At 37.0% G+C, this 144,179-nt stretch overlaps 8 protein-coding genes and 3 long non-coding RNA genes across 12 annotated transcripts in view; all 11 read left to right on the top strand.

The window, feature by feature from the left end:
• The window catches only part of LOC128219665 (calcium-activated chloride channel regulator 1-like), a 15,580-nt gene extending 2,500 nt beyond the window's left edge, over positions 1-13,080 (top strand). Inside the window, exons 3-17 of one of the 2 annotated variants that reach the window (XM_052927559.1) lie at positions 238-364; positions 927-1,044; positions 1,578-1,749; positions 2,003-2,141; positions 2,517-2,629; positions 3,441-3,567; positions 4,288-4,397; positions 4,788-5,087; positions 6,077-6,286; positions 6,675-6,900; positions 7,157-7,300; positions 7,588-7,794; positions 8,325-8,573; positions 8,720-8,932; positions 12,669-13,080. In XM_052927559.1, the coding sequence (XP_052783519.1) occupies positions 238-364; positions 927-1,044; positions 1,578-1,749; positions 2,003-2,141; positions 2,517-2,629; positions 3,441-3,567; positions 4,288-4,397; positions 4,788-5,087; positions 6,077-6,286; positions 6,675-6,900; positions 7,157-7,300; positions 7,588-7,794; positions 8,325-8,573; positions 8,720-8,932; positions 12,669-12,781 (2,568 nt within the window). In that variant the 3' untranslated portion in view covers positions 12,782-13,080. Of the gene's footprint in view, positions 1-237; positions 365-879; positions 1,045-1,577; positions 1,750-2,002; positions 2,142-2,516; positions 2,630-3,440; positions 3,568-4,287; positions 4,398-4,787; positions 5,088-6,076; positions 6,287-6,674; positions 6,901-7,156; positions 7,301-7,587; positions 7,795-8,324; positions 8,574-8,719; positions 8,933-12,668 lie in introns of those variants that run through there. The other variant, XM_052927560.1, reaches the window with a different exon arrangement.
• A 5,637-nt stretch (positions 13,081-18,717) lies between these two features.
• On the top strand, positions 18,718-21,389 carry LOC128219663 (uncharacterized). Its single transcript, XR_008258618.1, has 3 exons — positions 18,718-18,850; positions 20,517-20,663; positions 21,263-21,389. It is a non-coding gene; the product is annotated as an uncharacterized LOC128219663 (long non-coding RNA).
• A 693-nt stretch (positions 21,390-22,082) lies between these two features.
• LOC128219662 (calcium-activated chloride channel regulator 1-like) lies at positions 22,083-34,983 on the top strand. Its single transcript, XM_052927556.1, has 14 exons — positions 22,083-22,183; positions 24,076-24,247; positions 24,529-24,644; positions 25,009-25,121; positions 25,589-25,715; positions 26,234-26,343; positions 26,740-27,039; positions 28,028-28,237; positions 28,631-28,856; positions 29,113-29,256; positions 29,544-29,750; positions 30,281-30,529; positions 30,676-30,888; positions 34,697-34,983. The coding sequence occupies exons 5-14, from the start codon at positions 25,598-25,600 to the stop codon at positions 34,807-34,809; spliced, it is 1,890 nt and encodes a 629-aa protein (XP_052783516.1). The 5' UTR covers positions 22,083-22,183; positions 24,076-24,247; positions 24,529-24,644; positions 25,009-25,121; positions 25,589-25,597; the 3' UTR covers positions 34,810-34,983.
• Positions 34,984-40,667: 5,684 nt separating this feature from the next.
• Positions 40,668-56,979, top strand: LOC128219189 (calcium-activated chloride channel regulator 1-like). Its single transcript, XM_052927002.1, has 17 exons — positions 40,668-40,794; positions 42,944-43,090; positions 43,292-43,418; positions 44,093-44,210; positions 46,367-46,538; positions 46,817-46,955; positions 47,315-47,427; positions 47,887-48,013; positions 48,416-48,525; positions 48,917-49,216; positions 50,206-50,415; positions 50,804-51,029; positions 51,286-51,429; positions 51,717-51,923; positions 52,454-52,702; positions 52,849-53,061; positions 56,870-56,979. The coding sequence occupies exons 5-17, from the start codon at positions 46,515-46,517 to the stop codon at positions 56,977-56,979; spliced, it is 2,172 nt and encodes a 723-aa protein (XP_052782962.1). The 5' UTR covers positions 40,668-40,794; positions 42,944-43,090; positions 43,292-43,418; positions 44,093-44,210; positions 46,367-46,514.
• An 8,923-nt stretch (positions 56,980-65,902) lies between these two features.
• On the top strand, positions 65,903-69,269 carry LOC128219661 (uncharacterized). The gene is made up of 4 exons (XR_008258617.1): positions 65,903-66,031; positions 66,701-66,818; positions 68,706-68,877; positions 69,159-69,269. It is a non-coding gene; the product is annotated as an uncharacterized LOC128219661 (long non-coding RNA).
• Positions 69,270-69,650: 381 nt separating this feature from the next.
• On the top strand, positions 69,651-71,643 carry LOC128219188 (calcium-activated chloride channel regulator 1-like). The gene is made up of 4 exons (XM_052927001.1): positions 69,651-69,700; positions 70,219-70,345; positions 70,938-71,047; positions 71,440-71,643. Exons 2-4 carry the CDS (start codon positions 70,228-70,230, stop codon positions 71,641-71,643), a joined length of 432 nt encoding a protein of 143 aa, XP_052782961.1. The 5' UTR covers positions 69,651-69,700; positions 70,219-70,227.
• Positions 71,644-76,440, top strand: LOC128219660 (uncharacterized). Its single transcript, XM_052927555.1, has 3 exons — positions 71,644-71,840; positions 71,987-72,199; positions 76,009-76,440. Exons 1-3 carry the CDS (start codon positions 71,807-71,809, stop codon positions 76,119-76,121), a joined length of 360 nt encoding a protein of 119 aa, XP_052783515.1. The 5' UTR covers positions 71,644-71,806; the 3' UTR covers positions 76,122-76,440.
• Positions 76,441-82,059: 5,619 nt separating this feature from the next.
• Positions 82,060-84,970, top strand: LOC128219659 (uncharacterized). Its single transcript, XR_008258616.1, has 3 exons — positions 82,060-82,192; positions 84,309-84,455; positions 84,918-84,970. It is a non-coding gene; the product is annotated as an uncharacterized LOC128219659 (long non-coding RNA).
• A 2,408-nt stretch (positions 84,971-87,378) lies between these two features.
• Positions 87,379-95,163, top strand: LOC128219657 (calcium-activated chloride channel regulator 1-like). Its single transcript, XM_052927554.1, has 13 exons — positions 87,379-87,780; positions 88,052-88,190; positions 88,574-88,686; positions 89,146-89,272; positions 89,676-89,785; positions 90,183-90,482; positions 91,526-91,735; positions 92,130-92,355; positions 92,478-92,621; positions 92,908-93,114; positions 93,621-93,869; positions 94,015-94,227; positions 94,654-95,163. The coding sequence occupies exons 1-13, from the start codon at positions 87,757-87,759 to the stop codon at positions 94,695-94,697; spliced, it is 2,106 nt and encodes a 701-aa protein (XP_052783514.1). The 5' UTR covers positions 87,379-87,756; the 3' UTR covers positions 94,698-95,163.
• Positions 95,164-102,872: 7,709 nt separating this feature from the next.
• LOC128219187 (calcium-activated chloride channel regulator 1-like) lies at positions 102,873-139,665 on the top strand. The gene is made up of 16 exons (XM_052927000.1): positions 102,873-102,885; positions 103,186-103,266; positions 107,089-107,206; positions 107,523-107,694; positions 107,942-108,080; positions 108,845-108,957; positions 109,362-109,488; positions 113,725-113,834; positions 114,186-114,482; positions 115,522-115,734; positions 116,137-116,379; positions 116,614-116,757; positions 117,357-117,563; positions 118,088-118,336; positions 118,479-118,685; positions 139,331-139,665. The coding sequence occupies exons 1-11, from the start codon at positions 102,873-102,875 to the stop codon at positions 116,182-116,184; spliced, it is 1,431 nt and encodes a 476-aa protein (XP_052782960.1). The 3' UTR covers positions 116,185-116,379; positions 116,614-116,757; positions 117,357-117,563; positions 118,088-118,336; positions 118,479-118,685; positions 139,331-139,665.
• LOC128219186 (uncharacterized) lies at positions 126,098-133,755 on the top strand. The gene is made up of 5 exons (XM_052926999.1): positions 126,098-126,511; positions 129,669-129,827; positions 130,598-130,744; positions 132,788-133,336; positions 133,450-133,755. Exons 1-5 carry the CDS (start codon positions 126,098-126,100, stop codon positions 133,753-133,755), a joined length of 1,575 nt encoding a protein of 524 aa, XP_052782959.1.
• Positions 139,666-144,179: the final 4,514 nt, after the last annotated feature.

The raw sequence follows: 144,179 nt of genomic DNA, 5'->3' as shown, positions 1-144,179 counted from the left end.
AGTGCAATACCAAAGTCCATATTAGTAATGCAAATGTTCCATATCTAAAAATTTCTAAATCAGTATTGAAAAAATGGTAACGGGTACAAGTATTTGTGACAAACTGTGTTCAAATGACACATGCTCAACAGAAAAGACATGGACTATAAAGTCAAGTTGCTACAAGAAGAACTTGATGATGATGATGATGATATGATGATGATGATGATGATGATGATGATGATAGTTTCCTTGCAGATAGAAGACGGACAACTGATTACCCCGAGGACATTTGGCAATGATGTTTGTGGACAAGGAGGAACGTTCACTTATCTTCCCTTGTCATTCGTCAAAAACACATCCAGGACTGACTTTGGCAAACACGGTAAGACACAAAGATGGGACTGGATTCGGATGTTCCATGTGAATTTTAATCGCAACGAAAAATTCGTACACAATCATTTGAGCGCAATTACTCCTTCATTGTCAACCAGGACGTGAAAAAAATGTCAATACGATTTTTTTTCTTGCATTTTTGCCTATCGCGTTGTCGCATTTTCAAAGAAATTCAATTTTTGGAATTGTACCATCAATACTGATATCATTCAAAGCTGCATTGTGCATGAAACACCTTTTAAAATATTTGTGCAACCGACGGATGGCATAACAAATATAAAAAACGAAAGATAATGCAAAGGCAATCAAATAACAAAGTTATTATTTGATACTATTGTCTTCCAAAACAGACTTTGTAAGATTGCAGACGAGACGAGTGCACATGAAAACAATAAAGAAAACATTGGTATCATTATTTTACTAATGGAAGGAAATTTATACGTACATGTATATTGAATGTTTGTGTCTTGATGTTTATAGGAGCGTCTGTTTTTATTCCGTAAGGTCCAATTGAATATTTGGCGTCATCATGTTAAAACGGCTTTTCACAGAGAACGTTCTCGTTCACGAGTGGGCACAGCTACGGTGGGGCGTGTTTCCGGAATACGGTACCGATGAGGAAGCCAAAGGTCATTTCTACCAGGCTGGAGGGAAGTGGAAGCCTACAAGGTAACAGGAGTAGTATATGATACTTTACTGTATATAATCGTAAGTCGATGAAATGTAAATGAAGACATTGTGGGATGGCATATGATTTAACTTTTGGTGTATGTATTATGATTATCAATGCTTATTTACTTAGTTTTTTTTATTTCAACTTCAGCTACAGGCCATGTAGAATTCTGCACTGACTAAGTCTTGCTCATGTTGTGATACTAAATAATTTCCATTGCAGTGAGAACGTCCAAGGCAGAGTTGGGCTCTATACTAATTTTAAAGGTAGCCCGTGGTGATACTAACTTGTTTCCATTTCAGCTGTAGACCAAGGACGAGTGGAGTTCTGTACTGACTTTAAGTCTTATCCATGGTGTGATACTAGCAACGTTCTAGTTCGTGGTGTCATTTTAAATAATTTAATCTTCACCTTCAGTGAAAACTTTCAAGGCCGATATTCGGTCCTGACTGCAATCAAGCTATTTGTGGAATACAAATGACATACCACAATGCTAGAGTGCATTGACACTAATTTATTATGACTTCAGCTGCAGTGAGAACGTTCAAGGTCGTGTGGGGTTCGGTACCGATTGTAAGGCTAGTTTGTGGTGTAATACAAATGATACAACACGACGTATTCACCCCGGTTGTCGATTCTGTCCTGATCTTACACAATCGGAAGCAGGGGCGTCCATTATGGACAACCAATTCGTGGACCAAGTATGTTGTTGAGCTGTTCATGAGCGTATGAATGCATACAAATAATTCTATGAAATACCTAGCTACCAGGCTTCATTATGTTTTTGTTGGATACCAGGGCAGTCTAGCTCATTGTCATTGTCATTTATCAATATGAACTATAAGCGGAATGTGTAGAATAAATCCAACATTTTATTCGATTTAAAAGTTGTTAAAGTAAAGTGGGTTTTAAATATTGTTACTTGGGCTCGATGACATTAACTTTCTATTACAGCTGTACCTTTTTTGTGACGACCTCGAGGACACACCTGTAGCGAAGAGACACAACAAACTTGCAACAAACAAGCAGAACCTGTACTGTGACCACAAGAGCGTGTGGGCTGTCATGAGAGAACATCCGGATTTTAAGGGAGGTATATCACAATTCATTTCGGGGGTCATTCATGCGATCTTGAATATCCTAGTCCAAATGATAATTTCAATGAAGCTCGGCAGGGTTTTTGGATTTCTCTGTTGACTATACTTATTTTGAGTTTTCATTGTAAACAATGTACGGTAAAAGTACGGAATGTAAGGTTGTTTCGGCGTTAACATTAAGTAATAAAACAATTGACATATACAACGTCGTGTACAATTGGGCAAATGAAGTCAAGCTTGCAATATCAAATTTCATCAATGATATTAACAATGTCGTTTCAAAGCATTTGGAATTTTGCTTTATGAAATCCACTTTTTCTTTACAGAAAATACTAGGGTAATGTTTAAATTGTTTTTCGTTTTAAATGTAGTCAACAGTGAAAGTCTCCTCGAGGACACCGACACTTCACCAAAATTCACCATTTTACAAGAGGCAAAGAGCAGAAAGGTGTTTGTCCTGGATACATCTGGCAGTATGAATTTGGTATGAGGTCTATATTAGATTCCCGTGACACTCTTATTCCAAATCAATACAAACACATGTATAAGAAACATCAATTTTGACTGATAAACCGTGAACTACTTACTAAATAAGGCATTTATGGAAAATATTAATTACCTATAACCAGGTTGTAACTGTGTATTTAAAATCCGAAAGGGCAAAAATATTAAATGATTGGTAAATGCCAAAATGATTTACTGTGGTCTTCTATAGTCTCATAAGGTAGAAATACTGTGTTTTATGCTTATTTCTTTGAATTAAACTTGTTATCCTTCTTTATTTTATATTTATTCATCCTTTTTGGACTATTAACACAATATTATTAAATGTGGTAAAACATTTTTGGGAGTAAGAGTGCATCTTTAACATAATATATTAAATATTTTGCACTAGTATATGGGTACAAAGGCGGCGTTAGAAAAAGGGGTAGATAATAACATTGGGGTTTTGAATTTTCGATAGACCAGAACAGACGGAAGTCACAGCAACATATATGGCTGGTTTAACTAGTTAGAATTTATATACACCAAACATTTCCCATACCAGTGATTTTGGCAAATCTCTCTACACCAGGAGCAGGTTTAAGATCACTTAAGATATTATTATCAATTTCCTCAGGGTGTGTCCTCTTCCTCGCCCTTTAAGATAAAACAGTTTAAAATGTGTATGTCGCCTTCTAAGTAGCACTCAGTTTTCTAAAAAAACTAATATAAATAAAACGCTCAATGACAGTCGATTTGAGACTCGCGCTGTTTCCAGTGGCCACTGTTACAACAGGTATATCTTCATACAGGGCACACCAAAGAGGATAGTACGCTTGCATGAGACTGGTAAATACATAATCGAGAATGAAGAGGAGATTTGTTCCGATAGCTACCTTGGAATAGTGTGGTTTAGTTACAGTGCATCCGTCAAGAAAGGTGAAGTGTGTATTTTCTGTTTCGTTGTTATGGTTTTTGAACATGTTGTACAATTTCACGCGATCTGATAATTATAAATGAGTCTTGTTTTATCACATGAGGATCAACATGAAAACATTCGTAATGAGATATTCCGCAGAATAACTTTGTACCATTATATCAAATTTCCCAGCCATGAATCTGTTTTGAGTGCTTTGACTTTGTGAACACTTTTTAGAACATTCAGAACTTCTCGGCCATTTTTTTCCAAAGCAACCTCGAATGTAAGCCGGTACTTTAGTAGAAGTAGCTCGTGAATTTTCGAATTATACCGTTAATTAAACTCAATGTTTTAGGTTGTCTTTATTGGTCTAAGTTTAAATTGATTTCCAGTGAATTTTAGTTTTGCAAACATTAAGATTTCCAATAGTTTTAAGTCATTAAGTTAAATTAAATTACTATTACGACCTAATTGCAGCGCGCTTACACATACCAATTTTTGTAAATCGTTCATATACATCCAAGGTTGTTTTCGATTAAAATGGCCATTGAGCTCCGAATGTTTTAAGAAAGGACATCAAACAACAACTGTCTGCCTTAATAACTGAATAAAAAACAACACAATTTGCATTATAATCTGCCTACTTTTCTTCTTTAACAACAACTAGGCATATTCACATAAAATATAAAATCGAATTTGTTGCTATAAATTTTAAAACAAATACCGCCCTTATTCTACAGCTATTACTAAGGTCGACAGTGTAGCCACGAGGGCTGCTCTAGTTGATGCTCTACCAACGTTTTCCGGTGGCGGCACTTGTATCGGATGTGGACTGAAGCTTGCTATAGATGTAAAAACTCTTTCTCTCAATGTTGATTTGTCTGGTAAATTATTAAAGGATTCTTGCTTTTATAAGAAAATGGAGGTTCTATAAGAAATATTTTAACAGAACATTATTATTATATGTATAGTTATGAAATAAGTTTGTCAGAAAGAGACCAAGGACGTGATGAATTACATAAGCAATACATATATGGTTTCTTTTAAGAATTGAAAAGTGCTTGAGGTAAAAAAGGGTTTTCCTATTATTGGTTATACAATAATAAGATGGAGGTTCTATACTAAAAAGAAGGAAGTAATGTTAAGTGTAAAGAAAACTAATGTGACAACCTTAAGTTAGTTAAGGTGCTAATATAAACACAACATTACAGACCATCACTTACCCATAGTTTTCCTTCAGGAAATCATAAAGACCTTTCCCACGTCCTCAAAACATTCTGAGATTATTCTTATGTCTGATGGCGAAGAGACGACGAACAAATCAACAATAACAGAGCAAACAACCAGAGCGAAAGACCTTGGTATACTCATACACACAGTCGCAATCTCAGACCAGTCTTCTGTACGACTCGCCGACGTTGCGAAAATTACTGGCGGGAAAAGTCTTTTTCTGGAGATTGGAGGAAATATTACGTTTCTTTCTGTCTTATCCAAAGCATTGTCGAACAGTATGACCGGGGGCGGATGTAAATCGGAGGAGGTATGATATCTTTTAAAAATTGGTAAATAGAAAAGTTGCGAAAACCACATACTAGTATTCTAGTATATGCGAATGACGAAATCCTGCTTCTGCTCGCTCTTTCATACTTGGATACCTAACTTCTCTTTCGCCTATGTATAGTAGCCACCTTCGAAAGGGAATAGTGATGTAGGCGTGTGTATGTGTGTGGGAAAGTGCCTGTGGCTTCCGAGAATTTTTGTCTAGAGCGTAACTTGAAAAGTTTAAGTTTTTATGGTGCAGCATGTTTTTAGTTATTACCTTTATTAATTTTCATACCTATTTTTGTTCGGGTCAGATCTTAAAATGCCCTTAAGGTATTAATTCAAATTTTATATACAGATAGAAGTGCAGTGCACAGGAACCATCATTCTGAATGCAGTTTTTAAAATGATCTTTGTTTATGTTCATAGTTATTTATTTTTGTCCGGAGCATAACGTGAAACCGTTGAGGAGTTTACCTCAAACTGCATATACATATCAGAAAGATTTCATTAGGAGAAGTGCAATGCATTAGAACTAGCACTCTGGGTGCTGTATTCTTTTAGTAATTGTCCATTGTTAAAGTGGTATCCTTTGTGGTAAGGCGAAGGTGATACAGTTTATTGACGCTTTTTTGATACTACCATAAACAAATTTCCTCTTGTCTTTGTATGAGTCATTCTAAAAATGTGTATTGCATGCAGACATGGTTATCGCAGTAAAATAAAGTTAGTCCACATGTACACGCACCCGTACCTAAAGCCATTTGGAGCAACACTTATATTGTTGAAAAAATGATCTAAACGCTCGTTTTCTGTTTATACGAAAGGAATGAAGCACTTAACGCTTATTTACAATTTAAGATTTAAACATCAATGTTATATACATATAAATTATGACAAATTCTACAATGTGACGCATACATTGCAAGGGGTACGGACTCGTGCTGCAATGGTTTGTTTTAGGTTTAAAATCATTGTGTCTTGTAGATGAGATCAGGGACGTTAAGGAATAGCAGCGTGTTGAATTTTAATTTCACTATCGATGGTGGGATGGGTTTAAACACAACAGTTGTCATATTTCCAAGCAACCCTGGCCTACACTTTGACTTTGAAATAAGAGGAGAGGAGGGCTTACTTGAGAAAAGTTTAAATATAAGTGAGACACCGATTATGGCACGGTTGACTGGAAAATTAACAGTAAGTTCAACTTTCTATAATGCGTTTATTGACTTACTTTCCATACAAAGTAATATTATCGTTGTTCTTGTTTCAGGTGAGGACTATTTCATAAGTATTTACACTACATAATGTGATGCATGTCAACTGTTTTTATTGTTTGAATTTCTGATAGCTTAAGTAACGGCATAAATTTCTAGGCTTTCGCTTCAGAGGTTTTGCTACTAATGATACGTACATGTTTACAATATTTTGAAAAGAAATAAGGTTAAGACTAAGTTCCATGACGAAACGTTAAGGAACAGGACGAGGCGAAAGTCTGCATTAAAGTTACACATAGTTTCAACGAAATAATATTGTTAATTCATCCCAAGAGCCGTCGTTATGTGTCTTTACCATATATTTTCAGAAAGGGACATATTTTGTTGTTGTTAAAACCAAGCCTGATACAGCTATAAATTGGGAGTACGATGTGAAATCTAAATCAAAGGATAACCATCAAGTTACCGTAACGACCCGTTTCTCCGACGACGTGGTTTATACGGACGTATTGAAGGGGAATGCTCCTGTTTTGAATGCAAACGTCGTCGCCACGTCTGGATCATGTTTTGTAATTTTACGGGACAATGGAAAAGGTTACAATTCTAAGCATTTTACCTGTTTAAAATGTACAAAATGCGACTTCAACAATGTCCTTAAATGGCGCCAGGTCCTATGAATAAATTCTTTAACGTTGAAACACAAAATGCATCTGATAGCAATAGTAAGAGACTAATGACTTATGACCACTGCCTGTAGCACATGCTTAAGTGGTTTATTATTGTGAAGAATCTTTTATTCGTCCTAATGGTTCATTTGAACCACAAATGATATAGCTTCTAACTTATTTAGGTAAAGATATTACAGCAGGCGACGGAACTTATACAGGGCAGTTTACATGTCCCAAAGAAGGCCGGAGTGAAACCCGCGTCACTGTGAAGGCAAATTCAATCATTATTGTGACTGGCATTGTCGGAGCCGCAACGTTAAACCCAGGTAATTTCTCAACTCACTTATAAACAGGTTATACAAACGGCACATTGACTTGGTTGTACTTTGTGTTCCAATCGTAAAATGTAATATGTTGAATTGTAGTGTGAGTCTTTTACGTTCAAAAAATATTGCTATGCGGACAGTTATGCCCTTTAATCTCAACATGAATAGGCCTCCTTTAATAGATTTTTCAGTTCCGACGCTATCCGTAATTGTGTTGTATTCATGTTATCCAATTGTAAATTAAACGTACTATGATTATGTTTCAACCAGTAAAACTTATTATTCAGACGCGTTTGAAGAAATCGTTATTGAGGAAAGGTTTGAAAGGTTTTCACTTGTTGAGGATGCCAATTTATCTCCAACAACAATAGGGGATACTACTTCCCCGGGAAAGATTACTGATCTCAGAATAGAAGATGTGGAAACGAATGGAAACACCCGACATTTTACAATACGCTGGACAGCAACAGGTGACGACAGATACACTGGCCAAGGTACCATGCTTGTATATTTTTGTAAGATAATCAAAACGCCCACGTTAAGAACGACCAATCTTGATCATTTTGTTGTTAAAATACTTAGTTAAACAAAATTTTATTTTGGGTGAATCGTGCATAGCATTTAGGATAGAAGATCAGACACAGAAACTGCAATACATGCATTAGATCATGACAAAACTAGAGTACCCAATACCTACACGGTATGTTTGTTAATGGTATGATATTTGGCATGCTCACCTTATTTACCCTAGTTACAACAGCAGGTAATATTAACATGTTCAATTATACTATAATGCTGTAACAATACGCACCATGGCCCTTTCCCCTCGTATTCCAAGTGGTAACATGAAAGCATTTATAGGCTCTCATTGACATAACACATGAATAAGTGTTGCCACTGAATACTTTATTTGAGGTTAATTTAAATCATTTCTACTTAACATAATTTCTTTTAATTAAAGAAAGTGTAAAACGAGTATTAAAATCACAATGAAGTTGGATAATTAGTTACCTTTTTATTTCAGCAACAACTTATCAATTCCGCTATGCAAACGACTTAGACAGTTTGTTAAATAATTTTGGAAATGCGCAAGCTCTGGACATTGGTCAACATAACCTTTACCCTAGAGACTCAGGCGAAGACGAGGCTGTCGATATTTCTGTAACAGCTGAAAAAGAATTTAACGAGACAGCCTTTTTGGGCATTAGAGCTTTGGATGAGGTTGGAAATGAGGGAGCTATGTCTAATATTGTGTCAATAGTAATAGCAAATGGTAAGTATGACGGTAAGATAAAATACAATTATGTCGTAATTTATGTACGTAAGGAAGTTATAGAAACTGACCAAACCTGGCATCAGAAGACATAAATGTTTCCAAAGCGCAATAGTTTTAGACAATCGCCATTTTTCCTTTCACAGGATTTAACATTTCCTTCAACGGAAGAACAAATCATACGTACATTGCTCCTCCGCCTATCATAGATGATGATAAAACCATCGTGGGTTTAATTATTGGTGTTGTGATCGGAACAGCAGTGCCGGTTATCATCCTCATTGCAGCATGCGTCGTTATAAATCAAAGAAGGCATCAACTAAATAACTCACACTCCACCCGAGATCCACGAAAGGAAGGTTTGTGCACACATTTTTACAAGTATTTTTGCTTACGAACACGCTTTTGAGAGGCACAAGGTAAACAATGACCCTGTCGTGAGGCACAAGGTTAAAACATACCCCGTTTAAAGGCACAAGGTTAACAAAGAGCCTGTTGTGAGGCAAAATGTTAACGAATACCCTGTTGAGAGATACAAGGTTAACGATGACCCTGTTGAGAGACACAAGGTTAACGATGACCCTGTTGAGAGGCACAAGGTTAACAAAGACCCTGTTGAGAGGGACAAGGTTAACAAAGACCGTGTTTTGAGGCACAAGGTTAACGAATACCCTGTTGAGAGGCACAGGGTAAACAAAGACCCTGTTGTGAGGCACAAGATTAACAAAGACCCTGTTGTGAGGCACAAGGTTAACGATGACCCTGATGTGATGTACAAGGTTAACAATGACCCCGTTGTGAGGTACAAGGTTAACGAATACCCTGTTGATAGGCACAAGGTTAACGATGACTCTGTTGTTGAGGTACAAGGTTAACGAAGACCCTTTGAGAGGCATAAGGTTAACGAAGACCCTGTTGAGAGGCACAAGGTTAACGATGACCCTGATTTTGAGGTACAAGGTTAACGAAGACCCTTTGAGAGGCATAAGGTTAACGAAGACCCTGTTGAGAGGCACAAGGTTAACGATGACCCTGTTTTTGAGGTACAAGGTTAACGAAGACCCTGTCGAGAGGCACATGGTTAAAGATGAACCTGTTGAGAGGCACAAGTTTAACGCAGATCATGTTGAGAGGCACAAGGTTAAAGATGACCCTGTTGTGAGGAATAAGGTTAACGCAGACCCTGTTGAGAGGCTCAAGGTGAACGATGACCCTGTTGTGAAGTACAAGGTTAACGATGACCCTGTGTAAAGGCACAATGATAACGAAGAACCTATTGTTTGGCACGAGGTCAATGGTGACCCTGTTGAGAGTAACAATGTTGACGATGACCCTGTTGAGAGTCACCAGATTAACGAAGACCCTGTTGAGCGGCAGAAGGTTAACGAAGACCCTGTTGATAAACACAAGGTTAACGTTGACCCTGTTGTGAGGTACAAGGTAAATCATGACCCTGTTGTAAGGCACAAGTTTAACGAAGACCCTTTTGAGGGGCTCAAGGTTAACGAAGACCCTGTTGAGGGGCACAAGGTTAACGCAGACCCTGTTGAATGGTCCAAGGTTAAATAAGACCCTGTTGAGAATTCCAAGGTTAAAACAGACCCTGTAAAATGGCACAAGGTAAAATATGACCCTCTTGAGAGGCACAAGATTAACAAATTAAACTTGAGATACCCAAGGTTAACAAAGATCCTGTTGTTAGGCACAAGGTTAACGAAGACCCTGTTGAGATGCACAGGATTAAAAAAGACTCTGTCGAAAAGCACAAGGTTAAAACATACAAGGTAAACGATAACCCGGTTGAGATCCACAAGGTTAACAAAGTACTGTTGAGAGACACAAGGTTAACAAAGTGCTTTTGAGAGGCACAAGGTTAAAACAGACCCTGTTGAGAGGTACTAGATAAACGATGACTCTGTTGAGATGCACAAGGTTAACAAAGTACTATTGAGAGACACACGGTTAACGATGACCCTGTTGAGAGGCACACGGTTAACGATGACCCTGTTGAGAGGCACACGGTTAACGATGACCCTGTTAAGAGGCACAAGGTTAACGATGACCCTGTTGAGATGCATACGGTTAACGATGACCCTGTTGAGATGCACACGGTTAACGATGACCCTGTTGACAGGCCCAAGGTTAACACAGACCCAGTTAAGAGGCACAAGGTTAAAACAGACATTGTTAAGATGAACAAGGTAAACGATAACCCTGTTGAGATGAACAAGGTTAACAAAGTACTAATGAGAACCTCAAGGTTAACACAGACCCAGTTGAGAGACACAAGGTTAAAACAGACCCTGTAAAGATGAACAAGGTAATCGATAACCCTGTTGAGATGAACAAGGTTAACCATGACCCTGTTGTGAGGCACAAGGTAAACGATGACCCTGTTATGATGCACAAGGTAAACGATGACCCTGTTGTGAGGCACAAGGTTAACGAAGACCCTGTTGAACAGCATTTGGTTAACCATGACCTTGTTAAGATGAACAAGGTAAACTATAACCCTGTTGAGATGAACAAGGTTAGCCATGACCCTGCTGTGAGGCACAAGGTAAACGATGACCCTGTTGTGATACACAACGTTAACGAAGACCGTTTTGAGCGGCATAAGGTTAACCATGACCCTGTTAAGATGAACAAGGTAAACGATAACACTGTTAAGATGAACAAGGTAAACGATAACCTGGTTGAGATGCATAAATCTAACAAAGTATTGTTGAGAAAAAAGGTTAACAAAGTACTGTTGAGAGTCCCAAGGTTAACACAGACCCTATTGTGAGGCACAAGGTTAACTAAACACTTTTGAGACGCACATGGTTAATACAGACCCTGTTAAGAGGTACAAGGTAAACGATGACCATGTTGTGAGGCACGATGTTAACAAAGACCGTGTTGAGATGTTAATTAAGACGTTAACAAAGACCCGGTTGTGATGCACTTGGTTAACAAAGACCCTGTTGTGAGGATAAGGTTAACAAAGTCCTTGTTGTGAGGCACAAGGTAAACAAAGTACACTTGACCCAAAGTTAACAAAGACCCTATTGTGAGGCACAAGGTTGACTAAAACCCTTTTGAGACGCACATGGTTAACAAAGATCCTGTTAAGAGGTGCAAGGTAAACGATGACCCTGTTGTGAGGCACAATGTTAACAAAGACCGTGTTGAGATGTTAATTAAGACGTTAACAAAGACCCTGTTGTGATGCACTTTGTTAACAAGGAACCTGTTGTGAAGCACAAGGTTAACAAAGTCCCTGTTGTGAGGCACAAGGTTAACAAAGACCCTGTTGAGAGGCACAATGTTAACAAAGATCCTGTTGAGAGGCACAATGTTAACAAAGACCGTGTTGAGATGTTAATTAAGATGTTAACAATGACCCTGTCGTGATGCACTTAGTTAACGATGACCTTGTTGTGAGGCACAAGTTTTACAAAGACTCTGTGAGGCAAAATGTTAACCAAGACCCCGTTGAGATGTACACTGTTAACAAAGACCCTGTTGAGATGTATACTGTTAACAAAGACCCTGTTGTGAGGCAAAAGGTTAATAAAATCCCGGTTGAGAGGCACAATGCTAACAAAGACCCTTTTTGCGATGCACGATCTTAAAAAGGCCCTGTCGAGATGCACAAGGTTAACAAAGACCCTATTGTGAGGCACAAGGTTAATATAATCCCGGTTGAGAGACACAAGGTTAACAAAGACCCTGTTGAGAGATACAAGGTTAACCAAGACACTGCTATAAATCACAAAGTACTGTTGACAGGCACAAGGTAACCAAAGGCCCTGTTGAGAGGCACAAGGTAAATGATGACCCTGTTGATATGCACAAGGTTAATCCAGACCCTCTTGAGATTAATATTTATATTAAAGCACTTTGTTGCTAATGAATACCGACGTTTAATTGAATGTCGTGTATATCAACTTTCTTGCAATTAAATTGTACTAAATAATATTGTGTTGAATTGGAATATTTTGTTCTGCAAAAATGCTAAATTGAATAGTTATACATCGATATATTGATTAGAATCGTGGCGCTATGCTTAATTGAAAGTTCGTTTTGTTATGTTACATGTACTGTTTTCAGAAACCGGCGACAATCCGTCATTCTCTGAAGGCAATCGAGCATATAACCATCAAACACAAACAGCATACGTCTACAAGGGATACGGAAGTCATGGTCAAATGGTCGTTTATTAACGTCTTTTGAATTGTCATAAACTTTAGTATTATCATTTTGGTTGTAAGATATGAAGCGTTATGAACAATCTGTAGAATCTGATTACGTTTCGATACTACGGATTTCTTTATTCTTTCTCATAATACAGATTAATATATGTTTATGTTTTATTGACATGTTTCTGATATTCGCATGTTTACATTACATACATATTGAAAAGTTAACATGTTTTAACCATAATATTTGATTGAAATAAAAGCATGTTGTGTGCTTACAAGAAAATTGAGTTTCGGATATTGTACACGCTCAAAATACAAGCGCGAGGACACACGAAATCGAATTTGAAAAAAATGCACCTTATCTAACGTTGGAGTGGACCAATATTAAAGGATACAATGACAAAAAATGCAAAAGCATATACGGAATGGGAAGAAAGATGGTTTTCACAACCACAATGAGCTGTTTTTTACTTTTGGATTAAAGTTAAACCAAACATGTTCGACCTTCCTTAGATCTTCCTCAATATTCTTCTGCATTAAAAACAATTAGTTGGTTATGTTCGTATGTCCAAGTTTCTAGAAACACACTGTCAATAATAGGATAATATATTGTGAAAACACAGCGGAAGTAGCTGCGGGTTGCAGAAAGAGAATCGCACATTCCTTGTACTAGTCAGAAATAAATGTCTGTTTTGTCTATATGCCTGTCTATCTTATTCAGCAGCAATACAAAAATACAAGAATTCCGGAAATGAATATGTCGTCTGCTTGTAGCGCCCAAATTTAAGGAAAACGAATGATTAAACACTGAATAATCATATAAGAGTGAAGATCAAGTTAAGTGTTTTAAAATCTTCCGGGTAAATAATGTTTGTAATGTATGTAACACGGAAAGAAATTCTGATAATCATACCGCAGGTTAAACAGTTAGGGCTCTTTCGTTCTCTCTGGTGGGGACTTGCATGTGCTGAAAAGACATGAAACATAACATCTCAAGGAAATTATTAGCTGAAAACCTTGAATAACGACATGACGACTTGTGACAGATTTTATTTACAAATCAAATGACTAGTACTTCAAAGAGCTGTTTCTTTGAAGATAAGAGTTTAAGACACCTACTTGATTCCGATTTACACTAATACTTGGAGGACACACGAAATGTTAGTTCGTTTCCCGAAAGTTTTACAATATGGTATCAATTAGAGAATAATATCAGTATTAAACACAGTTCTTTAGAATTATATGTCAGTAATGATAGCTTCATCAATATCAGATATTTTCAACACTAACCATTTGTGTTTTATTAAAATAAAATTATCCATTTCCATATGAGAACTACCCCAGCGGCAATATTGGAAAATTTCTCATGAGGAAAATTTAATGCAGCATAAGTTATCAGTATAAGAAACTTGAACATGCCCAATGCCTCTTTTTGGAATACCAACTATTTACAAATGAATGCAAATTGATTACACTTAGCTGAACAGATTGAAAGAGGTACAAAACCGTGTCGGTGTACTGTTATTCAGTACTTACAATAAAAAATGGTGCCATATTATACGTGTTGAAATATATCACTCTTAGACTAGTTAAAGTAGTATCCGTGCTCCGTTTTACTAGCTGCATCAAGTAACATCAAGCATTATGGACATCACAGTCGGGATTCTGTTTAAAATATTTTGAAACACTCGAAGTCTGTAATACATAATCATTCATATTTTGGTCTGTGAATAAACGCACTGAAACTGAACTCTTGATCAGGCGCGAGAAGTATTTGTGTAATTTATACCCATAATTTAACGCTCAATGTAGAACTGATCCGACGATAGATAAGACGCGAAGAGTATTTGAGTAATAGTATACTCATATTTAAACGCTAAACGTAGAAGTGATCGTGTCGTACAATCGTTTTGGACAGAATATCGCTTCATCATACGCATGTTGCTTGTTCTTGTTCCCTTCTTAGGGGTTTGTTATGGTGTTACATTAAAAGACAACAAATATGAAGGGATATACGTCGCTGTTCATGATCTTGTGACCGAAGATCTAAGTTTAATCGACAGAATAAAGGTAACCGTGCGTTTTTAAGCGCTAATCTATCAGTGTACTTAAAGAGACACTCTTACTACTGAATAAGGTTTTCCACAATTTACACAATTGTTTTAACATATCAAAAATGTTGAATGAATGTCGAATACAATGGGTCTTATGAAGGATACCGAGTTTAATTTGAAAGAAAGGTGCAAAAAGCAGTGTTTCTACCGTATGAGACAATAGTAGATCACAGTAAATCTTTTAGCACTCCCAAATTATCTAATATTTTTCCGTTTCCAGCTATTACATACATGATTACAATATTGTTATCAGTAATAAATATTTCATTAATGCATTATTTAGTAAGTAGTTAAAGGTTTATCACTCAAAATTTATGATTGTTATACATGTGTATATATTGATTTAGAATAAGAGTGTCACTTCAAGTTCGTTAAAATCAACATTCTGTTGCATTACTGACTGAGAGTCATGTTGTTTCGTATATTTTGTAATTCTATCATCTTATTAGAATTGCCAGTTGTGCTAGGTATCGTATGAGGAGTCTTAAGCTACCTGTATTTTCATGATCCGTCGAACACATGATAATGTTTGCAAGTCAACACGAATATATGAAATATAAATATGTGGTCACACAACCACGGCGTTTCAGACTGCATTGTGGTTATTTTAAAGGCGAACAGTTCGAAGCTTACGGATATTGTAAACATTTAGAATCACATAAATACATTACGAATACCTTACGATTAAACAATTTAACAGAATAGAGAAACTAGTTTCTGTAGATATTCAAATAAAGTGTATGTTTGTTTAAAAGTTTTGGAAGTTCACAACAGTCAAACAGTATAAATTACTTAAGTAAACGTGGTACGCCATGATAGTAAGTTATGCTAGGTTATGAGTTTTATTCCACCTTTCGTTATATCTGATTTTAGTGACGGTGAAAATCAAGAGGACTATACCAGTTTGTGTATACCACGTGATAAATTGCGTTAAATGCTACGTCGGAAGGCAACATTTTGCTTTGAATGAAGACTTTAAACAAAGATAACGTTTCCATTTCTTCATCGTTTTAAATAAAACATAGCGCAGTCTACGCCGCTTACGGAGCTCCGCCTTCGGTCATTTACCAGTGTTTGATTGACAGTTTAGTATCTTAAAACACTTCGACAAACCTTTTCACAATACGGCCGTCTGACGGACCACTGTCAAAACGTTTTTTCGGAAACAGGTTTGTCGAAGTGGTTGATGAAACTAATTACCTTATCAAACTCCGGTAATAAAACGAAGGCGGGGCTCTTTAAACGGCATAGACTGCCCCTTTGTTTTATTTAAAATTGTGTAGTAAAACAAAAGTAATCTTTGTTTTAAGTCTTCATTTTAAGCAGAATATTGTATTCCGATGTAGCATATATGACGTTATTTATCACGTGGTATACACACACTGTATATTATGGAATGTTAAGTACGAAACGAATATAAAATCAGTACTTTTAACCATGCATACACAACTTCTGAGACCATCGGGTCAAATCTTGATTCTTGCACTGACAAACGATATGCTGTTATTGCACTTACTTAGCACGAAGCTGATGCAACACCTTGTCACGCTGTGTATTAGTCTAAATTCTATATTTTACAACGATTTTGAAATTTATTACAACATTGTATTAATCTCTTTCGTTGGCAAATTCTCAAGTTTATTGGTACACTTAGCACAATAGATAAATGTGATATATGGTTATACAATAGTATACTAATAACTAAATAACTATGGTTGTAACTATCAGAGAGAAGAAATAATGTGGAAAAGTTGTTACACATTTATCAAAAGGAAAATACATGCGTCTATGATTATCTAACAGTTTTGTGGGTTTGAAATGCCGGGTGGTTTTTTAAAACAATTAATTTTGATAGCTAAAAAGTTGCCTAGTTGACGAAAGAGTTTCGCCTTTGGCTACACCTCTAGCTCACGGGAAAAAGTTTGACAGATTATTATCGGAAAAACAAGATTTGCTACCACTTTACATTTTGTTTTATAATAGTTAACATTTTTCCATTTATGCTATAACACATTAATTTACTTAATTTGGCTCTTTGTTATGCGAGAGTGTGGTCTTGTGATGTGGGGGAAACCGAAGTTCCAGGAGGAAACCCATTTGTCATGGCTGCGTGTTGCGGCTTAGGGGTAATAATCAAAGCACGACCCCTAAATATCCAGTCAGTTGTATTGAATTTATTCTTGATTTTTAAGGATTTGCTGGGGAAAATATAATCTTGCATTTTATCATGTTTTCTTCGAGCCATTAACATTCAACACAACATTGATTATTCAGTTTCTGTTGACACATTCATTGAAGTAACACTTTCTGTTTTTAACATATAATAATACTAATATGATTTAAAAAAAACACGACTGGTATTTACACAATAAATTGATAAAATAAGTAATTTCCTAATAAACTTAAATCAGGTAAATGGCTAAATATATGTAATGAATACCGGTTCAGGAATAAACAACATGATTACACTCTGGAGTGAATACATTTTACAGTAGCCAAACAGATTGTTGTTGTTGATTTCCCCATTTATATTACACACTACCTTCCCAATTGTCTATATTGTCGTATGGAGAACGATAACTTCGAAGAAAAAGTCAGCTATTTTTGAGCGAATGCAGAGTATGACTTCTATATATTTTCATAAAATGCATAATCTTACCTCCATCTTAAGTCAATCAAAATTATGAGTGTTGGGGTGGGGTCTTTTTAAGAATGGTATAACATATGACCAAACACATTTTATAAGGTTGATTGTTTTTTGTCACGAAAAAACCCCCGAAACTATCTTTAACATGTTCATTTATTAAATGAATAATAACCAAACAACTTGCATGACTATAGAGTATAATTACGATTAGTAATTTCCCCTGAATAATAGGGAAGGTAGATGGGAATTCATATTTTATGTTTAATGGAATAGTCATACTTAAACACGCCTCTTATTAATTAATTTAATTATCTGAAATTCGTATGTATGATTTCTTTTTCATAAACGTGACATTTTATGTAAAACTGGTTTATCGATCATAAACTATTCAAATTAAATTAAATTGCCATTTTAAATGCGCATCATGTATATTAAACTTACCATACACATGCATCATTTAAGTGCAAGAGGTTATATCAACTTTCGTTGCCGGGAAATCCGCCGCGGTGGCTGCTCTTCAAGGCGGCTCAAAGACCTCGCAAAGAAAGATAGGACCTATAGACGTTATATTACTCTTACCGAATTCAATATAGGCTATAACGGAATATGTTGCTACTCGGAAACGTTTTGAATCATTTTTTTTTCTGAATTAATTCTAAAACCCCACTGCAGGTTTTTCTAATTCACTATGCTTGGGCACTGAGAAATCATTTTCATTTGGTTTCTGATTGATATTCCAAACTTACTGTTGTTTTTTTGGAGCATTGACATAGCAATTTCACTCAGAGAGAATTTCATTCAAAAAAGTATTTTTCGTATTATTTTGGCTTTGAAAATATGAAATATACGTTTACTGGGCCCAATGGAGAACATTTCCCTGGCTGGGATCGGACCTACGACATTAAATGCATGGCGGACACATATGCCACTAGACTTCATCCTTAAATAAGGAGTAATATAACACTCAAGTTAAAGTCAGATTAGAGCGCACCCACATTTCACCATCAAGAACATCTGAGTCAGATGTCTGTTTGACAAATAATCATGTATTGTTCGTATTTGCATTAAACACTGATCTTCCGGCATTAATAAGAAGCGAAGAGTATTTTGTGATATTATACCCATATTTTTTCCGCTCAAGGTAAATGTGACTGCCCTTTACAATCATTTTTGAAAGAATATCGCTTCATCATGCGCGTTTTGTTTGCTTTGGCTTTCTTCATAGGGGTTTGTTATGGTGTTACATTAAAAGACAATAGATATGAAGGGATATACGTCGCTGTTCATGATCTTGTGACCGAAGATCAAAGCTTAATCGACAGAATAAAGGTAATCTTGAGTTAATTATCACTAATTTACTAACATATCAAAATATTGTTTTCAAAAGGTGGAAGACGTACTTTGTATAAGATTATAAATTGATGTTTTTCTTAGTTCGTTGTATCAACGTACCATGGGACATAGATGCTAGATAGTTATGTTGTCTAGTATATTTCGTGTTTCTTTAATTTCTTTAAGTTCGGTCGTTCGTCCCCTTCAAATTAAATAATCATTTTGACACACACTCACTCCTTATTATGCAGTGGTGTTGCATGTGCAAGTGTGCATAATGCTTTAATCGTATTTTCAAACTAGATCCGGTTGATAATCGAACAAACAGTGTGGTTGTTTGAATGTTTTGGAATCCAATACACTAGCCAGCCTCACAGTATTAATTACTTAAAGTGACACTTTTATTCAAAATCAATACATACACATGTATAACAAACATAAATTTTGAATGACAAATCTTGAACAACTTACTAAATAATGCATTTATGGAAAATGTTAATACTGATATCAAGATTGTAACAGTGTATTAAATAGCTGAAACCAAAATAAATAAATTAAATGATTGGTGAACGCTTAAATATTTAAAGTTATCTACTATAGTCTCATGAGGTAGAAATACCGTGTTTTCTGCACAATAACTTCGAATTCAACTCGGAATTCTTTATAAGAACCATTGCTTTCGACATGCATAAATGTTTTCTAGTACATGTATATTTAAACAATTGTATCTATTGGGCTAAATCTTTTTAGGAGTAATAGTGCATCTTTAAGTAAACTATGAACGTAACTTGTTAGGAAGTTAGGCTTGTTTAATTCTACATTTTGTTTTCCTGATTTTATTGGTGGCAAAAATCAATACGACAAGACTATGGAATGTTAAGAATGCATAATACATTGGGTACTTCTTACATTGAATTAAATATATCTATACAGATTAAAGACTATTCTACTAGTAATATTTGGACGTTAGTCAAACTTTTGAATGAAGTCTTAATATATTATAACACATTGGGTCACAGAAGGTAACATCTTTTAATAAAAATAATTGATGTGGTGCAATACTGATCTATTTATTATAAAAAATGGCATGGATTTTCTTTGTTAATCAATGCCTGTATACCAGTTCGTAAATGCGTTTTTATATTCGATGTTTGTAAACTTTAATCGGAAGTTGTTTTATTTGCATTTATTGTAACTCGTATGATTGTATACGTTTGTGTCTCGTGTTCATTGTCGTCTGGGCCTTGTGCCTTTTAACAGAATTTGTTATTGAATTTTTCACTACTGGGCTTGTCCCTGTATTCTTTATTGTAATATTGGAAGTTAATTTAAGCTGTCGGATACATGTTCGTCACAAATGACACATTTCAATGAAATGTTGATAGTTCTCATCCTGCACTGATAAAAAAGAATCAACACTTGACCTCATCCGTATCTATACAATGAATACTGGGTCCAAGCATGCATTTGTAAACCTTACAGATGAATAAAACATGACATCACCTGTTAAGGTCTGGCTTTTGATCACTAACAAACCTCTATACAGATCAAAACCGAACATTGAGCAAAACCATTATAAAGATATGTCCTCAATCAACCGTCGCATACTTTTTGCAATATTGCTCGTAGAGTCGTAAGTGGTCTAACATTTTCAATTTTCTAGGATATCTTTACTGCCGCATCACGATTGCTGTTTAGGGCTACGGAACAGCGCGTGTATTTTGGTGAAATCAACATCGTCGTTCCAAGATCCTGGACACCACAGAGGGACGCCCAGCCAGTCCAACAGTCCGAGCGCGGATACTTCAAGGTAACAACACACGGATAAGCACGTTTAGTATCAATGTCTTTCAGATCAGTTCCTTGTCATAAAAAGTAAAACGCATGAAGGATGCAGTTTTGTAGGTTTGTGTTATCATCAGCTGTTTAAAAAAGTGCAACACCAAAGTCCATATTACTAGTGTAAATGTTCCATATCTGGTAATTTCTAAATCAAAACTGAAAAAAAAAATGGTTACGGTATCTAGTTTTTGTGACAAACTGTTTTTTATGACAAAAACAACGGAAAATCCATGGAATATGAAGTCAAGTTAAAAGAACAACAACGTGATGATGATGATGATGATGATGATGATGATGATGATGATGATGATGTTGATGATGATGATGATGATGATGATGATGATGATGATGATGATGATGATGATGATGATCACGGCGACGATGATGATGATGATGATGATGATGAGACATTCACGGGTGTCGTTGTTTTTAAGATCATATTCATGGTACAATGCATTTAATAATGGTAGTCCATATGATGAGACATGCAGATGACTACCTCGATGACTTTCGGCAAGACTTGTTTTACAATTCATCCGCATCGGTTTCAAATTAGTTTCATTGCAGGTAGAAGACGGACAACTGATAACCCCGAGGACATTTGGCAATGATATTTGTGGACAAGGAGGAACGTACACTTATCTCCCCTTGTCATTCGTCAAGAACACATCCAGGACTGATTTTGAAAAACACGGTAAGACACTACGAGGGGGCTGGATTGGAATGAAACTGAAATATTCCATGTGAATTTTAATTGCAATGAAAAATTCGTACACAATCATTCAAGCGCAAATACTCCTTCTCTGTCAACCAGGACGTGAAAAATGTCAACACGATTTTTTTCTTTCATTTTCGCCCTTCGCGTTGTCGCATTTTCAAAGGAATTCAATTTTGTGAATTGTACCATCAATACTGATATCATTTAAAGCTGTATTTTGCATTTTAAAATGTTGGTGCAATGGACGGATGGCATAGAAAATATGAAACAATGAAAGATAATGCAAAGGCGATAAAATAACAAAATTATTATTTGACACTATTGTCTGCCAAAACAGACTTTGTAAGATTTTCTCAAACCTGTAAATAAATAACAAAAGCGATAAGGAAGGTATTTCATTTTACAATTGCCAGTGGAAAAACGAAACGAGTGCACATAAAACAATAAAGAAAACATTGTCATTATTATATTACTAATGGAAGGAAAATTGTACGTACATGTTTTTTTGAATGTTTGTGTCTTACCTTGGGTGATATGATATGCATTATTCTTTACATCGGGAAAGTTGTTTTTCATGATTTTTGAAAGAGCGTCGGTTTTTATCCCGAAAGGTCTAATTGAATCTTTGGCTTAATCATGTTGAAACTACTTTTCACAGTGAACGTTCTTGAATGGGCACAGCTACGGTGGGGCGTGTTTCCGGAATATGGTACCGATGCGGAAGCCAAAGGGCATTTCTACCAAGCTGGAGGGAAGTGGAAACCCACACGGTAAAAGGAGTAGTATATGAATCTTAACTGATTCTAATCGTAAGTCGATGAAATGTGAATGAAGTCATTGTGGGATGGCACATGATTCAACTTTAGATGTATGTATTATGATTATCAATACTTATTTCCACTTCAGCTGCAGGCCGTGTCGAATTCTGTACTGAATGTAAGTCTTGCTCATGATGTGATACTAACTAGTTTCTTTCTATTTCAGCTGCAGTGAGAACGTCCAAGGCCGAGTGGGGTTCTGTACTAACAGTAAGGCTAGCCCATGGTGTGATACTAACTAGTTTCCATTTCAGCTGCAATGAGAACGTCCAAGGCCGAGTGGGGTTCTGTACTAACAGTAAGGCTAGCCCATGGTGTGATACTAACTAGTTTCCATTTCAGCTGCAGTGAGAACGTCCAAGGCCGAGTGGGATTCTGTACTCACAGTAAGGCTAGCCCATGGTGTGATACTAACTAGTTTCCATTTCAGCTGCAATGAGAACGTCCAAGGCCACGTGGGGTTCTGTACTAACAATAAGGCTAGCCCATTGTGTGATACTAACTAGTTTCTATTTCAGCTGCAGTGAGAACGTACAAGGCCGGTGGGGTTCTGTACTGGTTGTAAGTCTTGTCCATGGTGTGATACTACCTCGTTTCCATTTCAGCTGCAGTGCGAACGTCCAAGGCCACGTGCGGTTCTGTACTAACAGTAAGGCTAGCCCATGGTGTGATACTAACTAGTTTCCATTTCTGCTGCAGTGAGAACGTCCAAGGCCACGTGGGGTTCTGTACTGACTTTAAAGGTAGCCCGTGGTGTGATAATACCTTGTGTTCATTTCAGCTGCAGTGAGAACATCCAAGGCCGAGTGGGGTTCTGTACTAACAATAAGGCTAGCCCGTGGTGTGATACTTACTAGTGTTCATTTCAGCTGCAGTGAGAACATCCAAGGCTGAGTCGTGTTCTGTACTAACAATAAGGCTAGTCCATGGTGTGATACTACCGTAAATGACTGGGTATAAGACGATAGGGGGTATTAGACGCAGGGAAAAAATATGTGAAAAATTCGAGAAAAAAACTTTTAATCTATGTTTTTGGTTAAAAGACGCATAGAAAAAATGTCAAAATCGTCCGGCATTTTCAGCCACCATGTTTGTTGACAGTGACAATTTTTTTTTACCTAGTGTTCATTTCAGCTGCAGTGAGAATATCCAAGGCCGAGTCGTGTTCTGTACTAACCATAAGGCTAGCGCATGGTGTGATACAAACTAGTGTTCATTTCAGCTGCAGTGAGAACATCCAAGGCCGAGTGGGGCTCTGTACTGACAGTAAGGCTAGCCCATGGTGTGATACTAACTAGTTTCCATTTCAGCTGTAGTGAGAACGTCGAAGGCCACGTGGGGTTCTGTACTAACTGTAAGGCTAGCCCATGGTGTGATACTAACTAGTTTTCATTTCAGCTGCAGTGCGAACGTCCAAGGCCGAGTGGGGTTCAATACTGGCTGTAAGACTTGTCCATGGTGTGATACTGACTAGTTTCCATTTCAGCTGCAGTGCGAACGTCCAAGGCCGAGTGGGGTTCTATACTGCCTGTAAGTCTTGTCCATGGTGTGATACTAACTAGTTTCCATTTCAGCTGCAGTGCGAAGGTCCAAGGCCGAGTGGAGTTCTGTACTGGCTGTAAGTCTTGTCCATGGTGTGATACTAACAACGTTCCAGTTTGTGTTTGCATCTACACTGACTGTAAGGCTTGCCCGTGGTGTGATATTAAACCCATTTACGCTTCACCTTTATCGAAATCTGTCAAGGCCGTTGGTTGTTCCTGACTGTAATCAAGCTTATGGTGGAATACAAATGACATACCAGTATCCTAGGGCGCATTGACACCAATTTATTTCCACTTCAGCTGCAGTGAGAACGTTCAAGGTCGTGTGGGGTTCGGTACTAATTGTAAGGCTAGTTCGTGGTGTGATACAAATGATTCAACACGACGTATCCACCCCGGTTGTCGATTCTGTCCTGATCTTACACAATCGGTAGCAGGGGCGTCCATTATGGACAACCAATTCGTGGACCTAGTATGTTATAGAGCTGTTCAGGAGTGTATTGTTGCATACAAATATTTTTGTTAAATATTGCTACCTGGCTTCATTATGCTTTTGTTGGATACTAAAGCAGTCTAGCTCATTGTTATAGTCACTTATAAATATGTACTATAAGCGGAATGTGAACAATGGGTCCAACATTTTATTTATATTTTTATGGTTTTGTAATAGTAAAGTGTTGTTTTATAATATTGTAATTTGGGCTCGATGCCATTTACTTTCTAACCTGTTTCTGACCTGTTTTGTGACGACAGCGAAGGTACACCTGCAGCGAAAAGACACAACAGACTTGCAACAAACAAGCAGAACCTGTACTGAGACCATAAGAGCGTGTGGGCTGTCATGAGGGAACATTTTGATTTTACTGGAGGTATATCACAATTTACTGATTGAAAGTCACTTCGAGGGTAATTCATGCGATCTTGAATATCCTAGTCCAAATGGTAATTTTCATAAGCCCGTTATGGAGTTCTCTGTCGATTATACTTATTTTGTGTTTTAATTGTAAACAATGTAAGGTAAAAGTAAGGAAAGTAAGGTTGAGAAATAAAACAAACGATACATACAACGTCGTGTACAATAGGGCAAATGGTGTCGAGCTTGCAATATCAACTTGCATCAATGGAATTAACAATGTCGTTTCAAAGCAATGTGAATTTTGCGTTATAAACTCCACATTTTCTTTGCAGAAAATACAAGAGTAGTGTTTAAATTGTTCTTCGTTTTAATTGTAGTCCACAGTGAACGTCTCCCCGAAGACACCTACACAACACCAGTATACACCATTTTATAAGAGGTAAAGAGCAGAAAGGTGTTTGTCCTGGATAAATCAGGCAGCATGGAATAGGTATGAGGTCTTTATTAAATTCCTGTTGTAAAACATAATTTATTTAATTTTTTTTGCACGAGTATATGGGTACAGAGGAGACGTTAGAAAGAGGGGTAGATTATAACATTGGGGTTTTGAATTTTTGACGGACCAGGTCAGACCGCAGTCAGAGCAACATATCTAGCTGGTTTAACCTGTTAAGATTTATATACACCAAACATTTCCCATACCAGTGATTTTGGCAAATCTCTCTACACCAGGAGCAGGTTAAAGATAACATAATATATTTTTATCAATACCCCCAGGGTGTGTCCTCTGTCCCGCCTGACGGGATAAAACAGTTTAAAAGGTGTATGCCACTTTTTAGTAGCGCTACATTTTCTAACAACTGACTAACTAATAAGAATAAATCACTAAATGGCAGTCGATTTGAGACTCGCGCTGTATGTGGCCACTGCCAAATATGGGTATATCTTTTGATACAGGACACACCAATGAGGATAGTACGCTTGCATGAAACTGGAAAATACATAATCGAGAATGAAGACGAGATTTGTGCCGATAGCTACCTCGGAATCGTGTGGTTTAGTTCATCCGCATCTGTCCAGAAAGGTGAAGTGCATCTTTTCTGTTTCGTTGTTATGGTGTTGAACATATTGTACGATTTCACGCAATCTGATCATAATGGATCACCCTTATTTTTTCATATGATGATCAACGTGAATACTTTTTGTAACGAGATATTCCGCAGATTGGATCATTATATCAAGTTTCCCAACCTTTGAACTGTTTTGCACTACAATTCTTTTGACCAGTGATGAAAGACTGTTGACAAAAGATCATATCGCAGATTTTCATATTTCCATCCCAAATTTAATGTTTTATGGCTTAAACCGTTACTAACAGTTTAAGAAAAATGCAGGAAATATCATTTTTGGAGAGAAAATATGAACAACAGACAAAAAATGAATAAGTTGTCAAAACGTTCAATATTAAAGAGCTGAACACATAAAAGCACAATTTGCATTGCTTACTGCCTACTTTTATTTCCACTAGGCATAAACACATACTATATAAAATCGAATTGATTGTTAAAAAAAATGAAAACAAATACCGCCATAATTCTACAGCTATTACTAAGGTCGACAGTGAAGCCACGAGGGCTGCTCTAGTAGATGCTCTTCCAACGATTCCCGCTGGCGGGACATGTATCGGATGTGGACTGGAGCTTGCTATAGATGTAAGAGTTAATTCTCTCAATGTTGATTTGTCTGTTAAATTATTAAAAGCATTCTTGCTTTTATATGAAAATGGAGGTTCTATAAGAAATATTTTATCAGGACATTATTATTATATGTATAATTATGAAATAAGTTTGTCAGAAAGAGACCAAGGACGTAATGAATTACATAAGCAATATATATATATATGGTTTCTTTTAAGAATTGAAAAAGTGCTTGAGGTAAAAAAGGGTTTTCCTATTATTGGTTATACAATTATAAGATGGAGGTTCTAAACTGAAAAGAAGGAAGTAATGTTAAGTGTAAAAAAAACTAATGTGACAACCTTAAGTTAGTAAAGGTGCTAATATAAACACAACATTACAGACCATCCCTTACCCATAGTTTTTCTTCAGGAAATCATAAAGACCTTTCCCACGTCCTCAAAACATTCTGAGATTATTCTTATGTCTGATGGCGAAGAGACGACGAACAATTTAACAATAACAGAGCAAGCAACAAGAGCGAAAGATCTTGGTATACTCATACACACAGTCGCTATCTCAAACCAGTCTTCTGTACGACTCGCCGACGTCGCGAAAATTACTGGCGGGAAAAGTCTTTTTCTGGAGATTGGAGGAAATATTACGTTTGTTTCTGTCTTATCCAAAGCATTGTCGAACAGTATGACCGGGGGCGGATGTAAATCGGAGGAGGTATGATATCTGTTAAAAATTGGTAAATAGAGAAGTTGCGAAAACCACATACTAGTATTCTAGTATATGCGAATGACGTAATCCTGCTTCTGCTCGCTCTTTCATACTTGGATACCTAACTTCTCTTTCGCCTATGTATAGTTGCCACCTTCGAAAGGGAATAGTGATGTAGGCGTGTGTATGTGTGTGGGAAAGTGCCTGTGGATTCCGAGAATTTTTGTCTAGAGCGTAACTTGAAAAGTTTAAGTACTCATAGTGCAGCATGTTTTTAGTTATTACCTTTATTAATTTTCATACCTATTTTTGTTCTGGGCAGATCTTAAAATGCCCTTAAGGTATTAATTCAAATTTTATATACAGATAGAAGTCAGTGCACAGGAACCATCATTCTGAATGCAGTTTTTAAAATGATCTTTGTTTATGTTCATAGTTATTTATTTTTGTCTGGAGCATAACGTGAAATCGTTGAGGAGTTTACCTCAAACTGCATATACATATCAGAAAGATTTCATTAGGAGAAGTGCAATGCATTAGAACTAGCACTCTGGGTGCTGTATTCTTTTAGTAATTGTCCATTGTTAAAGTGGTATCCTTTGTGGTAGGGTGAAGGTGATACAGTTTATTGACGCTTTTTTGATACTACCATGAACAAATTTCCTCTTGTCTTTGTATGAGTCATTCTAAAAATGTGTATTGCATGCAGACATGGTTATCGCAGTAAAATAAAGTTAGTCCACATGTACACGCACCCGTACCTAAAGCCATTTGGAGCAACACTTATATTGTTGAAAAAATGATCTAAACGCTCGTTTTCTGTTTATACGAAAGGAATGAAGCACTTAACACTTATTTACAATTTAAGATTTAAACATCAATGTTATATACATATAAATTATGACAAATTCTACAATGTGACGCATACATTGCAAGGGGTACGGACTCGTGCTGCAATGGTTTGTTTTAGGTTTAAAATCATTGTGTCTTGTAGATGAGATCAGGGACGTTAAGGAATAGCAGCGTGTTGAATTTTAATTTCACTATCGATGGTGGGATGGGTTTAAACACAACAGTTGTCATATTTCCAAGCAACCCTGGCCTACACTTTGACTTTGAAATAAGAGGAGAGGAGGGCTTACTTGAGAAAAGTTTAAATATAAGTGAGACACCGATTATGGCACGGTTGACTGGAAAATTAACAGTAAGTTCAACTTTCTATAATGCATTTATTGACTTACTTTTCATACATAGTAATATTATCGTTGTTCTTGTTTCACGTTAGGATTATTTCATAAGTATTTACAATACCAAATGTGATGCATGTCAACTGTTTTTATTGTTTGAATTTCTGATAGCTTAAGTAACGGCATTAATATCTAGGCTTTCGCTTAACTTCAGAGGTTTTGCTACTAATGATACGTACATGTTTACAATATTTTGAAAAGAAATAAGGTTAAGACCAAGTTCCGTTGCGAAACGTTAAGGAACAGGACGAGGCGAAAGTCTGCATTAAAGTTACACATAGTTTCAACGAAATAATATTGTTAATTCATCCCAAGAGCCGTCGTTATGTGTCTTTACCATATATTTTCAGAAAGGGACATATTTTGTTGTTGTTAAAACCAAGCCTGATACAGCTATAAATTGGGAGTACGATGTGAAATCTAAATCAAAGGATAACCATCAAGTTACCGTAACGACCCGTTTCTCCGACGACGTGGTTTATACGGACGTATTGAAGGGGAATGCTCCTGTTTTGAATGCAAACGTCGTCGCCACGTCTGGATCATGTTTTGTAATTTTACGGGACAATGGAAAAGGTCACAATTCTAAGCATTTTACCTGTTTAAAATGTACAAAATGCGACTTCAACAATGTCCTTAAATGGCGCCAGGTCCTATGAATAAATTCTTTAACGTTGAAACACAAAATGCATCTGATAGCAATAGTAAGAGACTAATGACTTATGACCACTGCCTGTAGCACATGCTTAAGTGGTTTATTATTGTGAAGAATCTTTTATTCGTCCTAATGGTTCATTTGAACCACAAATGATATAGCTTCTAACTTATTTAGGTAAAGACATTACAGCAGGCGACGGAACTTATACAGGACAGTTTACATGTCCCAAAGAAGGCCGGAGTGAAACCCGCGTCACTGTGAAGGCAAATTCAATCATTATTGTGACTGGCATTGTCGGAGCCGCAACGTTAAACCCAGGTAATTACTCAATTCACTTATAAACAAGTTATACAAACGGCACATTGACTTGGTTGTACTTTGTGTTCCAATCGTAAAATGTAATATGTTGAATTGTAGTGTGAGTCTTTTACGTTCAAATAGTATTGCTATGCGGACAGTTATGCCCTTTAATCTCAACATGAATAGGCCTCCTTTAATAGATTTTTCAGTTCCGACGCTATCCGTTATTATGTTGTATTCATGTTATCCAATTGTAAATTAAACGTACTATGATTATGTTTCAACCAGTGAAACTTATTATTCAGACGCGTTTGAAGAAATCGTTATTGAGGAAAGGTTTGAAAGGTTTTCACTTGTTGAGGATGCCAATTTATCTCCAACAACAATAGGGGATACTACTTCCCCGGGAAAGATTACTGATCTCAGAATAGAAGATGTGGAAACGAATGGAAACACCCGACATTTTACAATACGCTGGACAGCAACAGGTGACGACAGATACACTGGCCAAGGTACCATGCTTGTATATTTTTGTAAGATAATCAAAACGCCCACGTTAAGAACGACCAATCTTGATCATTTTGTTGTTAAAATACTTAGTTAAACAAAATATTATTTTGTGTGAATCGTGCATAGCATTTAGGATTGAAAATCAGACACAGAAACTGCAATACATGCATTAGATCATGACAAAACTAGTGTACCCAATACCTACACGGTATTTTTGTTAATGGTATGATATTTGGCATGCTCACCTTATTTACCCTAGTTACAACAGCAGGTAATATTAACATGTTCAATTATACTATAATGCTGTAACAATACGCACCATGGCCTTTTCCCCTCGTATTCCAAGTGGTAACATGAACGCATTTATAGGCTCTCATTGACATAACACATGAATAAGTGTTGCCACTGAATACTTTATTTGAGGTTAATTTAAATCATTTCTACTTAACATAATTTCTTTTAATTAAAGAAAGTGTAAAACGAGTATTAAAATCACAATGAAGTTGGATAATTAGTTACCTTTTTATTTCAGCAACAACTTATCAATTCCGCTATGCAAACGACTTAGACAGTTTGTTAAATAATTTTGGAAATGCGCAAGCTCTGGACATTGGTCAACATAACCTTTACCCTAGAGACTCAGGCGAAGACGAGGCTGTCGATATTTCTGTAACAGCTGAAAAAGAATTTAACGAGACAGCCTTTTTGGGCATTAGAGCTTTGGATGAGGTTGGAAATGAGGGAGCTATGTCTAATATTGTGTCAATAGTAATAGCAAATGGTAAGTATGACGGTAAGATAAAGTACAATTATGTCGTAATTTATGTACGTAAGGAAGTTAAAGAAACTGACCAAACCTGGCATCAGATGACATAAATGTTTCCAAAGCGCAATAGTTTTAGACAATCGCCTTTTTTCCTTTCACAGGATTTAACATTTCCTTCAACGGAAGAACAAATCATACGTACATTGCTCCTCCGCCTATCATAGATGATGATAAAACCATCGTGGGTTTAATTATTGGTGTTGTGATCGGAACAGCAGTGCCGGTTATCATCCTCATTGCAGCATGCGTCGTTATTAATCTAAGAAGGCATAAACTAAATAACCCACACTCCACCCGAGATCCACGAAAGGAAGGTTTGTGCACACATTTTTACAAGTATTTTTGCTTACGAACACGCTTTTGAGAGGCACAAGGTAAACAATGACCCTGTCGTGAGGCACAAGGTTAAATCATGCCCCGTTTGAAGGCACAAGTTTAACAAAGAGCCTGTTGTGAGGCAAAATGTTAACGAAAACCCTGTTGAGAGATACAAGGTGAACGATGACCCTGTTGAGAGACACAAGGTTAAAGATGACCCTGCTGAGAGGCACAAGGTTAACAAAGACCCTGTTGAGAGGGACAAGGTTAACAAAGACCGTGTTGTGAGGCACAAGGTTAACGAATACCCTGTTGAGAGGCACAGGGTTAACAAAGACCCTGTTGTGAGGCACAAGATTAACAAAGACCCTGTTGTGAGGCACAAGGTTAACGATGACCCTGATGTGATGTACAAGGTTAACGATGACCCCGTTGTGAGGTACAATGTTAACGAATACCCTGTTGATAGGCACAAGGTTAACGATGACTCTGTTGTTGAGGTACAAGGTTAACGAAGACCCTTTGAGAGGCATAAGGTTAACGAAGACCCTGTTGAGATGCACAAGGTTAACGATGACCCTGATTTTGAGGTCCAAGGTTAACGAAGACCCTGTTGAGAGGTACAAGGTTAACGAATACCCTGTTGAGAAGCACAAGGTTAACGATGACCCTGTTTTTGAGGTACAAGGTTAACGAAGAACCTGTCGAGAGGCACAAGGTTAACGATGAACCTGTTGAGAGGCACAAGTTTAACGCAGATCATGTTGAGAGGCACAAGGTTAAAAATGACCCTGTTGTGAGGAATAAGGTTAACGCAGACCCTGTTGAGAGACTCAAGGTTAACGATGACCCTGTTGTGAAGTACAAGGTTAACGATGACCCTGTGTAAAGGCACAATGATAACGAAGAACCTATTGTTTGGCACGAGGTCAATGATGACCCTGTTGAGAGTAACAATGTTAACGATGACCCTGTTGAGAGTCACCAGATTAACGAAGACCCTGTTGAGCGGCAGAAGGTTAACGAAGACCCTGTTGATAAACACAAGGTTAACGTTGACCCTGTTGTGAGGTACAAGGTAAACCATGACCCTGTTGTAAGGCACAAGTTTAACGAAGACCCTTTTGAGGGTCTCAAGGTTAACGAAGACCCTGTTGAGGGACACAAGGTTAACGCAGACCCTGTTGAATGGTCCAAGGTTAAATAAGACCCTGTTGAGAATTCAAAGGTTAAAACAGACCCTGTAAAATGGCACAAGGTAAAATATGACCCTCTTGAGAGGCACAAGGTTAACAAATTAAAATTGAGATACCCAAGGTTAACAAAGACCCTGTTGTTAGGCACAAGGTTAACGAAGACCCTGTTGAGATGCACAGGATTAAAAAAGACTCTGTCGAAAAGCACAAGGTTAAAACATACAAGGTAAACGATAACCCGGTTGAGATCCACAAGGTTAACAAAGTACTGTTGAGAGACACAAGGTTAACAAAGTGCTTTTGAGAGGCACAAGGTTAAAACAGACCCTGTTGAGAGGTACTAGATAAACGATGACTCTGTTGAGATGCACAAGGTTAACAAAGTTCTATTGAGAGACACACGGTTAACGATGACCCTGTTGAGAGGCACACGGTTAACGATGACCCTGTTGAGAGGCACACGGTTAACGATGACCCTGTTAAGAGGCACAAGGTTAACGATGACCCTGTTGAGATGCATACGGTTAACGATGACCCTGTTGAGATGCACACGGTTAACGATGACCCTGTTGACAGGCCCAAGGTTAACACAGACCCAGTTAAGAGGCACAAGGTTAAAACAGACATTGTTAAGATGAACAAGGTAAACGATAACCCTGTTGAGATGAACAAGGTTAACAAAGTACTAATGAGAAGCTCAAGGTTAACACAGACCCAGTTGAGAGACACAAGGTTAAAACAGACCCTGTAAAGATGAACAAGGTAATCGATAACCCTGTTGAGATGAACAAGGTTAACCATGACCCTGTTGTGAGGCACAAGGTAAACGATGAACCTGTTGTGAGGCACAAGGTAAACGATGACCCTGTTATGATGCACAAGGTAAACGATGACCCTGTTGTGAGGCACAAGGTTAACGAAGACCCTGTTGAACAGCATTTGGTTAACCATGACCTTGTTAAGATGAACAAGGTAAACTATAACCCTGTTGAGATGAACAAGGTTAGCCATGACCCTGCTGTGAGGCACAAGGTAAACGATGACCCGGTTGTGATGCACAACGTTAACGAAGACCGTTTTGAGCGGCATAAGGTTAACCATGACCCTGTTAAGATGAACAAGGTAAACGATAACCCTGTTAAGATGAACAAGGTAAACGATAACCTGGTTGATGCATAAATCTAACAAAGTATTGTTGAGAAAAAAGGTCAACAAAGTACTGTTGAGAGTCCCAAGGTTAAAACAGACCCTATTGTGAGGCACAAGGTTAACTAAACACTTTTGAGACGCACATGGTTAATACAGACCCTGTTAAGAGGTACAAGGTAAACGATGACCATGTTGTGAGGCACGATGTTAACAAAGACCGTGTTGAGATGTTAATTAAGACGTTAACAAAGACCCGGTTGTGATGCACTTGGTTAACAAAGACCCTGTTGTGAGGATAAGGTTAACAAAGTCCTTGTTGTGAGGCACAAGGTAAACAAAGTACACTTGAGAGACCCAAAGTTAACAAAGACCCTATTGTGAGGCACAAGGTTGACTTAAACCCTTTTGAGACGCACAAGGTTAACAAAGATCCTGTTAAGAGGTGCAAGGTAAACGATGACCCTGTTGTGAGGCACAATGTTAACAAAGACCGTGTTGAGATGTTAATTAAGACGTTAACAAAGACCCTGTTGTGATGCACTTTGTTAACAAAGAACCTGTTGTGAAGCACAAGGTTAACAAAGTCCCTGTTGTGAGGCACAAGGTTAACAAAGACCTTGTTGAGATGCACAATGTTAACAAAGATCCTGTTGAGAGGCACAATGTTAACAAAGACCGTGTTGAGATGTTAATTAAGATGTTAACAAAGACCCTGTTGTGATGCACTTAGTTAACGATGACCTTGTTGTGAGGCACAAGTTTTACAAAGACTCTGTGAGGCAAAATGTTAACCAAGACCCCGTTGAGATGTACACTGTTAACAAAGACCCTGTTGAGATGTATACTGTTAACAAAGACCCTGTTGTGAGGCAAAAGGTTAATGAAATCCCGGTTGAGAGGCACAATGCTAACAAAGACCCTTTTTGCGATGCACGATCTTAAAAAGGCCCTGTCGAGATGCACAAGGTTAACAAAGACCCTATTGTGAGGCACAAGGTTAATATTATCCCGGTTGAGAGACACAAGGTTAACAAAGACCCTGTTGAGAGATACAAGGTTAACCAAGACACTGTTATAAATCACAAGGTTAACGAAAACCCGGTTGAGGGACACAAGGATAACAAAGTACTGTTGACAGGCACAAGGTAACCAAAGGCCCTGTTGAGAGGCACAAGGTAAACGATGACCCTGTTGATATGCACAAGGTTAATCCAGACCCTCTTGAGATTAATATTTATATTAAAGCACTTTGTTGCTAATGAATACCGACGTTTAATTGAATGTCGTGTATATCAACTTTCTTGCAATTAAATTGTACTAAGTAATATTGTGTTGAATTGGAATATTTTGTTCTGCAAAAATGCTAAATTGAATAGTTATACATCGATATATTGATTAGAATCGTGGCGCTATGCTTAATTGAAAGTTCGTTTTGTTATGTTACATGTACTGTTTTCAGAAACCGGCGACAATCCGTCATTCTCTGAAGGCAATCGAGCATATAACCATCAAACACAAACAGCATACGTCTACAAGGGATACGGAAGTCATGGTCAAATGGTCGTTTATTAACGTCTTTTGAATTGTCATAAACTTTAGTATTATCATTTTGGTTGTAAGATATGAAGCGTTATGAACAATCTGTAGAATCTGATTACGTTTCGATACTACGGATTTCTTTATTCTTTCTCATAATACAGAATAATATATGTTTATGTTTTATTGACATGTTTCTGATATTCGCATGTTTACATTACATACATATTGAAAAGTTAACATGTTTTAACCATAATATTTGATTGAAATAAAAGCATGTTGTTTGCTTACAAGAAAATTGAGTTTCGGATATTGTACACGCTCAAAATACAAGCGCGAGGACACACGAAATCGAATTTGAAACAAATGAACCTTATCTAACGTTGGAGTGGACCAATATTAAAGGATACAATGACAAAAAAATGCAAAAGCATATACGGAATGGGAAGAAAGATGGTTTTCACAACCACAATGAGCTGTTTTTTACTTTTGGATTAAAGTTAAACCAAACATGTTCGACCTTCCTTAGATCTTCCTCAATATTCTTCTGCATTAAAAACAATTAGTTGGTTATGTTCGTATGTCCAAGTTTCTAGAAACACACTGTCAATAATAGGATAATATATTGTGAAAACACAGCGGAAGTGGCTGCGGGTTGCAGAAAGAGAATCGCACATTCCTTGTACTAGTCAGAAATAAATGTCTGTTTTGTCTATATGCCTGTCTATCTTATTCAGCAGCAATACAAAAATACAAGAATTCCGGAAATGAATATGTCGTCTGCTTGTAGCGCCCAAATTTAAGGAAAACGAATGATTAAACACTGAATAATCATATAAGAGTGAAGATCAAGTTAAGTGTTTTAAAATCTTCCGGGTAAATAATGTTTGTAATGTATGTAACACGGAAAGAAATTCTGATAATCATACCGCAGGTTAAACAGTTAGGGCTCTTTCGTTCTCTCTGGTGGGGACTTGCATGTGCTGAAAAGACATGAAACATAACATCTCAAGGAAATTATTAGCTGAAAACCTTGAATAACGACATGACGACTTGTGACAGATTTTATTTACAAATCAAATGACTAGTACTTCAAAGAGCTGTTTCTTTGAAGATAAGAGTTTAAGACACCTACTTGATTCCGATTTACACTAATACTTGGAGGACACACGAAATGTTAGTTCGTTTCCCGAAAGTTTTACAATATGGTATCAATTAGAGAATAATATCAGTATTAAACACAGTTCTTTAGAATTATATGTCAGTAATGATAGCTTCATCAATATCAGATATTTTCAACACTAACCATTTGTGTTTTATTAAAATAAAATTCTCCATTTCCATATGAGAACTACCCCAGCGGCAATATTGGAAAATTTCTCATGAGGAAAATTTAATGCAGCATAAGTTATCAGTATAAGAAACTTGAACATGCCCAATGCCTCTTTTTGGAATATCAACTATTTACAAATGAATGCAAATTGATTACACTTAGCTGAACAGATTGAAAGAGGTACAAAACCGTGTCGGTGTACTGTTATTCAGTACTTACAATAAAAAATGGTGCCATATTATACGTGTTGAAATATATCACTCTTAGACTAGTTAAAGTAGTATCCGTGCTCCGTTTTACTAGCTGCATCAAGTAACATCAAGCATTATGGACATCACAGTCGGGATTCTGTTTAAAATATTTTGAAACACTCGAAGTCTGTAATACATAATCATTCATATTTTGGTCTGTGAATAAACGCACTGAAACTGAACTCTTGATCAGGCGCCAGAAGTATTTGTGTAATTTATACCCATATTTTAACGCTCAATGTAGAACTGATCCGACGATAGATAAGACGCGAAGAGTATTTGAGTAATAGTATACTCATATTTAAACGCTAAACGTAGAAGTGATCGTGTCGTACAATCGTTTTGGACAGAATATCGCTTCATCATGCGCATGTTGCTTGTTCTTGTTCCCTTCTTAGGGGTTTGTTATGGTGATACATTAAAAGACAATAAATATGAAGGGATATACGTCGCTGTTCATGATCTTGTGACCGAAGATCTAAGTTTAATCGACAGAATAAAGGTAACCGTGCGTTTTTAAGCGCTAATCTATCAGTGTACTTAAAGAGACACTCTTACTACAGAATAAGGTTTTCCACAATTTACACAATTGTTTTAACATATCAAAAATGTTGAATTAATGTCGAATACAATGGGTCTTATGAAGGATACCGAGTTTAATTTGAAAGAAAGGTGCAAAAAAGCAGTGTTTCTACCGTATGAGACAATAGTAGATCACAGTAAATCTTTTAGCACTCCCAAATTATCTAATATTTTTCCGTTTCCAGCTATTACATACATGATTACAATATTGTTATCAGTAATAAATATTTCATTAATGCATTATTTAGTAAGTAGTTAAAGGTTTATCGCTCAAAATTTATGATTGTTATACATGTGTATATATTGATTTAGAATAAGAGTGTCACTTCAAGTTCGTTAAAATCAACATTCTGTTGCATTACTGACTGAGAGTCATGTTGTTTCGTATATTTTGTAATTCTAGCATCTTATTAGAATTGCCAGTTGTGCTAGGTATCGTATGAGGAGTCTTAAGCTACCTGTATTTTCATGATCCGTCGAACACATGATAATGTTTGCAAGTCAACACGAATATATGAAATATAAATATGTGGTCACACAACCACGGCGTTTCAGACTGCATTGTGGTTATTTTAAAGGCGAACAGTTCGAAGCTTACGGATATTGTAAACATTTAGAATCACATAAATACATTACGAATACCTTACGATTAAACAATTTAACAGAATAGAGAAACTAGTTTCTGTAGATATTCCAATAAAGTGTATGTTTGTTTAAAAGTTTTGGAAGTTCACAACAGTCAAACAGTATAAATTACTTAAGTAAACGTGGTACGCCATGATAGTAAGTTATGCTAGGTTATGAGTTTTATTCCACCTTTCGTTATATCTGATTTTAGTGACGGTGAAAATCAAGAGGACTATACCAGTTTGTGTATACCACGTGATAAATTGCGTTAAATGCTACGTCGGAAGGCAACATTTTGCTTTGAATGAAGACTTTAAACAAAGATAACGTTTCCATTTCTTCATCGTTTTAAATAAAACATAGCGCAGTCTAAAATACGGCCGTCTGACGGACCACTGTCAAAACGTTTTTTTCGGAAACAGGTTTGTCGAAGTGGTTGATGAAACTAATCACCTTATCAAACTCCGGTAATAAAACGAAGGCGGGGCTCTTAAACGGCATAGACTGCCCCTTTGTTTTATTTAAAATTGTGTAGTAAAACAAAAGTAATCTTTGTTTCAAGTCTTCATTTTAAGCAGAATATTGTATTCCGATGTAGCATATATGACGTTATTTATCACGTGGTATACACACACTGTATATTATGGAATGTTAAGTACGAAACGAATATAAAATCAGTACTTTTAACCATGCATACACAACTTCTGAGACCATCGGGTCAAATCTTGATTCTTGCACTGACAAACGATATGCTGTTATTGCACTTACTTAGCACGAAGCTGATGCAACACCTTGTCACGCTGTGTATTAGTCTAAATTCTATATTTTACAACGATTTTGAAATTTATTACAACATTGTATTAATCTCTTTCGTTGGCAAATTCTCAAGTTTATTGGTACACTTAGCACAATATATAAATGTGATATATGGTTATACAATAGTATACTAATAACTAAATAACTATGGTTGTAACTATCAGAGAGAAGAAATAATGTGGAAAAGTTGTTACACATTTATCAAAAGGAAAATACATGCGTCTATGATTATCTAACAGTTTTGTGGGTTTGAAATGCCGGGTGGTTTTTTAAAACAATTAATTTTGATAGCTAAAAAGTTGCCTAGTTGACGAAAGAGTTTCGCCTTTGGCTACACCTCTAGCACACGGGAAAAAGTTTGACAGATTATTATCGAAAAAACAAGTTTTGCTACCACTTTACATTTTGTTTTATAATAGTTAACATTTTTCCATTTATGCTATAACACATTAATTTACTTAAATTGGCTCTTTGTTATGCGAGAGTGTGGTCTTGTGATGTGGGGGAAACCGAAGTTCCAGGAGGAAACCCATTTGTCATGGGTGCATGTTGCGGCTTAGGGGTAATAATTAAAGCACGACCCCTAAATATCCAGTCAGTTGTATTGAATTTATTCTTGATTTTTAAGGATTTGCTGGGGAAAATATAATCTTGCATTTTATCATGTTTTCTTCGAGCCATTAACATTCAACATAACATTGATTATTCAGTTTCTGTTGACACATTCATTGAAGTAACACTTTCTGTTTTTAACATATAATAATACTAATATGATTTAAAAAAAACACGACTGGTATTTACACAATAAATTGATAAAATAAGTAATTTCCTAATAAACTTAAATCAGGTAAATGGCTAAATATATGTAATGAATACCGGTTCAGGAATAAACAACATGATTACACTCTGGAGTGAATACATTTTACAGTAGCCAAACAGATTGTTGTTGTTGATTTCCCCATTTATATTACACACTACCTTCCCAATTGTCTATATTGTCGTATGGAGAACGATAACTTCGAAGAAAAAGTCAGCTATTTTTGAGCGAATGCAGAGTATGACTTCTATATATTTTCATAAAATGCATAATCTTACCTCCATCTTAAGTCAATCAAAATTATGAGTGTTGGGGTGGGGTCTTTTTAAGAATGGTATAACATATGACCAAACACATTTTATAAGGTTGATTGTTTTTTGTCACGTAAAAAAACCCCGAAACTATCTTTAACATGCTCATTTATTAAACGAATAATAACCAAACAACTTGCATGACTATAGAGTATAATTACGATTAGTAATTTTCCCTGAATAATAGGGAAGGTAGATGGGAATTCATATTTTATGTTTAATGGAATAGTCATACTTAAACACGCCTCTTATTAATTAATTTAATCATCTGAAATTCGTATGTATGATTTCTTTTTCATAAACGTGACATTTTATGTAAAACTGGTTTATCGATCATAAACTATTCAAATTAAATTAAATTGCCATTTTAAAGGCGCATCATGTAAATTAAACTTACCATACACATGCATCATTTAAGTGCAAGAGGTTATATCAACTTTCGTTGCCAGGAAATCCGCCGCGGTGGCTGCTCTTCAAGGCGGCTCAAAGACCTCGCAAAGAAAGATAGGACCTATAGACGTTATATTACTCTTACCGAATTCAATATAGGCTATAACGGAATATGTTGCTACTCGGAAACGTTTTGAATCATTTTTTTTCTGAATTAATTCTAAAACCCCACTGCAGGTTTTTCTAATTCACTATGCTTGGGTACTGAGAAATCATTTTCATTTGGTTTCTGATTGATATTCCAAACTTACTGTTGTTTTTTTGGAGCATGGACATAGCAATTTCACTCAGAGAGAATTTCATTCAAAAAAGTATTTTTCGTATTATTTTGGCTTTGAAAATATGAAATATACGTTTTACTGGGCCCAATGGAGAACATTTCCCTGGCTGGGATCGGACCTACGACATTAAATGCATGGCGGACACATATGCAACTAGACTTCATCCTTAAATAAGGAGTAATATAACACTCAAGTTAAAGTCAGATTAGAGCGCATCCACATTTCACCATAAGAACATCTGAGTCAGATGTCTGTTTGACAAATAATCATGTATTGTTCGTATTTGCATTAAACACTGATCTTCCGGCATTAATAAGAAGCGAAGAGTATTTTGTAATATTATACCCATATTTTTTCCGCTCAAGGTAAATGTGACTGCCCTTTACAATCATTTTAGAAAGAATATCGCTTCATCATGCGCGTTTTGTTTGCTTTGGCTTTCTTCATAGGGGTTTGTTATGGTGTTACATTAAAAGACAATAGATATGAAGGGATATACGTCGCTGTTCATGATCTTGTGACCGAAGATCAAAGCTTAATCGACAGAATAAAGGTAATCTTGAGTTAATTATCACTAATTTACTAACATATCAAAATATTGTTTTCAAAAGGTGGAAGACGTACTTTGTATAAGATTATAAATTGATGTTTTTTCTTAGTTCGTTGTATCAACGTACCATGGGACATAGATGCTAGATAGTTATGTTGTCTGGTATATTTCGTGTTTCTTTAATTTCTTTAAGTTCGGCCGTTCGTCCCCTTCAAATTAAATAATCATTTTGACACACACTCACTCCTTATTATGCAGTGGTGTTGCATGTGCAAGTGTGCATAATGCTTTAATCGTATTTTCAAACTAGATCCGGTTGATAATCGAACAAACAGTGTGGTTGTTTGAATGTTTTGGAATCCAATACACTAGCCAGCCTCACAGTATTAATTACTTAAAGTGACACTTTTATTCAAAATCAATACATACACATGTATAACAAACATAAATTTTGAATGACAAATCTTGAACAACTTACTAAATAATGCATTGATGGAAAATATTAATACTGATATCAAGATTGTAACAGTGTATTAAATAGCTGAAACCAAAATAAATAAATTAAATGATTGGTGAACGCTTAAATATTTAAAGTTATCTACTATAGTCTCATGAGGTAGAAATACCGTGTTTTCTGCACAATAACTTCGAATTCAACACGGAATTCTTTATAAGAACCATTGCTTTCGACATGCATAAATGTTTTCTAGTACATGTATATTTAAATAATTGTATCTATTGGGCTAAATCTTTTTAGGAGTAATAGTGCATCTTTAAGTAAACTATGAACGTAACTTGTTAGTAAGTTAGGCTTGTTTAATTCTACATTTTGTTTTCCTGATTTTATTGGTGGCAAAAATCAATACGACAAGACTATGGAATGTTAAGAATGCATAATACATTTGGTACTTCTGACATTGAATCGAATATATCTATACAGATTTAAGACTATTCTACTAGTAATATTTGGACGTTTGTCAACCTTTTTAATGAAGTCTTAATATAATATAACACATTGGGTCACAGAAGGTAACATCTTTTAATAAAAAATATTGATGTGTTGCAATACTGATCTATTTATTATAAAATGGCATGGATTTTCTTTGTTAATCAATGCCTGTATACCAGTTCGTAAATGCGTTTTTATATTCGATGTTTGTAAACTTTAATCGGATGTTGTTTTATTTGCATTTATTGTAACTCGTATGATTGTATTCGTTTGTGTCTCGTGATCATTGCCGTCTGGGCCTTGTGCCTTTAAACAGGATTTGTTATTGAATTTTTGACTACTGGGCTTGTCCCTGTATTCTTTATTGTAATATTGGAAGTTAATTTAAGTCACTTTTTCCACTATTCTAACTAATACTGTTATTCAAAAAGCCACACGACAATGTTGATCGGATTGTCTGGAACATATTTACAAAAACACATAATCTTATTGTCTGAAGACATTCCGAAAAATGCAAAAGGAATTTCAAGAAATATCCGACATATACTTCCTTTGTAAAATGTGCTCAGCTCACTATGTTACCAAAATAGCATAGCTCTTAATATGAATTTCCTTGTCCCATATACTGATGCTTTCATTTTCTCATGAGCGGAGTTCTTTGAATACAAAACTTATTAACTTGGAAACTGATTACAGGAATAAATATTGCATTGGATATTTGTTAAAATAAAGTTTCGACATCAAAACTTCATAAAAACAAAATTTTGAAACCTTTTAATCTTTAAGTATTGGACTTTGTTAAGCTGTTTTGGTTTAAATTTAAACGAATCATTTACTTTTTTTGTGAACAACCCAACTTACTTTAAATGAGATGTCGGATACATGTTCGTCACAAATGACACCTTTCAATGAAATGTTATAGTTCTCATCCTGCACTGATAAAAAAGAATCAACACTTGACCGCATTCGTATCTATACAATGAATACTGGGTCCAAGCATGCATTTGTAAACCTTACAGATGAATAAAACATGACATCACCTGTTAAGGTCTGGCTTTTGATCACTAACAAACATCTATACAGATCAAAAACGATCATTGAGCAAAACCATTATAAAAATATGTCCTCAATCAACTTCCGTCGCATACTTTTTGCAATATTGCTCGTAGAGTCGTAAGTGGTCTAACATTTTCAATTTTCTAGGATATCTTTACTGCCGCATCACGATTGCTGTTTAGGGCTACGGAACAGCGCGTGTATTTTGGTGAAATCAACATCGTCGTTCCAAGATCCTGGACACCACAGAGAGACGCCCAGCCAGTCCAACAGTCCGAGCGCGGATACTTCAAGGTAACAACACACAGATAAGCACGTTTAATATCAATGTCTTTCAGATCAGTTCCTTGTCATAAAAAGTAAAACGCATGAAGGATGCAGTTTTGTAGGTTTGTGTTATCATCAGATGAGACATGCAGATGACTACCTCGATGACTTTCGGCAAGACTTGTTTTACAATTAATCCGCATCGGTTTCAAATTAGTTTCATTGCAGATAGAAGACGGACAACTGATAACCCCGAGGACATTTGGTAATGATATTTGTGGAAAAGGAGGAACGTACACTTATCTCCCCTTGTCATTCGTCAAGAACACATCCAGGACTGATTTTGGAAAACACGGTAAGACACTACGAGGGGGCTGGATTGGAATGAAACTGAAATGTTCCATGTGAATTTTAATTGCAATGAAAAATTCGTACACAATCATTTTAGCGCAAATACTCCTTCTCTGTCAACCAGGACGTGAAAAAATGTCAACACGATTTTTTTTCTTTCATTTTCGCCCTTCGCGTTGTCGCATTTTCAAAGGAGTTCAATTTTTGGAATTATACCATCACTACTGATATCATTTAAAGCTGCATTGTGCATGAAACACCTTAAATGTGCAACGGACGGATGGCATAGAAAATATGAAACAAGGAAAGGCGATAAAATAACAAAATTATTATTTGACACTATTGTGTGCCAAAACAGACTTAATAAGATTTTCTCAAAGCAGTAAATAAATAACAAAAGCGATAAGAAAGGCATTTCATTATACAATTGCTAGTGGAAAAACGAGACGAGTGCACATAAAAACAATAAAGAAAACATTGTTATTATTATATTACTAATGGAAGGAAAATTGTACGTACATGTTTTTTGAATGTTTGTGTCTTACCTTGGGTGATATGATACGCATTATTCTTTACATCGGGAAAGTTGTTTTCATGATTTTTAAAAGAGCGTCGCTTTTTATCCCGAAAGGTCTAATTGAATCTTTGGCTTAATCATGTTGAAACAACTTTTCACAGAGAACGTTATCGTTCACGAATGGGCACAGCTACGGTGGGGCGTGTTTCCGGAATATGGTACCGATGAGGAAGCCAAAGGGCATTTCTACCAAGCTGGAGGGAAGTGGAAACCCACACGGTAACAGGAGTAGTATATACCTCTTAACTGAGTCTAATCGTAAGTCGATGAAATGTGAATAAAGTCAATGTGGGATGGCACATGATTCAACTTTAGATGAATGTATTATGATTATCAATACTTATTTCCACTTCAGCTGCAGGCCGTGTCGAATTCTGTACTGAATGCAAGTCTTGCTCATCTTGTGATACTAAGTAATTTCCATTTCAGCTGCAGTGAGAACATCAAAGGCCACGTGGGGTTCTGTACTAACAGTAAGGCTAGCCCATGGTGTGATACTAACTAGTTTCCATTTCAGCTGCAATGAGAACGTCCAAGCCCACGTGGGGTTCTGTACTAACAATAAGGCTAGCCCATGGTGTGATACTAACTAGTTTCTTTCTATTTCAGCTGCAGTGAGAACGTCCAAGGCCGAGTGGGGTTCTGTACTAACAGTAAGGCTAGCCCATGGTGTGATACTAACTAGTTTCCATTTCAGCTGCAATGAGAACGTCCAAGCCCACGTGGGGTTCTGTACTAACAATAAGGCTAGCCCATGATGTGATACTAACTAGTTTCTTTCTATTTCAGCTGCAGTGAGAACGTACAAGGCCGGTGGGGTTCTGTACTGGCTGTAAGTCTTGTCCATGGTGTGATACTACCTAGTTTCCATTACAGCAGCAGTGAGAACGTCCACGGCCACGTGGGGTTCTGTAATAACAGTAAGGCTAGCCCATGGTGTGATACTAACTAGTTTCCATTTCAGCTGCAGTGAGAACGTCCAAGGCCACGTGGGGTTCTGTACTGACTTTAAAGGTAGCCCATGGTGTGATACTACCTAGTGTTCATTTCAGCTGCAGTGAGAACATCCAAGGCCGAGTGGGGTTCTGTACTTAACAATAAGGCTAGCCCGTGGTGTGATACTAACTAGTGTTCATTTCAGCTGCAGTGAGAACATCCAAGGCCGAGTCGTGTTCTGTACTAACAATAAAGTTAGCCCATGGTATGATACTAACTAGTGTTCATTTCAGCAGCAATGAGAACATCCAAGGCCGAGTGGGGTTCTGTACTGACAGTAAGGCTAGCCCATGGTGTGATACTAACTAATTTCCATTTCAGCTGCAGTGGGAACGTCCAAGGCCGAGTGGGATTCTGTGCTAACATTAAGGCTAGCCCATTGTGTGATACTAACTAGTATCCATTTCAGCTGCAGTTCGAACGTCCAAGGCCGAGTGGGGTTCTGTACTGGCTGTTAGTCTTGTCCATGGTGTGATACTACCTAGTTTCCATTTCAGCTGCAGTGAGAACGTCCAAGGCCACGTGGGGTTCTGTAATAACAGTTAGGCTAGCCCATGGTGTGATACTAACTAGTTTCCATTTCAGCTGCAATGAGAACGTCCAAGGCCACGCGGGGTTCTGTACTGACTTTAAAGGTAGCCCGTGGTGTGATATTAACTAGTGTTCATTTCAGCTGCAGTGAGAATATCCAAGGCCGTGTGGTGTTCTGTACTAACAATAAGGCTAGTCCATGGTGTGATACTAACTAGTTTCCATTTCAGCTGCAATGAGAATATCCAAGGCCGAGTCGTGTTCTGTACTAACAATAAGGCTAGCCCATGGTGTGATACTAACTAGTTTCCATTTCAGCTGCAGAACGTCGAATGCCACGTGGGGTTCTGTACTAACAGTAAGGCTAGCCCATGGTGTGATACTAACTAGTTTTCATTTCAGCTGCAGTGCGAACGTCCAAGGCCGAGTGGGGTTCTGTACTGGCTGTAAGTCTTGTCCATGGTGTGATACTAACTAGTTTCCATTTCAGCTGCAGTGCGAACGTCCAAGGCTGAGTGGGGTTCTATACTGGCTGTAAGTCTTGTCCATGGTGTGATACTAACTAGTTTCCATTTCAGCTGCAGTGTCAACGTCCAAGGCCGAGTTGGGTTCTATACTGGCTGTAAGTCTTGTCCATGGTGTGATACTAACAACGTTTCAGTTTGTGTTTGCATCTACACTGACTGTAAGGCTTGCCCGTGGTGTGATATTAAACCCATTTACGCTTCACCTTCATTGAAAACTTTCAAGGCCGTTGGTTGGTCCTGACTGCAATCAAGCTAATGGTGGAATACAAATGACATATCAGTATCCTAGGGCGCATTGACACCAATTTATTTCCACTTCAGCTGCAGTGAAAACGTTCAAGGTCGTGTGGGGTTCGGTACTAATTGTAAGGCTAGTTCGTGGTGTCATACAAATGATTCAAAACGACTTATCCACCCCGGTTGTCGATTCTGTCCTGATCTTACACAATCGGTAGCAGGGGCGTCCATTATGGACAACCAATTCGTGGACCAAGTATGTTATAGAGCTGTTCAGGAGTGTATGGTTGCATACAAATAGTTTTGTTAAATATGGGTACCTGACTTCATTATGTTTTTGTTGGATACTAAAACAGTCTAGCTCATTGTTATAGTCACTTATCAATATGTACTATAAGCGGAATGTGAACAATGGGTCCAACATTTTATGTGATATAAAGCGTTTAAACGCGGTTTAACGCGGTTTTGTAATAGCAAAAGGTTGTTGTTTTAATATTGTAATTTGGGCTAGATGGCATTTACTTTCTATTTCAGCTGGACCTGTTTTGTGACGACAGCGAAGATACACCTGTAGCGAAAAGACACAACAAACTTGCAACAAACAAGCAGAACCTGTACTGTGATCACAAGAGCGTGTGGGCTGTCATGAGGGAACATTCTGATTTTACTGGAGGTATATCACAATTTACTGATTGAAGTTCATTTCGAGGGTCATTCATGCGATCTTGAATGACCTAGTCTAAATAATAATTTCCATGAAGCACATTAGGGATTTCTCTGTCGATTATACAATGTAAGGTGAAAGTAAGGAAAGTAAGGTTTGTTTCGGCGTTTAACATTGAGAAATAAAACAAACGATACATACAACGTCGTGTACAATTGGCAAATGGTATCGAGCTTGCAATATGAAATAGCATCAATCGAATTAACAATGTCGTTTCAAAGCAATGTGAATTTTGCATTATAAACTCCATATTTTCTTTGCAGAAAATACAAGGGTAATGTTTAAAATGCTATTCGTTTTAATTGTAGTCCACAGTGAACGTCTCCCCATACACACCGACACTACACCAGTATTCACCGTTTCACAAGAAACAAAGAGCAGAAAGGTGTTTGTCCTGGATAAATCTGGCAGTATGGAATTGGTATGAGGTCTATATTAGATTCCCGTTGTTAAACATAATTCATTACATGTTTTTGCACGAGTTTATGGGTACAAAGGGGACGTTAGAAAGAGGGTTAGATTATAACATTGGGGTTTTGAATTTTCGACAGACCAGGTCGGACCGCAGTCACAGTTACATATCTAGCTGGTTTAACTGGTTAAGATTTATATACACCAAACATTTCCCATACCAGTGATTTTGGCAAATCTCTATACACCAGGAGCAGGTTTAAGATAACATAAGATATTTTTATCAATATCCTCAGGGTGTGTCCTTTGCCCAGCCTGATGGGATAAACAGTTTAAAAAATGTATGCCCCCTTTTTTAGTAGCACTAATTTTCTTAAAAACTAATAAGAATAAAACACTAAATGACAGTCAATTTGAGACTCGCGCTGTATGTGGCCACTGCCAAAAATGGGTATATCTTTTCATACAGGACTCCCCAATGAGGATAGTACGCTTGCATGAAACTGGAAAATACATAATAGAAAGTGAAGAGGAGATTTGTGCCGATAGCTACCTCGGAATCGTGTGGTTTGATTCAAGCGCATCTGTCAGGAAAGGTGAAGTGCATCTTTTAGGTTTCGTTGTTATGGTTTTGAACATGTTGTACGATTTCACCCAATCTGATCATAATGAATCAGCCTTATTTTATCATATGAAGACCAATGTGAAAACAATTTGTAACGAGATATTCCGCAGATTAAATTGGATCATTATATCAAATTTCCCAACCATGAATCTGTTTTGCACTGGAATGAGTGCATTGACTTTACGTACACTTAATAGAAACGACATCAACCAACAACTGCCTGCTTAAATAACTGAACACATAAAAAACACAATTTGTATTGCCAACAGCCTATGTTTATTCTTTAACAACCAGGCATAAACACATAAAATTTAAAATCGAATTTATTGCTGAAATTTTTTAAAATAAAACAAATACCGCCCTCATTCTACAGCTATTACTAAGGTCGATAGTGAAGCCACGAGGGCTGCTCTAGTTGATGCTCTTCCAACGATTCCCGATGGCGGTACATGTATCGGATGTGGACTGAAGCTTGCTATAGATGTAAGAGTTCAATCTCTCAATGTTGATTTGTCTATTAAATTATTAAAAGCATTCTTGCTTTTCATTTTTTTGCTATAAGAAAGATTTTATCAGAACATTACTATTATATGTATAATTATTAAATAAGTTTGTCAGAAAGAGACCAAAAACGTTAGGAATTACATAATAAGCAATATATATAAATTGTTTTTTTAAGAATTGAAAAAGTGCTTAAAATAAAAATAGGGTTTTGCTTTTATTGGTTATACAGTTGTAAGATGCAGTTTCTATTCTAAAAAGAAGGAAGTAATGTTAAGTGTAAAGAAAAACTAATATGGCAACCGAAAGTTAGTTAAGGTGCTAATATAAACACAAAATTACAGACCACAACTTACATATAGTTTTTCTTCAGGAAATCATAAAAACCTTTCCCACGTCCTCAAAACATTCTGAGATTATTCTTATGTCTGATGGCGAAGAGACGACGAACAATTTAACAATAACAGAGCAAGCAAACAGAGCGAAAGATCTTGGTATACTCATACACACAGTCGCTATCTCAAACCAGTCTTCTGTACGACTCGCCGACGTTTCGAAAATTACTGGTGGAAAAAGTCTTTTTCTGGAGATTGGAGGAAATATTACGTTTGTTTCTGTCTTATCCAAAGCATTGTCGAACAGTATGACCGGGGGCGGATGTAAATCGGAGGAGGTATGATATCTGTTAAAAATTGGTAAATAGAGAAGTTGCGAAAACCACATACTAGTATTCTAGTATATGCGAATGACGTAATCCTGCTTCTGCTCGCTCTTTCATACTTGGATACCTAACTTCTCTTTCGCCTATGTATAGTTGCCACCTTCGAAAGGGAATAGTGATGTAGGCGTGTGTATGTGTGTGGGAAAGTGCCTGTGGATTCCGAGAATCTTTGTCTAGAGCGTAACTTGAAAAGTTTAAGTTTTTATGGTGCAGCATGTTTTTAGTTATTACCTTTATTAATTTTCATACCTATTTTTGTTCCGGGCAAATCTTAAAATGCCCTTAAGGTATTAATTCAAATTTTATATACAGATAGAAGTGCAGTGCTCAGGAACCATCATTCTGAATGCAGTTTTTAAAATGATCTTTGTTTATGTTCATAGTTATCTATTTTTGTCCGGAGCATAACGTGAAATCGTTGAGGAGTTTACCTCAAACTGCATATACATATCAGAAAGATTTCATTAGGAGAAGTGCAATGCATTAGAACTAGCACTCTGGGTGCTGTATTCTTTTAGTAATTGTCCATTGTTAAAGTGGTATCCTTTGTGGTAGGGTGAAGGTGATACAGTTTATTGACGCTTTTTTGATACTACCATAAACAAATTTCCTCTTGTCTTTGTATGAGTAATTCTAAAAATGTGTATTGCATGCAGACATGGTTATCGCAGTAAAATAAAGTTAGTCCACATGTACACGCACCCGTACCTAAAGCCATTTGGAGCAACACTTATATTGTTGAAAAAATGATCTAAACGCTCGTTTTCTGTTTATACGAAAGGAATGAAGCACTTAACACTTATTTACAATTTAAGATTTAAACATCAATGTTATATACATATAAATTATGACAAATTCTACAATGTGACGCATACATTGCAAGGGGTACGGACTCGTGCTGCAATGGTTTGTTTTAGGTTTAAAATCATTGTGTCTTGTAGATGAGATCAGGGACGTTAAGGAATAGCAGCGTGTTGAATTTTAATTTCACTATCGATGGTGGGATGGGTTTAAACACAACAGTTGTCATATTTCCAAGCAACCCTGGCCTACACTTTGACTTTGAAATAAGAGGAGAGGAGGGCTTACTTGAGAAAAGTTTAAATATAAGTGAGACACCGATTATGGCACGGTTGACTGGAAAATTAACAGTAAGTTCAACTTTCTATAATGCGTTTATTGACTTACTTTCCATACAAAGTAATATTATCGTTGTTCTTGTTTCAGGTGAGGACTATTTCATAGGTATTTACAATACCAAATGTGATGCATGTCAACTGTTTTTATTGTTTGAATTTCTGATAGCTTACGTAACGGCATTAATTTCTAGGCTTTCGCTTCAGAGGTTTTGCTACTAATGATACGTACATGTTTACAATATTTTGAAAAGAAATAAGGTTAAGACTAAGTTCCATGACGAAACGTTAAGGAACAGGACGAGGCGAAAGTCTGCATTAAAGTTACACATAGTTTCAACGAAATAATATTGTTAATTCATCCCAAGAGCCGTCGTTATGTGTCTTTACCATATATTTTCAGAAAGGGACATATTTTGTTGTTGTTAAAACCAAGCCTGATACAGCTATAAATTGGGAGTACGATGTGAAATCTAAATCAAAGGATAACCATCAAGTTACCGTAACGACCCGTTTCTCCGACGACGTGGTTTATACGGACGTATTGAAGGGGAATGCTCCTGTTTTGAATGCAAACGTCGTCGCCACGTCTGGATCATGTTTTGTAATTTTACGGGACAATGGAAAAGGTTACAATTCTAAGCATTTTACCTGTTTAAAATGTACAAAATGCGACTTCAACAATGTCCTTAAATGGCGCCAGGTCCTATGAATAAATTCTTTAACGTTGAAACAATAAATGCATCTGATAGCAATAGTAAGAGACTAATGACTTATGACCACTGCCTGTAGCACATGCTTAAGTGGTTTATTATTGTGAAGAATCTTTTATTCGTCCTAATGGTTCATTTGAACCACAAATGATATAGCTTCTAACTTATTTAGGTAAAGACATTACAGCAGGCGACGGAACTTATACAGGACAGTTTACATGTCCCAAAGAAGGCCGGAGTGAAACCCGCGTCACTGTGAAGGCAAATTCAATCATTATTGTGACTGGCATTGTCGGAGCCGCAACGTTAAACCCAGGTAATTACTCAACTCACTTATAAACAGGTTATACAAACGGCACATTGACTTGGTTGTACTTTGTGTTCCAATCGTAAAATGTAATATGTTGAATTGTAGTGGGAGTCTTTTACGTTCAAAAAGTATTGCTATGCGGACAGTTATGCCCGTTAATCTCAACATGAATAGGCCTCCTTTAATAGATTTTACAGTTCCGACGCTATCCGTAATTGTGTTGTATTCATGTTATCCAATTGTAAATTAAACGTACTATGATTATGTTTCAACCAGTGAAACTTATTATTCAGACGCGTTTGAAGAAATCGTTATTGAGGAAAGGTTTGAAAGGTTTTCACTTGTTGAGGATGCCAATTTATCTCCAACAACAATAGGGGATACTACTTCCCCGGGAAAGATTACTGATCTCAGAATAGAAGATGTGGAAACGAATGGAAACACCCGACATTTTACAATACGCTGGACAGCAACAGGTGACGACAGATACACTGGCCAAGGTACCATGCTTGTATATTTTTGTAAGATAATCAAAACGCCCACGTTAAGAACGACCAATCTTGATCATTTTGTTGTTAAAATACTTAGTTAAACAAAATTTTATTTTGTGTGAATCGTACATAACATTTAGGATAGAAAATCAGACACAGAAACTGCAATACATGCATTAGATCATGACAAAACTAGTGTACCCAATACCTACACGGTATGTTTGTTAATGGTATGATATTTGGCATGCTCACCTTATTTACCCTAGTTACAACAGCAGGTAATATTAACATGTTCAATTATACTATAATGCTGTAACAATACGCACCATGGCCTTTTCCCCTCGTATTCCAAGTGGTAACATGAACGCATTTATAGGCTCTCATTGACATAACACATGAATAAGTGTTGCCACTGAATACTTTATTTGAGGTTAACTTAAATCATTTCTACTTAACATAATTTCTTTTAATTAAAGAAAGTGTAAAACGAGTATTAAAATCACAATGAAGTTGGATAATTAGTTACCTTTTTATTTCAGCAACAACTTATCAATTCCGCTATGCAAACGACTTAGACAGTTTGTTAAATAATTTTGGAAATGCGCAAGCTCTGGACATTGGTCAACAAAACCTTTACCCTAGAGACTCAGGCGAAGACGAGACTGTCGATATTTCTGTAACAGCTGAAAAAGAATTTAACGAGACAGCCTTTTTGGGCATTAGAGCTTTGGATGAGGTTGGAAATGAGGGAGCTATGTCTAATATTGTGTCAATAGTAATAGCAAATGGTAAGTATGACGGTAAGATAAAGTACAATTATGTCGTAATTTATGTACGTAAGGAAGTTATAGAAACTGACCAAACCTGGCATCAGATGACATAAATGTTTCCAAAGCGCAATAGTTTTAGACAATCGCCTTTTTTCCTTTCACAGGATTTAACATTTCCTTCAACGGAAGAACAAATCATACGTACATTGCTCCTCCGCCTATCATAGATGATGATAAAACCATCGTGGGTTTAATTATTGGTGTTGTGATCGGAACAGCAGTGCCGGTTATCATCCTCATTGCAGCATGCGTCGTTATAAATCTAAGAAGGCATAAACTAAATAACCCACACTCCACCCGAGATCCACGAAAGGAAGGTTTGTGCACACATTTTTACAAGTATTTTTGCTTACGAACACGCTTTTGAGAGGCACAAGGTAAACAATGACCCTGTCGTGAGGCACAAGGTTAAATCATGCCCGGTTTGAAGGCACAAGTTTAACAAAGAGCCTGTTGTGAGGCAAAATGTTAACGAATACCCTGTTGAGAGATACAAGGTTAACGATGACCCTGTTGAGAGACACAAGGTTAACGATGACCCTGTTGAGAGGCACAAGGTTAACAAAGACCCTGTTGAGAGGGACAAGGTTAACAAAGACCGTGTTGTGAGGCACAAGGTTAACGAATACCCTGTTGAGAGGCACAGGGTTAACAAAGACCCTGTTGTGAGGCACAAGATTAACAAAGACCCTGTTGTGAGGCACAAGGTTAACGATGACCCTGATGTGATGTACAAGGTTAACGATGACCCCGTTGTGAGGTACAAGGTTAACGAATACCCTGTTGATAGGCACAAGGTTAACGATGACTCTGTTGTTGAGGTACAAGGTTAACGAAGACCCTTTGAGAGGCATAAGGTTAACGAAGACCCTGTTGAGAGGCACAAGGTTAACGATGACCCTGATTTTGAGGTCCAAGGTTAACGAAGACCCTGTTGAGAGGTACAAGGTTAACGAATACCCTGTTGAGAGGCACAAGGTTAACGATGACCATGTTTTTGAGGTACAAGGTTAACGAAGACCCTGTCGAGAGGCACAAGGTTAACGATGAACCTGTTGAGAGGCACAAGTTTAACGCAGATCATGTTGAGAGGCACAAGGTTAAAGATGAACCTGTTGTGAGGAATAAGGTTAACGCAGACCCTGTTGAGAGGCTCAAGGTTAACGATGACCCTGTTGTGAAGTACAAGGTTAACGATGACCCTGTGTAAAGGCACAATGATAACGAAGAACCTATTGTTTGGCACGAGGTCAATGATGACCCTGTTGAGAGTAACAATGTTAACGATGACCCTGTTGAGAGTCACCAGATTAACGAAGACCCTGTTGAGCGGCAGAAGGTTAACGAAGACCCTGTTGATAAACACAAGGTTAACGTTGACCCTGTTGTGAGGTACAAGGTAAATCATGACCCTGTTGTAAGGCACAAGTTTAACGAAGACCCTTTTGAGGGGCTCAAGGTTAACGAAGACCCTGTTGAGGGGCACAAGGTTAACGCAGACCCTGTTGAATGGTCCAAGGTTAAATAAGACCCTGTTGAGAATTCCAAGGTTAAAACAGACCCTGTAAAATGGCACAAGGTAAAATATGACCCTCTTGAGAGGCACAAGGTTAACAAATTAAACTTGAGATACCCAAGGTTAACAAAGACCCTGTTGTTAGGCACAAGGTTAACGAAGACCCTGTTGAGATGCACAGGATTAAAAAAGACTCTGTCGAAAAGCACAAGGTTAAAACATACAAGGTAAACGATAACCCGGTTGAGATCCACAAGGTTAACAAAGTACTGTTGAGAGACACAAGGTTAACAAAGTGCTTTTTAGAGGCACAAGGTTAAAACAGACCCTGTTGAGGGGTACTAGATAAACGATGACTCTGTTGAGATGCACAAGGTTAACAAAGTACTATTGAGAGACACACGGTTAACGATGACCCTGTTGAGAGGCACACGGTTAACGATGACCCTGTTGAGAGGCACACGGTTAACGATGACCCTGTTGAGAGGCACAAGGTTAACGATGACCCTGTTGAGAGGCACAAGGTTAACGATGACCCTGTTGAGATGCACACGGTTAACGATGACCCTGTTGACAGGCCCAAGGTTAACACAGACCCAGTTAAGAGGCACAAGGTTAAAACAGACATTGTTAAGATGAACAAGGTAAACGATAACCCTGTTGAGATGAACAAGGTTAACAAAGTACTAATGAGAAGCTCAAGGTTAACACAGACCCAGTTGAGAGACACAAGGTTAAAACAGACCCTGTAAAGATGAACAAGGTAATCGATAACCCTGTTGAGATGAACAAGGTTAACCATGACCCTGTTGTGAGGCACAAGGTAAACGATGAACCTGTTGTGAGGCACAAGGTAAACGATGACCCTGTTATGATGCACAAGGTAAACGATGACCCTGTTGTGAGGCACAAGGTTAACGAAGACCCTGTTGAACAGCATTTGGTTAACCATGACCTTGTTAAGATGAACAAGGTAAACTATAACCCTGTTGAGATGAACAAGGTTAGCCATGACCCTGCTGTGAGGCACAAGGTAAACGATGACCCGGTTGTGATGCACAACGTTAACGAAGACCGTTTTGAGCGGCATAAGGTTAACCATGACCCTGTTAAGATGAACAAGGTAAACGATAACCCTGTTAAGATGAACAAGGTAAACGATAACCTGGTTGATGCATAAATCTAACAAAGTATTGTTGAGAAAAAAGGTCAACAAAGTACTGTTGAGAGTCCCAAGGTTAAAACAGACCCTATTGTGAGGCACAAGGTTAACTAAACACTTTTGAGACGCACATGGTTAATACAGACCCTGTTAAGAGGTACAAGGTAAACGATGACCATGTTGTGAGGCACGATGTTAACAAAGACCGTGTTGAGATGTTAATTAAGACGTTAACAAAGACCCGGTTGTGATGCACTTGGTTAACAAAGACCCTGTTGTGAGGATAAGGTTAACAAAGTCCTTGTTGTGAGGCACAAGGTAAACAAAGTACACTTGAGAGACCCAAAGTTAACAAAGACCCTATTGTGAGGCACAAGGTTGACTAAAACCCTTTTGAGACGCACAAGCTTAACAAAGATCCTGTTAAGAGGTGCAAGGTAAACGATGACCCTGTTGTGAGGCACAATGTTAACAAAGACCGTGTTGAGATGTTAATTAAGACGTTAACAAAGACCCTGTTGTGATGCACTTTGTTAACAAAGAACCTGTTGTGAAGCACAAGGTTAACAAAGTCCCTGTTGTGAGGCACAAGGTTAACAAAGACCTTGTTGAGATGCACAATGTTAACAAAGATCCTGTTGAGAGGCACAATGTTAACAAAGACCGTGTTGAGATGTTAATTAAGATGTTAACAAAGACCCTGTCGTGATGCACTTAGTTAACGATGACCTTGTTGTGAGGCACAAGTTTTACAAAGACTCTGTGAGGCAAAATGTTAACCAAGACCCCGTTGAGATGTACACTGTTAACAAAGACCCTGTTGAGATGTATACTGTTAACAAAGACCCTGTTGTGAGGCAAAAGGTTAATAAAATCCCGGTTGAGAGGCACAATGCTAACAAAGACCCTTTTTGCGATGCACGATCTTAAAAAGGCCCTGTCGAGATGCACAAGGTTAACAAAGACCCTATTGTGAGGCACAAGGTTAATATAATCCCGGTTGAGAGACACAAGGTTAACAAAGACCCTGTTGAGAGATACAAGGTTAACCAAGACACTGTTATAAATCACAAGGTTAACGAAAACCCGGTTGAGGGACACAAGGATAACAAAGTACTGTTGACAGGCACAAGTTAACCAAAGGCCCTGTTGAGAGGCACAAGGTAAACGATGACCCTGTTGATATGCACAAGGTTAATCCAGACCCTCTTGAGATTAATATTTATATTAAAGCACTTTGTTGCTAATGAATACCGACGTTTAATTGAATGTCGTGTATATCAACTTTCTTGCAATTAAATTGTACTAAGTAATATTGTGTTGAATCGGAATATTTTGTTCTGCAAAAATGCTAAATTGAATAGTTATACATCGATATATTGATTAGAATCGTGGCGCTATGCTTAATTGAAAGTTCGTTTTGTTATGTTACATGTACTGTTTTCAGAAATCGGCGACAATCCGTCATTCTCTGAAGGCAATCGATATAACCATCAAACACAAACAGCATACGTCTACAAGGGATACGGAAGTCATGGTCAAATGGTCGTTTATTAACGTCTTTTGAATTGTCATAAACTTTAGTATTATCATTTTGGTTGTAAGATATGAAGCGTTATGAACAATCTGTAGAATCTGATTACGTTTCGATACTACGGATTTCTTTATTCTTTCTCATAATACAGATTAATATATGTTTATGTTTTATTGACATGTTTCTGATATTCGCATGTTTACATTACATACATATTGAAAAGTTAACATGTTTTAACCATAATATTTGATTGAAATAAAAGCATGTTGTGTGCTTACAAGAAAATTGAGTTTCGGATATTGTACACGCTCAAAATACAAGCGCGAGGACACACGAAATCGAATTTGAAACAAATGAACCTGATCTAACGTTGGAGTGGACCAATATTAAAGGATACAATGACAAAAAAATGCAAAAGCATATACGGAATGGGAAGAAAGATGGTTTTCACAACCACAATGAGCTGTTTTTTACTTTTGGATTAAAGTTAAACCAAACATGTTCGACCTTCCTTAGATCTTCCTCAATATTCTTCTGCATTAAAAACAATTAGTTGGTTATGTTCGTATGTCCAAGTTTCTAGAAACACACTGTCAATAATAGGATAATATATTGTGAAAACACAGCGGAAGTGGCTGCGGGTTGCAGAAAGAGAATCGCACATTCCTTGTACTAGTCAGAAATAAATGTCTGTTTTGTCTATATGCCTGTCTATCTTATTCAGCAGCAATACAAAAATACAAGAATTCCGGAAATGAATATGTCGTCTGCTTGTAGCGCCCAAATTTAAGGAAAACGAATGATTAAACACTGAATAATCATATAAGAGTGAAGATCAAGTTAAGTGTTTTAAAATCTTCCGGGTAAATAATGTTTGTAATGTATGTAACACGGAAAGAAATTCTGATAATCATACCGCAGGTTAAACGGTTAGGGCTCTTTCGTTCTCTCTGGTGGGGACTTGCATGTGCTGAAAAGACATGAAACATAACATCTCAAGGAAATTATTAGCTGAAAACCTTGAATAACGACATGACGACTTGTGACAGATTTTATTTACAAATCAAATGACTAGTACTTCAAAGAGCTGTTTCTTTGAAGATAAGAGTTTAAGACACCTACTTGATTCCGATTTACACTAATACTTGGAGGACACACGAAATGTTAGTTCGTTTCCCGAAAGTTTTACAATATGGTATCAATTAGAGAATAATATCAGTATTAAACACAGTTCTTTAGAATTATATGTCAGTAATGATAGCTTCATCAATATCAGATATTTTCAACACTAACCATTTGTGTTTTATTAAAATAAAATTCTCCATTTCCATATGAGAACTACCCCAGCGGCAATATTGGAAAATTTCTCATGAGGAAAATTTAATGCAGCATGAGTTATCAGTATAAGAAACTTGAACATGCCCAATGCCTCTTTTTGGAATACCAACTATTTACAAATGAATGCAAATTGATTACACTTAGCTGAACAGATTGAAAGAGGTACAAAACCGTGTCGGTGTACTGTTATTCAGTACTTACAATAAAAAATGGTGCCATATTATACGTGTTGAAATATATCACTCTTAGACTAGTTAAAGTAGTATCCGTGCTCCGTTTTACTAGCTGCATCAAGTAACATCAAGCATTATGGACATCACAGTCGGGATTCTGTTTAAAATATTTTGAAACACTCGAAGTCTGTAATACATAATCATTCATATTTTGGTCTGTGAATAAACGCACTGAAACTGAACTCTTGATCAGGCGCCAGAAGTATTTGTGTAATTTATACCCATATTTTAACGCTCAATGTAGAACTGATCCGACGATAGATAAGACGCGAAGAGTATTTGAGTAATAGTATACTCATATTTAAACGCTAAACGTAGAAGTGATCGTGTCGTACAATCGTTTTGGACAGAATATCGCTTCATCATGCGCATGTTGCTTGTTCTTGTTCCCTTCTTAGGGGTTTGTTATGGTGTTACATTAAAAGACAATAAATATGAAGGGATATACGTCGCTGTTCATGATCTTGTGACCGAAGATCTAAGTTTAATCGACAGAATAAAGGTAACCGTGCGTTTTTAAGCGCTAATCTATCAGTGTACTTAAAGAGACACTCTTACTACAGAATAAGGTTTTCCACAATTTACACAATTGTTTTAACATATCAAAAATGTTGAATTAATGTCGAATACAATGGGTCTTATGAAGGATACCGAGTTTAATTTGAAAGAAAGGTGCAAAAAAGCAGTGTTTCTACCGTATGAGACAATAGTAGATCACAGTAAATCTTTAAGCACTCCCAAATTATCTAATATTTTTCCGTTTCCAGCTATTACATACATGATTACAATATTGTTATCAGTAATAAATATTTCATTAATGCATTATTTAGTAAGTAGTTAAAGGTTTATCACTCAAAATTTATGATTGTTATACATGTGTATATATTGATTTAGAATAAGAGTGTCACTTCAAGTTCGTTAAAATCAACATTCTGTTGCATTACTGACTGAGAGTCATGTTGTTTCGTATATTTTGTAATTCTAGCATCTTATTAGAATTGCCAGTTGTGCTAGGTATCGTATGAGGAGTCTTAAGCTACCTGTATTTTCATGATCCGTCGAACACATGATAATGTTTGCAAGTCAACACGAATATATGAAATATAAATATGTGGTCACACAACCACGGCGTTTCAGACTGCATTGTGGTTATTTTAAAGGCGAACAGTTCGAAGCTTACGGATATTGTAAACATTTAGAATCACATAAATACATTACGAATACCTTACGATTAAACAATTTAACAGAATAGAGAAACTAGTTTCTGTAGATATTCAAATAAAGTGTATGTTTGTTTAAAAGTTTTGGAAGTTCACAACAGTCAAACAGTATAAATTACTTAAGTAAACGTGGTACGCCATGATAGTAAGTTATGCTAGGTTATGAGTTTTATTCCACCTTTCGTTATATCTGATTTTAGTGACGGTGAAAATCAAGAGGACTATACCAGTTTGTGTATACCACGTGATAAATTGCGTTAAATGCTACGTCGGAAGGCAACATTTTGCTTTGAATGAAGACTTTAAACAAAGATAACGTTTCCATTTCTTCATCGTTTTAAATAAAACATAGCGCAGTCTACGCCGCTTACGGAGCTCCGCCTTCGGTCATTTACCAGTGTTTGATTGACAGTTTAGTATCTTAAAACACTTCGACAAACCTTTTCACAATACGGCCGTCTGACGGGCCACTGTCAAAACGTTTTTTCGGAAACAGGTTTGTCGAAGTGGTTGATGAAACTAATCACCTTATCAAACTCCGGTAATAAAACGAAGGCGGGGCTCTTTAAACGGCATAGACTGCCCCTTTGTTTTATTTAAAATTGTGTAGTAAAACAAAAGTAATCTTTGTTTTAAGTCTTCATTTTAAGCAGAATATTGTATTCCGATGTAGCATATATGACGTTATTTATCACGTGGTATACACACACTGTATATTATGGAATGTTAAGTACGAAACGAATATAAAATCAGTACTTTTAACCATGCATACACAACTTCTGAGACCATCGGGTCAAATCTTGATTCTTGCACTGACAAAATATATGCTGTTATTGCACTTACTTAGCACGAAGCTGATGCAACACCTTGTCACGCTGTGTATTAGTCTAAATTCTATATTTTACAACGATTTTGAAATTTATTACAACATTGTATTAATCTCTTTCGTTGGCAAATTCTCAAGTTTATTGGTACACTTAGCACAATAGATAAATGTGATATATGGTTATACAATAGTATACTAATAACTAAATAACTATGGTTGTAACTATCAGAGAGAAGAAATAATGTGGAAAAGTTGTTACACATTTATCAAAAGGAAAATACATGCGTCTATGATTATCTAACAGTTTTGTGGGTTTGAAATGCCGGGTGGTTTTTTAAAACAATTAATTTTGATAGCTAAAAAGTTGCCTAGTTGACGAAAGAGTTTCGCCTTTGGCTACACCTCTAGCACACGGGAAAAAGTTTGACAGATTATTATCGAAAAAACAAGTTTTGCTACCACTTTACATTTTGTTTTATAATAGTTAACATTTTTCCATTTATGCTATAACACATTAATTTACTTAATTTGGCTCTTTGTTATGCGAGAGTGTGGTCTTGTGATGTGGGGGAAACCGAAGTTCCAGGAGGAAACCCATTTGTCATGGGTGCGTGTTGCGGCTTAGGGGTAATAATTAAAGCACGACCCCTAAATATCCAGTCAGTTGTATTGAATTTATTCTTGATTTTTAAGGATCTGCTGGGGAAATATAATCTTGCATTTTATCATGTTTTCTTCGAGCCATTAACATTCAACACAACATTGATTATTCAGTTTCTGTTGACACATTCATTGAAGTAACACTTTCTGTTTTTAACATATAATAATACTAATATGATTTTAAAAAAAACACGACTGGTATTTACACAATAAATTGATAAAATAAGTAATTTCCTAATAAACTTAAATCAGGTAAATGGCTAAATATATGTAATGAATACCGGTTCAGGAATAAACAACATGATTACACTCTGGAGTGAATACATTTTACAGTAGCCAAACAGATTGTTGTTGTTGATTTCCCCATTTATATTACACACTACCTTCCCAATTGTCTATATTGTCGTATGGAGAACGATAACTTCGAAGAAAAAGTCAGCTATTTTTGAGCGAATGCAGAGTATGACTTCTATATATTTCCATAAAATGCATAATCTTACCTCCATCTTAAGTCAATCAAAATTATGAGTGTTGGGGAGGGGTCTTTTTAAGAATGGTATAACATATGACCAAACACATTTTATAAGGTTGATTGTTTTTTGTCACGAAAAAAACCCCGAAACTATCTTTAACATGTTCATTTATTAAATGAATAATAACCAAACAACTTGCATGACTATAGAATATAATTACGATTAGTAATTTCCCCTGAATAATAGGGGAGGTAGATGGGAATTCATATTTTATGTTTAATGGAATAGTCATACTTAAACACGCCTCTTATTAATTAATTTAATCATCTGAAATTCGTATGTATGATTTCTTTTTCATAAACGTGACATTTTATGTAAAACTGGTTGATCGATCATAAACTATTCAAATTAAATTGAATTGCCATTTTAAAGGCGCATCATATATATTAAACTTACCATACACATGCATCATTTAAGTGCAAGAGGTTATATCAACTTTCGTTGCCGGGAAATCCGCCGCGGTGGCTGCTCTTCAAGGCGGCTCAAAGACCTCGCAAAGAAAGATAGGACCTATAGACGTTATATTACTCTTACCGAATTCAATATAGGCTATAACGGAATATGTTGCTACTCGGAAACGTTTTGAATCATTTTTTTTTCTGAATTAATTCTAAAACCCCACTGCAGGTTTCACTATGCTTGGGTCCTGAGAAATCATTTTCATTTGGTTTCTGATTGATATTCCAAACTTACTGTTGTTTTTTTAGAGCATGGACATAGCAATTTCACTCAGAGAGAATTTCATTCAAAAAAGTATTTTTCGTATTATTTTGGCTTTGAAAATATGAAATATACGTTTACTGGGCCCAATGGAGAACATTTCCCTGGCTGGGATCGGACCTACGACATTAAATGCATGGCGGACACATATGCCACTAGACTTCATCCTTAAATAAGGAGTAATATAACACTCAAGTTAAAGTCAGATTAGAGCGCACCCACATTTCACCATCAAGAACATCTGAGTCAGATGTCTGTTTGACAAATAATCATGTATTGTTCGTATTTGCATTAAACACTGATCTTCCGGCATTAATAAGAAGCGAAGAGTATTTTGTGATATTATACCCATATTTTTTCCGCTCAAGGTAAATGTGACTGCCCTTTACAATCATTTTAGAAAGAATTTCGCTTCATCATGCGCGTTTTGTTTGCTTTGGCTTTCTTCATAGGGGTTTGTTATGGTGTTACATTAACAGACAATAGATATGAAGGGATATACGTCGCTGTTCATGATCTTGTGACCGAAGATCAAAGCTTAATCGACAGAATAAAGGTAATCTTGAGTTAATTATCACTAATTTACTAACATATCAAAATATTGTTTTCAAAAGGTGGAAGACGTACTTTGTATAAAATTATAAATTGATGTTTTTCTTAGTTCGTTGTATCAACGTACCATGGGACATAAATGCTAGATAGTTATGTTGTCTAGTATATTTCGTGCTTCTTTAATTTCTTTAAGTTCGGTCGTTCGTCCCCTTCAAATTAAATAATCATTTTGACACACACTCACTCCTTATTATGCAGTGGTGTTGCATGTGCAAGTGTGCATAATGCTTTAATCGTATTTTCAAACTAGATCCGGTTGATAATCGAACAAACAGTGTGGTTGTTTGAATGTTTTGGAATCCAATACACTAGCCAGCCTCACAGTATTAATTACTTAAAGTGACACTTTTATTCAAAATCAATACATACACATGTATAACAAACATAAATTTTGAATGACAAATCTTGAACAACTTACTAAATAATGCATTTATGGAAAATATTAATACTGATATCAAGATTGTAACAGTGTATTAAATAGCTGAAACCAAAATAAATAAATTAAATGATTGGTGAACGCTTAAATATTTAAAGTTATCTACTATAGTCTCATGAGGTAGAAATACCGTGTTTTCTGCACAATAACTTCGAATTCAACTCGGAATTCTTTATAAGAACCATTGCTTTCGACATGCATAAATGTTTTCTAGTACATGTATATTTAAACAATTGTATCTATTGGGCTAAATCTTTTTAGGAGTAATAGTGCATCTTTAAGTAAACTATGACCGTAACTTGTTAGGAAGTTAGGCTTGTTTAATTCTACATTTTGTTTTCCTGATTTTATTGGTGGCAAAAATCAATACGACAAGACTATGGAATGTTAAGAATGCATAATACATTGGGTACTTCTTACATTGAATTAAATATATCTATACAGATTAAAGACTATTCTACTAGTAATATTTGGACGTTAGTCAAACTTTTGAATGAAGTCTTAATATATTATAACACATTGGGTCACAGAAGGTAACATCTTTTAATAAAAATAATTGATGTGGTGCAATACTGATCTATTTATTATAAAAAATGGCATGGATTTTCTTTGTTAATCAATGCCTGTATACCAGTTCGTAAATGCGTTTTTATATTCGATGTTTGTAAACTTTAATCGGAAGTTGTTTTATTTGCATTTATTGTAACTCGTATGATTGTATACGTTTGTGTCTCGTGTTCATTGTCGTCTGGGCCTTGTGCCTTTTAACAGAATTTGTTATTGAATTTTTCACTACTGGGCTTGTCCCTGTATTCTTTATTGTAATATTGGAAGTTAATTTAAGTCACTTTTTTCACTATTCTAACTAATACTGTTATTCTAAAAACCACACGACAATGTTGATCGGATTGTCTGGAACATATTTACAAAAACACATAATCTTATTCTCTGAAGACATTCCGAAAAATGCAAAAGGAATTTCAAGAAATATCCGACATATACTTCCTTTGTAAAATGTGCTAAGCTCGCTATGTTACCAAAATAGCATAGCTCTAAATATGAATGTTCTTGTCCCATATACTGATGCTTTCATTTTCTCATGAGCGGAGTTCTTTGAATACAAAACTTATTAACTTGGAAACTGATTACAGGAATAAATATTGCATTGGATATTTGTTAAAATAAAGTTTCGACATCAAAACTACATAAAAATAAAATTTTGAAACCTTTAAATCTTTAAGTATTGGACTTTGTTAAGCTGTTTTGGTTTAAATTTAAACGAATCATTTACTTTTTTTGTAAACAACCCAACTTACTTTAAATAAGCTGTCGGATACATGTTCGTCACAAATGACACATTTCAATGAAATGTTGATAGTTCTCATCCTGCACTGATAAAAAAGAATCAACACTTGACCTCATCCGTATCTATACAATGAATACTGGGTCCAAGCATGCATTTGTAAACCTTACAGATGAATAAAACATGACATCACCTGTTAAGGTCTGGCTTTTGATCACTAACAAACCTCTATACAGATCAAAACCGAACATTGAGCAAAACCATTATAAAGATATGTCCTCAATCAACCGTCGCATACTTTTTGCAATATTGCTCGTAGAGTCGTAAGTGGTCTAACATTTTCAATTTTCTAGGATATCTTTACTGCCGCATCACGATTGCTGTTTAGGGCTACGGAACAGCGCGTGTATTTTGGTGAAATCAACATCGTCGTTCCAAGATCCTGGACACCACAGAGAGACGCCCAGCCAGTCCAACAGTCCGAGCGCGGATACTTGAAGGTAACAACACACGGATAAGCACGTTTAGTATCAATGTCTTTCAGATCAGTTCCTTGTCATAAAAAGTAAAACGCATGAAGGATGCAGTTTTGTAGGTTTGTGTTATCATCAGCTGTTTAAAAAAGTGCAACACCAAAGTCCATATTACTAGTGTAAATGTTCCATATCTGGTAATTTCTAAATCAAAACTGAAAAAAAAAAATGGTTACGGTATCTAGTTTTTGTGACAAACTGTTTTTTATGACAAAAACAACGGAAAGTCCATGGAATATGAAGTCAAGTTAAAAGAACAACAACGTGATGATGATGATGATGATGATGATGATGATGATGATGATGATGATGATGATGATGATCACGGCGACGATGATGATGATGATGATGATGATGATGATGATGATGATGAGACATTCACGGGTGTCGTTGTTTTTAAGATCATATTCCTGGTACAATGCATTTAATAATGGTAGTCCATATGATGAGACATGCAGATGACTACCTCGATGACTTTCGGCAAGACTTGTTTTACAATTCATCCGCATCGGTTTCAAATTAGTTTCATTGCAGGTAGAAGACGGACAACTGATAACCCCGAGGACATTTGGCAATGATATTTGTGGACAAGGAGGAACGTACACTTATCTCCCCTTGTCATTCGTCAAGAACACATCCAGGACTGATTTTGAAAAACACGGTAAGACACTACGAGGGGGCTGGATTGGAATGAAACTGAAATATTCCATGTGAATTTTAATTGCAATGAAAAATTCGTACACAATCATTTTAGCGCAAATACTCCTTCTCTGTCAACCAGGACGTGAAAAATGTCAACACGATTTTTTTCTTTCATTTTCGCCCTTCGCGTTGTCTCATTTTCAAAGGAGTTCAATTTTTGGAATTGTACCATCACTACTGATATCATTTAAAGCTGCATTGTGCATGAAACACCTTTTAAAAGGACGGATGGCATAGAAAATATGAAACAAGGAAAGGCGATAAAATAATAAAATTATTATTTGACACTATTGTGTGCCAAAACAGACTTTATAAGATTTTCTCAAAGTAGTAAATAAATAACAAAAGCGATAAGAAAGGTATTTCATTATATAATTGCTAGTGGAAAAACGAGACGAGTGCATATAAAAACATTAAAGAAAACATTGTCATTATTATATTACTTATGGAAGGAAAATTGTACGTACATGTTTTTTTTAATGTTTGTGTCTTACCTTGGGTGATATGATATGCATTATTCTTAACATCGGGAAAGTTGTTTTTCATGATTTTTGAAAGAGCGTCGGTTTTTATCCCGAAAGGTCTAATTGAATCTTTGGCTTAATCATGTTGAAACTACTTTTCACAGAGAACGTTCTCGTTCATGAATGGGCACAGCTACGGTGGGGCGTGTTTCCGGAATATGGTACCGATGCGGAAGCCAAAGGGCATTTCTACCAAGCTGGAGGGAAGTGGAAACCCACACGGTAAAAGGAGTAGTATATGAATCTTAACTGATTCTAATCGTAAGTCGATGAAATGTGAATGAAGTCATTGTGGGATGGCACATGATTCAACTTTAGATGTATGTATTATGATTATCAATACTTATTTCCACTTCAGCTGCAGGCCGTGTCGAATTCTGTACTGAATGTAAGTCTTGCTCATGTTGTGATACTAAGTAATTTCCATTTCAGCTGCAGTGAGAACGTCCAAAGCCGAGTGGGGTTCTGTACTAACAGTAAGGCTAGCCCATGGTGTGATACTAACTAGTTTCCATTTCAGCTGCAATGAGAACGTCCAAGGCCACGTGGGGTTCTGTACTAACAGTAAGGCTAGCCCATGGTGTGATACTAACTAGTTTCCATTTCAGCTGCAGTGAGAACGTCCAAGGCCGAGTGGGATTCTGTACTCACAGTAAGGCTAGCCCATGGTGTGATACTAACTAGTTTCCATTTCAGCTGCAATGAGAACGTCCAAGGCCACGTGGGGTTCTGTACTAACAATAAGGCTAGCCCATTGTGTGATACTAACTAGTTTCTATTTCAGCTGCAGTGAGAACGTACAAGGCCGGTGGGGTTCTGTACTGGTTGTAAGTCTTGTCCATGGTGTGATACTACCTCGTTTCCATTTCAGCTGCAGTGCGAACGTCCAAGGCCGAGTGGGGTTCTGTACTAACAGTAAGGCTAGCCCATGGTGTGATACTAACTAGTTTCCATTTCTGCTGCAGTGAGAACGTCCAAGGCCACGTGGGGTTCTGTACTGACTTTAAAGGTAGCCCGTGGTTTGATAATACCTTGTGTTCATTTCAGCTGCAGTGAGAACATCCAAGGCCGAGTGGGGTTCTGTACTAACAATAAGGCTAGCCCGTGGTGTGATACTTACTAGTGTTCATTTCAGCTGCAGTGAGAACATCCAAGGCTGAGTCGTGTTCTGTACTAACAATAAGGCTAGTCCATGGTGTGATACTACCGTAAATACTGGGTATAAGACGATAGGGGGTATTAGACGCAGGGAAAAAATATGTGAAAAATCCGAGAAAAAAACTTTTAATCTATGTTTTTGGTTAAAAGACGCATAGAAAAAATGTCAAAATCGTCCGGCATTTTCAGCAACCATGTTTGTTGACAGTGACAATTTTTTTTTACCTAGTGTTCATTTCAGCTGCAGTGAGAATATCCAAGGCCGAGTCGTGTTCTGTACTAACCATAAGGCTAGCGCATGGTGTGATACTAACTAGTGTTCATTTCAGCTGCAGTGAGAACATCCAAGGCCGAGTGGGGCTCTGTACTGACAGTAAGGCTAGCCCATGGTGTGATACTAACTAGTTTCCATTTCAGCTGCAGTGAGAACGTCGAAGGCCACGTGGGGTTCTGTACTAACTGTAAGGCTAGCCCATGGTGTGATACTAACTAGTTTTCATTTCAGCTGCAGTGCGAACGTCCAAGGCCGAGTGGGGTTCAATACTGGCTGTAAGACTTGTCCATGGTGTGATACTGACTAGTTTCCATTTCAGCTGCAGTGCGAACGTCCAAGGCCGAGTGGGGTTCTATACTGCCTGTAAGTCTTGTCCATGGTGTGATACTAACTAGTTTCCATTTCAGCTGCAGTGCGAACGTCCAAGGCCGAGTGGAGTTCTGTACTGGCTGTAAGTCTTGTCCATGGTGTGATACTAACAACGTTCCAGTTTGTGTTTGCATCTACACTGACTGTAAGGCTTGCCCGTGGTGTGATATTAAACCCATTTACGCTTCACCTTTATCGAAATCTGTCAAGGCCGTTGGTTGTTCCTGACTGCAATCAAGCTTATGGTGGAATACAAATGACATACCAGTATCCTAGGGCGCATTGACACCAATTTATTTCCACTTCAGCTGCAGTGAGAACGTTCAAGGTCGTGTGGGGTTCGGTACTAATTGTAAGGCTAGTTCGTGGTGTGATACAAATGATTCAACACGACGTATCCACCCCGGCTGTCGATTCTGTCCTGATCTTACACAATCGGTAGCAGGGGCGTCCATTATGGACAACCAATTCGTGGACCTAGTATGTTATAGAGCTGTTCAGGAGTGTATTGTTGCATACGAATATTTTTGTTAAATATTGCTACCTGGCTTCATTATGCTTTTGTTGGATACTAAAGCAGTCTAGCTCATTGTTATAGTCACTTATAAATATGTACTATAAGCGGAATGTGAACAATGGGTCCAACATTTTATTTATATTTTTATGGTTTTGTAATAGTAAAGTGTTGTTTTGTAATATTGTAATTTGGGCTCGATGCCATTTACTTTCTAACCTGTTTCTGACCTGTTTTGTGACGACAGCGAAGGTACACCTGCAGCGAAAAGACACAACAGACTTGCAACAAACAAGCAGAACCTGTACTGAGACCATAAGAGCGTGTGGGCTGTCATGAGGGAACATTTTGATTTTACTGGAGGTATATCACAATTTACTGATTGAAAGTCACTTCGAGGGTAATTCATGCGATCTTGAATATCCTAGTCCAAATGGTAATTTTCATAAGCCCGTTATGGAGTTCTCTGTCGATTATACTTATTTTGTGTTTTAATTGTAAACAATGTAAGGTAAAAGTAAGGAAAGTAAGGTTGAGAAATAAAACAAACGATACATACAACGTCGTGTACAATAGGGCAAATGGTGTCGAGCTTGCAATATCAACTTGCATCAATGGAATTAACAATGTCGTTTCAAAGCAATGTGAATTTTGCATTATAAACTCCACATTTTCTTTGCAGAAAATACAAGAGTAGTGTTTAAATTGTTCTTCGTTTTAATTGTAGTCCACAGTGAACGTCTCCCCGAAGACACCTACACAACACCAGTATACACCATTTTATAAGAGGTAAAGAGCAGAAAGGTGTTTGTCCTGGATAAATCAGGCAGCATGGAATAGGTATGAGGTCTTTATTAAATTCCTGTTGTAAAACATAATTTATTTAATTTTTTTTGCACGAGTATATGGGTACAGAGGAGACGTTAGAAAGAGGGGTAGATTATAACATTGGGGTTTTGAATTTTTGACGGACCAGGTCAGACCGCAGTCAGAGCAACATATCTAGCTGGTTTAACCTGTTAAGATTTATATACACCAAACATTTCCCATACCAGTGATTTTGGCAAATCTCTCTACACAAGGAGCAGGTTAAAGATAACATAATATATTTTTATCAATATCCCCAGGGTGTGTCCTCTGTCCCGCCTGACGGGATAGAACAGTTTAAAAGGTATATGCCACTTTTTAGTAGCACTACATTTTCTAACAACTGACTAACTAATAAGAATAAATCACTAAATGGCAGTCGATTTGAGACTCGCGCTGTATGTGGCCACTGCCAAAAATGGGTATATCTTTTGATACAGGACACACCAATGAGGATAGTACGCTTGCATGAAACTGGAAAATACATACTCGAGAATGAAGAGGAGATTTGTGCCGATAGCTACCTCGGAATCGTGTGGTTTAATGAAAGCGCATTAGTCAAGAAAGGTGAAGTGCATGTTTTCTGTTTCGTTGTTATGGTTTTGAACATGTTGTACGATTTCACGCAATCTGATCATAATGAATCACCCTTATTTTTTATATGATGATCAACGTGAACACTTTTTGTAACGAGATATTCCGCAGATTGGATCATTATATCAAGTTTCCCAACCTTTGAACTGTTTAGCACTACAATTCTTTTGACCGGTGATGAAAGACTGTTGACAAAAGATCATATCGCAGATTTTCATATTTCCATTCAAAATTTAATGTTTTATGGCTTAAACCGTTACTAACAGTTTAAGAAAAATGAAGAAAATATCATTTTTGGAGAGAAAATATGAACATCTGCGATCTGATCTTTCGTCATCAGTCTTTTATCACTGGTTTGCAGATAATTACGCAAAAAACTGCTCGTTCCAAGACCAAAAAAATAAATAAGTTGTCAAAACGTTCAATATCAAAGAGCTGAACACATAAAAGCACAATTTGCATTGCCTACTGCCTACTCTTATTCCCACTAGGCATAAACACATACTATTTATAATTGAATTGATTGCTGAAAATATTAAAAACAAATACCGCCATTATTCTACAGCTATGACTAAGGTCGACAGTGAAGCCACGAGGGCTGCTCTAGTAGATGCTCTTCCAACGATTCCCGCTGGCGGGACATGTATCGGATGTGGACTGAAGCTTGCTATAGATGTAAGAGTTCATTCTCTCAATGTTGATTTGTCTGTTAAATTATTAAAAGCGTTCTTGCTTTTATATGAAAATAGAGGTTCTAAAAGAAATATTTTATCAGAACATTATTATTATATGTATAATTATGAAATAAGTTTGTCAGAAAGAGACCAAGGACGTGATGAATTACATAAGCAATATATATATGGTTTCTTTTAAGAATTGAAAAAGTGCTTGAGGTAAAAAAGGGTTTTCCTATTATTGGTTATACAATTATAAGATGGAGGTTCTATACTGAAAAGAAGGAAGTAATGTTAAGTGTAAAGAAAACTAATGTGACAACCTTAAGTTAGTTTAGGTGCTAATATAAATACAACATTACAGACCATCACTTACCCATAGTTTTTCTTCAGGAAATCATAAAGACCTTTCCCACGTCCTCAAAACATTCTGAGATTATTCTTATGTCTGATGGCGAAGAGACGACGAACAATTTAACAATAACAGAGCAAGCAAACAGAGCGAAAGATCTTGGTATACTCATACACACAGTTGCTATCTCAAACCAGTCTTCTGTACGACTCGCCGACGTTGCGAAAATTACTGGTGTTAAATAATTTTGGAAATGCGCAAGCTCTGGACATTGGTCAACATAACCTTTACCCTAGAGACTCAGGCGAAGACGAGGCTGTCGATATTTCTGTAACAGCTGAAAAAGAATTTAACGAGACAGCCTTTTTGGGCATTAGAGCTTTGGATGAGGTTGGAAATGAGGGAGCTATGTCTAATATTGTGTCAATAGTAATAGCAAATGGTAAGTATGACGGTAAGATAAAGTACAAATATGTCGTAATTTATGTACGTAAGGAAGTTAAAGAAACTGACCAAACCTGGCATCAGATGACATAAATGTTTCCAAAGCGCAATAGTTTTAGACAATCGCCTTTTTTCCTTTCACAGGATTTAACATTTCCTTCAACGGAAGAACAAATCATACGTACATTGCTCCTCCGCCTATCATAGATGATGATAAAACCATCGTGGGTTTAATTATTGGTGTTGTAATCGGAACAGCAGTGCCGGTTATCATCCTCATTGCAGCATGCGTCGTTATAAATCTAAGAAGGCATAAACTAAATAACCCACACTCCACCCGAGATCCACGAAAGGAAGGTTTGTGCACACATTTTTACAAGTATTTTTGCTTACGAACACGCTTTTGAGAGGCACAAGGTAAACAATGACCCTGTCGTGAGGCACAAGGTTAAATCATGCCCCGTTTGAAGGCACAAGTTTAACAAAGAGCCTGTTGTGAGGCAAAATGTTAACGAAAACCCTGTTGAGAGATACAAGGTGAACGATGACCCTGTTGAGAGACACAAGGTTAAAGATGACCCTGCTGAGAGGCACAAGGTTAACAAAGACCCTGTTGAGAGGGACAAGGTTAACAAAGACCGTGTTGTGAGGCACAAGGTTAACGAATACCCTGTTGAGAGGCACAGGGTTAACAAAGACCCTGTTGTGAGGCACAAGATTAACAAAGACCCTGTTGTGAGGCACAAGGTAAACGATGACCCTGATGTGATGTACAAGCTTAACGATGACCCCGTTGTGAGGTACAAGGTTAACGAATACCCTGTTGATAGGCACAAGGTTAACGATGACTCTGTTGTTGAGGTACAAGGTTAACGAAGACCCTTTGAGAGGCATAAGGTTAACGAAGACCCTGTTGAGATGCACAAGGTTAACGATGACCCTGATTTTGAGGTCCAAGGTTAACGAAGACCCTGTTGAGAGGTACAAGGTTAACGAATACCCTGTTGAGAAGCACAAGGTTAACGATGACCCTGTTTTTGAGGTACAAGGTTAACGAAGAACCTGTCGAGAGGCACAAGGTTAACGATGAACCTGTTGAGAGGCACAAGTTTAACGCAGATCATGTTGAGAGGCACAAGGTTAAAAATGACCCTGTTGTGAGGAATAAGGTTAACGCAGACCCTGTTGAGAGACTCAAGGTTAACGATGACCCTGTTGTGAAGTACAAGGTTAACGATGACCCTGTGTAAAGGCACAATGATAACGAAGAACCTATTGTTTGGCACGAGGTCAATGATGACCCTGTTGAGAGTAACAATGTTAACGATGACCCTGTTGAGAGTCACCAGATTAACGAAGACCCTGTTGAGCGGCAGAAGGTTAACGAAGACCCTGTTGATAAACACAAGGTTAACGTTGACCCTGTTGTGAGGTACAAGGTAAACCATGACCCTGTTGTAAGGCACAAGTTTAACGAAGACCCTTTTGAGGGTCTCAAGGTTAACGAAGACCCTGTTGAGGGGCACAAGGTTAACGCAGACCCTGTTGAATGGTCCAAGGTTAAATAAGACCCTGTTGAGAATTCCAAGGTTAAAACAGACCCTGTAAAATGGCACAAGGTAAAATATGACCCTCTTGAGAGGCACAAGGTTAACAAATTAAACTTGAGATACCCAAGGTTAACAAAGACCCTGTTGTTAGGCACAAGGTTAACGAAGACCCTGTTGAGATGCACAGGATTAAAAAAGACTCTGTCGAAAAGCACAAGGTTAAAACATACAAGGTAAACGATAACCCGGTTGAGATCCACAAGGTTAACAAAGTACTGTTGAGAGACACAAAGTTAACAAAGTGCTTTTGAAAAGGCACAAGGTTAAAACAGACCCTGTTGAGAGGTACTAGATAAACGATGACTCTGTTGAGATGCACAAGGTTAACAAAGTTCTATTGAGAGACACACGGTTAACGATGACCCTGTTGAGAGGCACACGGTTAACGATGACCCTGTTGAGAGGCACACGGTTAACGATGACCCTGTTAAGAGGCACAAGGTTAACGATGACCCTGTTGAGATGCATACGGTTAACGATGACCCTGTTGAGATGCACACGGTTAACGATGACCCTGTTGACAGGCCCAAGGTTAACACAGACCCAGTTAAGAGGCACAAGGTTAAAACAGACATTGTTAAGATGAACAAGGTAAACGATAACCCTGTTGAGATGAACAAGGTTAACAAAGTACTAATGAGAAGCTCAAGGTTAACACAGACCCAGTTGAGAGACACAAGGTTAAAACAGACCCTGTAAAGATGAACAAGGTAATCGATAACCCTGTTGAGATGAACAAGGTTAACCATGACCCTGTTGTGAGGCACAAGGTAAACGATGAACCTGTTGTGAGGCACAAGGTAAACGATGACCCTGTTATGATGCACAAGGTAAACGATGACCCTGTTGTGAGGCACAAGGTTAACGAAGACCCTGTTGAACAGCATTTGGTTAACCATGACCTTGTTAAGATGAACAAGGTAAACTATAACCCTGTTGAGATGAACAAGGTTAGCCATGACCCTGCTGTGAGGCACAAGGTAAACGATGACCCGGTTGTGATGCACAACGTTAACGAAGACCGTTTTGAGCGGCATAAGGTTAACCATGACCCTGTTAAGATGAACAAGGTAAACGATAACCCTGTTAAGATGAACAAGGTAAACGATAACCTGGTTGATGCATAAATCTAACAAAGTATTGTTGAGAAAAAAGGTCAACAAAGTACTGTTGAGAGTCCCAAGGTTAAAACAGACCCTATTGTGAGGCACAAGGTTAACTAAACACTTTTGAGACGCACATGGTTAATACAGACCCTGTTAAGAGGTACAAGGTAAACGATGACCATGTTGTGAGGCACGATGTTAACAAAGACCGTGTTGAGATGTTAATTAAGACGTTAACAAAGACCCGGTTGTGATGCACTTGGTTAACAAAGACCCTGTTGTGAGGATAAGGTTAACAAAGTCCTTGTTGTGAGGCACAAGGTAAACAAAGTACACTTGAGAGACCCAAAGTTAACAAAGACCCTATTGTGAGGCACAAGGTTGACTAAAACCCTTTTGAGACGCACAAGGTTAACAAAGATCCTGTTAAGAGGTGCAAGGTAAACGATGACCCTGTTGTGAGGCACAATGTTAACAAAGACCGTGTTGAGATGTTAATTAAGACGTTAACAAAGACCCTGTTGTGATGCACTTTGTTAACAAAGAACCTGTTGTGAAGCACAAGGTTAACAAAGTCCCTGTTGTGAGGCACAAGGTTAACAAAGACCTTGTTGAGATGCACAATGTTAACAAAGATCCTGTTGAGAGGCACACTGTTAACAAAGACCGTGTTGAGATGTTAATTAAGATGTTAACAAAGACCCTGTTGTGATGCACTTAGTTAACGATGACCTTGTTGTGAGGCACAAGTTTTACAAAGACTCTGTGAGGCAAAATGTTAACCAAGACCCCGTTGAGATGTACACTGTTAACAAAGACCCTGTTGAGATGTATACTGTTAACAAAGACCCTGTTGTGAGGCAAAAGGTTAATAAAATCCCGGTTGAGAGGCACAATGCTAACAAAGACCCTTTTTGCGATGCACGATCTTAAAAAGGCCCTGTCGAGATGCACAAGGTTAACAAAGACCCTATTGTGAGGCACAAGGTTAATATTATCCCGGTTGAGAGACACAAGGTTAACAAAGACCCTGTTGAGAGATACAAGGTTAACCAAGACACTGTTATAAATCACAAGGTTAACGAAAACCCGGTTGAGGGACACAAGGATAACAAAGTACTGTTGACAGGCACAAGGTAACCAAAGGCCCTGTTGAGAGGCACAAGGTAAACGATGACCCTGTTGATATGCACAAGGTTAATCCAGACCCTCTTGAGATTAATATTTATATTAAAGCACTTTGTTGCTAATGAATACCGACGTTTAATTGAATGTCGTGTATATCAACTTTCTTGCAATTAAATTGTACTAAGTAATATTGTGTTGAATTGGAATATTTTGTTCTGCAAAAATGCTAAATTGAATAGTTATACATCGATATATTGATTAGAATCGTGGCGCTATGCTTAATTGAAAGTTCGTTTTGTTATGTTACATGTACTGTTTTCAGAAACCGGCGACAATCCGTCATTCTCTGAAGGCAATCGAGCATATAACCATCAAACACAAACAGCATACGTCTACAAGGGATACGGAAGTCATGGTCAAATGGTCGTTTATTAACGTCTTTTGAATTGTCATAAACTTTAGTATTATCATTTTGGTTGTAAGATATGAAGCGTTATGAACAATCTGTAGAATCTGATTACGTTTCGATACTACGGATTTCTTTATTCTTTCTCATAATACAGAATAATATATGTTTATGTTTTATTGACATGTTTCTGATATTCGCATGTTTACATTACATACATATTGAAAAGTTAACATGTTTTAACCATAATATTTGATTGAAATAAAAGCATGTTGTGTGCTTACAAGAAAATTGAGTTTCGGATATTGTACACGCTCAAAATACAAGCGCGAGGACACACGAAATCGAATTTGAAACAAATGAACCTTATCTAACGTTTGAGTGGACCAATATTAAAGGATACAACGACAAAAAAATGCAAAAGCATATACGGAATGGGAAGAAAGATGGTTTTCACAACCACAATGAGCTGTTTTTTACTTTTGGATTAAAGTTAAACCAAACATGTTCGACCTTCCTTAGATCTTCCTCAATATTCTTCTGCATTAAAAACAATTAGTTGGTTATGTTCGTATGTTCAAGTTTTTAGAAATACACTGTCAATAATGGGATAATATATTGTGAAAACACAGCGGAAGTGGCTGCGGGTTGCAGAAAGAGAATCGCACATTCCTTGTACTAGTCAGAAATAAATGTCTGTTTTGTCTATATGCCTGTCTATCTTATTCAGCAGCAATACAAAAATACAAGAATTCCGGAAATGAATATGTCGTCTGCTTGTAGCGCCCAAATTTAAGGAAAACGAATGATTAAACACTGAATAATCATATAAGAGTGAAGATCAAGTTAAGTGTTTTAAAATCTTCCGGGTAAATAATGTTTGTAATGTATGTAACACGGAAAGAAATTCTGATAATCATACCGCAGGTTAAACAGTTAGGGCTCTTTCGTTCTCTCTGGTGGGGACTTGCATGTGCTGAAAAGACATGAAACATAACATCTCAAGGAAATTATTAGCTGAAAACCTTGAATAACGACATGACGACTTGTGACAGATTTTATTTACAAATCAAATGACTAGTACTTCAAAGAGCTGTTTCTTTGAAGATAAGAGTTTAAGACACCTACTTGATTCCGATTTACACTAATACTTGGAGGACACACGAAATGTTAGTTCGTTTCCCGAAAGTTTTACAATATGGTATCAATTAGAGAATAATATCAGTATGAAACACAGTTCTTTAGAATTATATGTCAGTAATGATAGCTTCATCAATATCAGATATTTTCAACACTAACCATTTGTGTTTTATTAAAATAAAATTCTCCATTTCCATATGAGAACTACCCCAGCGGCAATATTGGAAAATTTCTCATGAGGAAAATTTAATGCAGCATAAGTTATCAGTATAAGAAACTTGAACATGCCCAATGCCTCTTTTTGGAATACCAACTATTTACAAATGAATGCAAATTGATTACACTTAGCTGAACAGATTGAAAGAGGTACAAAACCGTGTCGGTGTACTGTTATTCAGTACTTACAATAAAAAATGGTGCCATATTATACGTGTTGAAATATATCACTCTTAGACTAGTTAAAGTAGTATCCGTGCTCCGTTTTACTAGCTGCATCAAGTAACATCAAGCATTATGGACATCACAGTCGGGATTCTGTTTAAAATATTTTGAAACACTCGAAGTCTGTAATACATAATCATTCATATTTTGGTCTGTGAATAAACGCACTGAAACTGAACTCTTGATCAGGCGCCAGAAGAATTTGTGTAATTTATACCCATATTTTAGCGCTCAATGTAGAACTGATCCGACGATAGATAAGACGCGAAGAGTATTTGAGTAATAGTATACTCATATTTAAACGCTAAACGTAGAAGTGGTCGTGTCGTACAATCGTTTTGGACAGAATATCGCTTCATCATGCGCATGTTGCTTGTTCTTGTTCCCTTCTTAGGGTTTTGTTATGGTGTTACATTAAAAGACAATAAATATGAAGGGATATACGTCGCTGTTCATGATCTTGTGACCGAAGATCTAAGTTTAATCGACAGAATAAAGGTAACCGTGCGTTTTTAAGCGCTAATCTATCAGTGTACTTAAAGAGACACTCTTACTACAGAATAAGGTTTTCCACAATTTACACAATTGTTTTAACATATCAAAAATGTTGAATTAATGTCGAATACAATGGTTCTTATGAAGGATACCGAGTTTAATTTGAAAGAAAGGTGCAAAAAAGCAGTGTTTCTACCGTATGAGACAATAGTAGATCACAGTAAATCTTTTAGCACTCCCAAATTATCTAATATTTTTCCGTTTCCAGCTATTACATACATGATTACAATATTGTTATCAGTAATAAATATTTCATTAATGCATTATTTAGTAAGTAGTTAAAGGTTTATCACTCAAAATTTATGATTGTTATACATGTGTATATATTGATTTAGAATAAGAGTGTCACTTCAAGTTCGTTAAAATCAACATTCTGTTGCATTACTGACTGAGAGTCATGTTGTTTCGTATATTTTGTAATTCTAGCATCTTATTAGAATTGCCAGTTGTGCTAGGTATCGTATGAGGAGTCTTAAGCTACCTGTATTTTCATGATCCGTCGAACACATGATAATGTTTGCAAGTCAACACGAATATATGAAATATAAATATGTGGTCACACAACCACGGCGTTTCAGACTGCATTGTGGTTATTTTAAAGGCGAACAGTTCGAAGCTTACGGATATTGTAAACATTTAGAATCACATAAATACATTACGAATACCTTACGATTAAACAATTTAACAGAATAGAGAAACTAGTTTCTGTAGATATTCAAATAAAGTGTATGTTTGTTTAAAAGTTTTGGAAGTTCACAACAGTCAAACAGTATAAATTACTTAAGTAAACGTGGTACGCCATGATAGTAAGTTATGCTAGGTTATGAGTTTTATTCCACCTTTCGTTATATCTGATTTAAGTGACGGTGAAAATACGGAGGACTATACCAGTTTGTGTATACCACGTGATAAATTGCGTTAAATGCTACGTCGGAAGGCAACATTTTGCTTTGAATGAAGACTTTAAACAAAGATAACGTTTCCATTTCTTCATCGTTTTAAATAAAACATAGCGCAGTCTACGCCGCTTACGGAGCTCCGCCTTCGGTCATTTACCAGTGTTTGATTGACAGTTTAGTATCTTAAAACACTTCGACAAACCTTTTCAAAATACGGCCGTCTGACGGACCACTGTCAAAACGTTTTTTCGGAAACAGGTTTGTCGAAGTGGTTGATGAAACTAATCACCTTATCAAACTCCGGTAATAAAACGAAGGCGGGGCTCTTTAAACGGCATAGACTGCCCCTTTGTTTTATTTAAAATTGTGTAGTAAAACAAAAGTAATCTTTGTTTCAAGTCTTCATTTTAAGCAGAATATTGTATTCCGATGTAGCATATATGACGTTATTTATCACGTGGTATACACACACTGTATATTATGGAATGTTAAGTACGAAACGAATATAAAATCAGTACTTTTAACCATGCATACACAACTTCTGAGACCATCGGGTCAAATCTTGATTCTTGCACTGACAAACGATATGCTGTTATTGCACTTACTTAGCACGAAGCTGATGCAACACCTTGTCACGCTGTGTATTAGTCTAAATTCTATATTTTACAACGATTTTGAAATTTATTACAACATTGTATTAATCTCTTTCGTTGGCAAATTCTCAAGTTTATTGGTACACTTAGCACAATAGATAAATGTGATATATGGTTATACAATAGTATACTAATAACTAAATAACTATGGTTGTAACTATCAGAGAGAAGAAATAATGTGGAAAAGTTGTTACACATTTATCAAAAGGAAAATACATGCGTCTATGATTATCTAACAGTTTTGTGGGTTTGAAATGCCGGGTGGTTTTTTAAAACAATTAATTTTGATAGCTAAAAAGTTGCCTAGTTGACGAAAGAGTTTCGCCTTTGGGTACACCTCTAGCACACGGGAAAAAGTTTGACAGATTATTATCGAAAAAACAAGATTTGCTACCACTTTACATTTTGTTTTATAATAGTTAACATTTTTCCATTTATGCTATAACACATTAATTTACTTAATTTGGCTCTTTGTTATGCGAGAGTGTGGTCTTGTGATGTGGGGGAAACCGAAGTTCCAGGAGGAAACCCATTTGTCATGGGTGCGTGTTGCGGCTTAGGGGTAATAATTAAAGCACGACCCCTAAATATCCAGTCAGTTGTATTGAATTTATTCTTGATTTTTAAGGATTTGCTGGGGAAAATATAATCTTGCATTTTATCATGTTTTCTTCGAGCCATTAACATTCAACACAACATTGATTATTCAGTTTCTGTTGACACATTCATTGAAGTAACACTTTCTGTTTTTAACATATAATAATACTAATATGATTTAAAAAAAAACACGACTGGTATTTACACAATAAATTGATAAAATAAGTAATTTCCTAATAAACTTAAATCAGGTAAATGGCTAAATATATGTAATGAATACCGGTTCAGGAATAAACAACATGATTACACTCTGGAGTGAATACATTTTACAGTAGCCAAACAGATTGTTGTTGTTGATTTCCCCATTTATATTACACACTACCTTCCCAATTGTCTATATTGTCGTATGGAGAACGATAACTTCGAAGAAAAAGTCAGCTATTTTTGAGCGAATGCAGAGTATGACTTCTATATATTTTCATAAAATGCATAATATTACCTCCATCTTAAGTCAATCAAAATTATGAGTGTTGGGGTGGGGTCTTTTTAAGAATGGTATAACATATGACCAAACACATTTTATAAGGTTGATTGTTTTTTGTCACGAAAAAAACCCCGAAACTATCTTTAACATGTTCATTTATTAAATGAATAATAACCAAACAACTTGCATGACTATAGAATATAATTACGATTAGTAATTTCCCCTGAATAATAGGGAAGGTAGATGGGAATTCATATTTTATGTTTAATGGAATAGTCATACTTAAACACGCCTCTTATTAATTAATTTAATCATCTGAAATTCGTATGTATGATTTCTTTTTCATAAACGTGACATTTTATGTAAAACTGGTTTATCGATCATAAACTATTCAAATTAAATTAAATTGCCATTTTAAAGGCGCATCATGTATATTAAACTTACCATACACATGCATCATTTAAGTGCAAGAGGTTATATCAACTTTCGTTGCCGGGAAATCCGCCGCGGTGGCTGCTCTTCAAGGCGGCTCAAAGACCTCGCAAAGAAAGATAGGACCTATAGACGTTATATTACTCTTACCGAATTCAATATAGGCTATAACGGAATATGTTGCTACTCGGAAACGTTTTGAATCATTTTTTTTCTGAATTAATTCTAAAACCCCACTGCAGGTTTTTCTAATTCACTATGCTTGGGTACTGAGAAATCATTTTCATTTGGTTTCTGATTGATATTCCAAACTTACTGTTGTTTTTTTGGAGCATGGACATAGCAATTTCACTCAGAGAGAATTTCATTCAAAAAAGTATTTTTCGTATTATTTTGGCTTTGAAAATATGAAATATACATTTACTGGGCCCAATGGAGAACATTTCCCTGGCTGGGATCGGACCTACGACATTAAATGCATGGCGGACACATATGCCACTAGACTTCATCCTTAAATAAGGAGTAATATAACACTCAAGTTAAAGTCAGATTAGAGCGCACCCACATTTCACCATCAAGAACATCTGAGTCAGATGTCTGTTTGACAAATAATCATGTATTGTTCGTATTTGCATTAAACACTGATCTTCCGGCATTAATAAGAAGCGAAGAGTATTTTGTGATATTATACCCATATTTTTTCCGCTCAAGGTAAATGTGACTGCCCTTTACAATCATTTTAGAAAGAATATCGCTTCATCATGCGCGTTTTGTTTGCTTTGGCTTTCTTCATAGGGGTTTGTTATGGTGTTACATTAAAAGACAATAGATATGAAGGGATATACGTCGCTGTTCATGATCTTGTGACCGAAGATCAAAGCTTAATCGACAGAATAAAGGTAATCTTGAGTTAATTATCACTAATTTACTAACATATCAAAATATTGTTTTCAAAAGGTGGAAGACGTACTTTGTATAAGATTATAAATTGATGTTTTTCTTAGTTCGTTGTATCAACGTACCATGGGACATAGATGCTAGATAGTTATGTTGTCTAGTATATTTCGTGTTTCTTTAATTTCTTTAAGTTCGGTCGTTCGTCCCCTTCAAATTAAATAATCATTTTGACACACACTCACTCCTTATTATGCAGTGGTGTTGCATGTGCAAGTGTGCATAATGCTTTAATCGTATTTTCAAACTAGATCCGGTTGATAATCGAACAAACAGTGTGGTTGTTTGAATGTTTTGGAATCCAATACACTAGCCAGCCTCACAGTATTAATTACTTAAAGTGACACTTTTATTCAAAATCAATACATACACATGTATAACAAACATAAATTTTGAATGACAAATCTTGAACAACTTACTAAATAATCCATTTATGGAAAATGTTAATACTGATATCAAGATTGTAACAGTGTATTAGATAGCTGAAACCAAAATAAATAAATTAAATGATTGGTGAACGCTTAGATATTTAAAGTGATCTACTATAGTCTCATGAGGTAGAAATACCGTGTTTTCTGCACAATTCCTTCGAATTCAACTCGGAATTCTTTATAAGAACCATTGCTTTCGACATGTATAAATGTTTTCTAGTACATGTATATTTAAACAATTGCATCTATTGTGCTAAATCTTTTTAGGAGTAATAGTGCATCTTTAAGTAAACTATGAACGTAAACTGTTAATACGTTAGGCTTGTTTAATTGTACATTTTGTTTTCCTGATTTTATTGGTGGCAAAAATCAATACGACAAGACTATGGAATGCATAATACATTGGATACTTCTGACATTGAATCGAATATATCTATACAGATTTAAGATTATTCTACTAGTAATATTTGGACGTTAGTCAAGCTTTTGAATGAAGTCTTAATATATTATAACACATTGGGTCACAGAAGGTAACATCTTTTAATAAAAATAATTGATGTGTTGCAATACTGATCTTTTTATTATAAAAATGGCATGGATATTCTTTGTTAATCAATGCCTGTTTACCAGTTCGTAAATGCGTTTTTATATTCGATGTTTGTAAACTTTAATCGGATGTTGTTTTTTTGCATTTATTGTAACTCGTATGATTGTATACGTTTCTGTCTCGTGTTCATTGTCGTCTGGGCCTTGTGCCTTTTAACAGGATTTGTGATTAAATTCCTGACTACTGGGCTTGTCCCTGTATTCTTCATTGTTCTATTCGAAGTTAATTTAAGTCACTTTTTACTATTCTAACTAACACTGTTATTCAAAAAGCCACACGACAATGTTGATCGGATTGTCTGAAACATATTTAGAAAAACACATAATCTTATTGTCTGAAGACATGCCGAAAATGCAAAAGGAATTTCAAGAAATATCCGACATATACTTCCTTTGTAGAATGTGCTCAGCTCGCTATGTCACCAAAGTAGCATAGCTCTTACTATGAATTTCCTTGTCCATATACTGATGCTTTCATTTTCTCATGAGCGGAGTTCTTTGAATACAAAACTTATTAACTTGAAAACTGGTTACATGAATAAATATTGCATTGGATATTTGTTAAAATAAAGTTTCGACATCAAAACTACATAAAAATAAAATTTGGAAACCTTTTAATCTTTAAGTATTGGACTTTGTTAAGCTGTTTGGGTTTAAATTTAAACGAATCATTGACTTTTTTTGTAAACAACCCAACTTACTTTAAATGAGCTGTCGGATACATGTTCGTCACAAATAACACATTTCAATGAAATGTTAATAGTTCTCATTCCGCACTGATAAAAAAGAATCAACACTTGACCTCTGGGTCCAAGCATACATTTGTAAAGCTTACAGGTGAATAAAACATGACATCACCTGTTAAGGTCTGGCTTTTGATCACTAACAAACCTCTATACAGATCAAAAACGAACATTGAGCAAAACCATTATTATAGAGATATGTCCTCAATCAACTTCCGTCGCATACTTTTTGGAATATTGCTCGTAGAGTCATAAGTGGTTTAACATTTTCAATTTTCTAGGATATCTTTACTGCCGCATCACGATTGCTGTTTAGGGCTACGGAACAGCGCGTGTATTTTGGTGAAATCAACATCGTCGTTCCAAGATCCTGGACACCACAGAGAGACGCCCAGCCAGTCCAACAATCCGAGCGCGGATACTTCAAGGTAACAACACACGGATAAGCACGTTTAATGTCAATGCCTTTCAGATCAGTTCCTTGTCATGAAAAAGTAAAACGCATGAAGGATGCAGTTTTGTAGGTTTGTGTTATCATCAGCTGTTTAAAAAAGTGCAACACCAAAGTCCATATACAAGTGTAAATGTTCCATATCTGATAATTTCTTAATCAGAACTGAACAAAAAATAGTTACGGTTACTAGTTTTTGTGACAAACTGTTTTTATGACAAAAACAACGGAAAGTCTATGAAGTCAAGTTGCTAAAAGAACAACAACATGGTGATGATGATGATGATGATGATGATGATGATGATGATGATGTATTCACGGGTGTCGTTGTTTTTAAGATCATATTCCTGATGAGACATGCAGATGACTACCTCGATGACTTTCGGCAAGACTTGTTTTACAATTCATCCGCATCGGTTTCAAATTAGTTTCCTTGCAGATAGAAGACGGACAACTGATAACCCCGAGGACATTTGGCAATGACATTTGTGGACAAGGAGGAACGTACACTTATCTCCCCTTGTCATTCGTCAAGAACACATCCAGGACTGATTTTGGAAAACATGGTAAGACACTACGAGGGGGCTGGATTGGAATGAAACTGAAATGTTCGATGTGAATTTTAATTGCAATGAAAAATTCGTACACAAACATTTTAGCGCAAATACTCCTTCTCTGTCAACCAGGACGTGAAAAAGGGTCAACACGATTTTTTTCTTGCATTTTCGCCCTTCGCGTTGTCGCATTTTCAAAGGAGTCACTACTGATATCATTCAAAGCTGCATTGTGCATGAAACACCTTTTAAAATGTGCAACGGACGGATGGCATAGAAAATATGAAACAAAGAAAGACGATAAAATAACAAAATTATTATTTGACACTATTTTCTGCCAAAACAGAAATTATTAGATTTTCTGAAAGCAGTAATTAAATAACAAAGCGATTAGGAAGGTATTTCATTATACAATTGCTAGTGGAAAAACGAGACGAGTGCACAAAAAACAATAAAGAAAACATTATCATTATTATATTACTAATGAAAGGAAAATTGTACGTACATGTTTTTTTGAATGTTTGTGTCTTACCTTGGGTGATATGATATGCATTATTCTTTACATCGGGAAAGTTGTTTTTCATGATTTTTAAAAGAGCTTCTGTTTTTATCCCGAAAGGTCAAATTGAATCTTTGGTTTAATCATGTTGAAACTACTTTTCACAGAGAACGTTCTCGTTCATGAATGGGCACAGCTTCGGTGGGGCGTGTTTCCTGAATACGGTACCGATGAGGAAGCCAAAGGGCATTTCTACCAAGCTGGAGGGAAGTGGAAACCCACAAGGTAAAAGGAGTAGTATTTGACTCTTAACTGAATCTAATCGTAAGTCGATGAAATGTGAATGAAGTCATTGTGGGATGGCATATGATTCAACTTTAGATGTATGTATTATGATTATCAATACTTATTTCCACTTGTGGCCGGTGGGGTTTTGTACTGGCTGTAAGTCTTGTCCATGGTGTGATACTACCTAGTTTCCATTACAGCTGCAGTGCGAACTTCCAAGACCACGTGGGGTTCTGTACTAACAGTAAGGCTACCCATGGTGTGATACTAAGTAATTTCCATTTCAGCTGCAGTGCGAACGTCCAAGGCCACGTGGGGTTCTGTACTGACTTTAAAGGTAGCCCGTGGTGTGATAATACCTAGTGTTCATTTCAGCTGCAGTGAGAACATCAAAGGCCGAGTTGGGTTTTGTACTAACAATAAGGCTAGCCCGTGGTGTGATACTAACTAGTGTTCATTTCATCTGCAGTGAGAACATCCAAGGCCGAGTCGTGTTCTGTACTAACAATAAGGCTAGCCCATGGTATGATTCTAACTAGTGTTCATTTCAGCTGCAGTGAGAACATCCAAGGCCGAGTGGGGTTCTGTACTGACAGTAAGGCTAGCCCATGGTGTGATTCTAACTAGTTTCCATTTCAGCTGCAGTGCGAACGTCCAAGGCCGAGTGGGGTTCTGTACTGGCTGTAAGTCTTGTCCATGGTGTGATACTAACTAGTATTCATTTCAGCTGCAGTGAGAACATCCAAGGCCGAGTGGGGATCTGAACTAACAGTAAGGCTAGCCCATGGTGTGATACTAACTAGTTTCCATTTCAGCTGCAATGAGAACGTCCAAGGCCGAGTGGGGTTCTGTACTAACAATAAGGTTAGCCCATTTTGTGATACTAACTAGTTTCCATTTCAGCTGCAGTGCGAACGTCCAAGGCCGAGTGGGGTTCTGTACTGGCTGTAAGTCTTATCCATGGTGTTATACTACCTAGTTTCTATTTCAGCTGCAGTGAGAACGTCCAAGGCCACGCGGGGTTCTGTACTGACTTTAAAGGTAGTTCGTGGTGTGATACTAACTAGTGTTCATTTCAGCCGTAGTGAGATTATCCAAGGCCGTGTGGTGCTCTGTACTAACAATAAGGCTAGTCCATGGTGTGATACTAACTAGTGTTCATTTCAGCTGCAGTGAGAACATCAAAGGCCGAGTGGGTTTCTGTACTGACAGTAAGGCTAGCCCATGGTGTGATACTAACAAGTTTCCATTTCAGCTGCAGTGAGAACGTCGAAGGCCACGTGGGGTTCTGTACTAACAGTAAGGCTAGCCCATGGTGTGATACTAACTAGTTTTCATTTCAGCTGCAGTGCGAACGACCAAGGCCGAGTGGGGTTCTATACTGGCTGTACGTCTTGTCCATGGTGTGATACTAACTAGTTTCCATTTCAGCTGCAGTGCGAACGTCCAAGGCCGAGTGGGTTTCTATACTGGCTGTAAGTCTTGTCCATGGTGTGATACTAACTAGTTTCCATTTCAGCTGCAGTGCGAACGTCCAAGGCCGAGTGGGGTTCTGTACTGGCTGTAAGTCTTGTCCATGGTGTGGTACTAACAACGTTCCAGTTTGTGTTTGCATTTACACTGACTGTAAGGCTTGCCCGTGGTGTGATATTAAACCCATTTACGCTTCACCTTCATTGAAAAATTTCAAGGCCGTTGGTTGGTCCTGACTGCAATCAAGCTTATGGTGGAACACAAATGACATACCAGTATCCTAGGGCGCATTGACACCAATTTATTTCCACTTCAGCTGCAGTGAGAACGTTCAAGGTCGTGTGGGGTTCGGTACTAATTGTAAGGCTAGTTCGTGGTGTGATACAAATGATTCAACACGACGTATCCACCCCGGTTGTCGATTCTGTCCTGATCTTACACAATCGGTAGCAGGGGCGTCCATTATGGACAACCAATTCGTGGACCAAGTATGTTATAGAGCTGTTTAGGAGTGTATGGTTGCATACACATATTTTTGTTAAATATGGGTACCTGGCTTCATTATGTTTTTGTTGGATACTAAAACAGTCTAGCTCATTGTTATAGTCACTTATCAATATGTACTATAAGCGGAATGTGAACAATGGGTCGAACATTTTATGTGATATAAAGCGTTTAAACGCGGTTTAACGCGGTTTTGTAATAGCAAAGTGTTGTTGTTTTAATATTGGGCTCGATGGCATTTACTTTCTATTTTAGCTGGACCTGTTTTGTGACGACAGCGAAGGTACACCTGCAGCGAAAAGACACAACAGACTTGCAACAAACAAGCAGAACCTGTACTGTGACCACAAGAGCGTGTGGGCTGTCATGAGGGAACATTCTGATTTTACTGGAGGTATATCACAATTTACTGATTGAAGGTCATTTCGAGGGTCATTCATGCGATCTTGAATGACCTAGTCTAAATAATAATTTCCATGAAGCACATTAGGGATTTCTCTGTCGATTATACTTATTTTGAGTTTTGACTGTATACAATGTAAGGTGAAAGTAAGGAAAGTAAGGTTTGTTTCGGCGTTTAACATTGAGAAATAAAACAAACGATACATACAACGTCGTGAACAATTGGCAAATGGTATCGAGCTTGCAATATGAAATAGCATCAATCGAATAAACAATGTCGTTTCAAAGCAATGTGAATTTTGCATTATAAACTCCACATTTTCTTTGCAGAAAATACAAGGGTAATGTTTAAAATGCTATTCGTTTTAATTGTAGTCCACAGTGAACGTCTCCCCATACACACCGACACTACACCAGTATTCACCGTTTCACAAGAAACAAAGAGCAGAAAGGTGTTTGTCCTGGATAAATCTGGCAGTATGGAATTGGTATGAGGTCTATATTAGATTCCCGTTGTTAAACATAATTCATTACATGTTTTTGCACGAGTTTATTGGTACAAAGGGGACGTTAGAAAGAGGGTTAGATTATAACATTGGGGTTTTGAATTTTCGACAGACCAGGTCAGACCGCAGTCACAGTTACATATCTAGCTGGTTTAACTGATTAAGATTTATATACACCAAACATTTCCCATACCAGTGATTTTGGCAAATCTCTATACACCAGGAGCAGGTTTAAGATAACATAAGATATTTTTATCAATATCCTCAGGGTGTGTCCTTTGCCCAGCCTGATGGGATAAACAGTTTAAAAAATGTATGCCCCCTTTTTTAGTAGCACTAATTTTCTAAATAACTAATAAGAATAAAACACTAAATGACAGTCGATTTGAGACTCGTGCTGTATGTGGCCATTGCCAAAAATGGGTATATCTTTTCATACAGGACACACCAATGAGGATAGTACGCTTGCATGAAACTGGAAAATACATAATAGAAAGTGAAGAGGAGATTTGTGCCGATAGCTACCTCGGAATCGTGTGGTTTGATTCAAGCGCATCTGTCAAGAAAGGTGAAGTGCATCTTTTAGGTTTCGTTGTTATGGTTTTGAACATGTTGTACGATTTCACCCAATCTGATCATAATGAATCAGCCTTATTTTTTTCATATGAAGATCAATGTGAAAACATTTTGTAACGAGATATTCCGCAGATTAAATTGGATCATTATATCAAATTTCCCAACCATGAATCTGTTTTGCACTGGAATAAGTGCATTGACTTTACGTACACTTAATAGAAACGACATCAACCAACAACTGTCTACTTTAATATCTGAACACATAAAAAACACAATTTGTATTGCCAACAGCCTATGTTTATTCTTTAACAACCAGGCATAAACACATAAAATTTAAAATCGAATTTATTGCTGAAATTTTTTAAAATAAAACAAATACCGCCCTCATTCTACAGCTATTACTAAGGTCGATAGTGGAGCCACGAGGGCTGTTCTAGTTGATGCTCTTCCAACGATTCCCGATGGCGGTACATGTATCGGATGTGGACTGAAGCTTGCTATAGATGTAAGAGTTCAATCTCTCAATGTTGATTTGTCTATTAAATTATTAAAAGCATTCTTGCTTTTGTAAGAGAATGGAGGTTCTATAAGAAAGATTTTATCAGAACATTACTATTATATGTATAATTATTAAATAAGTTTGTCAGAAAGAGACCAAAAACGTTATGAATTACATAATAAGCAATATATATAAATTGTTTTTTAAGAATTAAAAAAGTGCTTAAAATAAAAATAGGGTTTTCCTATTATTGGTTATACAATAGTAAGATGCAGTTTCTATTCTAAAAAGAAGGAATTAATGTTAAGTGTAAAGAAAAACTAATATGGCAACCGAAAATTAGTTAAGGTGCTAATATAAACACAAAATTACAGACCACAACTTACATATAGTTTTTCTTCAGGAAATCATAAAAACCTTTCCCACGTCCTCAAAACATTCTGAGATTATTCTTATGTCTGATGGCGAAGAGACGACGAACAATTTAACAATAACAGAGCAAGCAAACAGAGCGAAAGATCTTGGTATACTCATACACACAGTCGCTATCTCAAACCAGTCTTCTGTACGACTCGCCGACGTTTCGAAAATTACTGGTGGGAAAAGTCTTTTTCTGGAGATTGGAGGAACTATTACGTTTGTTTCTGTCTTATCCAAAGCATTGTCGAACAGTATAACCGGGGGCGGATGTAAATCAGAGGAGGTATGATTTAAAAAAAAAAAAGTAAATAGAGAAATTGAGAAAACACGACGTAATCCTATGTCTGCTCGCTCTTTCATACTTCGATACATAACTTTTCTTTGCCTTTGTATAGTAGCCACCTTCGAAAGGGAATAGAAATGTAGGCGCGTGTATATGTGGGGGAAAGTGCCTGTGTGCGTCCGGGCAATTCTGTCCAGAGCATAATATGAAAAGTTCACAAGTACTTCAAACTTCAAATACAAATAGATATCATTGGAAATTATAGCAGTGCACAAGAACCATACCTCATGGTGCAGAATGTTTTTATGCTTATTTTTGTTCGGGGCATATCTTAAAATGCCCTTAAGGTATTAATTCAAATTTTATATACAGATAGAAGTGCAGTGCACAGGAACCATTATTCTGAATGCAGTATATTGAATCGATTGATCTTTGTTTTTTTACTAGTTATTTATTTTTGTCTGGAGCATAACGTGAAGCCGTTGAGGTGTTTGCTTCAAACTGCCTATACATATCAGATAGATCTCATGTTTACTTCAAACTGCCAATACATATCAGATAGATCTCATTAAGAGAAGTGCAATGCATTAGAACTAGCACTCAGGGTGCAGTATTCATTTAGTAATTGTCCATTGTTAAAGTGGTATCCTTTGTCGTAAGGCGAAGGTGATACTGTTTATGGACGATTTTTGATACTACCATAAACAAATATCCTCTGGTCTTTGTATGAGCCATTCTTAAAATGTGTTTTGCATGCAGACACGGTTAACGCAACACAATAAAGTTAGTCCGCATGTACACGCATACGTACTAATACCCATTTGGAGCAACACTTATATTGTTGCACAAGTGATCTAAACGCTCATTTGCTGTTTAAACGCAAGGAATTAGCATTGAATACTTATTTACAATTTAAGATTTAAACATCCATTTTACATACATTTTGATTATAAGAAATTCTATAATGTGACGCATACATTGCATGGGGTACGAACTTGTGCTGCAATGGTTTGTTTTAGATTTAAAATCATTGTGTCTTGTAGATGAGATCAGGGACGTTAAAGAACAGCAGCGTGTTGAATTTTTATTTCACTATCGATGATGGGCTGGGTTTAAACACAACAGTTGTCATATTTCCAAGCAACCCTGGCCTAAACTTTGACTTTGAACTAAGAAGAGAGGAGGGCTTTCTTGAGAAAAGTTTAAATATAAGTGAGACACCGATTATGGCACGGTTGACTGGAAAATTAAGGGTAAGTTCAACTTTCTATAATGCATTTATTGACTTACTTTTTATACAAAGTAATATTATCTTTGTTCTTGTTTCAGTAGAGGACTATTTCATAAGTATTTACAATACCAAATGTGATGCATGTCAACTGTTTTTATTGTTTGAATTTCTAATAGCTTAAGTAACGGCATTAATTTCTAGGCTTTCGCTTAACTTCAGAGGTTTTGCTATAAATGATACGTACATGTTTACAATATTTCGAAAAGAAATAAGGTTAAGACCAAGTTCCGTTGCGAAACGTTAAGGAACAGGACGAGGCGAAAGTCTGCATTAAACTTACACATAGTTTCAACGAAATAATATTGTTAAATCATCCCAAGGAGCCGTCGTTATGTGTCTATATTATATATTTTCAGAAAGGGACATATTTTGTTGTTGTCAAAACAAAGCCTGACACAGCTATAAATTGGGAGTACGATGTGAAATCTAAATCAAAGGATAACCATCAAGTTACCGTAACGACTCGTTTCTCCGACGACGTGGTTTATACGGACGTATTGAAGGGGAATGCTCCTGTTTTGAATGCAAACGTCGTCGCCACGTCTGGATCATGTTTTGTAATTTTACGGGACAATGGAATAGGTTACAATTCTAAGCATTTTACCTGTTTACACAAGCCTAAGTGGTTTATTATTGTGAAGAATATTTTATTCGTCCCAATGATTCATTTGAAGCTCAAATTACATACCTACTAACTTATTTAGGTAAAGACATTACAGCAGGCGACGGAACTTATACAGGACAGTTAAAATGTCCCAAAGAAGGCCGGAGTGAAACCCGCGTCACTGTGAAGGCAAATTCAATCATTATTGTGACTGGCATTGTCGGAGCCGCAACATTAAACCCAGGTAATCACTCAACTCATTTATAAACAGGTTATACAAACGGCACATTGACTTAGTGGCACTTTGTGTTCCAATCGTAAAATGTCCTATTTGGATTGTAGTGTGAGTCTTTTACGTTCAAATAGTATTGTTATGCGGACAGTTATGCCCTTTTATCTCAACATGAATAGGCCTCCCCTAATAGATTTTTCAGTTCCAACGCTATCCGTAATTGTGTTGTATTCATGTTATCAAATTGTAAATTAAACGTACTATGATTATGTTTCAACTAGTGAAATTTATTATTCAGAGGCTTTTGAAGAAATTGTCATTGAGGAAAGTTTTGAAAGGTTTTCACTTGTTGAGGATGCAAATTTATCTCCAACAACAATAGGGGATACTACTTCCCCGGGAAAGATTACTGATCTCAGAATAGAAGATGTGGAAACGAATGGAAACACCCGACATTTTACAATACGCTGGACAGCAACAGGTGACGACAGATACACTGGCCAAGGTACCATGCTTGTATATCTTTGTAAGCTAATCAAAACGCCCACACTAAGAACGACCAATCTTGATCATTTTGTTGTTAAAATATTTAATTAAACAAATGTCAATTTGTATGAAACGTACATAACATTTAGAGTAGAAAATCACACACAGAAACCGCAATATATGCATTAGATGATGACACGGTATGTTTGTTAAATATATGATATTTGGCATGTTCACCTTATTTACCTTGGTAACAACAGCAGGAACCCTTAAAATGTTCAACTTTACAATAATGCTGTATAATAACGCACCATGGCCCTTTTTCATCGCATTCCAAGTGGTAACATGAACGCATTTATAGGCTCACATTGACATAACACATGAATAAGTGTTGTCCACTGAATACTTTATTTGAGGTCAATTTAAATCATTTCTACTTAACGTAATTTCTTTGAATTTAAGAAAGTGTAAAACGAGTATTAAAATGACAATGAAGTTGGATAATTAGTTACCTTTTTATTTCAGCAACAACTTATAAACTCCGCTATGCAAACGACTTAGACAGTTTGTTAAATAATTTTGGAAATGCGCAAGCTCTGGACATTGGTCAACATAACCTTTACCCTAGAGACTCAGGCGAAGACGAGACTGTCGATATTTCTGTAACAGCTGAAAAAGAATTTAACGAGACAGCCTTTTTGGGCATTAGAGCTTTGGATGAGGTTGGAAATGAGGGAGCTATGTCTAATATTGTGTCAATAGTAATAGCAAATGGTAAGTATGACGGTAAGATAAAGTACAATTAAGTCGTAATTTATGTACGTAAGGAAGATATAGAAACTGACAAAACCTGGCATCAGAAGACATAAATGTTTCCAAAGCGCAATAGTTTTAGACAACCGCTTTTTTCCTTTCACAGGATTTAACATTTCCTTCAACGGAAGAACAAATCATACGTACAGTCCTCCTCCTTCTATCATAGATGATGATAAAACCAACGTGGGTTTTATCATTGGTGTTGTTATCGGAACAGCAGTACCGGTTATTATCATCATTGCAACGTGCGTCGTTATAAATCTAAGAAGGCATAAACTGAAAAACTCATACTACATCCGAAATCCACGAAAGGAAGGTTTGTGCACACATTTTTGCAAGTATTTTTTGTTAACGAACACGCTTTTGAGATGCACAAGGTAGACGTTGACCCTGTTGAGAGGCACAAGGTTAATAAAGACTCGGTTGAGAGTCACAAGGTTATCGATGACCCTGTTGTGGGGTACAAGGTTTACAAAGACCCTGTTGAGATGCACAAGGTTAATGCAGACCTTCTTGAAATTAATATTAATATTAATATTAAAGCATTCTGTTGCTAATGAATATCGACGTTTAATTGAAATGTCTTGCAATTAAATTGTACTAAGTAATGTTATGTGGAATTTGAATATTTTGTTCTAAAATAATGTTAAATTGAAAAGTTATACATCGATATATTTATTTGAATCGTGGCGCTATGTTTAATTGAATGTTCGTGTTGTTATGTTACATGTACTGTTTTCAGAAACCGGCGACAATCCGACATTCTCTGAAGACAATCGAGTATAAAACCATCACACACAAACAGCATACGTCTACAAGGGATACCGAAGTCATGTTCAATTGGTGGTTTATTAACGTCATTTGAATTTTCATAAACTTTAGTGTTATCATTTTGAATGTAACATATGAAGCGTTATAGACAATCTGTAGGATGATACGCAATTACGTTTTGTATATTTTACGTATTTCTGTGTTCCTGCTCAAAATACAGTTTAATATATGTTTATGTTTTATTGACATGTTTTTGATATTCGCATGTTTTCCTCACATACATCTTCAAAAGTTAACATGTTTTAACCATAATATTTATTTGAAATAAAAGCATGTGTTCACGTTTGTTTACATGCAAATTGAGTTTTGGAGGTTGTACACGCGCAAAGTAAAAGCGCGAGAAAAAATGAAATCGAATTTGAAACAGTGAACACTAATTAAAGATGGAATACAAGACATATCAAAGGATACATTTACAAAATAAAAATGCAAAAATATATACGGAGTTAGCTTTTTTACTTTTTGATTAAACCAAACATGTTCGCCCTTCACGAGATATTCGTCAATGTTTTTCTTCATTAAATCAATAAGATGATTTTGTTAATATGTCAAAGTTTCTACAAATACACTGTCAATCCAAGGATGATATATTGTGAAAACACAGCGGAAGTGGCTGCGGGTTGCAGAAACAGAATCGCACATTCATTGTACTGGTCAGAAATAAACAATTTGTCTGTTAGTCTATATGCCTGTCTATCTTATTCAGCAGCAAAACAAACATACACGAATTTCGGAAGTGAGAATGTCGTCTGCTTGTAGCGCCCACGTTCTAGAAAGAAAATGATTAAACAAATATTTATTATGAGTGTGACAGATGCAGCTAGAGCGGAATGTTTCTTTTTTTAGCATGATGAAGTTAGTTTTAGCATAAAACGTAATATACGTAGAGGTGGTTAAAATTAAAATGCAAGAACTTTAACTCAAAACGGACAAATTGGATGTTGCAATATCGCAGTTTATGGAAATTATAAATGACCATACACATTGCTACTTAGTTTGATAAAGATGGGATGGTAACTGATTGAGTAAAGGAGTATGCACTGAGAACAATGTATTTGTTTGAAAATTATATTATGCGTTGGTTATTATGGCCGCATTTGGGAAGGACCGAATAATACATAATCATATAAGAGAGAAGATCAAGTTAAGTGTTTTAAATTCTTCAGGGTAAATCATGTCTGTAATGTATGTAGCACGCACAAAAAAATCAGATAATCATAGCGCAGGTGAAACAGGTTAGTCTTTTTCATTCTCTTTGGCCGGGACTTGCATCTTGCATGTGATTAAAATACATGAAACATGTCAATGATAATAATTTACTGGAATCCGTAAATAAAGTTGTGTATTGTATGATGACTCGTGACCGATCCTATAAACAAATCAAATGCTACGCACTAAATAAACAGCTGATTCTTTGAAGTTTAGAATATTAAACACATTGATTCAAACTTATACTAAGACCCACGAAATGTTAGTTCATTTCCCGAACGTTTTACAACATTGTATCAGTTAGAGAATGATAGAAGCTTAAATCCAGTTCTTTGAATAATACGTCTGTAGTAAAAGCTTTATTAAAATCACGTGGTACTTTCAACATAAACTATTGACTATTTCCATATGAGAACTACCCCCTGCGGGAAAGTTGGTAAATTTCCCATGGGGAAATGTTGGTCATCTTAAAGCACCATTAGTAAGTCATCCGTATTAGGAACTTGAACATGCCCAATGCATCTTTTGGGAATACAAACTATTTACAAATAAATGCAAACTGATAACAAATTGGGAGAAGTACAAAACCGCGTCGTTGAACTGTTAATCAGTACTTACAATAAAAATGGAGTCTTATTTTACGTGTTGAAATATATCACTCTATTAAAAGTTATATTTGTGCTTCAGTACTGCTAACCCTTTTTACTGACTGTTTCTCTAGTAACATCAAGTTTAACCCCCCAGTAAATTTACATTTAACTGACCGTTCCAAGGCGGTACCTAACAATCCTTGATAAACACACTTAGCTTTGTGGTAAATGAATAGACAATTAAAGAATTACTATTTTAAACGAGATTATGGCAATAACTATTAGGGCAAATTTTGTAAGAAACACCTGGAAATTCGATGACGGTCACACATTTACGTTATGACTTTATTCGGGATTGTTGGGATAAGAGTGAGGTTGTGCACACAGACTGGTTTAAACCCCCAGTAAATTTACAGTTTACTGACCGTTCCAAGGCGGTACCTAACAATCCTTGACAGACATACCTTGTTGTTTTTAAATAGTATATATGCACTGTGTTGTTTATGGAGTTTTGTGCTGTCGTTCCATGTGTCTAGTTTGTGATGTTTTAAACTTTTGGCTACTGAACTTGTTTCTGTGTTTTTGCATGTAATATAAATATACATAATTAAGGTAACTTTTAGTTTAACATCACTAATCTATTTCTTTAATCTCATTATAATTGCCGTTCGTTCTAGGAACCGTTTGTTATTTCTTAAGCCACCTTTTTTTATTTGTCGAAGACATGACAAATCAAAACGAATATGTGAAATATAAATATGTGGTCACATCAACACAATGTAATTGAGTTGCGTAATAGATTGCATTTTCTTGCACACCGAATATGCGTTTCCGGTGATATCGGGCACGGTATCGGACCATAACGAAATGCTTCTGGATCGTTGCATCCCATTGAATAGTTCTTAAACACAAAGTTTTTCCAAATTTGGGTACCATTATATGATGTGTACATTGCATTATTGTATGTATTTCCGTGTTTTTACATGATTTATTATATCTGAAGACATTAATGCGGTTTTGAATGATATTTTGCAAGTTTCGTTATCAGGTAGTTCGCTCGTGTGTCTGCTTTTCAAGGCAGCTGACATACCTCAAAAAGAAAGCAAGTAGTTCCAGACGTTAAATTACTCAAACCAAAAAACGAAGGGGATATATTGCTGCGTGGAAATACTTTAAAGATCATTTAAACAGTTTTGTATTACTGCTCGAGCGCCAACAGCTTGAGGCTGATTAAATACATCTGGATACAATTTAATCGTTTTTATTAATTTTCGTAGCGATCTTCATAACTCATAAACATGGTCAGAACGTACTGCACAAAAATGAAATCTCATTAAAAAAACTATTTCCAGAATGTCTGTTTCCAATATATTCATGCATTGCTCCTATTTTCAATGTAAACTTAAATTGCAGCCTTGGTATGATGTGCGAGTGTTCGTGTGATGTTATACCAATATTTTAACGCTCTAGGAAAAATGTGATCGTGTCTTGCAATAATTTTGGACAGAATATCGCTTCATTATGCGTATGTTGCTTTTTCTGACTTCCTTCTTCGGGGTTTGTTATGGTGTCACATTAAAAGACAATAAATATGAAGGGATATACGTCGCCATTCAAGATCGTGTGGCCGAAGATCAAATCTTAATCGACAGAATAAAGGTAATCTGGAGTTAATGATCACTATTCTGCTAGCATATCAAAATTATGTTCAAAAGGTAGAAGACGTTTTATGCAGTAAATGAAAATGATTGACATGCTAAAGTGCTGATCTTTTCTATAATAATGTTTCATGTATAGGCTTTGTTATTCCCGGTCTGTATACCAGTTCTTACATGCAGTTTAAGGTGTGATATTCCAGTTTTGTACTAAGTACCACCAATAAAACTCCTGGTCTGGTCTGTCAAAACATCCCCATAATTCAATATAATGTAGATATTTGACTATTTATTGTCAATCTTGTCACTAATGCAATGTTATTATTAATTTATTGTCAACCTTGTCGATGAGGTAAGACCCGATCATTGGTGTTGTGGGTTGAGCCAAGTCAATCAATACTGTATTTTTGGGGGTATCCGATCTTTACTTACTTTTCACTGTGTTAGGCTTGAACGTTCAATTTCGATTTGAGCATCCAAATAATCAATAACTTATACAATCGAAAACTACTGAAATGAGGCTTCGGAAACATTGAAGAGAGTGAGAAAAAGGTATGACATTGTGTTTAACTTAATTCCGTGACATTAATTGAGGTAATTAGCTATGCATTGCATTGAAATAATTTAATGTTTGTGGCAAATGATATATTCCGATGTTGTTATAGCTAAGCTGGATGGAATCATAATTCATACACAGATCAACAAAGCATTCATTTGATAAGAAGCCATTGTTTTTTTTACCCAACGTTTGTTTTGGTAAAACTGTAAAGAACTTCTTTCACCTACTAAAACAATCTCCCGTCCTGTTTCCAAAACATGTAGCGATTACTCTTCTAGTTTTAATAATTTGATGTTAGGTGAACTGATAAACTGCACCAGAATATCTGAAAGGTTCTTCTGTGCGGCTTTCGACATTATATTCGTACTATCTAGCTATTGTTTTTAATGATATCCGAGCGGTCTTTTATAAAAAAAACACCTGCTAATATATATAAATTGTCCTCCTGACTCTTTTGTCTTCTAATCATTAAAATGATTGTATTTGAAAACAATGATTAACTTATAAAACCATAAACATAATTACTAAAAGATTCTTTCTTACAACTTCTAACTACTTCATTAGGTGTAAACCATTTCCAACTATTGTTTTTTCTTTTTAAAATCTAAAATCACTTATCTGATCAAATATAAATAAACATCAATTTTACATCTATAGTGTCTTTCAACGTTACATACTAACATGGCGAACATGGCGAAACTTTTCTACATTCCCTCCGGTCAACATAGTTAACTTCAGGTTAACATAACTTCAAAACTATATGAGTCAGTCTTAACTAAGTCTATTTCAACTTTCAACCCTTATTTAAGGTGATAATTAAAGAAGTCCAACTTCATTGATGTTTGTTTAACCCTTATTTAACAAATTGCTAAATTTTCAAATTCATTTTTTATGACCCTCATTATTAGTGCACCGAGCAGTAATACAACAGTTACACAGTACGATGCATCACTACGACCCGGTCTATAGAAATGTATATCAAAGCCTATCGGTATGCTACACCACCATTACAGGGATTGTGACAACCAGGCAGTTTACTGGGATATTTATTACATGGTCCAAGGTCCAGGTGTTAGCTTCAGTCACAAATGTCATCATAGAACCCATGCGCTGTCGCAATGATGAGAGGAGATCCCTGAAGTCCACTAGTACCCTTTTATCGTAACCTTGTTGACCAATCAGACCCCTTCTATCCTTCAACACACAACAAACTGACTCGATCCTACTCGATCACTGTTCCAATTCAGACTAACAACTCAAAGTAAAATATCGCCTCATACGCCTAAGGACGAGCCCATTTGAACACCATCTTAGGGATATCAGCTATCTTCCGTTTTATAAACTGACTAATTTCCTCTTTTTATGATTCCAAATGATTATAAGACATTAAAATATATCGACTGACAATATTATATAAAATGTAATCTCAAAAGTAAAAATACTACTAAACTTTCTAAAGATACTGTTGCCAAATGGTATTCTCTATTACGAACAATTGACTATTCCACAAGATCTGACTTTCGAATAAGCGTCTAGAACAATGACAAAATTATTCAATGAGACGTTTGATTTAGCTAAAACGCCGTTTAATTGTTTTTTGAGGATGTGATTCATACTTCTGCTATCTAATTATAACCAAAGAATCTTCTGTATTACCTACAACTCATTCTGAAATATATCTGTGTATAATGTGTATCGGCGTTACCAAAACAAGGGGAAACAACGAATGGCAGATGTTACATACAATTTACAATTTCGACACAAAAAATGTGTCTCAAAACACTTTATGATTCACTATCATCATGTTGTTTTTTTATTTAAAAACAGTACAAATTACTTCCATAAACCCCACTTTTGAATTATGTTATATCTGATTTCTTATATTTCTAACCTCTACAACTTCTGCAAGTTCCAAAATCGTGGGCTGTGGAATTCTCTTATGTAAATTATTCCCTAACGGGGATCCAACTTTTTCAAAATCATTATTTTCAATGTCTGAAACATTTAAACACTAACACATACTTACTCCTATTATCAACTTCTTTCCGGAAAATGCAAACGGAATTTAAAGAAATATACAAAAAATATTACAATATATAATATATTATTCCTTTGTAAAGCGTGCTTTACTCTTCATTACAACAACACAGCCTCGCTCTTGTTTATGGCTATGTATGGTTACACGGCAATATGTAGATTGAAACAGGTGATAATTTTAATTTCCCTAGTACTGTTTTTTACTTTACCGGATATTTTGTTTTAAACTAAGGAATCTTTGCTCTTAAAGGTCTAAATATACTGAATAATAATACTCAACATAACAATTTCAAACCTGGCGTCATTTGCCAATCATCTGACGCTTTTGTAAGTGCCACGATGAATTATGGATGTTAAATGTGGGTTTCTACCAAATCGAAATAAATTAAGAGTATTGTTCGCTTAAAGTTTTGTACATATAGTCTAGGTGTCAAATCGAGCAAATGTAATATTGCCGGACAGGTTTGAAACAGTTTGAAAACCGTTACATGTAAAATAATATGCTCAAATTATAAAATTAAAGGGTAAGACTATTTCTTTAACATAGATAATAGATAAGCAGGGGCATAGCCAGCGTTACGCACTTACGAATGTGCGTAACATCAATTTCAAAAATGAAAAAAATAAATAATTATGGCCAAAAATGGCATCAAAGTTGAGGGCTTAGCTAAAAACTGATACCAGAATAAAAGGAAAATCAGCTAAAGTTACTGAGCCTAAATCAATCACTTAGTAACTACAAAGTCGACCGCCTCGAACCTATAAATCCCTCCAAATACACCTCAGAGCTCAACATGTTAGTTCCATTTTCCATTTTTTCCCCTGGGGAGGCCCCCCGAACCCCCACCGGCTACAGGGATATTTCCCCTCCCACATCCTTCCCCTTTCGTGCGTAACATTCAGTAAGGCCTGGCTACGCCTCTGATAAGCTATACAATGATATGGCTGGAAGTCCAGATAATCGTAATAATTGAGCGAATGATGTAAAAACCCTGTTAAATAAGTTTAGTTTCTTTTCTGTGTGGATACATTAAAACTTGAAGAATTTCTATATCGTGTTTAAAAATAGATTGCACGTATGTTTACGACACTTAACAATTCTGTCTGTCTTCTCTCTGGTGATCAATTTCTTTGTCTGATAATAACATTTATTTATGATATCATGAACTGAGTTATTTGAATGCAAAACTTGTCAACTTATTACACCAATACATATTGCATTGGATATTTGTTTAACTTTAGAAAAGTTTCTACCTCAACTCTTAATAAAAAATAAAATTTTGAGATGTTTTAAATTTTAATTTAACATTTTGGCATGCTATTTTGGTTTAAATTTTAGCAGTCTCACGTTGTTTATATTATGAAAACAATACTCAGTATCAAAAAACTTCATGGGGGCAACTTTTAATGACCTGACCAGTTGGATTCTTGTTCGTCAAAAAGAAACATATTTTTGAATCATTTGTTTGTGATGTATAGTTCTCATCTTGGCAGGATTTTTGAATATTATAAAAAGGGAATCAACAGTTGAACCAATGTCATTCTTATATCCGATAAGTATATAACCCGGGTATGCTTACTTAGGGTTTAATATGATTTTGAATGGGACAAAGTGCCTTAGAAGAGGAACAGGGTGAAAAGGGAGAAAAGGGCACATTTTATCGGGCTATGAAGACTAAGCATTCTCTGCATTTCACGGAAAATGTTAGGAATTAGGTTTTATTAGCTTTCATCTGCCATATATGTCAAGATTGTATGAATTTATAATCATTTAACTATTAATCAAAAGAAAAAAAATAGAAATGACATTCAGCATTAAATTCTATAAAGGCAGAAATGTGCCTATGCCTATTCTTGTCTCCATGAGGGCAAAGGGTGCTTACAAAAAAGGACAGGGTGCAGTACCCTTCCATAACGTTTAGCTACAACCCTACACATGTAAAACTGACAGTTGTTGAAGGCACGTGGACATTATGAATAATACACGTTATTAACCGTTTACGTCTGGCGTTTGTTCGTTAACTTACCTCTATAACAGACCTCAAACCTGCATTTTATGCAATTATGATATGATTATATAATGGTTATAGGCAGTAACTTCTCTCTTATTGTACACACTCGTTTAATGGTGGTATCTACGCAAATAAAACAACAACAACACCTTTTCTTTGAAACCGAAAATCAAGTTAATTAGCATATTTAAATTAAGATTTTCTGTTGGGCTAATTACTATACCAACTTTCGCAGCACACTTTTTGCAATCCTCTTTGTTGCATACTGATCAAAATATCATCCGGAAGTCGTCAAACATTTACTCATTTCTCTAGGATATCTTCACTGCTGCATCTCGACTGCTATTCAGAGCTACTGAAGAACGTGTGTATTTCGGTCAGATCAACATCGTCGTTCCAATATCCTGGTCACAACAGGGAGAAGCCCAGCCAGTCAAACAATCCGAGCGCGGACACTTCAAGGTAGGAACATACGTATAAGCACGTTTACATCAATGTCTTTCAAAGCAGTGTCCTGTCATTCAAAAGTTTAACGTGTGCCAAATGCAGTTTGAAGGCTTGTGTAATCATTGTAGCGCAACCGCATCTTTGCAAGATTACTTATACTAGTATTAAATACAGAACTTCAACTATTCCAAATATGCCGAGTTGAGTGCATTATTATACAGCGTATTGGCTCATCCTCCACGCTTTGGCTCAAGCTCTCTGGCTTTTAGCCCCAGCTCAACCCCAAAACAGAGTATTTACATGCTTATTCCTGTAAACAGGCCGTCATTTTTATTCCCGACAAATTAAAAGCACTCGATAATACTGGTTTCATCTTAAATGTAAGCTTCTTGAGTGTAAATTGGTGAAAATGTTCTACTTCCGTTTGTAAACATGCGAGTGCTTGATGGGAGATTCGATCTTATTACTCCATAAGCAATATGTTTACAGAATAACCGAAACGCGTGTGAAGATATTTATATGGCACTGCATTCCCCGATTTCTCAAATAAGCCCTCATAATTGTGATATTAGATAAAATAACACGTCATACTTACCTTTCTTGATAATGTCCGTTCTTTTGCTCTAGCTCTTAAAAGAGCTGGAGCCACTGTTTCGCACCCGTGAAAGTGGAATTTATAATAATAAACTCGTACGCCCAGTGTGTATATAATAGCGTCGGTCAGCTGAAATAGTCATTCTGTGTCTGACCGCCGTCGAGGTAAGTTCAAGCAGTAAACCGGAAATCGCCGTTTGAAGGCTGTAAATAAGATTCTTGACATTCTGGCTGTTGAATATTGATCACAGGGCATTGTAATCTGAGGGATTTAAAGACACCAGGAACTTCATATCTATAGGTTAATCTAGTGTTTCAGTTCAAGTAGCCAGATACATAGGGCATTGCGATCTAGTCTGGTGAACGGAGCTGGTGGCTGGAAACTCCAGTAAGCCTCATACCGTATTGGCTACAGGGCACCACGATATGTGTGCTGACAAGGGTCCAGGCGAGTACGCCCAAGAGATACTGTGGCATAGAATAGCATCCGAAACTTGGCACGTCTTGGGGGTTTCTTTGTGTTCAAGTTCAAGTAGCCAGATACATAGGACATTGCGATCTAGTCTAGTGAACGGAGCTGGTGGCTGGAAACTCCAATAAGCCTCATACCGTGTTGGATACAGGGCACTGCGATATGTGTGATGACAAGGGTCCAGGCGAGTACGCCCAAGAGATACTGTGGCATGGAATAGCATCCGAAACTTGGCACGTCTTGGGGTTTTGTTGTGTTCCTGTTCAAGTAGCCAGATACATAGGACATTGCGATCTAGTCTGGTGAACGGAGCTGGTGGCTGGAAACTCCAATAAGCCTCATACCGTGTTGGATACAGGGCACTGCGATATGTGTGATGACAAGGGTCCAGGCGAGTACGCCCAAGAGATACTGTGGCATGGAATAGCATCCGAAACTTGGCACGTCTTGGGGTTTCGTTGTGTTCCTGTTCAAGTAGCCAGATACATAGGGCATTGCGATCTAGTCTGGTGAACGGAGCTGGTGGCTGGAAACTCCAATAAGCCTCATACCGTGTTGGATACAGGGCACTGCGATATGTGTGATGACAAGGGTCCAGGCGAGTACGCCCAAGAGATACTGTGGCATGGAATAGCATCCGAAACTTGGCACGTCTTGGGGTTTTGTTGTGTTCCTGTTCAAGTAGCCAGATACATAAGGCATTGCGATCTAGTCTGGTGACCAGAGCTTGGATCTCCAGGAGTCAAATACTTGGTATCTTCGTTAGTCACAGAGCATTGTGATAAGTGTTCTGACAGGTGTTCAGGTATTTAATCACTTGTTTCAATCGTAAGGCAAATTAGCCTGAGGAAAATTATATTAAAGAGCGATCCATATAAATTCAACGACACCGATGGAAGATACAGCCGGTACGTTACATCATCACCTGTTTATCAAATAGTGAAATACCAATGCCAATTTAGAGATGTTAATAGCCAATATATAACAATTTCCAAAACTGGTGTAAAAACTAACAGCACAGATACGTTTCGTGACTCATTGTGTTTATATAATTGAAAGTAAATTATTATCTTGTACATGTACAATAATAAAGCAGTTTTTGACTGGAATGCTGCATATTGAGATGAAATCAACATAAAGAAGTGATAAAAACGTAATTTTGATGATGATGATGATGATGATGATGATGATGGTTTGTTACTCTTTTAAAAAAATACACAGGTGTCGTCGTAATTAATATAACCTTCCTGGTATAAAGCTTGACTCTTTTAAACGAGGCATACAGTAGTATGTGTAGTGTAGAATAATTAATATAAGCTTCCTAGTACAAATCGTGGCTTTGAATCACCTTGTTATTAATGATGTTGGTCCAGACATTGAGACAGACAGATGACAAACTCGATGTCTTTCGGCAAAACTATAATAATAATTATCAATTACGCATTAGAAAGAAAAATAAAAGAATTAGATGTATCAATGATTGCCATCCTTGAAAACACCTTCCTTTTCATTATACCCGCATCTGTTTCAAATTATTTTCATGCAGATAGAAGACGGGCAACTGATAACCCCTAGGACATTTGGCAATGATGTTTGTGGGCAAGGAGGAACGTACACTTATCTTCCCTTATCATTCGTCATGAACAAATCAAGGACTGACTTTGGAAAACACGATAAGACTGATCGATTGTGATTGGATGGAAATATGGGACTAAAATATTCCATGTGACTTACAATGTATAATACTCCTTTGTTCAAAACTATGTTAGCGCAATATTTTTATATCTGTCTACCAAGACTTGAATATGCTATCAGAGAAAAATCAGTTTTCATTTACACCCTTCGCGTTGTTGTTGCATTTCCGCGCCAAGATCGACATCAATTACAAGATAGCAGAAAGTAGTCGATGTCGATTACAAGACAGAAGAAAGTAATCGATGTCGATTACAAGATAGCAAAAAGTAATCGATGTCGATTTCAACATAGCAGAAAGTAATCAATGTCGATTACAAGATAGCACAAAGAAATCGATGTCGATTACAAGATAGGAGAAAGAAATCAATCACGATTACAAGATAGCAGAAAGTAATCGATGTTGATTATATATCATTTCGACACACATTATTATTCTACAATTTGGTCGGGCCATAAGTTTTAACAACATTAGATAATGGCCTTCCTAATTATAAAAATCTTGTAAATACCGTTGTGTGGGTGAGTTCGTCTCGTACATCACTCGTACTCCTTCATTACGTTAAAAAGACCAAAGAGCAGAGTATGTATCAGTTCGTCATTGCTGGAATTATGCCAAATAATTTAATTTGAAACCGTACTACTTGTATCATTCCCAGTTGCATTATCAATGAAACACTTTTTAAAATGTGGATGCAACGCACGGATGGTATTGCAAAAATTAAACAATGAAATATAATGCAAATGCAATAAAATAACATTTTTATTTGACATTATTATCTGCCTCAATAGAGTTTATAAGTTTTGAACAATCTGTTTAACAAATACCAAAAGCGAAAGGATTTTTATTATACATTTGCCAGTCGAAATGCGAGACGAATGCATATAAAACATACATGTATAACGAAAACAATGTCCTCATTTTTTACTAATAGAAAATACAATTGTATGTGTATTGAATGTTTTTGTGTCTTGTCTGGAGTGATTTACTGTATTTTAACATAAGTTAATGGTTTTACTGACTTTTCGTTCTACTCTCCTATCATGAAAAATATATATGTTGACGGTTATTTTCGCAGAGAATGTTCTCGTTCACGAATGGGCACAGCTACGGTGGGGCGTGTTTCCGGAATATGGTACTGATGAGGAGTCCAAAGGGCATTTCTACCAAGCTGGAGGGAAGTGGAAACCCACAAGGTAACAGGAATATTCATAAAGGTCTAAACTGAAACTGATTGTACAGCAACAAAAAGTGAATGAAATCATTGTGAACAGACTTATAACTTAACTTCAGAATTTACTATTATCACAACTTATGTCTAATGATGTTCAATTTATTTAATGTATACTTTACCAATACTATATAAAACACTGTTAAAGCAAGAGACCACTATAATTTTAATTCGATTTTATTACAAGCAATTTTAATGTTTTGTATTTGTCTGTTTGCGTACTTTGAAAATATAAAAACCTTATCCTAGTACACGTTGATTCTAACGCATTTCCACTTCAGCTGCAGTGAGAACATCAGAGGCCGTGTGGGGTTCGGTACAGACTGTAAGGCTAGCCCATTGTGTGATACCAATGACTCAACAAGACGTATACACCCTGGTTGTCGATTCTGTCCTGATCTAACACAACCAGCAGCACGGGCGTCCATCATGGACAATCAATTCGTGGACCAAGTATGTTGTAGAGCTGTTCAGGAACGTATAGTTGCATGAAGAAATCATAGTTAAACCTGTCTTCCAAACGTTTCAAGTTTATTTCGTTGGATACCTGTACTAGTCTAGCTCATTGTCAGAATTACTCTGTTAAATGATCCTTTAAAATAACCGTCTGCACCAACGCGTTTAAACGCGCCTTTGTAATAATTAAGACAATTAAATAAAATTATGATTGGGGTTCACTATCATATAAATTCTATTACAGCTTGACCTGTTTTGTGACGATACTGAAGATGCACCTGAAACGAGAAGACACAACAGACTTGCAACAAATAAGCAGAACCTTTACTGTGACCACAAGAGCGTGTGGGCTGTCATGAGAGAACATCCAGATTTTAAGGGAGGTAAATAACTCTTTTATAAACTTATTTAACTTCTGCAAGCATTAATGCGATCTTGAATTTCCTTGTCCAAATGGTAATTCTTATGAACTATGCTTGCCTGATTACTCTGTCGACTTTACCTTTTAAACTTAGGCTATCAATAATTTTAGCTCCTGGTAAAGAAAGAAGTTACGTTTTGGCGTTTAACACTGAGAAATAAAATGTTATTATTATAAACGATATTTAAAGATGCACTGTTACTCCCAAATGAGATTTTCCATATTTAATACAATTGTTTTAATTTACCAAAAAGGACTAATAACTGTCGAAAGCAATGGTTCTTATGAAGGATACTGCGTTTAATTTGAAAAAAGGTGCAGAAAACACGGTATTTCTACCTTCTGAGACAATAGAAGATCACTGTAAATCTTTTAGCATTCACCAATCATTTAATAATTTGGGGTTTTCAGCTATTAAATACAATGTTGCAGTATTGTAATCAGTATCATATTTTCCATAAATGCATTATTTAGTAAGCAGTTAAAGATTTGTCACTCAAAAGTGATGTTTGTTATACATGTGTATGTATTCATTTTGAATAAGAGTGACACTTTAAAACGTCATTTCCAATTGGGCAAATCACGTCGAGCTTATTATATCAGTGTACATCATTGATATAAAAACTGTCCTCTGAAAATATTGTGGATCATGCTGTATACACTCAACATTTTACTCTGTGGAAACAACTAGAGAAGTGCTAATATTGTTATGTGGTTTAATTGTAGTCCACAGTGAACCTCTCCCCGAAAACACCGACACTACACCAGTATTCACCATTTTACAGGAGGCAAAAAGCAGAAAGGTGTTTGTCCTGGATACATCTAGTAGTATGAATAAGGTATGACCTTAACATAAGATCCCTTTCGTTAAAACACTTTGGATATGATTCAACATGGAAGGGTTGTTCATTACAGTTGGGTTTCGATTTTTTGACAGACCCGATGAAACCGCAATCACAACAATATGGATAGGGGGTTTAACGTGGTGTAATTTATATACTGTAACATTTCCCAGAGATTTTGACCAATCTCTCTGCATCAGAAACAGGATGAAGATGAACGAATCTTCTCAGTGTATGTCCTCTTCCTCGCCCGATGAGACAAGCCATTTAAAAGCTGCATTTTCCCTATCTTAGTAGCACTGATTTTCCCAATTTACTATTAGAATAAAACGCTTAAAGATAATCGATTTGAGGTTGTTGTTCTATGTGGCAGCTGCTTAAATGTAACTCATTTCATACAGAGCACACCAAGGCGCATAGTACGCTTGCATGAGGCTGGAAAATACATAATAAAGAGTGAAGAGGAGATTTGTGCCGATAGCTACCTCGGAATCGTGTGGTTTAGTTCCGATGCAAAATTCAAGAAAGGTAAAGAGCGATTTTTCAGTTTCTTTGTCAATGTGTCTTAAAGTTCTGTACGAATTCACACTTTCTAACTATGTTTTATCACTTATAAGATAAATACAACAAGTCAGGCAGATTAATAGAAATTTTATTCAAGATTTAGGCATAGAGGACCACAAAAACAATAATCAATATTAGCATTTAGCAACAGTACATTTAGCAAGCAAACAGTAAGTAGAACACAAATAGATATCAAGCAACATTGATAAGCATAAGTGAAGCAAGCAGACTAAATGTCAAGCAAAATAATATTATACGACAAACAAAACATTACATACAAACATAAACATGCTATGTCATATATATATAAACACAAAATATAATTCACACAAACGCAATCGAAATTAAACATGTAATGATTTTATAATATTAATTATGACGCCAGATTATATATCAAATGATATACAAAATTTAAAATAATATTAAATATAAATTTATAAAAAAAGGGAGAGAAGGGAGGGTTTTTTATATTTCTTCTTAAATAAACGATTCGATCCTAGTTAATTATGTAAGAAAAGACTGAAATAGGCAAGAACCAGGTATATATTCAATAAAGGGGTTTTTAAAACCCGTTCACAAAATTAAATTGTTTCTACTACCCGATTTCCTGTACAAGAAAAATGAATTGCTCTTATATCACACTGAGTAACTGCAGTTAAAAACAAACTTCTTTCAAACCTTCTTGTAAATCAAGACTTCTTGATATCCCTGTATTCAAAATCTGACACACTGCATCATTTTCACAATAAGTTACAACCTTTATTCCTTGCATGACCAAAGTCGTAAAGCTACAACAATTCCAAGTAATTTCAGTCCAGCTATGTCAAAACCATTTTCCAGTACATGAGTTGGAAACTCGGTATGAAAATAACTTCCTTGATAAAAATCTCCACATCCCGACATACAAGCGTCTGTAGACAAAATAGCGTCTGGCATAGACCTCTCGGTATACTCCATGATATATAATCCATTGTACTGGCACAAAATCTATCCTACCATTGAACGTCCTTTGTTACTTCTATGGGAATAGGAACAAGCATATGAGGCAAGAACTCAAACCCTAACCGGCCTTACAACAAAATTAAATTTTCCTATCAACGATTTGAGCTCTCTCAACGATGCCTCCTTCTTAGCCAACCATAACTTCACCAAATAACCTATTTCTGTGAAAAGTTCAGGCGTCACATCCATTGGCATCGTCTTGGCATTTAATAAAACACCTGAAAAAATCATTACTTCCGAAGGCGTTTAAGCTCAAGCCAAATCATCTCCATAATTCAAAATAAAAACTCCTATTCGATACATAATGCAAGCAACTGCATTTATTACTCTTTGACATATTGGTGCTGCTGATCTCAGACCCATACTTAACACTGTGCCACAGAAAATATGCTTTTTTCCAACAAAAGGCTACCAAACTGTAATTGCTAGGACAAATACTTAGTTGTCTTTATGCATTTTTCAAATTCTTCTTAAATAAGAGACAACCTGGACCTGAGCTTTGATTGGCTGAAAAAAATCACCCATTTTGGGGAAAACTAATTACAACTTTTTTCCTAAGTACTAATCCTTCTCAAAGAAATCATTCACATCATATAGCCTTTAGGCATACACAAATCAAACATCACACTACGCTCAGAAGTTTCCTTCTTCGGAACCGAATTCAACTGTGAAACTTTTAAATTTGAAGAAAAGTAATCTGTCTTAAACGGACCTAAAATGCGACAGTCCTTACTTTCCTTTCCTAAATATTTCTCAATTTCATTAGGAAATTCATTAGCACCGCAATGATTTTTGTACTTCCACGAATCAAGTTAAAAGTTCTCTACATCACCTCCTTTAATTCCTATGGGAAACCCATACTTCAAAAAATCCCTAACTAAAAGATCATCATAATCAGGACCAAGCAAACGCCTTATTAATTCAGTGTCAAATCTATCATTAACGGGAATTCTACAACCTTTTAAGTTGTACACACCAGATTCACAAACCCTTTCGTTATGTTTTACCTGATCAATTTTACTATATTTTCCAATTACTTTTGTGACCATGCAAACCGTCCATCTAAAAGAGTGCGTGCAAACACATGTCTCAATATATGAATCCTTTTCAGAATCGACCTTCCACTAGAAACAGGTCAACTAATTCATCATTTGCATTTCTTCTTTCTTTCAAATAACAACAATAATATTAGTTAATTGCGCATGTGGACATGCACTGGAACATTCAGGATGTTTTAATTTTACTTTATCTTTAATCCAACATGATGCGCAAGTATGTTGTGCCAACCTCAATACACCTTTAATAACGAGTATGGGGTGTTTTTGTGAACATTTGTTTCGTTGGTATTGACTTCAAAACCATGTACGATAATTCTCAGTAGTTTCCCCCTTTTCCTTTGACACCTTATTTGCAAAGCTAGGTTTTGAAACCACTTGCTTTTTAACATAGTGACATGACATGACATCAATCTTTTCAACAATTCTTACCTGGCCTTCCTCTCAGACTTAGCAAGGGACAATTTTGAAATTAACTCCCAGCAACAAACCAGATTCAAATCTAACTTATCAAAAGTAAAAGCATCACTTACAGATTTATATCGCAAATGAGATTGAAGATAATTTTCTTTATGAGTTACACGGTCACTTGCTTAAGCCAAAGTGCCAGATCTCTTAGACTTAGTCTTCCTGTTGTTGTTTTTTTATCAGAGCCAGAGTTTCCTCAGACTCCCTTACATTTTTGCTAGAGTATTTCTATTTGTGTTTTAACTTCTTTAACTGAATGCAACTGCTAGTGGTAGTATCACTGCTAGACTCAGAATCGGAACCCCTACTATCAATATCAATGTGATAAAAATATCCAGACCAAGTTAATGAGTTTCTGACTTGGCGTTTTCAAACGCTTATGTTTTCTTAAACCATTTTAAAGTCAAAAGCCTATATCATTTACAAAATCATGTTTCGAAGTTTAGGACAACACCTCACCTCGTAACTAAACAAGTGACTGTTTCTTTTGTCGAATTCTTGCACGAATTTCCTCCACCTCGTTCTTCTGTCTATGTAAAAATTCTTCTTCTTCTTCGAGCTGTGCCAACTCTCATTTCATCTGACGACGTTATTCCACCTCCTACTAGCCTTTAAATCCAGCTACCGCGCCTTCACGTCCCAATACCGACCCGAACTTACACCCACAAACCGACCCCAACATAAACGAAGTCAACCCCAGAACTTGAACGTCACGACTGTCCAGTAATGGAATGTCCGGGAGTTTGTAACCTACAACGTTACCGATCTTAAATGCTCCGTCGTTCCTTACTCCCTCAACGAAAACGTCTGGCCAAAAGAAACAACAATCTTTGTCAACCCCTCCGAAACCTTGTTCCCGGACATATCTGTCGTACAAACGTCCATCGGTACGCAATCTTTGTTTACAACCTTAGCTTTCAAGGAGTCTTCAGTCAGTCCCGTATTCAATTGTTTGCAGTCCATCCTCGCAGTGCAATAATTGTTTCTTTCTTATTCTTTTTCGGACATTGTGCCAACTATGTTTATCAATTAATTATAAGCAAATTTATGTCCAAACACTAAACTCCTCAGATCCGAGAATTTTCAAATTACTCCTTTTGATATCGAGCTCCAGATTATAACATAATCCATAAATTTAAATATTGAATATTAAAAAACGATGTACAAAGCTCCGCATTATTTTAAGTGTCAGTATTTTTTTAAAATAAACGATGTGATCCGTTTTGACACAAAATACAGAATGAAGAAAACTTGAGTTCGCGCCAAAAGTCAAAATAACAATTTTAACAAATCAAAACTTATTACTCTACAAGGAATGTAGTTCCAAAATAAACAAAAAATAACTGGCGAAGAAAAAACGGTAACGTTAATCCAAATTTATTATTATATTTAGAGCCAAAATAAACTTCACATTAAGATTCAGTCTGATTATATCATAATGAGGATCAACGTGAAAACATTTTGTAACTATAAAATCTACTCCGTAGATTTTAATTGTGCCATTGTATAAAACCTTTCGGCCATGAATGAGCTATGTAATGGAATGAGTGCCTTGAATTTAAGTACAAATGTACAAACTGCCCATTCTTATTGCGTAACCAGTTGGCATAAACACATAATATTTCAAATACAATGCATTACTGAAGAAAACACATTTACCCGAATTATTCTACAGCTATCACTAAGGTCGACAGTGAAGCTACGAGGGATGCTCTAGTAGATGCTCTCCCAAAGGATCCGAGTGGCGGTACTTGTATCGGATGTGGACTCAAGCTTGCTATAGATGTAGGATCTCCTCCTTCAATGTCTTTTAAATTGTTAAAAGCATCATTTCTATTAAAAGACAATGAAGGCTATATAAAATAGATTTTATCAGCACATATGTATACTTATTATATACGTTCATGCGGAAGAGACTAAGGACGTGATGAATCACATGAGCAATATGTATGGTCTGTTTAAGAATGGAATACTTGTAACAAAGTTTTTCTATTAATAGATTAAAATGCAGATTCAAGACAAAAAAGTTAAAAAAGGTTTGGTAACGAAAATCTTATGTTGCAAGCCAGAGTTATTTATGCTTTAAAAATAGATACAAAATCACAGGCTATTACTTATCCATAGTTTTTACTTCAGGAAATCGAAAAAAACTTTCCCACATCCACAAAACATTCGGAGATTATTCTTATGTCTGATGGCGAAGATACTAGTATTGAAACAATAACAGAGCAGACGAACAGAGCTAAAGATCTGGGCATACTGATTCACACAGTCGCTATCACCTCTCAGTCTTCTGTAAGACTCGCCAACGTGTCGAGAAATACTGGCGGGAAAAGTCTTTTTCTTGAGATTGGAGGAAATATTACGTTTGTTTCTGTCTTGTCAAAAGCATTGTCGAACAGTATAACTGGGGGCGGATGTAAATCGGAGGAGGTAAGTTACAATATTAATGTTTTGAAATAAGTAAACAGAGAAGTTACAAAGCACCAAGTGTACTAGACTATGTGAATGGTGTAATCCGGACCTTGTACAATCTTTGATACTCGGATACATCTTTTCTTTTATTATATTATCTACCAGCGAAAGAGGATATAGTAATAGTGAGGGTTTGTGCGTCTGTGGGAGTGTGCGTGTTTGTGTCCGGGCAATCTTTTCTTGAATATTACTTGTAAGTCTTTGGAGTATTGACTTCAAACTGCATATACAGATAGATCTCATTGAGGAAGTGAAGTGCAAGGGAACAATTACTCTGGCTGCAGTATATGAGTTATTGCCCATTGTTAATTTTCATGCTTATTTTTTATCTGGTGCATAACTTGAAAAATCTTTGTATTGACATCTAACAAAATACATATATGTATCACATTTAGGAAAAGTGCAGTGCAAAACAACCATGACACTGGGTGCAGGTTTTTTTTAGTTATTACCCTTTGGTTATTTTCATAATGAATTCTTGTCCGAAGCATAACTTAAAAAGTCTTTGGAGTATTGTCTTCTATCTGCATAATAATATTAATTGGTTTCATTGAGGAGGAGTGCAGTAGGAACCATGAATGTATTTGCAATATTAGCTTAGTTAATGTCAGTTGTTTAATTGTAATCCTGTGTCGTACGGCGAAGTTGATACTGTTCTTATTTCGGCGGAAGATATGGCAGTCTTGTTCAACTTCAAATATAAGCATTGCACGCGGTCATTGTCGACGAAGCACACGCAAAGTAGTCCACAAGTATAAGTACCCGTACATATAGTGTTTTGCAACCACTCTAATAGTGTTGAAAGAAAACTAAACTGCTAATTGTTGACTATATCAAAGGATTTTACCACTAAGTACCGATTTACAATTTAAGGGCCAAACATTAACTCGACTCACATAACAAATTATATTACATGTATATGGATCATACATTAAAAAGGGATACGAAATCGTGCTGCCATTTTTGTTTTAAGATTTAAAATCATTGTATCTTGTAGATGAGATCAGGGACGCTAAAGAACAGCAGCGTGCTGAATTTCAATTTCACAATCGATGATGGGGTGGGGTTAAACACAACAGTTGTCATTTTTCCAAGCAACTCAAAACCACATTTCGACTTTGAAATAAGAGGAGCAGGGAATAGCGTCCATGAGAGCAGTTCACATATTAGTGAGACACCCATTATGGCAAGGTTTTCTGGAAAGTTACCCGTAAGTTAAACTCTTTTTTTTCAAATCACGACTATTTCATAAGTATCTTCAATAACACATGTGATGCTTGAAATTGTTTTTTTTTTGTTTTGATATCTGATAGCTGAGGTTTTCAGTCTAAAACATACGACACAAAATTCTAGGCTTTTACTGAACTTCGGAGGTTTTGATTTTAGCAACCTCGGAATCGTGTGGTTTAGTTCCGAAGCAATGTACATGTTTATAATATTTTGAAAACAAATTAGGTTAAGACCAAGTTCCATGTCGAAAGGTCAAGATAACATGAAGATGCCCAAGTCTGCGTATAACTTATATATAGTATCTCGATCTTATTGTTTTCAACGTAATACTTTTGTTGAATCATCCCTACTAACCGTCGTTATTTGTCTTGACTTTTTTTAGAAAGGGACATATTTTATTGTTGTAAAACAAATCCTGATACAGCTATAAACTGGGAGTACGATGTGAAATCTAAATCAAAGGATAATCTACAAGTTACCGTAACAACACGTTTCAAGAAAAACGTTGTGTATACGGACGTGTTGAAGGGGAACGCTCCTGTTTTGAATGCCAACGTCGTTGCCACTGCCAGCGTCGATGCCGTGGCTGGAAACTGTTTTGCAATTTTAAACGACGATGGAAAAGGTAACAATTCTCAGCTTTTTCTTGTCTCAAATTAACGAAATGAGACTACTAAATGGGGGCTAGCATCAACATTTTTTACGGCGAAACACAATGAAATCTGATAGCAATAGCGAAAGACCAATGATAATTACAAGTAGCACATTCTAAAGTGGTTTAGTTTTTTGTAAAGAATCTTTTTATAAGTTTTAATGATTCAACCATAAAAACAAAACAAATAATAACATACGTATTTAGGTGAGGATAATACAGCAGACGACGGAACTTACACTGGAAAATTAACATGTCAAATAGAAGGCCGGAGTGAAACCCGAGTCAGTGTGAAGGCAAATTCAATCATATTTCTGAGTGGCATTGAGGGTGCGGCAACGATAAACCCAGGTAATTGCTCAAACAACTACGATACAGGTAAAACGAACAACATATGGACGTGGTCGCACTTTGTGTTTTAAATTATAAAGTGTTATATGTTAGAATTACGTTTTCTCTGTTTAATTTGTTTTTATTGCGGGTATTTATGTAATTTTATATCAATATTAACATATCTCATTTAAAAGTGTTTAGTTCCATCTGCTATTGTGTTGTATTTATGTTGCACTCTTACCCCCAAATGAGATTGACCACAATTAATAATATTGTTTTAATATTTCAAAAAGGATAAATAAATATCGAAAACAATGGTTCTTATGAAGGAAACCGAGTTCATTTTCAAATATAGGTGCAGAAATTACGGTATTTCTACATTATGAAAGACAGTAAATATTTTACCATTCACAAAACATTTAATATTTTTGCGTTTTCAGCTATTGAATACACGGTTATAATCTTGTTATCAGTTATGTTGTTTTTTTCCATAAATGCATTATTAAGCAAGGAATTTATGTTTGTTATTCATGTGTATATATTGATTTTAAATAAGTGCGTCACTATAATGTTAACGTAGCTTCATTATATTTAAACCAGCAAACTTTATTTTACAGACGCTTTTAAGGAAATTGTGATCGAGGAAAGTTTTGAAAGGTTTTCACTCGTTGCGGATGTCGAATTATCTCCTACAACAATAGGGGATACTACACCCCCTGGACGAATTACTGATCTCAGAATCGAAGATATTAAAACGAATGAAAATACCCGGCATTTTACAATACGCTGGACTGCAACGGGTGGCGACAGCTACACTGGTCGAGGTAAACATATCTCTTTGTCAGCTAAGCACAGCAAAAGTTAATTATATTTTCATTTTATTTTTAAAACAAGAAATGAAGTAAAATGTTTTGTTGTTTTAAAAGTACATCTGAATAGGATCTGTAGGATTAATAACTCGCATAGAGAGGCAGCAAAAGATACATAAGATCATTGAAAAGGACAAAAATCGTGGACTCGATACCTACACGGTATGTTTTTGATATGTAGGCAGAGTAATGTCATTAGGCATGCTAACCGTATTTACCCTAGTAATGAAAGCAAGTAAATGATCAAGAGATGTTATAAAGTAACGAGGGGTAGCACTTTTAATCTAATTCTTAATGGTAACTTGAACAAAATGCTAAGCTCACATAGCAAATGTTGACATGTTGTTCCACTTATACATTATCTGAGGTTAATTTATTTAATATTCCAATTAACATAGTTTCTTTGATATTAAGAAAATGTACAATGAGTATTGAAATGACAATGCAGTTGGATAAACAGTTATTTGTTTTCTTTTCAGCAACATCTTATCAACTCCGATACGCAACGGACTTAAACACTTTGTTAAATAACTTTGAAAATGCTCAAGCTCTAAACATTGGTCAACATAACCTTGACCCTAGAGACTCAGGCGAAGACGAGGCTGTCGATATTTCTGTAACAACTGAAAAAGAATTTAACGAGACGGCATTTTTGGTCATCAGAGCTTTAGATGAGGTTGGAAATAAGGGAGCTATGTCAAATATTGTTTCAATAGTTATAGCTAATGGTAAGTATATCTGTAAGGTTCAGTACAATTAACTCGTACTTTTGTACGAAGTTGTAGGAAGTTATTACGAAATCTGACTTAAGATGAGATAAATCTTTCCAAAGCGAAAAAAGTTTTATACAGCGTTTTTTTCCTTTCATAGGATTTGTGATTTCCTTTAACGGACGAACAAATCATACGTACAGTCCACCAACTATTGATGAGAATGAAACCAACGTGGGATTAATAATTGGTGTTGTGATTGGAACAGCAGCGTCGGTTTTTATCATCATTGCAGCGTGCGTCTTTATAAATTTAAGAAAGCAACAACTGAAGAACTCCCTATCCACCCGAGATCCAGCAAAACAAGGTTTACAAAATATTTACAAGTCTTATTTGTTATTTAAGACCCTGTTGAGAAGTACAAGGTAAACGATGACCCTGTTAAAGCTGCACTCTCACAGATTTACCGTTTTGACAATTTATTTTTTTTGTCCTGGAATGAGCAAATGTTTTGCGTAAATATCTGCAAACCAGTCATAAAAGACTGCTGACAAAAGATCAGATCGCAGATTTTTATATTTCCGTTCCAAAATTAATGTTTTATGGCTTAAACCGATACTAACGGTTTAAGAAAAATTTATAAAACATCAATTTTTGACTTAAATATAAACATCTGCCATCTAATGTTCTGTCATCAATTTTATATTTTTGTTTTACATGAATTTTCTTATAAATTAGCTCGTTCCAAGACAAATGATATTTTTTTTTGTCAAAACGGTAAACCTGTGAGGGTGCAGCTTTAAGAGGCACAAGGTTAACGATGACCCTGTTGAGAGGCACAAGGTTGACAATAACCCTGTTGAGAGGGACAAGGTTAACAAAGACCCTGTTAAGAGGCACAAGGTTAGCGAAGACCCTGTTGAGAGGCGCAATGTTAACGATGATCCTGTTGAGAGGGACAAGGTTAACGATGACCCTGTTGAGAAGCACAAGGTTAACGATGACCATGTTAAGAGGCACTAAGTTAACGATGATCCTGTTGAGAGGCACAAGGTTAACAATGACCCTGTTGAGAGGGACAAGGTTAACGATGACCCTTTTAGGAGGCACAAGGTTAGCGATGACCCTGTTGAGAGGCGCAATGATAACGATGACCCTGTTGAGAGGGACAAGGTTAACGATGACCCTGTTGAGAGGCACAAGGCTAACGATGACCCTGTTAAGAGGGACAAGGTTAACGCTGACCCTGTTAAGAGGCACAATATTAACGATGACCCTGTTGAGAGGCACAACGTTAACAAAGACAATGTTAAGAGGCACAAGGTTAAAAAAGACCCTGTTGAGAGGCGCAAGATTAAGAAAGACCCTGTTGAGAGGCACAAACATAACAAAGACCCTGTTAATAGGCACAAGATTAACAAAGACCCTGTTAAGAGGCACAAGTTTAACAAAGACCCTGTTGAGAAGCACAAGGTTAACGATGGCCATGTTAAGGGGCATAAGGTTACAAAAAGACCCTGTTGAGAGGCGGAAGGTTAACGATGACCCTGTCAAGAGGCACAAGGTTAACAAAGACCCTGTTAAGAGGCACAATGTTAACAAGACCCTGTTAAGAGGCACAGGGTTAACGAAGTCCCTGTTGCGAGGCACAAGGTTAACGACGACCATGTTAAAAGGCACAACGTTAACAAAAACCCTGTTAAGAGGCACAACGTTAACAAAAACCCTGTTAAGAGGCACAAGGCTAACAAAAACCCTGTTAAGAGGCACAAGGTTAACAAAGAACCTGTTGAGAGGCACAAGGTTAAAGATGAACATGTTAAGAGGCACAATGTTAACAAAGACCCTGTTGAGGGGCACAATGTAAACGATGACCCTGTTGAGAGGCACAAGGTTAACGATGACCATGTTAAGAGGCACAAGGATAACGATGACCCTGTTAAGAGGCGCACGGTTAACGATGAACCTGTTATGAGGCACAAGGTTAACGATGACCATGTTGAGAGGCACAAGGTTAATAAAGACCATGTTAAAGGCACAAAGTTAACAAAGACCCTGTTATGAGGCACAAGGATAACGATGACCCTGTATAGAGGTACAAGGTTAACGATGACTCTGTTGAGAGGCAAAATGCTTAAGATGAACCTGTTGTGAGGGACAAGGTTAACGATGACCATGTTGTGAAAAACAAGGTTAACGATGACCCTGTTGTGAGGCACAAGGTTAACGATGACCATGTTGAGAGATATAAGGTTAACAATGACCATGTTGTGAGACACAAGGTAAACGATGACCCTATTGTGAGACACTAGGTAAATGATTACCCTGTTGTGAGGTACAAGGTTAACGATGACTCTGTTGAGAGGCAAAATGCTTAAGATGACCCTGTTGTGAGGGACAAGGTTAACGATGACCATGTTGAGAGACACAAGGTTAACGATGACCATGTTGAGAGACACAAGGTTAACGATGACCATGTTGTGAGGCAAAAAGGTTAACGATGACCCTGTTGTGAGACACAAGGTTAACGATGACCATGTTGAGAGACATAAGGTTAACAATGACCATGTTGTGAGACACAAGGTAAACGATGACCATGTTGTGAGGCACAAGGTTAACGATGATCATGTTGAGAGACACAAGGTTAACGATGACCATGTTGTGAGACACAAGGTTAACGATGACCCTATTGTGAGACACTAGGTAAATGATAACCCTGTTGTGAGGCACAAGGTTAACGATGACCATGTTGAGAGACACAAGGTTAACAATGACCATGTTGGGAGACACAATGTAAACGATGACCGTTTTGTGAGACACAAGGTAAACGATGACCCTGTTGTGAGGCACAACGTAAACGATGACCCTGTTGTGAGGCACAATGTTTACGATGAACTTGTTGAGAGGCACAAGGTAAACGATGACCCTGTTGTGAGGCACAACGTAAACGATGACCCTGTTGTAAGGCACAATGTTTACGATGAACTTGTTGAGAGACACAAGGTAAACGATGACCCTGTTGTGAGCCACAATGTTTACGATGAACCTGTTGAGATAGACAAGGTAAACGATGACCATGTTGTGAGGCACAAGATTAACAAAGACCCTGTTGAGAGGTACAAGGTAAACGATGATCATGTTAAGAGACACAAGGTAAACGATGACCTTGTTGTGAGACTCAAGGTTAACGATGACCATGTTGTGAGACACAAGGTAAATGATGATCCTGTTGTGAGACACAAGGTAAACGATGACCATGTTGTGAGACACAAGGTAAACGATGTTCCTGTTAAGAGACACAAGGTTAACGATGACCTTGTTGTTGGACACAAGGTTAACGATGACCTTGTTGTGAGACACAAGGTAAACGATGTTCCTGTTGTGAGACACAAGGTAAACGATGACCATGTTGTGAGACACAAGGTTGACGATGTTCCTGTTGTGAGACACAAGGTTAACGATGACCATGTTGTGAGACACAAGGTAAACGATGATCCTGTTGTGAGACACAAGGTAAACGATGATCCTGTTGTGAGACACAAGGTAAACGATGTTCCTGTTGTGAGACACAAGGTAAACGATGACCATGTTGTGAGACACAAGGTAAACGATGACCATGTTGTGAGACACAAGATTAACGATGACCATGTTGTGAGACACAAGGTAAACGATGTTCCTGTTGTGAGACACAAGGTAAACGATGTTCCTGTTGTGAGACACAAGGTAAACGATGACCATGTTGTGAGACACAAGGTAAACGATGACCATGTAGTGAGACACAAGGTAAACGATGACCATGTAGTGAGACACAAGGTAAACGATGACCCTGTTGTGAGACACAAGGTAAACGATGACCATGTTGTGAGACACAAGGTAAACGATGTTCCTGTTGAGAGACACGAGGTTAACGATGACCTTGTTGTTGGACACAAGGTTAACGATGACCATGTTGTGAGACACAAGGTAAACGATGACCCTGTTGTGAGACACAAGGTAAACGATGACCATGTTGTGAGACACAAGGTTAACGATGACCATGTTGTGAGACACAAGGTAAACGATGATCCTGTTGTGAGACACAAGGTTAACGATGACCATGTTGTGAGACACAAGGTAAACGATGACCCTGTTGTGAGACACAAGGTAAACGATGTTCCTGTTGTGAGACACAAGGTAAACGATGACCATGTTGTGAGACACAAGGTAAACGATGACCATGTTGTGAGACACAAGGTAAACGATGACCCTGTTGTGAGACACAAGGTAAACGGTGACCCTGTTGTGAGACACAAGGTTAACGATGACCCTGTTGTGAGACACAAGGTAAACGATGTTCCTGTTGTGAGACACAAGGTAAACGATGACCTTGTTGTTGGACACAAGGTTAACGATGACCTTGTTGTTGGACACAAGGTAAACGATGCTCCTCTTGTGAGACACAAGGTAAACGATGACCATGTTGTGAGACACAAGGTTAACGATGACCTTGTTGTTGGACACAAGGTAAACGATGTTCCTGTTGTGAGACACAAGGTAAACGATAACCATGTTGTGAGACACAAGGTTAACGATGACCATGTTGTGAGACACAAGGTAAACGATGACCATGTTGTGAGACACAAGGTAAACGATGATCCTGTTGTGAGACACAAGGTTAACGATGTTCATGTTGTGAGACACAAGGTAAACTATAACCATGTTGTGAGACACAAGGTTAAAGATGACCATGTTGTTGGACACAAGGTAAACAATGTTCCTGTTGTGAGACACAAGGTTAACGATGACCCTGTTGTGAGACACAAGGTTAACGATGACCCTGTTGTGAGACACAAGGTTAACGATGACCTTGTTGTGAGACACGAGGTAAACGATGTTCCTGTTGTGAGACACAAGGTAAACGATGTTCCTGTTGTGAGACACAAGGTAAACGATGTTCCTGTTGTGAGACACAAGGTTAACGATGACCCTGTTGTGAGACACAAGGTTAACGATGACCCTGTTTTGAGACACAAGGTTAACGATGACCCTTTTGTTAGACACAAGGTTAACGATGACCATGTTGTGAGACACAAGGTTAACGATGACCTTGTTGTGAGACACAAGGTTAACGATGACCCTGTTGTGAGACATAAGGTTAACGATGACCCTGTTGTGAGACACAAGGTTAACGATGACCCTGTTGTGAGACACAAGGTTAACGATGACCCTGTTGTGAGACACAAGGTTAACGATAACCATGTTGTGAGACACAAGGTTAACGATGACCCTGTTGTGAGACACAAGGTTAACGATGACCCTGTTGTGAGACACAAGGTTAACGATGACCTTGTTGAGAGACACAAGGTAAACGATGTTCCTGTTGTGAGACACAAGGTAAACGATGTTCCTGTTGTGAGACACAAGGTAAACGATGTTCCTGTTGTGAGACACAAGGTAAACGATGACCATGTTGTGAGACACAAGGTTAACGATGACCATGTTGTGAGACACAAGGTAAACGATGTTTCTGTTGTGAGACACAAGGTAAACGATAACCATGTTAAGAGACACAAGGTAAACGATGTTCCTGTTGTGAGACACAAGGTAAACGATGTTCCTGTTGTGAGACACAAGGTAAACGATGTTCCTGTTGTGAGACACAAGGTAAACGATGTTCCTGTTGTGAGACACAAGGTAAACGATGTTCCTGTTGTGAGACACAAGGTAAACGATGTTCCTGTTGTGAGACACAAGGTTAACGATGTTCCTGTTGTGAGACACAAGGTTAACGATGACCTTGTTGTGAGACACGAGGTAAACGATGTTCATGTTGTGAAACACAAGGTAAACGATGTTCCTGTTGTGAGACACAAGGTTAACGATGTTCCTGTTGTGAGACACAAGGTAAACGATGACCCTGTTGTGAGACACAAGGTTAACGATGACCATGTTGTGAGACACGAGGTTAACGATGACCTTGTTGTGAGACACAAGGTTAACGATGACCTTGTTGTGAGACACAAGGTTAACGATGACCATGTTGTGAGACACAAGGTTAACGATGACCATGTTGTGAGACACGAGGTTAACGATGACCATGTTGTGAGACACAAGGTTAACGATGAACTTGTTGTGAGACTCAAGGTTAACGATGACCATGTTGTGAGACACGAGGTAAACGATGATCCTGTTGTGAGACACAAGGTAAACGATGACCCTGTTGTGAGACACAAGGTAAACGATGACCATGTTGTGAGACACAAGGTAAACGATGATCCTGTTGTGAGACACAAGGTAAACGATGTTCCTGTTGTGAGACACAAGGTTAACGATGACCCTGTTGTGAGACACAAGGTTAACGATGACCTTGTTGTGAGACACAAGGTAAACGATGTTCCTGTTGTGAGACACAAGGTAAACGATGACCATGTTGAGAGACACAAGGTAAACGATGTTCCTGTTGTGAGACACAAGGTAAACGATGTTCCTGTTGTGAGACACAAGGTTAACGATGACCATGTTAAGGGACACAAGGTTAACGATGACCCTGTTGTTGGACACAAGGTAAACAATGACCCTGTTGTGAGACACAATGTTAACGATGACCATGTTGTGAGACACAAGGTTAATGATGACCATGTTGTGAGACACAAGGTAAACGATGATCCTGTTGTGAGACACAAGGTAAACGATGACCATGTTAAGGGACACAAGGTTAACGATGACCCTGTTGTTGGACACAAGGTTAACGATGACCATGTTGTGAGACACAAGGTTAACGATGACCATGTTGTGAGACACAAGGTTAACGATGACCATGTTGTGAGACACAAGGTTAACGATGTTCCTGTTGTGAGACACAAGGTAAACGATGACCATGTTAAGGGACACAAGGTTAACGATGACCCTGTTGTTGGACACAAGGTAAACAATGACCCTGTTGTGAGACACAAGGTTAACGATGACCATGTTGTGAGACACAAGGTTAACGATGACCATGTTGTGAGACACAAGGTAAACGATGATCCTGTTGTGAGACACAAGGTTCACGATGACCATGTTGTGAGACACAAGGTAAACGATGTTCCTGTTGTGAGACACAAGGTTAACGATGACCTTGTTAAGCGGCACAAGATTAACGATGACCATGTTTAGAGACACAAGGTTAACGATGACCATATTAAGAGACACAAGGTAAACGATGACCCTATTGTGAGGCACAAGGTTAACAAAGACACTGTTAAAAGAAACAAGGTTAACGATGATCTTGTTAGGAGGCACAAGGTTAACACAGACCCTGTTAAGAGACACAAGATTAACGATGACCCTGTTGAGAGATACAAGGTTAACGATGACCCTGTTGTAGACACCAGGCTAACGATGACCATGTTAGGAGACACAAGGTTAACGATGACCATGTTGAGAGAGACAATGTAATCAATGACACTGTTGTAAGGCACAAGGTAAACATTGACCCTGTTAAGAGACACAAGGTTAACAAAGACCCTGTTGAGAGACACAAGGTTAACAAAGACACTGTTGAGAGACACAAGGCAAACGATGACCATGTTGAGAGACACAATGTAAACAATGACACTGTTGTAAGGCACAAGGTAAACAATGACCCTGTTAAGAGACACAAGGTTAACAACGACCCTGTTAAGAGACACAAGGTTAACAAAGACACTGTTGTGAGACACAATGTTAACAAAGACCCTGTTGAGAGACACAAGGTTGACAATGACCCTGTTAAGAGACACAAGATTAAAAATGACCCTGTTTTGAGACACAAGGTAAACAATGACCCTGTTAAGAGAACAAAAGGTTAACAAAGACCCTGTTGTGAGACACAAGGTTAACAATGACCCTGTTGTGAGAAACGAGGTAAACGATGACCCTGTTAAGAGACACGAGGTTAACGATGACCCTGTTGTGAGACACGAGGTAAACAATGACCCTGTTAAGAGACACGAGGTTAACAATGACCCTGTTAAGAGACACAAGGTTAACAATGACCCTGTTGTAAGACACGAGGTAAACGATGACCCTGTTAAGAGACACAAGGTTAACAATGACCCTGTTGTGAGACACGAGGTAAACAATGACCCTGTTAAGAGACACGAGGTTAACGATGACCCTGTTGTGAGACCCAAGGTTATCAAAGACCCTGTTGTGAGACACAAGGTTAACAAAAACCCGGTTGTGAGACACAAGGTAAACGATGACCCTGTTTAGAGGCACAAGGTTAACGATGACCATTTTGAGAGGCACAAGGTTGACGATGACCCTGTTGTGAGACACAAGGTAAACGATGATCCTGTTAAGAGGCACAAGGTTAACGATGACCCTGTTGATAGGCACAAGGTTAACGATGACCATGTTGTAATACATATGGTAAACGATGACCCTGTTGTAAGACACAAGGTAAATGATGACCCTGTTGTGAGACACAAGGTTAACGATGACCATGTGTGAGTCACAGTGTAAACGATGACATTGTTGAGAGACAAAAGGTTAACGACGACCCTGTTGAGAGACACAAGGTTAACAAAAACCCTGTTGTGAGACACAAGGTTAACAAAGACCCTGTTGTGAGACACAAGGTAAACAAAGACCATGTTGTGAGACACAAGGTAAACGATGACCATGTTGTGAGACACAAGGTAAACGATGACCATGTTGTGAGACACAAGGTAAACGATGACCCTGTTGTGAGACACAAGGTAAACGTGAGACACAAGGTAAACGATGACCATGTTGTGAAACACAAGGTAAACGATGACCCTGTTGTGAGACACAAGGTAAACGATGTTCCTGTTGTGAGACACAAGGTTAACGATGACCATGTTTTGAGACACAAGGTTAACAATGTTCCTGTTGTGAGACACAAGGTAAACGATGTTCCTGTTGTGAGACACAAGGTTAACGATGACCATGTTGTGAGACACAAGGTAAAAGATGTTTCTGTTGTGAGACACAAGGTAAACGATGACCATGTTGTGAGACACAAGGTAAACGATGACCCTGTTGTGAAACACAAGGTAAACGATGACCCTGTTGTGAGACACAAGGTAAACGATGTTCCTGTTGTGAGACACAAGGTAAACGATGACCATGTTGTGAGACACAAGGTTAACGATGATCCTGTTGTGAGACACAAGGTAAACGATGTTCCTGTTGTGAGACACAAGGTTAACGATGACCATGTTGTGAAACACAAGGTAAACGATGACCCTGTTGTGAGACACAAGGTAAACGATGTTCCTGTTGTGAGACACAAGGTAAACGATGTTCCTGTTGTGAGACACAAGGTAAACGATGACCATGTTGAGAGACACAAGGTTAACGATGACCATGTTGAGAGACACAAGGTAAACGATGACCCTGTTGTGAGACACAAGGTAAACGATGTTCCTGTTGTGAGACACAAGGTTAACGATGACCATGTTGTGAGACACAAGGTAAACGATGTTCCTGTTGTGAAACACAAGGTAAACGATGACCATGTTGTGAGACACAAGGTAAACGATGACCATGTTGTGAGACACAAGGTATAGGAGATGACCCTGTTGTGAGACACAAGGTAAACGATGTTCCTGTTGTTGGACACAAGGTAAACGATGATCCTGTTGTGAGACACAAGGTAAACGATGACCATGTTGTGAGACACAAGGTTAACGATGACCCTGTTGGGAGACACAAGGTTAACGCTGACCATGTTGTGAGACACAAGGTTAACGATGATCCTGTTGTTGGACACAAGGTAAACGATGATCCTGTTGTGAGACACAAGGTAAACGATGACCATGTTGTGAGACACAAGGTTAACGATGACCCTTTTGTGAGACACAAGGTAAACGATGTTCCTGTTGTTGGACACAAGGTAAACGATGATCCTGTTGTGAGACACAAGGTAAACGATGTTCCTGTTGTGAGACACAAGGTTAACGATGACCCTGTTGGGAGACACAAGGTTAACGATGACCCTATTGTGAGACACAAGGTAAACGATGATCCTATTGTGAGACACAAGGTAAACGATGACCATGTTGAGAGACACAAGGTAAACGATGACCATGTTGTGAGACACAAGGTTAACGATGACCCTGTTGGAAGACACAAGGTTAACGATGACCATGTTAAGGGACACAAGATTAACGATGACCCTGTTGAGAGACACAAGGTAAACGATGACCCTGTTGAGAGACAAAAGGTTAACGATGACCTTGTTAAGCGGCACAAGGTTAACGATGACCTTGTTAAGCGGCACAAGATTAACGATGACCCTGTTTAGAGACACAAGATTAACGATGGCCCTGTTAAGAGGCACAATGTAAACGATGACCCTGTTAAGAGGCACACGGTAAACGATGACCCTGTTAAGAGAAAAAAGATAACGATGACCCTGTTGTTAGACACAAGGTTAACAAAGACAATGTTAAGAGACACAAGCTTAACGATGGCCCTGTTGTGAGACACAAGGTTAACGATGACCCTGTTAAGAGGCACAAGGTTAACGATGATCATGTGGAGAGGCACAAGTTTAACAAAGACCCTGTTGTGAGACACAAGGTAAACGATGCACATGTTGTGAGACACAAGGTTTACGATAACCATGTGTGAGTCACAATGTTAACGATGACCCTTTTTTGAGACATTAGATTAACACAGACCCTGTTGTGAGGCACAAGGTTAACAAAGACCCTGTTGTGAGGCACAAGGTTAACAAAGACCCTGTTGTGAGGCACAAGGTTAACGATGACCATGTTAAGAAACACAAGGTAAACGATGACCCTGTTAAGAGACAAAAGGTAAACGGTGACCCTGTTGTGAGACACAAGGTTAACGATGACCTTGTTAAGCGGCACAAGATTAACGATGACCATGTTTAGAGACACAAGGTTAACGATGACCATATTAAGAGACACAAGGAAAACGATGACCCTATTGTGAGGCACAAGGTTAACAAAGACACTGTTAAAAGAAACAAGGTTAACGATGACCTTGTTAGGAGGCAAAAGGTTAACACAGACCCTGTTAAAAGACACAAGGTTAACGATAACCCTGTTGAGAGATACAAGGTTAAAGATGACCCTGTTGTAGACACCAGGCTAACGATGACCATGTTAAGAGACACAAGGTTAACGATGACCATGTTGAGAGACACAATGTAAACAATGACACTGTTGTAAGGCAAAAGGTAAACAATGACCCTGTTAAGAGACACAAGGTTAACAAAGACCCTGTTGAGAGACACAAGGTTAACAAAGACACTGTTGAGAGACACAAGGCAAACGATGCCCATGTTGAGAGACACAATGTAAACAATGACACTGTTGTAAGGCACAAGGTAAACAATGACCCTGTTAAGAGACACAAGGTTAACAACGACCCTGTTAAGAGACACAAGGTTAACAAAGACACTGTTGTGAGACACAATGTTAACAAAGACCCTGTTGAAAAACACAAGGTTGACAATGACCCTGTTAAGAGACACAAGATTAAACATGACCCTGTTTTGAGACACAAGGTAAACAATGACCCTGTTAAGAGAACAAAAGGTTAACAAAGACCCTGTTGTGAGACACAAGGTTAACAATGACCCTGTTGTGAGACACGAGGTAAACAATGACCCTGTTAAGAGACACGAGGTTAACGATGACCCTGTTGTGAGACCCAAGGTTAACAAAGACCCTGTTGTGAGACCCAAGGTTAACAAAAACCCGGTTGTGAGACACAAGGTAAACGATGACCCTGTTTAGAGGCACAAGGTTAACGATGACCATTTTGAGAGGCACAAGGTTGACGATGACCCTGTTGTGAGACACAAGGTAAACGATGATCCTGTTAAGAGGCACAAGGTTAACGATGACCCTGTTGATAGGCACAAGGTTAACGATGACCATGTTGTAATACATATGGTAAACGATGACCCTGTTGTAAGACACAAGGTAAATGATGACCCTGTTGTGAGACACAAGGTTAACGATGACCATGTGTGAGTCACAGTGTAAACGATGACATTGTTGAGAGACAAAAAGTTAACGACGACCCTGTTGAGAGACACAAGGTAATCGATGACCCTGTTGTGAGACCCAAGAGTAACGATGATCCTGTTGAGAGACACAAGGTAAACGATGACCCTGTTGAAAGGGACAAGGTTAACGATGACCATGTTGTAAAATATATGGTAAACGATGACCCTGTTGTAAGACACAAGGTAAATGATGACCCTGTTCTGAGACACAAGGTTAACGATGACCATGTGTGAGTCACAGTGTAAACGATGACATTGTTGAGGGACACAAGGTTAACGACGACCCTGTTGAGAGACACAATGTAATCGATGACCCTGTTGAGAGACCCAAGAGTAACGATGATCCTGTTGAGAGACACAAGGTAAACGATGACCTTGTTGAAATGCCCAAGGTTAACGACGACCATGTTGTGAGACACAAGGCAAAAGATGACCATGTTAAGAGACACAATGTTAACGATGACCCTGTTGTGAGACAAAAGGTTAACAAAGACCCTGTTGTGAGACACAAGGTTAAAAAAAACCCTGTTGTGAGACACAAGGTTAACAAAGACCCTGTTGTGAGACACAAGGTAAACAAAGACCCTGTTGTAAGACACAAAGTAAACGATGACCCTGTTGGGAGGCACAAGGTTAACGATGAACCTGTTAAGAGAAACAAGGTAAACGCAGACCATATCGAGGGGCACAAGATGAACATAGATCCTGTTGTGAGGCACTAGGTTAACGTAGACTCTTCTAAAAGGCACAAGTTCAACGTGGACCCTGTTCTGAGGCTAAAGGTAAACGATGACCCTATTGAGAGGCACAATGTTAAAGAAGACCCTGTTGTGAGGCAAAAGGTTAGAGCAGATCTTGTTAAGAGGCACAAGGTTAACGCAGACCCTGCTTAGAGGCACAAGGTTAACAACGACCTTGTTGAGAAGCAAAATGCATACGATGATCCTGTTGAGAGACACAAGGTTAACGATGACCCTGTTAAGAGGCAAAAGGTTAACGAAGACCCTGTTGAGAGGCACAAGGTTAATGAGGACCCTGTTGAGAGACAGAAGGTTAACGAGGACCCTGTTGAGAGGCAAAAGGTTAACGAGGACCCTGTTAAGATGCACAAGGTTAACGATCACCCTGTTAAGAAGCACAAGGTTAACGATGACCATGTTAAGAGACACAAGGTTAACGATGACCATGTTAAGAGGCACAAGGTTAACGATGACCCAGTTAAGAGACACAAGGCTAACGATGACCCTGTTAAGAGGAACAAGGTTAACGATGACCATGTTAAGAGGCACAAAGTTAACGATGACCATGTTAAGAGGCACAAGGTTAACGATGACCCAGTTAAGAGATACAAGGCTAACGATGACCCTGTTAAGAGGCACAAGGTTAACGATGACCATGTTAAGAGGCACAGGGTTAACGATGACCCTGTTAAGAGGCACAAGGTTAACAAAGACCCTGTTAAGAGACACAAGATTAACGATTACCCTGTTAAGAGGCACAAGGTTAACGATGGCCCTATTAAGAGGCACAAGGTTATTGATGACCCTGTTAAGAGGCACAAGGTTAACGATGACCCTTTCAAGAGGCAAAAGGTTAGCGATGACCATGTTAAGAGGCACAAGGTAAACGATGACCTTGTTAAGAGGCACAAGTTTAACGATGACCCCGTTAAGAGGCACAAGGTAAACGATAACCTTCTTAAGAGACACAAGGTCAACAAAGACCCTGTTGAGAGGCACAAAGTTAGCGATGACCCTGTTGAGAGGCACAATGTTAACGATGACAATTTTAAGATGCACAATGTTAGCAAAGACCCTGCTAAGAGGCACACTGTTAAAAGATGACCCTGTTGAGAGGCACAAGGTTAACAAAGACCCTGTTGAGAGGCACAAGGTTAACGATTACCTTGTTAAATGGCACAAGGTTAAACAAGATCCTGTTGAGAGGCACAGGGTTAACGATGACCTTGTTGAGAGGCACAATGTTAACGATGAACATTTTAAGAGGCACAAGGTTAACAAAGACCAGGTTAAGAGGCATAAGGTTTACAAATACCCTGTTTAGAGGCACACTGTTAACAAAGACCATGTTAAGAGGCACTGGGTTAGCAATGACCCTGTTGAGAGGCACAAGGTTAACGAAGACCATGTTAAGAGGCACAAGATTAACGATGACCATGTTGAGAGGCACAAGATTAACGATGACCATGTTAAGAGACAGAAGGTTAACGATGACCATGTTAGGAGGCACAAGGTTAACGATGACCCTGTTGTGAGGCACAAGATTAACAAAGACCATGTTGAGAGGCACAAGATTAACGATGACCATGTTAGAGGCACAAGGTTAACGATGACCCTGTTGTGAGGCACAAGATTAACAAAGACCATGTTAAGAGGCACAAGGTTAACGATGACCATGTTAAGAGGCACAAGATTAACGATGACCCTGTTAAGAGGCACAAGGTTAACGATGACCATGTTGAGAGGCACAAGATTAACAAAGACCATGTTAAGAGGCACAAGGTTAATGATGACCCTGTTGAAAGGCATAACGTTAACAAAGACCATGTTAAGAGGCACAAGGTTAATGATGACCTTGTTGAAAGGCCCAAGGTTAACGATGACGCTGTTGAAAGGCACAAGGTTAACGACGACCATGTTAAGAGGCAAAAGATTAACGATGACCCTGTTGAGAGGCACACGGTTAATGATGACCTTGTTGAAAGGCCCAAGGTTAGCGATGACGCTGTTGAAAGGCACAAGGTTAACGACGACCATGTTAAGAGGCAAATGATTAACGATGACCCTGTTGAGAGGCACATGGTTAATGATGACCTTGTTGAAAGGCCCAAGGTTAACGAAGACCCTGTTGAGAGGCACATGGTTAACGCAAACCCTGTTGAAAGGCACAAGGTTAACGATGACCTTGTTGAAAGGCCCAAGGTTAACAAGGACCCTGTTGAGAGGGACATGGTTAACGCAGACCCTGTTGAGAGGCACAAGGTTAATGATGACCCTGTTGAGAGGCACATGGTTAACGCAGACCCTTTTGAAAGGCACAAGGTTAACGATGACCCTGTTGAGAGGCACATGGTTAACGTGACCCTTTTTAAAAGCACAAGGTTAACGATGACCCTGTTGAGAGGCACATGGTTAACGCAAATCCTGTTGAGAGACACAAGGTCATTGATGACCTTGTTGAAAGGCCCAAGGTAAACGAGGAACCTGTTGAGAGGCACATGGTTAACGCATACTCTTTTGAAAGGCCCAAGATTAACGAGGACCCTGTTGAGAGGCACATTGTCAACGAGGATCCTGTTGAGAGGCACATGGTTAACGCATACCCTTTTGAAAGGCACAAGGTTAACGAGGATCCTGTGGAGAGACACAAGATTAACGAAGACCCTGTTGAGAGGCACTAGGATTACGATTACCCTGTTGAGAGGCACAGGGTTAACGAAGACCCTGTTGAGAAACACAAGGTCAACGATGACCCTTTTGAAATTCACAAGGTTAACGTCGACCCTGTTGAGAGATACAGAGTTAACGAAGACCCTGATGAGAGGTACAAGGTTAACAAGGACCCTGTTGAAAGCTAAAGGTTAACGAAGACCCAGTTGAGAGACACAAGGTTATCGATGACCCTGTTGATAGACACACGGTTAATGATGACCCTGTTGTGAGGCACAAGGTTAACGAGTACCCTGTTGAGAGACACAAGGTTAACGATGACCCTGTTGAGAGACACACGGTTAATGATGATATCGTTGTTAGGCTTTAGGTAAACGATGACCCTGTTGAGAGGCACAATGTTAAAGGAGACCCTGTTGTGAGGCACACGGTTAACGCAGATCGTGTTGAGAGGTACAATATTAACGAAGACCATTTTGAGAGGCACAAGGTTAACGAAGACCCTGTTGTGAGACAAAAGGTTAACAATGACCCTCTTGATAGGCACAAGGTTAACCAATACCCTGTTGTTAGACAAAAGGTTAATGAAGACCCTGTTGGGAGACACAAGGTTAACGATGACCCTGTAGAGAGGTACACGTTAAAGACATAACATATACCAAATGTGTGAGATTACGTCACAAAACAACACTGACTTCACATGCAACACAATATTGTTAATAACAAATGTAAGGGTCACCGTATTCGAACGATCAGCAATACTGAAGTTGAAGGGAGTATAACACGAACTTATATCCTTTTCTTCGGTCACCGAAGAGTGTTGAATCATTTGAAGAATATTTTTGAAGATGTGCAAGCCAATGTTAGTATTTATAAATGATTTATTAATTTCTCGCAATTAAATGATACAAAGTGAGATTGTGTGAAAAATTAAATTAATTGGTTACATCATAATGTAAATTTTAATATTTATATATTAGAACAGAACAGAACAGAACAGATATATCGACTTTAATCGTTGTAGCGTTATTTTTTATTTGAATGTTGATATTGCTATGTTATATCCTTTCGAATACCGCTACCATACATCGACGCGCTACCGTAGCCGCCTAATGCAGACCAATTTTTCAAGGGTGCTGGTTACCGCTACTGTTTTACTGTAGGAATACTGTAGACGACTGAAACGTACCGAAAAAGTAGGTACGTCCAGTTCCACTGCCGCAAAATGCACATTTTCCACAAATTTGTGGTACGTTTTTCATTAAAATAAGAAGGATTGTGAATTTTAAAAACAGCATTAATACGCTATGGTACTTTGGCTTAGAAACAGTTACTACACTACGGAATTTCTTTCAAATATAATAACCATGCAAAAATAAGCAACGGTATTTCTTTAAAAATCGTCATTCAACATTATTCGCCTCTGGCTTTTGTAAATTTGTTTTAATAAAACAGCATGGTTATGCTTTTCCTCTTGTATCAGAAGTACGCTGTGGTATCACTGTTAAATTTAAGAAATGAGCAAAACTGCGCAGTGGTATTACTGTGATATTTGTTTACGGACTGTGTGTTAACTTCGATAAGGTAGACATTTCATGTTTGAATTAAACTAAATCAGTCACTTAAGTGCACTTTGGTAGCGTTCTTGAATCTAGAAGTATGCAAAACTACGCAGCGGTATTTCCTGTATAAACATAATACGTAATCAACATAGCACAACCCATTTCAAAGGCGACGTTGCCTTTGAAGGTCATTAAACGCTAGTAAAGCTTCCTTTTAAAACTGTTGAAATATATGCTATAACTTTCATATAAATCCAACCGGACATCTATTACGTGATCGCTATAAAGTTATCATGGAAACCATAGTGACTGCAAATATATCAACAGAACATCCATTACAAAATAGCTGTCACAGTTGCCATGAAAACCACTGCAATAGACAATAAACCAACCGGACAAATATCACAAGGTCGCATCAAGGTAACATTGGAACTACAGTGACCCCTGTTATGAAAGTTGTATAGGAAAGGAGCATGACTTGATACAACATGCATAAATACATATCTGTCGATGAAGCATTGATCAAATGTCACGGTCACCATTCAAGAATCGTTGGTGCTCCGTGTGTCATGGGGTATCGCAGGAATTACCAGGCTCACTTAAGTCGAAAGATAGAAGTAAGGTTGACTCGAACAGTTGTAGAGAACTGTAGAGAAAACATCACAGGATGATCATGTTGTATTTGCCGACAAGTTTAAAACATCAGTTCCTCAGGAGTTTGGAAAAAGATCTATACATTCGTGTCACGCATTAAACACCGGAAGGACATATTGGTCAATAGCAAAATCAGTCCACGAAAAGAGATGGCAAAGTTAGGATGCTCAGCAGAGGGAAACACATGGCATGAAATATTTCCGACCGGAAGCTTATGTCCACTGCATGGGAATAATCAAAACATGTGTGCAATCCGATCACATGTTTCAATCCTATTATAAATAGCCGGCAGAACAAGGTTTTGACGGAAGAAGTAAATACAAAAGGAAAGTGGGAAAAAAACATGCATCAAAGTATTTTTTATTAAAAAAGAGCATGGGTGTTGCAGACAGTCAACATTTACAGTGTACCAACACAAAGTGCTTATTTGTGGACCTAATTTGTGTGGTCTGCCGTGGACATCTCGCTTGTGATTCATCATGTATAAAGCGTCAACCCTCCGGCTACCGGCTAAGCTGTTTGAGAGAATGGTAATTGTTTTTTAAAGTATATTACAAACATGCTGTAGAATGTTAAATAGTAACAACCATAATCAGGTTTAATAACACATTGATCGTTGCATGTACCACCAAAATGAAACATGAACAACATCTTAAAAAACAATCAGCTGTTTAATGTTTTATGTTTCTGTTTTTAGGTTGCAGAACAACTTATCGGCGGGAATAGCACACGTATAAGGAAATCCAAACAAACAAGCGACATTTTTTAACTTGACCTCTTTGGCAATGTGCAGTGCAGAGTCAGCTTGCACGAGTATAATTCTAATGTCTATAAACTAAAACTCAAATGAAATGGTTTTTTATTTAAGGGAATGTTTTATTTAGTATCGTGGCATTACCTCTAGAAAAGGCCAAATGTGGAGGTCAAGTCCAACAAGACTATGGCTCCAGAAACACAGATGAACGGAAAACAACAACTCATGTATGTTAAACATTTTCAAAAATATATGTTTTTTTTATATAGTTGCATTTTGAAATGACCCTTCAATCGAAACAATGAACGGCCTCTGAAGTTCATGAAAATGCATAAATTAGTTCTACTGTTTAATGGCACATCTTGAATTTCATAGTCTAGTACAAGAAAGCGCCGTTTAGATCAATCATGTATTTAAATAAATTTTCAATATAGTATTGATGAAATAATCATAACAAAATGTTGTTCAGGTGTCAACCTTTTCTTCCTGAAGGGACAAATAATGTTTGTTTTAATGTTTTTTTTATAGAATTGAACATTTCATGCTTAAAATGAGAACATATTTTTCGAAATTATACATATACGATGCAATTGTCGCTAACAACGTGTCTTTATAACAAATATTCATCAATATGTGATTTCTTTTTACAGACCGATGCTATTGCATTGCACCAGAAACTCCACTAGACTGTTGCCGTTTCATTAATCACATGCTGTGATTATACTGGTGTTGTTTCCCGTGACAAATCTTGCGATATTTTTAGCAATATAATAGTTACAGTCAAAACTGATTTATATTTTGGTCTATATTTTTCTATTATATAATTATGTACATGTGTTCTTTGTTGATATGAGAAAAGATATTATCATTATTGATTTTGGTCATGTTTGATTTTATCCCTATGTATTCCTCAAGTTCCTATGATGTAAATAAATGATCTATACATTTTATAACCGTGATATATGAATGAATTATGAATCCGTATTTGGATTTTAGTCCTATAAGTATACATTTATATGGGAAATGAATGAACATGTGTGTAAAATATCATGATAGAGAATCGTTATTGTAATTCCTTTCTGATTTATTTGATAAAAAAACATATTGTTTTGTAATCGCTCTATGCATGCGTAAATACTAGAATAAACAAAATATGTATAATATAATGAAAACAACAGGGACAAGACCATTTGTCGAACAGTAAAAAATAGGCCCTGTTAAGGGTTACACGTCAAGGACCCAAATAACGATGAACTAGAGACACAAACATTGTTACACCACTTCTTAAATCATAAGTTTCACTTTTTGTTTTATTACTGAATTTTACATAGAATGAGACGTGCCTGAAAAACTGTGATAGTGTGATGTCTGCATTAAAATTAAGCAGGCTAAATTAGCGTATTCAAGCACACACATGCATAATATGATTGAAATAATAAAAAAAAACATTTTGCAACGTTGCCTTACAAACATTTTTTTAAGCATTGTACTTTTGAAATACACAATGTATTTTGGAAAACCTTTTTCTACTACTGTAGTACAAAATTGCTGTTTTAGAAATATCATATACTAGCCGTAGCGTATTTATGAGGAAAACGACAGACATAAATATCGAGTTACTACAAAAGTTAAAACTGCCATAGTGTATCTATGCATGCACATGTGGTATAATTCCAAGATTGATCATAACATTAAACGTCTCCGGCAATTTTGAAATACATTTACCTGAAAGGTTTGTACTAGAACTACCAGAGTGTATTAATGCATAATATTATCCTTTATGTTCTTAACAAATTGTTCAAATAAGTAATTCCTATCTACAAAACTCGCCTATAGTAGTTTTATAAACATTAAAAAGTAGCTTATACCGAAGATGAAAAATACCACAACCTACATATCACAGGATTACCATTGCGCTGTTTTGCATGTGCGTTTACCTACTGATGATTGTCTTCAGTCAAATTACTACAACACACGTCTACGGTTATTTCTACATTTGTTCAAAATTCATCATATCCGTAGTGTATTAATGAGAGTTTTGTATTTTTCCGAAGTCAACCAGAGCGTAGTTATGCCGATATGTCATATTTATTAATAAGTGAATATTTTAGTTGCCATTACATAATAAAACCAATAAAATGCATTTTATTGTATTATTGTGTCTATTAAAGGGTTTAAGTATAAGGAAAAATGTACATTTTCACTTGAACATTACCTAATTAGGGATAATGTATATGTCACTAATTCGTGAAATGCAAACTTGATTTATAAGGGTGTTATGTTATATAATTTTATGTACTATATAATGTTTGTAATTAATTTCTTTAATTGTGTTATAAACTTGTACTGTTTCAAAATTGATGAACATTTTACCTTATTGCTAACGCATTTTAATCAGGAGATTTAAGTCTCTGCTTTTAGCAAAACATGTACAAGATTATAAAAATAAGCGGTATTCCCACGCTGTACGATAGCGGTAATCAGAAGCCGAAAATTTGAGTACGGTTTACACTGCTGTGGTAGTTCGCCGGTGTATGATAGAGGTAATGGGGACACCCAAATTTAGGGTCTGCATTAGGCGGCTATGGTAGCGGAAAGGTTATGTACTGTTTTCAGAAGCCGGCGACAATCCGACATGAAGCCAAACAGCATACGTCCAAAGAGGATACAGACGTGACTCAAACACACACTCGTGATACTAGATCGAAAAATGACAGTAGCGTTATATGTATTTTTTTGTTACGTCGTGCTGTATGTTCACTAGAGTAGAAAGCAAAGTATATCGCTAGGCATATAATGAACAGATGAAATGATATTTGTGAACATTTTAGTTTTCTTTGTGACGTTGATGAATCAAAGTGGACAAATGTATTGCACTGAACGGCATGCCATCTTCGCATTACAACGTCAAGTTAAGAGACGGGTTTGCATATTTTTTAAGTATTAAAAGCAAGAATATTCATGTTGTGGTATTTTGGCTTCTTTTGTAGAGAATTGCAATGTAATTGCAATAAAAGGGTATACATATGAAGAGATACGTCGCTGTCCATGATTATGTGACTGAAGATAAAGGTTTAATCGACAGAATGAAGATAACATTAGGGTTATTATCAGGTTTTGCATGTAATATACAGTCTTCATCATCATCACCTCCATTCACCCTTATCTCACTTTTACATTTTCTCTTCTCTCTCACCCTCCCTCTAAAGGCTTTCTTGGCTTAACCTTTCGCTTACCCCCCCCCCCCCTTTCCTTCCTCTGCCTCCTCTACATTTTTAACTTTCTCCGTTCCGCCTATTATTCTCCTGATGTAAAAGTGATGCATGACAATAATCGGTCAAGTGTTTAAGATCTCAATGAACAACATAGTTCTTCAATAGGTATAAAGTTTTTTCTGCAATTAATTTAAGTTCCGTGGAATTTCCGCGAAGTGAACTAACTGACATGTTCACGTCGTGGACGTATTCAGTGCATTTATGAAGATATCGACGCTTTTTTTTAAAAACAATGGACTAAACAAAGGAATCGGATTAGTTGGAAGAAAAAAAATACGGACACTCTTTTGGAGTTGGTTGTTTAAAGATTAAAACAAGACAAAACAGATTTCAGAAAAAAACACACGTGTACAATCAACTTTGTCGAGCAATCGACTGCTTAAACCTAGATGAGGCAAGAACAGATTGAACATCAAGCAAAAAGGAACACTTAAAACTCGTTACATTCAATATTATCAAAATGAGACAAAGTTGACCACTTTTTTAAGTTAAAGTCATTTTTAAGGACAGTTTGAGTATTTTGATGCAATTTCGGAATTATCTCTTAAAGAGGCGTCCGTCAAAATTTGTGTACGATTCGTATACATAAAGGACAAGGATCATGTGCCAGCCCACTTCCGGGAAAGGGGAAGGACAGTAAGAGTCGGACAGGATGTACCAAACCGAATCGCGAGGGCTTGGTTTCGACTGTATTTAATCCAAAAACAGTGTCTCGCCTACAGCAAACGCCGGACTAGCAGTACCAGTATGTAGAGCAGATCAAAAAGCCATTGCAAGTAGATCTCAAGGGGTGTGGTTAAGGTCCGAAATACTATTCAATCATCATTCATTGGAGCATTTGTTAATGATAAATTTCCGCCATCTTGTAGTGAGAGCATTATCGTGCCTATTCATAAAAAAGGCCCAACGGTATACCCAATTAACCTTAGAGCTAAAACATTGCTATGTAAAATCAGCAAAATATTTGTAAATATACTGAGCAAGCCCGTAACTGCCTGCTGTGATGAACATATGGTCATTGACGAGTCACTGACGCCATTCTTCTACAGTCGACAATATCTTTAATTTGCGAACTGCAATACAAATCATTTCTGCGAAATATACTGCGGAGTAGACTTAATGCATTTTATATCGATTTGTTTAAACTTTTGGCTTTTGTAATCACCAGAACCTATGAAACCGTCTTGTGCGAAAAGGTATCAATAATAATAATAACATTCTGTCAATATTTAAGCTCATGTATATAAACTTGAATTTGCTTGTTAATAGGAACGAAAAAGTGCTGTATTAGCTCTCAGATGTTCTTTTATATTCGTCAATAACTTTTTAAAGTCCAAGGTTGCTCCCGGATTTCAAATAAACAGTGCGATTGATGATGTGTACAAATTCCTGTTTCGCCGATAAAGTGACCAGTGACGCTTATACAAGTAAAAAAACTACAAAAACGCTTAAATTCTACTGGGTAGTTTTTGCAGGCGGTGATATAAAATCCAAACATTATGGTGTTCCGAAATGGCGGTCCGATTTGGTCCTACGAACTAGCTAACTATGCCATCACGATGAAAATGTAAGAATACCCAAACGTCACATGTGTTGCATTTAACAAATGAACGTTAACCTTTTTACATTTATGTGCTTTCTCTTCTTTTTCTAAAAATTAAAAACATTCAAAATAAAACCTTAATATATGAAGTTAATACACATTTTCGCGACTATTCAACATCATTGGCCTGATCTAATACTATATAGAGCCAGAAAGTTGGTGTTCAGTTTTGGTAATTTACCGTAACTGGAGTAACTTGCTTAGCCTGCGAGAAAAAGTTTAAGTCATCAAATAAGTCGTCACATACACTTCATACTTAAAATGGTATCTTAGCCATTACATTGTAAATACACTGTCGAGTATTTATATTTTTTTTATACTTGATGCCATTGTGATTATCATTGTCGCCGAAATAGCAGAAAATACAGAAACACAGTAGTCGCTAGTCTCATCTTAAAACATTTCGTCATGACATCGTCAGTTCCATCATATTGCAATGAAAATTTACTCACTTTTGACGTCGTGTTATTAAACTTCTGGCATACAGTATGCAAGTCGTGAATGAAAGATGTCAAATTCATATTAAGCATACAGATAAGAGATGGAATAGATCCCATTCTCACTCAACTGTGATTCAATATTCATTCTTGTTCGAACTTATCATGACTATCGTTATTTCTGTCCTTATTGTAAAAATATTAAAATGAAACACGTTAATATAGAAATGAACTGAGCATGTTCATTTGTTTATTAACTTTATTTGTTAAATGTATTGGTGTATCATGAGTAGGAACTATGTTTCTATAGCGGTATGTTTCGCTATTTAGCATAATGAAGTTCGTTGTAGCATTTACGTTATAAATGAACAAATGGTTGAAATTAAAAAATTATAAGCAATAGCTCCAAAAGACAAATCTTATGTTGCAATGTGGCAGGCTATGAGACTTGCACAAGTTAGTTTCACTATAAACATATGCAGACACTCGTCATCATATAATACGCCCATTTTATCAATAAACAAGATCGGACACTCGTCATCATATAATACACCCATTTTATCCATAAACTAAATCTGACACTCATATACTACACCCATTTTATCCATAAACCAAATCTGGCACTCGTCATCATATAATACACCCATTTTATCCATAAACATAATCTGGGTCTCGTCATCATATAATACACCTATTTTATCCATAAACAAAATCTGACACTCGCCATCATACTACACCCATTTTATCCATAAACAAAATCTGACACTCGCCATCATATACTACACCCATTTTATCCATAAACATAATCTGGGTCTCGTCATCATATAATACACCCATTTTATCCATAAACATAATCTGACACTCGCCATCATACTACACCCATTTTATCCATAAACATAATCTGACACTCGCCATCATATACTACACCCATTTTATCCATAAACATAATCTGGGTCTCGTCATCATATACTACACCCATTTTATCCATAAACATAATCTGGCACTCGTCATCATATGATACACCCATTTTATACATAAACATAACCTGGCACTTGTCATCATATAATACACCCATTTTATCCATAAACATAATCTGGGTCTCGTCATCATATACTACACCCATTTTATCCATAAACATAATCTGGCACTCGTCATCATATACTACACCCATTTTATACATAAACATAACCTGGCACTTGTCATCATATACTACACCCATTTTATCCATAAACATAATCTGGCACCCGTCATCATATAATACACCCATCTTATCCATTAACATAATCTGGCACTCTTCATCATATAATACACCCATTTAATCCATAAGCATAATCAGACACTTGTCATCATATGATACACCCATTGTGGCCATAAACATACTCTGACACTCGTCACCATATAATATACCCATTTTATCTATACACATAATCTGGCACTCGTCATCATATTATACAACCATTTTATCCATAAACATAATCTGACACTCGCCATCATACTACACCTATTTTATCCATAAACAAAATCTGACACTCGCCATCATATACAACACCCATTTTATCCATAAACAAAATCTGACACTCGCCATCATATACTACACCCATTTAATCCATAAACTTAATCTGGCACTCGTCATCAGCAGGGTTTTTTGCCATTTTTATAGCCGGTATTCGGTCATGTTCCCAATGGCAAAAAGTATCTTTTTTTCCCCCAATTTTCCTCTTAAAATTCCCAATCAGATGTTACAAAAAAATCGAGGGATTAAAAAGAAAAACACCGATAAAAATGAAATCAATTACAGTTATTTCCCTTACATGCAAGCATCTATTCAGAGACAAACAAAGCTGTCATAATATCCGGGTCCCGGTACCGTAAAAGACGGATCCCGATACCTTATTAGCCCGTCTTAGCAGTTTTTAAATTTCTTCAAGTTTCTTCAATTGTTACGTATATTTTATTAACTAAAATGGTTTTGTATTACAAAACTACACCATTTCTGAAATAAAGTAATATCCCGTAGAGTTTTCGATCGGAAAAACTTTTTCAAATAAAAAAAGTACCGGACAACGGAATACGTTTTACCGGAAGATAGCGTCTATTCAACTTTGATCAAATTGACAATGTCGCATAATTCGAAATATTATCGCAAAAAA

This window comes from Mya arenaria, chromosome 15 (genome assembly GCF_026914265.1).
Source record: "Mya arenaria isolate MELC-2E11 chromosome 15, ASM2691426v1".
Classification (NCBI taxonomy): domain Eukaryota; kingdom Metazoa; phylum Mollusca; class Bivalvia; order Myida; family Myidae; genus Mya; species Mya arenaria.
This window is presented reverse-complemented; position numbering and strand designations above follow the sequence as displayed.

What these genes read in the sequence shown, in the direction of transcription:
- LOC128219188 (XM_052927001.1), top strand. Translation starts at nt 70,228, where the DNA reads ATGAGGATAGTACGCTTGCATGAAACTGGAAAATACATACTCGAGAAT. An exon ending in AAGCGCATTAGTCAAGAAAG is followed by an intron (nt 70,346 to 70,937) that starts GTGAAGTGCATG and finishes ATTATTCTACAG; the next exon opens with CTATGACTAAGGTCGACAGT. An exon ending in GACTGAAGCTTGCTATAGAT is followed by an intron (nt 71,048 to 71,439) that starts GTAAGAGTTCAT and finishes GTTTTTCTTCAG; the next exon opens with GAAATCATAAAGACCTTTCC.
- LOC128219660 (XM_052927555.1), top strand. Translation starts at nt 71,807, where the DNA reads ATGTCTAATATTGTGTCAATAGTAATAGCAAATG. An exon ending in GTCAATAGTAATAGCAAATG is followed by an intron (nt 71,841 to 71,986) that starts GTAAGTATGACG and finishes TTCCTTTCACAG; the next exon opens with GATTTAACATTTCCTTCAAC. An exon ending in CCGAGATCCACGAAAGGAAG is followed by an intron (nt 72,200 to 76,008) that starts GTTTGTGCACAC and finishes TACTGTTTTCAG; the next exon opens with AAACCGGCGACAATCCGTCA.
- LOC128219186 (XM_052926999.1), top strand. Translation starts at nt 126,098, where the DNA reads ATGACCCTGTTAAGAGAACAAAAGGTTAACAAAGACCCTGTTGTGAGA. An exon ending in ACCCGGTTGTGAGACACAAG is followed by an intron (nt 126,512 to 129,668) that starts GTAAACGATGAC and finishes GACCCTGTTAAG; the next exon opens with AGACACAAGGTTAACAACGA. An exon ending in ACCCTGTTTTGAGACACAAG is followed by an intron (nt 129,828 to 130,597) that starts GTAAACAATGAC and finishes GACATTGTTGAG; the next exon opens with GGACACAAGGTTAACGACGA.
- LOC128219189 (XM_052927002.1), top strand. Translation starts at nt 46,515, where the DNA reads ATGGACAACCAATTCGTGGACCAA. An exon ending in AATCTGGCAGTATGGAATTG is followed by an intron (nt 47,428 to 47,886) that starts GTATGAGGTCTA and finishes CTTTTCATACAG; the next exon opens with GACTCCCCAATGAGGATAGT. An exon ending in GGTTGACTGGAAAATTAACA is followed by an intron (nt 50,416 to 50,803) that starts GTAAGTTCAACT and finishes ATATATTTTCAG; the next exon opens with AAAGGGACATATTTTGTTGT.
- LOC128219662 (XM_052927556.1), top strand. Translation starts at nt 25,598, where the DNA reads ATGAGGATAGTACGCTTGCATGAAACTGGAAAATACATAATCGAGAAT. An exon ending in TTTACGGGACAATGGAAAAG is followed by an intron (nt 28,857 to 29,112) that starts GTCACAATTCTA and finishes TAACTTATTTAG; the next exon opens with GTAAAGACATTACAGCAGGC. An exon ending in GTCAATAGTAATAGCAAATG is followed by an intron (nt 30,530 to 30,675) that starts GTAAGTATGACG and finishes TTCCTTTCACAG; the next exon opens with GATTTAACATTTCCTTCAAC.
- LOC128219187 (XM_052927000.1), top strand. An exon ending in CATCTAGTAGTATGAATAAG is followed by an intron (nt 108,958 to 109,361) that starts GTATGACCTTAA and finishes CATTTCATACAG; the next exon opens with AGCACACCAAGGCGCATAGT. An exon ending in GGTTTTCTGGAAAGTTACCC is followed by an intron (nt 115,735 to 116,136) that starts GTAAGTTAAACT and finishes GACTTTTTTTAG; the next exon opens with AAAGGGACATATTTTATTGT.
- LOC128219657 (XM_052927554.1), top strand. Translation starts at nt 87,757, where the DNA reads ATGGACAACCAATTCGTGGACCAA. An exon ending in AAGCGCATCTGTCAAGAAAG is followed by an intron (nt 89,273 to 89,675) that starts GTGAAGTGCATC and finishes CTCATTCTACAG; the next exon opens with CTATTACTAAGGTCGATAGT. An exon ending in GTCAATAGTAATAGCAAATG is followed by an intron (nt 93,870 to 94,014) that starts GTAAGTATGACG and finishes TTCCTTTCACAG; the next exon opens with GATTTAACATTTCCTTCAAC.